This window comes from Melospiza georgiana, chromosome 14, assembly GCF_028018845.1.
Source record: "Melospiza georgiana isolate bMelGeo1 chromosome 14, bMelGeo1.pri, whole genome shotgun sequence".
NCBI classification, from domain to species: domain Eukaryota; kingdom Metazoa; phylum Chordata; class Aves; order Passeriformes; family Passerellidae; genus Melospiza; species Melospiza georgiana.
In genome coordinates, this window is record NC_080443.1 from 5,330,105 (window position 1) to 5,458,860 (window position 128,756).

General features: G+C 41.8%; 1 protein-coding gene across 1 annotated transcript; it reads left to right on the forward strand.

The window, feature by feature from the left end:
- The first annotated feature begins 39,470 nt into the window (after positions 1-39,470).
- On the forward strand, positions 39,471-116,779 carry ADAMTS18 (ADAM metallopeptidase with thrombospondin type 1 motif 18). The gene is made up of 23 exons (XM_058034124.1): positions 39,471-39,572; positions 39,730-39,808; positions 41,679-41,995; positions 67,562-67,826; positions 71,487-71,686; positions 72,408-72,491; positions 73,363-73,522; positions 74,253-74,358; positions 77,403-77,540; positions 78,980-79,133; positions 80,149-80,244; positions 81,260-81,408; positions 86,814-86,986; positions 89,683-89,813; positions 89,954-90,077; positions 91,124-91,368; positions 102,280-102,421; positions 103,619-103,745; positions 108,245-108,449; positions 110,979-111,170; positions 111,519-111,731; positions 112,703-112,850; positions 116,414-116,779. The coding sequence occupies exons 1-23, from the start codon at positions 39,471-39,473 to the stop codon at positions 116,527-116,529; spliced, it is 3,666 nt and encodes a 1,221-aa protein (XP_057890107.1). The 3' UTR covers positions 116,530-116,779.
- Positions 116,780-128,756: the final 11,977 nt, after the last annotated feature.

The window sequence follows — 128,756 nt, forward strand, 5'->3', positions numbered from 1 at the left end:
TCAACAGGTTCTGTCTTCAACAATGTCCAGTGACCAGAGAAGAGGTAGGATTACATGGCTTGTCATTCTCTTATCAACAAAGTGCTGAACCTCACAAAGCTGAGAGAGACTTAATAAGGAGATTGGAGGAAATAAAAGAGATTTTGATAAAAACAGAGTCCTTCAAAAGACTCAAGGTCAAAATGTGTGTTTGGGGAGACTCACCCCACAGTAAAGCCATTCTAACACAGCTCTGCTTCATATCATCCTTTCAGGAATGAGAAATACATTACCTCAGCCCTTCCCCAAGGCATATAGCTTAGTGTGTGTACCCACCTTCCAAGGGATAGTTATATGCCAAGATTCTAGTAAAACACCACTCTGTATTCAGCTATCTCCTCTGAACACCAGCGTTTTTTACCTCAGCTGCTTCACACAGTCACTGTTCTGCCAACACACAGTCCTTGGCCCTGCTCCTGAGAGCACCTGGTGGGGTTTTGGCAAGAAAAGAGGGCATGGAGCACTGAACCTGGGGCAGGCACGTCACAGGCAGGAGCTGGGGCTGCAGCATGTCCATAGGCTGCCCACAGGGATAATGCACAGGCATTTCTGAGGTCAAGTCAGCCCACTGAAGCTCTGGATTACGGCCACCTTTGGTGTTCCAGTTTTCAAGAATTTTTACAGCAACAGCTTCAAAATATCAGCGCAGAATTTATAAGCTGCACATAGACAGATTCCACAAATAGTCACACAAGGCCAACCCACACACCCAAATGGATATTTCCCAGCTGCTGGAGCCAGTGGGGTTCCCTGCTGCGATCTCTGTCCATCTTAGCATCTGGGAAGGAGCTTCCTGCTGCTGCGGGGGCACGTGGTCCTTTTTTCCACTTCTAGAATGGAAAGAATGGAGAACTCCTAGAGCAATCCCTGTATCTGGGAAGAATCCTTCACCACCAAAACTGCAAGAAGGGAGTGGGTCTTGCTTATGGGTGAAAAACCATCAATGACTTTGTGTTACATTGTGCTGCTTTGACTTGATTTAATGGAGATGAGAAAAGAAAGAAGGGAAAAAGAGTTCATATTAAGCATAAGCACTGATGGTACAGAAGAGGAGCTAGCACCGAAATTCAAGCATCCTAATAAATGGAGTGAGTTGAATAAACAATTTTAGCGACTATCATGGGTCAAATCCTGGAAAAACATTAGCAGATATGTTTATGCCAGCAAAAACATTTAAGTAAATCACTGTGTGTTATTACAATAACATTGTATTTGAACTGAAGTTGTTAGAAATCCCCTTTCAGAAATTAACCCAGTTGTTCTTAATAGCAATTATGACTTTTTACTACCACATTTGCATTCATCATCGGAAGAAACTGAAATATGTCTAATTAGCAAAATGGCAATAAAATGAAAAGAGTTTGTGTATTAGGTTAGTGGCTGAAAGAGTGTTTTTCTCTCAGCTCTGAGCTGTGTTGCTCCATTAGCTTTCAGAATGATTGCACATAGAAGTTTGCCAGGAGATTTGCTCTATGTAAAGTTGTACAAGTGCTTCTGTACTCTAGAAAACAAGAAATGACAGGAATATGTTGTAAAAATGTATCCTCTCTGTTGGGAGGTTTTTTATTACACATGCATTTAGTCCAAATAATTTTAAACTTACATTTCCACCAAGGCTCATCTTTGCTTTAACAAGTGTTTTTTATTAACTGGAATGATGGGTTTTTCATTTTGAACCGAAATCTCCTTTTTGTGTTTTCAGAAGGGCATATATCTGAAGGCTTATTTTTAAAGCTGAAATGCAATATGTTGAAAAAGCATTTGTGAACTCTTTTTCTGTAATTGAAAAAAGACATGAGTTAGACTTTAAAGTGTGAAGAATGATACAGCTACTATCTGTGCTGACTCAGGCCAACTTGCTTCCATGCTGGTATGACCTTCAAAAGGAGTTAGAAAAATCACTTGAGGAGAAGAGAATTTCTGTCTAAAAATGTGAATCAAAACTTTTCATCGCTGCATGCAAAATATCAAGTGTAATGCATGTTATAATTTTGATCCTAACATAGCTTTTTTCATTGTATTGGCAATATGGTCTGGCTAGATTGGGATCCTAAAAGAACACTGTTATTTTATAGTTGGAAATGTTGCAGTAATAAATTTTGTTTCTCAAAAATGTAATGAGAAGCAAGTGTCATCGCAGCCATGTTTCTGTAACACTGCATCTTTTATTGTATCTGGCTTGATGTTATTAATACCCAGATCCAAATGTTTTAGTTTGATTTGGGGTTTTTTTGCCCATAGATTCTCTAAATAGTACTTAGAGATCAGAAAGGCCATAATAATCTGAATGATCATAAGAATAAGTAAAACATTTTTCTTGGTCAGGTAAGAACTTTGTTCAGTTTTTAAAGGTTCATAATCCACACTGATTATGTTCAAAGAATTAATATGGCTTTATGTTCCCAGAACTGTCCCTGCAGGTCCCCATATCAGCCAAGAATAATATCTAGACAGATTTACCAGCCTGAAAAGTTTTTAAGTGAACTTCATACCCATGCTCAATGTAGCTTCATTTAACTTGGTCAAAGTCAACCCTTTCACAAATGTGCAGTTTGCAGAAGGAATGTGAACCACAGCATGGAGGGATTTTCTGCTCCCCATCCACCTCCCCCATGAGGAGGCTGGGGATGCATTAGAAGTTGGAAGGAGACAGAACCAGGCCAGGTGACCTTTACTGACCAAATGTTATACATGGTTTCACATTTCATCTAAGGTTTAAAGTGATTATTATTTTTCACTGAGCACTCTTCATGTATTTCCTTGCACCACTGGCCTCAAGTGCTACCACCTGATTAATACAATTTACCTCTGCCATGCCTGTATGTACCTGTTTTTTCTTTAGGGAGTCAAGAAAGCCCCAGAAGGTCTGGAACAGGGACTGTAATTATCCCACTTGCCGTTTGCACTCTCCTAGTTTTCATTATTATTATTTTACACAGATGTCTTATATTTATGTGCTGGGAAAAGGAGTTATGGGAATTCTTTCCTGGGCACTTCAGTACCAGTGTCCATTGTTGAACCTTACCTGTTCCAAAGAAGGAAAACCAAAAAGGGTAACATTGCATGTGTAGCCCAGAAACCACAGCAACTTAGACATTTCTGTGACCAGCACCCCAGCCTGTTCCTCAAGTAAGAATTATATCAATACCATCATCATCATCATCATCATGCTGTAGCCAAGTCCACTCAGTTGTTTCCTCAGAATTACACACCATAATCTAATGCTCAAAATCAATGTACATTAGGATTTTGCTGTAGTGGCAGCACACCTGAAGGGGTGGCAGAATGCATCCCCACCAAACTCCTTTCCTGAAGTCAGACATTTTTGTTTTGTAGCACTTTTTATTATTTTGACTGCTGTTTTCTGATCATAATAAAGAATTGACAAAGTAGTGCTGTTGTGTTTTGTAACTGGAGTTCTGCAAACAGTATACACTTAATTTTGTGAAAAGGAGCAAAAATCTTCTTTTTTTCCACAGTCCATTCCTATTGAAATGTTCCTGCAACTGTCTTATATCTACCCAATTGTTTCAGCCTGGTCCCTCTCATCTCTCACACTGGGCAACTTCCTTCCTTGGGCTTCTTCTTCCCCATGGGAGGAACATTACAAAAACTGCCTAGGGCAGGCTGGGAGCAGAGTGCTTCATAACCTCATGATGTGGGATCTCCATGATTACCTGGTGCTGCTGCTCAGTGACCAGTGCAGCCCTCTGTAGGAGGTGGGGGTGTAGCTCCCACGCTGAAGCACTCTATTGTTCCAATGTTGTTGCTCCATGGGAGTCAGAGGTGCAGAGGATGTGGAGGCCTGCCGTGGTTGTGCCTTGCAACCTCCCAGGAAACCCTGGGATTTAAGCCAGTGAGGAGCTCAGCACACTTGATCAAAAAGAATAGCAACTCTTGAACATTCTCTTCTTGACCTAACCATCCTTATCCATAATTTGGGCTGGGAGCACTGGTTGGCAGTAATCTGTGCAGAGCATACAGGTGTATTTTCTTTCCTCAGCTCAGATGAGCAATCTAAAACTGCCTGAGGTTGGTAGCACAGAAGCCACAGCGCAAACTTTGGGGTTGCACACGACTCTGATGGCTGCTTACATAAACAGAGAGTGTCTCCAGGATCTGTGTAGTTTCAGATCAGAACTGGTTTTATTAGTAAATGCTGGCTTGCCAGACAAGAAGAGGTGATTCACTTGGATGGGGGGAGAACTGCAGTTCATCTGTAATGAATTCATTATTAACACAGTGAGAGACAGAACCAGGCAGTTTCAAATTCACAAATCATCTGTCTTTTTACTAATATCTGTGTTTTTTGGCACCCCAAGAGCAGTCTCTGTTCCCCTGGAGAGGCTCTTTCATAATGCTCAACAATGTATCTGTTATTATGAGAAGGATGTTGAGAGTTTAGAACACAGCAGCTCAGCTGAAGCAGCTGTTGCTTCAGAGACAGCGAAAGCAGAAAAAAAGACATTTAAAATTTTTAAATGTATGCTCCCATGTGGTCTATTTCTCAGCCCAAAAAGGGGCCTTTGCATTGCAGCTGCCACCTGTCTGCAAAGGGGGAAGCTTTAGAAAGGATTTTCCTGGAGCTGCTCTTGGCGGCCCATTCCAGGCCCCAGCCAAAGCCAACTTTTAAGAACCATTGTAAAGCGTGAATTCAGCTATTCCTCTCTGCTTAGATTTCTCATGACCCTGATCTTCCACAGGGGCCTGCAGTTGTGGAGAGTGACATGGTAATTCTTGGCCAATGAGCAGCCCAGCAATCTCCAGAAATTAATATCATTACCTGGCTGGTTCGGATCCTGTAGGTGATCCAAAGTGCCACAGGAAGCAGCAATTACAATTTCCCAGGGAAATGGAGTGTTGGTAGGCACAGCAGAGGCCTGTGCATCAGCCAGGCAGAGACCCTTGGAGCAGAGAGCTGCTGTGGGCATCCCTCAGGGCTCTGACCAGCACAGCCTAGGGAACAACTTCCTTGAGAGGATTCCAGGAGCAAATCCCATGGATAAGCTGTGCACGCCTTCTGAAGGCTGTACCTTATTGTGTAGAAGCAAGCTGCCCCACTGTGTGCCTTCCACAGCTTTTCTTTCCTGAATGGCAGAGGTTTGCTGTGGTTGAGATTCTGCCTCGCCCTTGGAGCCACTTTCTCCTGTGGAGTAACCCCACACTCCTTGGTGAATACAGCTCGCTCAGCTGTGACTGCTAAAGAGCAGGGAAAATCAGCCCTGTAGCAAGCTTTGTTTTTAAAGCTGTTTCATATAAGATTTTATACCTACCTTCTTTAAGTGTGGAGTGGAAAAACTGAACTGTAATTCATGCAGTAGTTCCCTTTCTCTGTGTTTTGAAAGTGTTAAATCAAAAGTAAGATTTATACAAATAAAATCCAGCAAGCGCCCGTTAACGCGCAGAGTGTTGGAATTCTGGATTTGCCACACTGATGTGTAGAGACCAATGGGAGTCATATATATTTTAATGCATTTCTAGTCATTTCTAAAATTCAAGAAGTATCCTGTCCCTATTGCATATTGTTTTGTTTATCTTCCTTGACTTTGCCAATTAACACGCATGGCCATGCTTGAAGTTATGGGTTTTACAGACCCTTGTGGCTTTATGCTGACACAAATTGCTGCTCAAAAGAAAAGTAAGGCAAAGGAAAATTTATAGTTCAGCCCAAAACTGTATGCCAAAATCTAAAAATGGTTTAAGACAGCTTCTTAAATAATCACACTTCAAACAGCATGCTCAAGCTCTTAGGCCAGAAATGTCAGGCATTTTTGTACTTCCCCAAATTCTGTGGAAATAAATTAGTTGGTTTTTTTTTTTTTAATTATACAATTATTGAAGGAAGTGCTGGACAATTTTCATCCAGACTCAGAGCTGCCAGTTCTCACAAAACTGGGATTTTAAAAAACAATTCCAGTTCCTATACCATGAATTACAATAGTTTCCTAGTTCTTGTTTTATTTTTTAAAGGTACCTTCCTTGTTTTTCTAACCATGGAAAGAAAAACACAACTGTCAACCCTTAAGGCTAAAGCAAATTTCATAGTGCTATTCTAAAATTATGATGGACAATGTTCATTTTGGAGACCTAACTGATGATATTAGATGTGCCAATACTTCTAATTTAAGATAATAGGTACTCTTCTGGCATCAACACAGCTAAACTGAATACTGTAAGGTTCATGTTTTATACAAAAATAATGCCCAAACTTAAGTGTTTTTACTGCAGATTCTAATGGCATGTATGAGCAGAAAACTGCACATGTATAATTCTTTATGGCCTACATAAAATGTCCTGTGATTGCCTCAAAATGCTATTTTAAAAAATCTTCTAAACAGCTCAGATAATTATTGTTCCAGAAGATACTGGGGGGGAAAGAAAGAAAATTGATGATGATTTGAGCCCTTGTGCCCATTGAAAGGGCTGGAATTGGATTTCTGACCCAGCTTGCTGTGCAGTAGAGACAAACACACAGTGTTAAAGGACGTGGTCAGTCTGTGGCTCAGGTGAGCTGTAAACTACAATTATAGTAGCAGGAGGAACTCATCTAAGGACCTGCTGTAGATTATTTCACTGCCATTACTAGTTTAGATTAGCTAAGCAAATTTTCAGCACTATTAACTATGGAAGAAATGTATTAGCTGTGAAGGAGATGTATAATTGGAATTTCTCTGGAGTCAGCAGAGTTGCCCGGGCTATGTTCCAGGCACATTGGTAGCTTCCAGAACAAAGTGATCTCTGAAAGGTCACCTAGACACCAAGGACATAATTTGGTCACACCTATGCTTAGGTATGGCACAACCACAGTGACATGGACAGAGCTTATTTTAATAAGCAAACCAACAATGAAGCATATGGAACCATTAGAATATCCTACAAAAATGAAATACGGACTGATGGCGACTGATGGCGATATTTGGGCATTAATGTCTTCATGTATTATTATATTACATTACATTAATAATAATCTAGCTAGTATGCAAATGATTATAAAGAATTATAAATTATATAAACCATTATATTTATTATACATTATAAACATATTAAATTATAACATATTATATTATATATTTACATCATTGACACAGAGAAGAGAGTGGGGCTGAGTAATATCCCATAATTGCTGGGGAAGTATTCAGATTTTTAGCTATTTATTCATCATTGCTAATCTCAAATCTTTCATGATAATGCACTGTTTCTTTTTCTTCCTAATCCCTTCTAAAATTAATCTATGTTAATACCCTGCATTTATGTGTTTGAAGCATGGATTCTAGGGTGTTGTACAGCTCTGGCTCTCCACTTACTCTGCTTCTTATTACATTTATTTTTATATATGTGTATGTATACATGTATATACACACAGATATACATCTAAATATTTATGATGCATAAATATGTATAAATATGTGTGTATTTGGCATTTAATTTCTGTGTGACTAAGTCAGAAGTACGTGGATACATACCTATATAGTTTTTGCCTTTTGCATACACATTTTTCCTTAAAAAGGTATTATGTTATGACAGATGTTGCTGCATGCAGAAACACCAAGAGTTGCACAAAATCGAGCAGCATCAGTTTAAAAATAAAGTGTAGATCAGTGCTGTCCTAAATATTTTTGGGTAAAGTATAAATACATTTGTGCAAAAAACTATTGTTCCATTGCTGTAGAGATTTATGCAGGGGCTTAAGTCAATAAACTGTGGATAATCTCATTATGATCAGTGGATTGCTACCAGGGTTTAGTTAAATATGAACATAAGTCTTTCTAGAATTATGAATATATAAATTAAATTATAAAGAGCAGACATTTATATGGATGGTTGCACGTCATGCTGAGAACATTTGATCACACTGTAGCAAATGTTGATCCTTTTTCTTGGTGGCATTTAAATCCATTGGAAAACTGCCTTATAGTTGAAACCCTGATGTAACTCTGATGTGTTGTTAAAACTGAGGGTTGGGAGGGTTGTTTTGTTTTGCTTTTTGCCCTAAGGATTGTCAGGGCCTTAATCAGACTTGCTAGTTTATTTCCATATCAAAGTTAAGTAGGAAATATTTTATTAACAGATGTCTACATCAAAACCTTCCATTTGGATGTGAGCCCTCAGTACCAGGACTGACTGCAGGATCAAACAGTTCCTGCTCTGCAATTAGAGTTGTCATTGTTCTCAGACAGGAACCCACCAGTGCCCCACTAATGAATGTCTTTACATATTTCCTCTAAGGAATAATTGCAAAAAAATCAGAGCACATCTAGATGGGGCTAAGAGCTGAAAACTTAAAAATTACTTTAATGAACATTTTCCATCAGTGTAATTATTTCACAGGGATCCTAAGTTGTAATCATCCCTAGGCAGAACTGATACTCAAAATTATGGAAAAGAAACAAGCACTTTCAGATGAGTTGATTAAATGTGCTGAAGGAGAATATACCAAAGATAATCCCTCACATATTGCAGAATAGGATTTTACAAACCCACATGTGGAAGAGCTGTTTATGTTTCAGAGAAATCTGAAACTGAGGTAGAAGTTCAGTTACATGTTACTAATAAACTAGGTTTTATAGTGGTCATTTTGGTAGGGAGTACAGGGCCCAGCAGACCTGTGACACTCTGGGATAGTTTCTTTTACTGATTTTTCAGCCTTACTGCACCACAGCATGCACGTACACTGGAGTACAGCAGTGATTTGGGGACTGTCTAAATTGAGATTGCAGATTCATTCCTTTTTGAAAGTGTTTTTTCTCTCTCAAAACAAATGTATAGAGTGAAGCAGCATCCCCATAAGAGAAGAAAACCCATGGAGTCACCTCAGTTAGAGACTGCAATGGCCAGTTAAGTAATTTATTGCATGCTCCTGAATAGAAGCTGATTCCATTCTCTATGAATGGAGATTGACTCAATATAATTATCCTCTCTAGAGCTTTAAACACACCAGCTTTAAATATTTTAAGTGATGTGGCTTTTATCACTTCCTTTGGACAATATTTTCATTGTCTAATAGATCTCACTTTGAATTTTCTTCTGATATCCTGCCTAAATAGCTTAACCACATGTCATTATCTCTTATTCTACTTAGCTAAAATTCCTTACAACAAGCCCTGTCAATTACTGTTCCCAGGAGCTGCTGCTTCAAATGCTTTAGTAGTGATCATATAGCTAAAATCCTTCATCAAAGAAGGCATTCTCGTTGGTATTAAAACACTTGGCATTAAAAACTATGTATATTACCTAGATCACTTCAGTTTCAAAGCCTATAAAATAATCTTTAATTCAGTTATGGGAACCCTATCCTTTACAATTCATGCAGAGTTGAAGATTGATCAAATGCTAAGGAAGATATTCCCCTCTGGGAGCCCTGTGGATTGGGATGGGCAGTGGGAAATCCTGCTGCCAGTATTGAAGCACTTGGCACAAGGCGCCCTGGTTTGTCTACAAACACTGCCCACCTCCTGCAGCTGTGGGCAGGAGCAGGCTCCCTCTGCTCCGGAGGGCACCAAGGGTCAGGGCTGCTCTGTCTGAAGGCTGTGGGATGTTGGAAAAGCAATCCTGCTGCCCTGGTGGCAGGGGCAAAGAAGCCAGGCAGCCTGGCAGTGGGGAAGGGAGGGAGCTGGGCAAGGGCAGGGCTGGGCTCAGGCAGGAGGGGCTGGGTCTTGTCTGTATTAGCCAAGTTAGATGCAAAGGGGATGCTGATGAGAGCTCAGTGGCAGTGGCTACAGAGCTTTTCCAGTGCAGTTTTGATATCCAGGGCTGCTGATTAACTCAGGGCAGCCTGGCCAAAGCCATGGCTGTGATGGGCACATCCCCCCTGACAGCCTCTGGTTACAGGGGCTCTCCTGAGACACACCACAGCCTGAGCCCCCTGAACCTCAGCAACCACAGAATCTGCATTTTTGTAAAGTTCAATTGACAGTAAATGTTGGCATCAGCTCACTGTCTCCAGTCTTCATCCAGTGGGTCCCACCATGTGTAAGGCATCAGCCCAGTGCTTGGCTTCTGCTCTCAGCAGAAGATGCTGTGCAGGCCCAAGCTGGTGCCAGGCACAAAGCTGCTTCACACCCAGCAACCAGGTGTTGGGCACTTACATTAGACCTTCAAATTTAACTCCCTGCAAATTTTAGCTGCCCCTTGGCTTACAGGACATGCTCTGGGAAATCCTGCATGCAAAGCAATCTGCTGCCAGGTACAGATGCAGTGGTTGCAGTAAATGCTGGGCAATGTGCCAGGAGCTTTTTGATGCTGCATGTTTGGCACAACTAATGGCTGCAGTGTACCCTCAAGCTGTTGGTGAGACATGCATTTAGAAGTTTGTACCATAATCATATGAGATGGGAAAAGAATTCCTGACAGATTTTCCTTCTCATGGGATGGCAACATCTGCAGTAGAAGTTTTCTAGTGAGTTTCACTCATGATTTATACAAATTCTTCCTTTATGGAAAAAAAATGATTGTCCAAAATGTGAGATGATTTTTATTTATTTCTCTCCTCTCTCAAGCTAGTAGGATATTTGTAAAGAAGAAATGGAAGTTACCTGAGATAAAGACCAGTTTGAAGACAAAAATCTTATCAGATCTGTCCTGCCATGTGCTGAAGTGATGAAAAGGTAAGATAGCAGAACCATGAGTGTGGTCTGGGAAAAGGATCTAATTTGAGATATTCTCTATGCATACAGAATAGACTGAACTGAATCACTCAGCCACACATATATGAGCAAACTTGCATCTCTTCCTTTTATTCAGCTCTGATAACTCCTGCAATGCCTTGTTGCTGAACACTTCCTTATGAACACTTTACTGTTAAACTAAATCAGTTGCCTGTTCAAGATATTATCTATGTTATCTTGAGGATATGTGACTAAAATGGTTAAATTGGTTACTGTAAGAAATGATGGATTTTCCAAGGACTTAACAGTCCATAGAATTGGAGGGTAGGAGCCATATGGCTGAGGAGATCTGTGTGAGAAAATACACCTCTAGGACAGGATTTAAGGAGCCATGACAGAGAAGCAGCCCCTTCATTTCTGGGCAGTTTCACCAACTCACTTAAAGGGAATGAGTTAAGGTCAATCCTTTTTTAATCTATTAAGCATAATAGATATAATAATGTAAATATCCTCAGTTAACAGACAATAAAAAAGTAATATTTTGAAGATATTTGTTAGCTACTGAGAAAATAAGAGACCACACTAATAGTTTAAGGCTTAGTTTCCTAATTTAATAAAACAATCTCTCTCTATCTGTAATATGTACCACTGCGGCAATTCATATGATTTGTCACATGTTCCTTGAAACTCAAGGTCCTTCAGCTTTAAAGCCTCACATCTATTTCTAGATCTTACTGTATTTTAACTAAACCTCAGAATCTGTGTTTGCCTTGGGGAAAGCTTTCTGATAATGTGAGTGAAGAATCTCCAATATGCCTGAAAAGAATAGCAGAGTGTAAGTGATTTGTATTTCTACCTTCCATAGCTGGAGATCAGAAGTCAGAGGACAGAGAGAGCTCCATGTGTCATCTCTAAAAGCCCAGTGTGATGGTCCTGGGCTTGGCTCAGGCTGGCTTTGGCAGCTGAGGTTGGCAGAGATATCAGCATGGGCACTGTGCCCTCCAGTGCCAGCTCCCCTTGACATCTCCTGGCTGGGCAGCTGCTCCTGTGACTGCTTCAACCACTGCAGGCACACGAGGAAGGCTCACTGCAGGACACTGTGAGGTGTAAAACCAGGTCCAGATACTCCCATTCTATATATTCCCAGGGGAGAGCATAAACAAATGAACAGCCAAGGAGAGGAGAGGGGCAGCCTGAGCTCATGCTGTGCTGCTGTCCCAACCAACAGGCAAGTCAGCTGGGGCAGGGCACACACAAAGCCTTTCTTCAGTTGTTTGGGGGCTTTCTCATTGTAATACACTCCACAATCTGTCCCAGACCTTGTGCTCCTGTCCAATGAATAGACTAACTCTATATTAGCAATTTAAACCAGATAGGCACAGCAAGCAGTTTAGAATAGATAAAAGACTGCTGAAAGAAATGTCAAAATGATACAGTCCTCATGCAAAAGACCGACTTTGTGGGCCAGGTCTAAGATCCTTTAACAATAAATAGAATAAACAACAGAATTGTAAAAAACTGCCTGAAAGGACAAAGCTGACTGCACATAAAGTTACAGGAATAAAAGGGAGACTACAATAATTCTTCCTCCTGACTGTTTTTTAACCCACTGTGCCTCATGGAAGGGGAATTAATGTATACTCACCCTCCACATTGCTCCAGCACTGCACTTCCATACACAAAGCAGCTGAAAAGCAGGTTGTATATATTTTGTTTCTGCTGGCAGCTCCTCCCATCCCCTCAAAAGCTAATAAGGCATTTTGGATGCTTCATCTCATTTGTTATCTTCCTGATGGCATTATCATTCCAGTCAGAAAGGCACTGAGATTTCCATCCCTTATGGCCATGCCAGCAGGGAAAGCACATCCAGAATTACAATCCCCTGCAAGTTCTTCCTCCTGTTACTGTCACCACAGACGTGCACACCCTCAGAGACTGTGTCCCCCATGTTTTTAATGAAAAAGTCCACAAGAACTGACAGGGCAGCTCTTTTTCCCGCCCAGCCCTTGCTGTAGGGGCCTTAGCACACTGCAGAGCACTCACTGGGTTATTTACATGCTGCACACACACCCTGTTAGGCTGGCTTCAGCTGGCAGCATGAAAACACTTGGATTTGCACATTGCTAATGCTCCACTACAGTACATGAGCCTTCTCCTCTGGTAACTTCTGCACAGAGTGCCCTGGAAGGGAAGAGCACACTGTGACCACTCACAGCTGAAGCTGCCCACTGGAGATTGGCCATGCCAAGATTCAGGCTGTTCTTTGGCAGCACTGGCATCCAGCCTAACTGTGCAGCAGGCTTCAAATTGGTGTAGAAGTCAGTACCAGTCTTCCTAAGATGCCATACCCCTAAGATTATTTATTGAAAGATTTATATCTTGTTAATAATGATTTCAGAACCACCCACGGGTGTTTTGCTGTAAAATCTGTTTTTGTAAATTGATGATTAAGAAGTAACACCCAAGGGATTTGTTCCAGTGGAGCAGTATTTTCTCCTTAATTAAGACAGGAATCTCAGGGGAAGACATTCTTATCTCTGTCTCCTTAAAGGGAGAGAGAAACTTCATCCCAGCATCACTAAAGCCTAAAACACAAGCACTGCTTTGTATGCAGGTGGGTAGTCCCAAGTAGTTGGTCACTGGGATATTTGCTCCTTGTCCTCAAAGGAGGCAGTGAGCTTCACATATTTGGATGAAATAGAGCTCGAGGGCCAAAAAAAAGAAGTCTGAGCAAAGGAAAATAAAAAGTTTGTGAGAGTGAGACTCTCTAGTGGACCAGCTCAATGCTACGCTGCTTTTATGGGAATGCTCCTTGTTGGACAGGGAACTGTCAATTATGTCTCAAGGCTGATTAGGGAACAACAGGAGGAGATCATTGCTCAGTGGATCTTTCTGGAAGATAAGGACATGATCATTAAGTACCATTCACATCCTGAAACAAGAGCATGGCAGGGAGGCAAATGCAGGTCACAGGAGTCAACTGTACTAGAAAAATCCTAGATCAATGGTGATTTAGGAAAGATCAGCCTCTGGTAAGCAAAGGGAACTGCTATGCATTTTTTCTTGTAGATATTTGTGAGAAATTAATTTAATTGGGTACTGCAGCGAATTTTATTTCTGAGGCTGTACATAGACCCTGCCACAGGTATGTGACATAACATGCTCTGGTCATGATTTTCCAAACTATTTGGATGAGGAACCTGGCAGGATCACACAGGGACTCCTTTTAAAGACCTTGAGCAAGACAGAAATGTGTGCCAAATTCTCCTCCCAGATAGAAATCTATTGAAAAATCTATTGGGAACAATTATCTCCAGGTGCTTAGTTTACATGGGCTAAAATAAGCTTTAGTCCTGAGGAGAAGTTGTTAAATAAGTGCCAGATCAAAGTGATCTCTGAGGAGATGTGCTGTGGCTGCAGTAAAGGGACAGAGGATTCAAGTATTGAGAAAAATCAGGGTTTGTGCAGTGAAATCCATGTCTGAATGATGCCTTTGGCAACATTTCTGTGTAGCCAGTAAAGGAAGAGATTGAAACCAAGGGTTTGGAGGTGGTAATGCTGTGTTCCTCATTTTCTGGGGATCCAACTTGAGACGTCTAAGCTGATGTTTCTGGTTAGCAGATGTGGCAGGACCTCTGTGGCACTGACATCTGTTCTGAGTGGAAATGTGCTCTGCATTGGAATTGCTTCACAAAGTCAAGCCCGTGCTTCTCAACGCAGTGACCGAAATACGACGGCACATTTGGCAATGGTGGGAGCCTCACCTGCCTGAGGAGGTGCAGCAGGGAATGCAGGGAACAAAATAAGTTCCTCCCTGGTGGCAGTGAGCACTGCCTGTTTCTGTACAGAGAATTTGGCTGTGTAATGAGATCCTATAGGCAGGCATGTCCCCCCTGCAGCAACTGAGGAGGAAACCTTTATTCTGGTACCTGCTGGTACCTTACTTCACAAACCCTTACTTCACAAGCTTAATGTCCTTTTGTAAATAGGGTTTGGTGAGACTTGATGTCATTAATTTGCACTAGAGAACTCCCCAAAGGTAGGAGTCGTTGCATTAGGCATTGTTCAAACCTATTAAAAGGGTTTGGTCCTAAACCAAAGGGCTTCTAATTTACATTTAGCAAAATATCTTATGGGTGGGTATAAAAGGCATGTAAGACATACTGAAAGAAAAGTTTGTCTCAGATGTATTTCAGTGATCTCTCCAGTCCCAGATCAAACCTAAAGAGCAGCAGTTAATTCATAGTGGTAGCAGATGTTCATATATTGCTGAGCCCAGTTTTGTACTGACACTGAACAAGTTAAAGACCCTTTAATCATCATAAGACATCATCCTTTTTGACAGTCCTATTTTCTTTAATAAAAAACTATTTGTATCACATTAAAGAATCAAATCACCTCCTACTAGTTCACTGGAAACAGGCAATAATGTACCATAGGGTGCCTACTACAGGAGGGCTCTGAGCCTGGAGCCACCCAAAAATTCAATAGAACTGTCCCAGTAATAGCTTTGAAACCAAAGATTCTTGAGACCTTCTTAAGTTTCCTTATGAAATCCTGTCGTGCTTTTCCTGACCAACCAAAACAACAAAGTACAAGTCCACACAAGTCAAAGAGCTGCAGGAAAACCTGGTGCAAGCTGAAAAACAGAAATTCCAATGTTGGTGGGCTTCAGGGCTGGAGGACTGTGAACTCTGTGAAAATCTAACAAAGCAACCCCCTAATGTTCACATAGAGATGTAAACAGAGAGCCACGTCTGCAGCACTTGGACTGGGTTTTTTCTCTGGGGCTGTTACTGCTTTAACCAGACCACATGCACAACAAAATAAAATATATCTTGGTCTTTCCTTGGCCTTACTTCTTTCAGAATTAAGTGTACCATTAACAGCTTTGGGGAGGTGATGGGCAGAAATACACTCAGGCTCCTTTTTTCTGTGTACTCACCTTTGTTAGCAACAGAAGAAATAAAAATTAATAGTGCTATTACTCCTTTCCCCTAATCCTTCTCACCCCAGCTTTATGTCTCTTCAGCAAAAGGTCAGTCTTTTCAAGCATGATTTAAAATGTGCACTCATGAAAAGAAAAGAGCCAAACCACACAAATCCTGGATGTTAAAAATATACTCCTCTGTAAAGTGTGCATTCCTCTTGTGTCAAATACACACTCCCTTCTGAGGTCTGGCTGTTTTGTGGTGCTGTGAGATATGTTTGCATGGAAAGAGCTGATACAAGTGATATCAGAGGAGCCAATGAAGGAACTGAGATTCTGGTCGTGCTCTTCTCTGAGACAACTCAGTAAAATGGAGCCTCAATAAAGATCCTTAGAAGAGGAGCCACACTCAAAGAGCATGACTTGGGAAGGGACAGGTTGAATATCTGCAGATTCACATGGATTTTCTAGGAAAGATCCACAGGTTTTGCTGCTGCTTCCCTGATAGTACAGAGTTACTGAGGCCTCATGCAATGTTCTCCTGCTGCTCTCCAAAGCCCAGCTTTAGGCATTGCACAGCCTGGTGCCATTTCAATAACCCTGGTGTGTCACAGCAGCATCTTCCAGTGACCCATGGGGGCTCAGAGCTGCCAGGAAGCACAGGGCAGACACTGGGTTACCCTGCAGGAGGAAACAGCTGGCAAAGGTGGGGGTGTCTTGGTTTAGGGCAAATTTGGGACAAAACCTCCAAAAGGAGTCCCCTCCAGAAAGCAAACCCACACAGCCCGTCCCCTCAGCCAGGTCGGGAAGGATTCCTTGGAGAGAAGTAGAAAGAACCTGTTTATTTAACAGGCAAAGAACCCCCAGCACACAAAATGAACAATACCAGGTAACACCACTCTTTCACTGCTCTGAAAAAGATGACAAATTCAGAAAGTCTCTCTGGGGGTGATTGTTCTGTTCTCAGTCCCTCTGGCGCTGGGGCAGCTGCTGCCCAGAGTAGGCCCCACTATGCCACAGGGTGCAAACTCTCGGTGTTCCCAGGTCCCAGTCTGGAGCGGGTTTGAATGGTTCCAAAAAAGGGAAAGGAAAAACAGTCCAGGGAAAATTTGGACTGCTTAGCTAAACTAACTAATGAGTAGAAGCAAAAAAGCAAGAGCAAAGCTGGAGCAATGCAGAAGCAAGAACAAGAGCAAAGCAAAAAGCAAAAGCAGCATGTACTGCCCCGTCTCTGTGTACCACCAGTTGTGGGGGAGCAGCTGATAACAAAACCAAACCAAAACAAAACATTTGCCTTTCAGAGGCAGTCTTGAATGCACAGAACATGATATCCAGCATAAACGGAACACACAAATGGGGATACAAGCATCATGGTGTCACCCTAGGACAGGGGGAAAGCACCACACTGGTGCCAAAGGTTCTGCAGGCTCTGGAGATGGATGTGGGGTGTGGGGATATGGGGGTGTGGGGGTGTGGGGGTGTGGGGGTGTGGGGGTGTGGGGATGTGGGGATGTGGGGATGGAGGGGTGTGGGGATATGGGGTGTAGGGATGTGGGGATGTGGGAATATGGGGATGTGGGGATGTGGGGATATGGGGTGTGGGGATGTGGGGGTTTGGGAATATGGGGATGTGGGGATTTGGGGTGTGGGGATGTGGGGGTGTGGGGATTTGGGAATATGGGGATGTGGGGATATGGGGTGTGGGGATGTGGGGATGTGGGGATATGGGGATGTGGGGATGTGTGAAGCAAACCTGCCCTGCAGCTCTGGCTGGCAGGAAAGGATCTGAGCCCTGTGCTTGGGCTGGAGTTCAGGTTTACTGGCAGTGTGTAATCTACTTAGTGTGGCAGTAAAACACTCTGGTTTTCCAACGTTGCATCCACCGAGGCTTTTAAAAATCCTTTGAATTTATCTCCAGTCATTTGCAGAGACATTTTAATGGAGAAAGAGACATCATTATAGATTTCTTTACCTCAAACAACAGGGAAGCAGGGTACCCACTGGCAAAAAACAGAGCCAGAAACAAGAAAATAAATCTCTAGGGGACCAGGAAAATACAGTTCTGCCTAGAGATAGCATTTTTTATTTAAAGCTTTTATTGTCTAGATTTTCCAACTGTGGCTTCTGCTGTGTGAGAATGGGCTGTGCATTGTGTGTGTTTGGGTTTTTGCTGTTGTTTTCCCAGGGATGTTTGGCGTCCTGAAGGAATCTGTGAACTACAGATGGTGCCCAAAGCAAGGAAATGTGGAATGTGGAGTGGAACACAAATGGAGCATCTGAAAGGCTCCTTGTCTGCTCCTGCAGGCCAGGGGAGCAATGCAGAGGAGATTCTTTGCTCCTTTTCTGTTATATCAAAGTGATGGCTCCAGGACTGTTCATTTTCCTTTTCTTTCTCTCCGTCATCTGCCCCCAAAACCTAAACACTTAAAAGCCCAGTTTGAGCAGTGGAATGTGTGGCACATTCTTGCTCTGTCTGATGGGACAATGTCTGTGCCATGGGGGGTTGCTGAGGTAATTCTTTATTGAGCATTAGTAATTCTGGGAGTGCATTGTATGAAATTCCAATGAACTGTATTGTGTCAAAACCATGCTTAATTTAATATCTAATTTAATTAACTTTTGTATTCCCTGTGCTGAAGAATGCTGATATGGAAACATATCTCCCAGGTATTGCCAGGGCATTTCATGGGTTACATGAGCTGCTCTTCAACGATTATTTTGGGTTTGGATTTAAGAGTTTTTACATACAAATAAAGGTCACTTTTAAGCAGCAAAAGCAAATTTAAAACCCCAGTGGTTTCTTATATTGCTAAAGAAAATTAAGAGTTACTGTATCATCTTGTGGATTTATTTATCTTTTACTTTTGCGTTAAGTTGTCAAAAAAATTGTTTTGTCTAAGTGAAGACATAATTATGGTAAATAAAGGGGCTGGCTCCTCTGTCTGCAATCCCAGAGTGAGGCGTCTGCCCTCTCTTCTGGGCTAAGTTCAGTGACACCAAGGCTGTGCCAAGCCAACCAAACACAGCTGATTGGAACAGAAATGCCTCATCTTCTAAAAAATATCGAGATTGCTTCGGAAAGAAACATTGTGCCTCAAGATATAATCACAGGCTCTTAAATATTTTGAAGGCTCTAAATTCTGAAAAAGTTTTTCCAAAATTTGAAATAAAATCAATTCTTTCTTAGGTGAGGCATATCTAGATGGAACATTCAGCCACTTTCAATGGTATCTATTTCATTAAAGAGTTTGTTGGAATGGACAAAATAATCACCTGGGTATCACCAAAACCCCCTTCAGAACCATTCTCCCCCAACACTCTCCAGCCTGGACATCATCATGCAAGATGCCAGATTATTTATCCTTCATCAGCTGCAGGGGCAGCAGTTGTGGCTAGTAAAAAAAGTCAAACAAGTCATGTGGTGTGATCAGAGCAGAAATATTTTTTTAAAATTTGTGTATTCAGAGAAAGTTGAGGCTGTACAGTGCTGCTTGTAACTGATTTAACCCCTCTGTGGTAGCAATGCACTGGAAGGGGAATGGAGTGATTTAAGTGCAGGCAGAACATGAGGCTGCTGATGTAGCAATGGCATTCACATATCTTGAAGATGTACAACTTCTGGAATACAAGTAATCAAATTTACTAGATAATTTAATTCAGATGTTTTGTGGTCACTGGAAAACAAAGACCACAAACTGAGAGAGAGGCCTAAATATCCAATAATGATTTATTAGGAAGACTTTCAGCCTACATAAGTGTTCCTATAAAATTGACTTAATAACTGAGATACAGAGCACAGTAAGACCAGACATTTTTGTCTTACAATTCAGTGTAACCATATCCTACAGCAACATTCTGAAAACTCAAGCAGATGTTGTTTAAATAAATTGTTTCATGAAAAGTGCTGCTCTTTTCTTATGAACAAATGTCCTTTTGGCTGGGCTTTAATGGAGATACTTTACTGATACTTTACTGACTTCAGAGGACAGCAGAGAGAAAACTATAACCATATTGATTAAAGCAGACATTTTTGTTCAAATAATAATAAAAGAATTGAAGACCTTAGTGAGAGGAAAATTCACTCCTTGGTAAATCTCCATAGCTCTGACTGCAGGCATGGTAAAGTGCCCTGATCCCAAACCCCAGTCAGTAGGGATGGCCCCAATGCAGGGTGAGTGTTCCCAGTGCTCATCCTGGTGCTCTCACAGAGGGGATTTGCTGGCAGAGAGCTCAGGAGAATTCTCTTGGTAGCCTACAGGCAAAGAGATGCTCTAGGGAATACCAGCACACCCTGTTCCAGCACAGGAATACAGAAAATCCTCCCCTAACAAGAGTGAGAGGGAGTGGAAAAGACCTCTCTGCTCAGTTTATAAAACATCAATGACCTTTAAACCTACAGGAGACTGTAGCTAGGGTGAAGGGAATAATGCAGGGAGCCTTTTTATCCACATCCATTAAGGACACCTCAATTTACAGTGAGGACTTCAAGAACAGCCTGTTGAAATACTTCATATGCTTGTAGGTTGCAGCAAGAGATCCACTCAACAGCATCTCTTGCTTCCAGTGTGTTTTGAAAATCTTTTGTGGGCAGATGTTTTTCAGGCTGTGTCAGTCAACTGGGTAGGAAGTCAATTTTCAAAAGCCTTTTCTATTTATTTACTCAAAAATGAAATTGTCAAAGGCTTTATGCAAAACTCAAGGCTGCAAAGTAGCCTGGGCAAAGCTTCTGGATTTTGTTTTAAGAATCAGCTCTTTGGATCCTGAAAGATTTTACCATGCTGACATGAACAGCTATTTAGGCAATCCACCTTCTCTCAATTGATTTGTTTGCTACCGTCATCTTCAGCTCTTGAGAATGAATTTTCTGTGACAAGTCCTTTGGGAATGGACTGTTCCTGGATCCTTCAGAGCACGTGCAGTATTGTGATCAGACAGTGCAATAGATGGCAATATTAATATCAGTAAAGGATCTTCTGCTAGGCAGGAAATAGGAGGAATACTGAACTTACAAGATGACATTTGTGATTATTATCAAGCAGACCATAAATATGAATTATTCAGTGTCATGTTCTCTATAAAACACAGGTGATATTTATCACTAAGAAAACTCACTGTGTTGATGTATATCTGGAAGTGACAGATAAGAGCTATGGTATCAGAAATGGGCTTTCCCTGCAGAGAAACAATAACTTAATCAGTGTTTCAAACATTCAGGACATCTCTCATCTCCCAGTATGTGCTGCTGTTTATTATGGCTAAGTGCACATGCCCTCAGATAAACTTCTATATCCTCCTCATGTCTGAGTCCTCTCAGCTGACAGTTCCTGCTGAAAATCTCCTTTGACCTTTGGACTGGCTTTTGTCTCTAAGTGTCCAGATTTCCGTTTGATTTGAGATGTTGAAAAAGCACAAGTGTGCTCAGAGCTCTGACCTGTTTTCCATAGAGGCTGGTATCAAATAAAGCAATAGAAAAATATTCTGCATTTCTCTGACTGAAGTGCAGTAGCTGCAGTGGCAGAGCAGCAGCCACAGCACACGGAAATTATTTTGCCATTGCCAGTTTCCAAAGCAGGTGAAGCCCACTGTGATACAGAAGGCCATGAAACTCCTGTTCCTCTGCATGAAGCAGCTCTGGGTGGAGAGGATGGTCAGCTGCTCAGTGGGTTGTTCTAGTGTGGCAAGGTAAAGCATCAGCAGTGTGGCTGAACCTGACGGGAGGCCACATGCAGGGTGTGTGAAAACACAGATTGGTGAAAACACAGATTAATTGGCCTTAAAATAGTGTGCAAGTGTCAACAAGAGGATGGGTTACCATTCCCAGAGTGGTGGCACACACAAAGTCTCCCAGTGTCTCTTTCAATATACAACCTCCAGTTTTCTATGCTTGATATATCAGTATAATATAGCTTCCCTCTGCATCCCTGCATGGGTGAAAACAGCTAAAACCTTTTGCCATTTAGCAAAATAGCAGTGATTTTTGTTCTCTTCATAATTATTAACATTTATTGCTGCATCAGGGAAATTTTATATTTGGCAACTGAGAGATCTGATGTTCAGCTCTAGGAATCCTGCTCAGCAGCATTGCCACAGGCTTGGGATGCAGGGGCATAAACATGGCATGAACATGAAAATAGAGAATTGCACTGGAAACAACTGGTACTGTAGGTGTAAATGATGTCAGTAAATTGCCATCGGACACAAGGCTGCAGGCTGCTGGAAATATGGCAAGAAAGGAGCATCTATCCAGCTCTGAATCCCAACAATGAAGGTGCTTCCTAACAGCGTTGGTATTTCCTTTGCACTTGAGAGATGAATGGAAATGACTTGCTTGAGTTCATCAGGAATGCATGTTATAAATGATGCACCAAGCACCTGCATCTGTGCTCAGTTTTGTATTCATAGATATTTTAGTGGAGCTATTCATAAATGGGGCCTTTTCTAGAAGATAAAAATTCCACAGAGGCCTTTTTTTTTTTTTAAGTAAATGCAGAAATTCAAGTGAAGAGAATTTCAAAGACACACGCAATTCTTATACCTACTATTATTGATAAATGGTAAATTTGTATTTGTTCTTTTCAAAAAATCTTACAAGAAAGAGTTCAGAAAGCTCAAAAGCCCCTAAAATTCTTTGCTCTAGAAAAAAAAAATTCAGACTGTTTGGAGGAGTTGTTTTTTTAGTCATCAGCATTAGATATCTTTTTTATGTGTTTGGCAAATTGTTACTTTTTTTTCTTTCATTTTGATTTGATTAATTAGATCACATTTAAGACATTGGAATAAAATGGACTGGTTACTTCTTTCTTTGTTTGAAAAAAAAACATTGGGTTTGAGATCACATTTTTCCACTCTTGTGCATGAGAATATTCTTTCAGGGGGCTTGATTTTTGAAGATATATTTGAAAAATATCAAATGTTTCTGTTTAGCTTGCTTTAATTGTAGTTGCAATTTTTTTTATTCATTAATATTATTTGAATCATGTTCACGTTCTTTGGAAAACACAGAGCAAATTTCAGCTACTGGAATGCTCTGGTAAAAAGATGATGAGAAAATTTTCAAATTCATGAGGAAAAAAGAAAGAAAAAGCTTACCAATTTTCCCCCAGCAGTTTTAAATCTTTCCACCTCATGATGCACAACTTGTACAATCATTAAAGAGTTCTGTGACATAACCACATGAAATTATGAAAATATATGGGGTGAGAGTATTACAAAGTGACAACAGCTGAATCCTAATTTCATCATCCATTATAATTCTTGTCTTTCTGAGCAGCTTGAGATAAGATGATTTTTGTGGTTGTTGTATTCATATGTTGCTATGTTCCCTGAGACATGTGTACTCTGCAAAATATGTTAACCAGTGAAAGAGCCTGTCTGAACTAAGTAAAATAAGGATAATTTAGGACATGCTGAACCCATGTAGAATTGTTCCTGCATAAGAAATGAGCCATGAGTCAGACCAGGAAAACAAGTTTGACAGTGCTTCATTTGCAGGCCCATGGAATAACATGGAGAAAGATGGGGTGAAATAAGGAAAAAATCCAGCTGCAGACAAAAGTGTAGATTGTTTACCTATTTGTCTGTGAGTCAGACTAATTTAACGTTATCAATTAAAGAGCCAGAGAGGAAGAAAAGAAAAAGCCTCACCAGCATCCCCTGACATGGTATTTTCAGTCCTCAGTTCAGTAGCTTCTAAATTTGCTGAGAGTCAAAGTAAGGTGGCTCTCCAAAGCCTCATTTCAAAGTGCTATCTGCTTGCTACATTACAGCTAATTATTGAATGATAACCCAAATACTGAAATAACAGGTGAGAGTGGGCCTGAAGTAATTTCTCCACTGTTAGCACGTTCTTCTATTTTAAGATTTTTTTATGCATTTTATGGTATGCAGCAAGTGCCGCCACATTAACATTTAAATACTTAACTTTCTATCTCTGTACTTTAATCTTATTCTTACATCCTTCAGCCTTTCATTACATTACCATTATCTGATAAATGCACAGTTCTCTGTGTCCTTTGAAGTAGTGAATTATTATACAGTATGGACTAGATTATCCATAGATTATTTTCCATGCAGAACAGTCAGGAGATTCTCAAGAGCTGGGGCAAACACTCTGCATCAAGCTGCAAGGTCTGGCTTTGTACTTGCTCCAGGATTAGGGAACTGAATTTTCCTTGTCTGGCTTTAAGGAACAGCTGCAGCCACAGGCACCTGAAGACAGTGTGTCAGCTAAAATCTTCACAACAAACAGCACTTAATTTATTTTCTCTGAAGTGTGATTTCCTAATCTAAAAGCAAAAATTTTCCCTGCTCTAAGCATAGCCAGTTAGTACTAGAAGGAAGTTCCATATTCCAAAATTCTGATTTTTCAGTTCACAGTTTGATGCTTATTTTCAATTTTAATGATGGTATTAAGGAAGAGGTAAATGTCCCAACATCCTTGAAATCATCATCCTTTAACCTTTAATCTAAGAAAAGAAGTTTTCATCTTGTAGTTGTAAAAAAGAGTAAAGTCTACAGAAAACTAAAGCAAATAACCAGAGAAGTATTGATTTCTACTGCATAAATCCTCCTGCAAACAGCAGTATGTGATAATTTAATGACTTGTACATTCCCCTCGTGATTCTTAGGACAGCTCTGATGCATCTGGTTTGACATGAAAAGCCAGAGTTGGGACTGGAATGGTGCCTTGGTCTCTGCACTCTGGTGACATGGACGTCTGGGCAGTGAGATGTGCTCTAAATCTCTGCCTGAGTAGCCCCAGGATCACACACAAGTGAAATTTCCTTGCTTTTGTGCTCAAGACTACAAAATCCAAACAATGTGAAAATTGTTGCCTATAACATCTCAGATCCAAATATTCTAAAATAAAGGAACAAGAAGACAGAAGATATTTTGTCAGCCTAAATGAAGAAAGGTATCTGAAGCCTCATGAGCTCTGTATTTCTGTTTGTGGCTCCCATTACACTTCTTTGCTCACAGGGCATTACAAACTCTGTGCGATTCACAGGAGTTGCAGTGAAAGTAGTTCAGAATCAAATGGCAATACCTGCACTGCACTCCTCAGTTTCTGTTTGGAGAAAATATTCATCTGCACATAATTGTTTAGTAGAAGTGGATAACTCCAGAGACTGACTGAGCCATTCTTTGCGCTGGACAATTGTTTAGAAGCTTATGGTCCATGCCCAGTTCCTAATAACTTTTTCCACTCCACAGAAAGTCAAGTGGTGCCCTTAGGAAATGTGTGATTCAGTATTCCAATTCTCTTTTAATTATTAATTTCTAGTCTTCATTAATATTTCATTGTACTGCAGAAAATCTCCACTCACCACAGTGCAACTTGCATCTCTTAACAGCCTGAAGTATTTATTAAACTCATTAAGCTCTAGTCTTGGTAGCTAATTACAACAAACTTATGTTTGTGGAAGGAAATCTAGCTGTGAAGATTAAATTTAAATGAGTGCCAAAAGCTCCTTGCCTTTGGAGATTTTTGTTTTTCCTCTTTTTAATTTGTCATGCTGATTTGTAAAGCTTCCTAGTTATTCTGGTAACACTAGCACTGCTGATAACAACAGACACTGTTTGTCTTGGAGAAGTGCCAGTATTCTAAGTACCTGTCTAATTTGTCCAGACAGTTTAAAAGTCTCTTGAATTAAAATTATAAGTTTATTCTGAAGAGTTACAACAGACAATTACAGATGGAAATCTGAAATGAGAAATTTTTAAATAAAATGAACTACCAGAATTCTTTGTGGTTAAAGGCACTGAAAAAGTTCAACCCCTTTATTACAGTGAATGTCACCGACCCATGTATTTGAGCAGGGCTCTCAGAGGGTTCAGCATGTGGATTTGATGCTATTTAAAGGTTTCAACAGACCTTGTCTAGCTGATTTTGAGGTCACTGCTGGATTTAAACCTCTGTGTGTTCATTTACTGGGACAGACAAAGACAGCTTTTGGCTTCTTCTGAAATGTTGTTCAAGTTAAAGCTCCTTTGAAGCACCCCTGGAGGACCATCTTCCTCTCCAGAATTGTGGATGGCTACTGGGATGAGGACTTCAGGCTTTGATAGGAGGCATTCCAGAGCAGTCTTCAATTTAGGGGGCATTCCAGAGTAGTCCTCCATCTAGAAGTCTTCCACAACAAAATCATGGAACGCTAAGGGTTGGAGGGGACATTAAAGACCATCTAGTCCCAATGAACCCCATTATTTTTTCAGCAGTGTCTTCCCATGAAGTTAGAAAAGTGAGTTTAGGCAGCTGCAGCAGATGTTGTAGGTACTTAGATATGAACTCTGACTGGCTAAGAGTAATTGCCTTCACTTCTGTTTGTGAGCCTTTCTGGAAACTTTCCCCAAAAGCATCACTATACTTTTGTACCACAGTGACTCCCCAGGAACCACTGGAATCATCCTGTGAGCATCAGGTGTCCAAAGCTTTCTGTGAGAGCACTCTCCTCTCTCCAACAGAAGGGGAGCAAGCTGAAATTGTAATTTTTAAATAGCATCTTTCAATTTGAGAGGAGCAAGCTGAAATGGTAGTTTTTAAATAGTGTCTTTCAGTTTGAGAGTCAACAGGTGAAAGACGGAGATTTTTAAAAAGGCAAAAGGCCTCTCGCACAATGACTTCTGCAAAGGAACTATTCACTCATCTTTTTAATACACAAGTGTATTTCCTTCTTGATTCATATGTCAATGACTTTGTCTTCACTTTTTTTTTTTTATAAATTGAATTCAGTAAATGCCCTGGAAGGAACAACAGCAAAGTGTGTAACCTGAGAATGGGTGTGCGACTCTTGCTGCTGACATCTGCTGAGGGGAATTTCAGGTTTACTGGCAAAGGTAATTTTGTCTTGACTTGCTCTTTGGCTGCAGTGGAGTCAGAATGTAAAATGTGATGGTGGTGCAGAACAGAGACATTCCTTAATGCACATAGTAGGTGTAGCATAACCTTGGGATGCGCTGGGTCCCACCATTCGCACACCGACTGCTGTTCAGGCTGGAGCACGCACAGGGACTGCATGGAAAAGTGCTCCTGGCTTTGTCATTGCCTGCTTCTTACCCTATGGATTTGGAAAAAAAATGCTTAGCACTATTTGCACACTGTGTAAAGGAATACTTGTGGGTATGCTTTGAGTTAGGTTATTTAGATAGGCTTCAAGTTGAACAAGATGTGTTCCTCTGACAGTGTATGCTGTAACGAGGTAGACTTTTAGATAAAGTTGCCCTTTTTTTAATCCAAAGAAATAGAGTCAGATAAGATACTGTAACTTCGTGGCCATCAGTGCACATTGGAAATTGAAATCAGATTATGTCTTAGAGTGCTTCTGTAGCTGCCAGTTGCTCAATACGTGCAGAACTTGGGTCCTGGCCCAAGAAAGAGGTGACAGAATGTGTCTGCTTGGGTTGTGCTCAGCCACCCTGGAGCTTGCTGCACAGCTGCTCCTCATCCTCTTCTTGCCTTTCCTCTACTGAAATACTAATGATACATTGCTGAGGATATAATTACTTCTTCATTCAACTTCCCAGTTTTGTGGTCCAAGACAGGGAATGTGGGGATATGCAGCAAGTGCACATTGTGGAGCTCCAAAAACTTCTGAATATGGACTGTCTCTACCTGAGGACTGCAGAGCCTCTTCAAAATACAAATACTTCAAAGTGCATTTCCAAAAAGCACTGAAGTCCTTAAAATCTACAATGAAGATCAGGATTTTTAGTGTATATTAACAATACATGCATATTAGGCTGGAAGGAAAATGGCTTATTAGACTTTTAATGTTTCAAGGAGGATCCCTCTGTCTTGAACAGCAGCACTTATTTCTGTCCCATTGTAAACAAGAGTTGACAATGACATATTTTTCTCATCTCACTCTGTGGACACTCAGAACAATAAAATTTCCAGTGTCTGTGAATACCATTTTTTTTACAAAAATTCTGATACTAATGATATCTTCAAATGTTTCTCTAAAAATACCATTAAGCACATTAAATCAAACTTCTACCTATGCAGTTTAGCTAGGACTGCATCTGACTTTTTCCAGGAACGTTGTCCTTTTCTGCCTAGGTATTTTGTCTAGGAAAAGCCAAGGTTGAGTCACCTGATGAGCAGACCAAGGCCATTTGCAGACACCTCCATTGCACAGGGTCAGATCTGTCCTGTGGCATGTGGACAATGGATCTCCTGCATTTGGGATGCAATGGGATCTAACGTGTGTGCACGGAGTAGGTGATCTGTGTGAGCACAGTAAATCCAATTCACCCTGAGCTTACTGTATGGGTATAAATCAAGGATGCATCCCAGACACATTAGTCTCACTGCATTTCATTTTGTCTGGGAAAACCTGGACAGAAATATGGTAGCCCTAAGCTTCCCACATTCCACACTCCACACACACACATAATAGGTTCATGTCTTGAACCCTTGGTCTCTCTCGGGCTTTCCATTATTGTTGATACAACACATAAATCTCAGGTTAAGTGTTCTCCTGACTTTGCAGTTATTTTCCTTTTTCCTATAGGCCCAACAGTCTTTAAATCCTTCTGAGTTGCTTATTAAAGTTTTAGGTGGGACATAACAGAACCCTTGGTTCAGCTCTCAGGCTGATTCAGGAGAAATCTCTTCTCTGTGTGATGCCCTGGTCTCTAACAAACCACTCCCAGTGATTTTTGCAGACGTGGGCATTGTGCTCTTTGTTTCATGTTCTCTGTTGTTTTCTTAGCCAAGTTGCTTTGGTATTTATTAATTGAGAGTTGTAAGTAATTCACTTAATCTAGCACTTGATCAGCAATTTCAAATCAAGATTTGAGAGGGAACATACCCTCAGGCAGTTGTTATTTATTCTGGTCAGGTAATTCCTTTCTGGGCTGTTTAAACAGCAACATGTTTTTTGTTACAGGGAAACTGCCTAACTTAGGAAAAGAGCTTGCAAAAGTCTGCTTTTCTGTTTCTTTCAAAGTTTAACTTAGTAGACTGCTCAGTGTGATAATGATAACCAAGTACTGAGGTGGGCAAATAGTAGCATAATTAAGAATATGCAGCACTGCAGTATAAAGTCCAGGCATCTGGTAAGGATTAGATTTGCTGGTTATACAAAATCATGAAGACACAAACCATTCTGACAGATCTGATAGAAAGAAGAAAGATGAACACATTACCATCTAAGCTGCCCTTGTAGCACTGAGAAATCTTGTAGTGCTGTCCACTTAAAATATTTCAACATCATAAGCTAAACATTTGACTCAGGGAGAAGTTGTATCACCCATTGCTAAATTTTCCCTTAAGTATTTTAAGCATTTTATTCCTCTGTGGAGGAAATATTGACTATACAACTCACATTTGGGTTTTAGGAGATTTTTCTTCTCCTTTTAGAATTTTGGAGTATGAGTAAGCCTGACTTAGTATTCCAGAGAAGTCCAATAGTTATGAAGCTCCACAGCAGAGTTCCTTCGGGCAGCCCATAAGGAAGAAGTCAGAAGAATCTCACTCAAATGTGGAAGACTGATCTTTAATAAGAGCAATGTGATAATTCAGGGGTTAGCATCTACAAACCATATTAGTAGTTACAACCCATCAAGCTTTAATCATTGCAAGGAGATGGATCCCTATAAATCTATTAAAAAGTACTTTAAAAGTTGCACAGGCACTCAGTGACAACTTTGGCCTTACAAAAGCTATCCCTTGTCATAGTTATCAACAAGGTAAAGGCATAACTCAAGCCTCCATTCCCCCTTTCCTTCCTCCTCCCAAAAAACAACAACCAGCAGCTACCAAAGCATTAAGTTCTATTTAGGGAATCCTTAGAGCAGGTTTGTCCTGGACCCAATAAGGCAAGTGTCTGCAGCTCCAGAATAAAGTGGGGAAACTGAAGAAAGCTTTGAATTTCAAACATCTTTCAGTGAGGAATTAGTTTTAAAAGACATACAACAATAAGCCATGAAATAAGTCCAGACACCATAATTCAGGGATAGAATATGCTATGAAACTGGCAGGCATCCAGGCCAGAGCCAGGTGCCTGTTTTGGATTAGATTCAAGTGGCCTTAGGCCACCTACAGAGCTTTCAGGTAGAATCTGGAATCCGCTCACCTCAATGTGCCCTACCTTGCTTCTATTTCAGGTACTTGTGAAGGATTCCCAGATGGCTGGCACTCATCCAGACCCATCTGCTTTCACCTCTCCTTGTCTCCATACTGTCATGAGACAGGCTGCAGAAAAAAATGTCTCTGGAAAACAGAGACTTAATAATTAACTGCCCATTTTCCTCAGTTTGCAGTGAGAAAATTTGACTCATGAGAGCTGCATTTATTTCTTGACACCCTGAGTGTGGGATTACAGATGAACAAGGCACAAGTGTGTATATATATAATCAAGGGGAAACAAAAGATACTGAAAAAAAATAAATCTTGAACCTTAGATTCTTATAGGCCATAAAAAATAAAACTGCTTTGTCAATCTAATGAATATTTTACCTGTCACATTCTTCTGTTTACTTTTAATTCTATTTTATACTGGGCTATGAAAATAGGCCAAGATAACTCAAGTCCTGAACATCAGTTGTGGAATTCTGACTGTAAATGGTTTTTGCCTTGATGTGCTGCCTTCCATGTTTCTCTGGAAGATCCTGTGCATGTCCTGCCATGGGACTCCAGTTTCATTCCATGAGGGTGGCTGGCTGGAAGGGCAGAGCTGGAGCCAGCAAGGTTCTTTCTCTAGATTCAGTACAATTATCCTGGAAGCATGGGGGAAAACTGATCAAGCTACCCTCAAACAGACTAATCAGTCTGAGTTTCTGTTATGAAGCTCTAGCACAATGTTGCTGTGTCTGCCCTGCCAAGGAGATTTAAATCTCATTTAAATTCAAGCTAAAATACTCCTGCTCTCATTAAAAGTAAAATGACTGAAATGGCCATGAAATCACTTTTATTAATGTTACAGTCTTAAAGAGTTCACCATGGAGCAAAACAACAGCACTGTCACAGTATCTGCTATTCCTTAAAGGGGAGGAAGGGAAGGATTTTGATTATCAGGCACCTCTCAGCAAACATAAACATACCTGGAATTAGACTTGTACATAAGGGTTTGCCAAGGAGAGCCTCAACCTTCAGGACTCCAATTTACATGAATATTCTATTCCATATTTCTCTTATTGTAATAGGACTAGAAATCATCCTCACAGCTGCCTTTCATCCATGCTCCACTGCAGCACTTTTCCTAAAATGCTACTATAAAGGCCCAACTCTTGCCTTACTAAATTCAGTTTAATAAGAGCTGCTGATTTCAGTGTTACAGGCATACAACATAAAATGATCTAATTCTTTTTTTTCCCAACATCCTGCTCTATTGAAAGCAGACAAAAATCAAACACTTTCCACTCAGTACACACACACAGAGTAAGATATTATTAAAAGTTGTCACAGCAACTGGTGCAACACTGAGTTTGTAAAACAGCTGTTTGATTCCTCAGCATGCTGAAATCACTTTGGAAATCAACACCACAGTCGGGGAATAGTTTTGTTTGCAAATTAGGAATGCAAAGAAGGCTGTGGTAAATTAAAAACAGTAAGCTGAGCTCTTGGGATAGGGACCAGTTTTCTGTTCTGCATGTGTTCGGCACCTAGCTCAAGGAATCCTCTACAGCTACTGCTACCATATTCTTCATCTGTTCTCATCATCCTTTGGCATAAAAATCAGTGGTAAAAAATAAATCTCTTTTCAGAAGAATAAAAGGTAGGTCACAAAGGCCTTGTTTTCCTGATGAAAGAGCATAAAGCAATTGGAAGGGAATTAATGTCCTTATCCAAAGCTGTGATTGCTCACTGCCATTGTGGTGCAGTGCAGTCCTCAAGTAATGAGCCCTGGTCCTCAAAAGACACCACGTTCCAGTGTCTGACACAAATCCCACCCTTGTTATGGAACAAGAGTTTAGAGTCTTTCAGTGCACAGCAAATAGAGTATCTGTGCAGATCTTTTAGACAACACCTTCTTTGTACAGTATTGCATGGTGCTGCAAGCCCTTTCTTATAGAAGCAAATATGGAACAGCTCCATAATTCTGTGGGAGACCTTTTCCTGTTTGTTTGCCAAGCCGTAGTTAAAATTCTCCCAGGGAAGTCCAGTTCGGGTAAGAAGGACATGAAGGTGGTGGGTCTGGGCAGACACCTACCAAGGGAAGATGAACACACACTGTACCAGAAGTAAAACCACCTAATTTTCATAGGAAATGGGCTGAGACTTAATTGAGAATGGTAAAACAAAGGATTTGTGAGTACGCCCCAACTGTTCCACAGAAGGGACTGAAAAGCCTCCTGAGCTCCTTTGCAATCTGTGTTCCCAGCAAGAAGGCTGGAGAAACAAAGGCTCATTGATGTGAGAAGGGAGGGAAGTTTTTAATAGAGGAATCCCAGGAGCCAGCCAAAGAAGCATTATCTTGTATTAAAAAAATCTGCAAATAATGAAATTCAGAGAAAAGAGAAGCCCATTTTCTTTGTCTGGCTCATGAAATGAGCAGCAAATAAAAGAAGAAACACGTTTACAAAGGACTGGAGACTAAATCTTCCCAGCAACATTCTTCTTGGGGTATGTTGCTCAAAAGCATACAGGGATCCATGTTCAGAAATGCTCAGGAGGTTCAGTTCCTCTTGAGGCCAACTGGAGCTGTGAATTCTTGTTACGGTGGAAAATTAAGTCCCAAAATTTTCATCCCAGAACTCAGACTCCCAACCTGAAACTAACTGGGTACAAGCAGGAGAATTGTAATCAGAGATGTTATCTTCAAACTGATGCCAGGACTTGTGGGAACTAGTCACATCAGCAGAAGTTACCTTTCCAGTCCAGTAATAAAATGAAAAAGCAAGATAATATTTCAGGCTTGGGTGTGATGAAGCAACACTACCAGGAATGGGGGAGAAAAGCACAACTTTTAGTCTCTGCTGGATGAAACAAATATATGTTGTTTACAGACATGAAAAGAAGAACCAATAAGAAATGAATGAGGAACCATTTCATCCCAATACCATTTGTTTTGGGGGTGGAATAATCTCATACATTCCTAACATGGAAGACAGAGGTGGAAACTTCCATATGGATTTTGTTTCTTGGCCTGGTTTATCCTTTTCTGGGGTGCAGATGCTGGCTGACTGTAACAGGGACTGAGCTTTCCTTCCTGCACGTGATGCCAGAGTACGTCTGAAACCAATCCTAGCGTCTTAGAAGTAATTTGCAGGGGTTTTAACTGTGTCTTTGTGACTCTGAAGGCTACCCAGCCTTCTGGGTAGAGTGCAAATCGCTATTTATAAAAAGCATTTTCAAAGTGGATCTTTGAACCTGCTGGACTGCGCAGTTTCTCCCGTGCCATTTTTGATCCATTGTATAAATACAAATTTTGGCACGTGCACAACATTATAAACTGCATAATTGTTTTTATTAGAGTTCTGTGAGTTTGGAGGTACCTGTGCTTTAATTACCCTTGGCATGCTTCCAGGAAAACTCTTCTAAAATGTAGTGCTTGCAAAGCCTTCGTGGGGCCACCCACAATGACAGCTTTTATTTTTCCTCTATTAGTGATGGACATTTTCATTTAATTTCGGTCTGGGTGTGTGACAGAGCCCCCGTGCACTGAGCTGCAGCTTCCCCCTGTTCACTTTCCAGCCACAGAATGGTCGGGACACCGTGGCAGCCACTTGTGACGTCTGGACCCGAGCCAAGCAAATGCTGTTTGCAAAGTTTTTAGGTTGTCTGTCTTGCTTCCTTGGTCTCCCCTCCCCCTTCCAAAAATTGCTGGTGACACTAGAAATGCAAGTCAGTTAATCTGTTCTAAAATCTAAGCAGCAGCCTACAGCAGAGACGGCTGGAGAAATGCAGAACATTGCTTGGGAGGTGGGTTTAGTTCCGCTCCTGAGCCCAAATCTCCTGTGTCGCAGGACAGAGCAAGGACAATGGCAACAAGTCAGCAGGATAGCTGGAACTCCATACTACATGCCAGAAAATGGGATGTCCAGCTAGCACAAATAAATGTGTAGAACTAATCAAATTAGGATGGACATGCTGTGCAATACAGAGAAATGCATGTAAGCAGAAAATTGTGTTTAATATTTGTAATCAAAAGCATTTATTTGGGCCTATAACAGCCCAGTGCTACGTGCAAATTGGGTGAGGAAAAAATGTAAACATTGGTTTTTTGATTTCACGGAGTTAGGGTGCAACAGGAATGCTGGATGGAGCTCCTTTTCCAGGGGCTGTGACTAAAAAGCTATAGGGGCTTATTGCCAGAAAATATTACTGTAAATGGTGGTGGAAACCTATTCCTCAATGATCACTCTTTATTGCAAGGTATTTGCCAGACTTTATAGGATGCAAACTGAAAACTGTGGGTTTAGGGACAAGCTGAGGTTATGACTTCCGTCCTAACACCATGTTTTAAGGCAGCTGCAGAGAGCAGAATTTAATAGAGAAACTGGTGAGACAGTGGAATTTTATTCTGTGAATTTTCAGGTCCTTAAGGATCAGGAATTAATGGAGGAACTACACTAAGTTAACCAGTATGTGTTTTTGTTACTTATGAGTTTTCATGTCAGCTGAAATATAGTTACCCATAAACAGAATAACCAGTGGCATGGTATAGTCTGTGCCACGTGTCACTGAAAAATGCAATTAACCATCAGGCAAAAGCAACTCTACTCCAGTAGCTCCTATGGTAAACTGAATACTGGTTAGAAATGCAGAAACATGCTTTTGGGAACATGCTAAACTAGCATTTTCCATTCCTCAGAACACTGTAGTCAGCTTCAGATTTTGTGGAAGTAGACAAAGGAGTCCTCGGAGTTTCTATTTATGAGAGTAGGCTTTTAAAATTTGGGGTGGAGTGGGGAAGAGGACGGTGAAGGAGTGGATCTGCTGTCAGCTGCCATTCCAGTGCTCTCTGGTACTTTACAACCCTGCTCTGGGGAAGTCAGAGCAGTGCAGCAGGTGCTGCAGCTGTGGGGAAACTGAGCTGTGTCCTCAGACCATCAGTGCATCAGGATGTGCCCACACCCCAAACCTGAGGGGCACCAACTCTCTCTGTTCACAGCCTCCTCTCTGCACGAAGGATCTTTCTGGCAGGGAGGACACAAAGATTATCTTCTCAGGTTCTCTAACCCACCCAGAGAAAGGAGCTGTGGTCAGTCATGCCAGCTGGCTAATTTGGCCTCAAATTGTACAGCATTGCATGGGTTTAGATAATGTACAGATAGACCAATGGGATTTTATACCAGCTGAGCATATCCCTGCAATTCCACTGAATCTACAGGAATCCTTCCCCAAGGTCTTTTTTAAGTTGCTCATATTTTGCTCAACCAGCCGTCTCATCCTGCTACAACTGAGTAACAGCTGCTGAACTCTTTAGACAAATTATATAAATTCACAAAATGCCTTGAGGTTATTGAATGAAAAACATAATGAGAAAGAAAAGCCTCCTTAGCTGTTGTGTTGAGTGTGGAGCACAACCAACTTTGGAGCATAATTTCACTACGGGGCCTCTTCAACTTGTAACAAAGATGAAACTGATGGGTTTTAAACACTACCAGCTCATTCTAAAGAGGGTCATTTGTAAAGGGAATTCTAAGAAGACTTCTATGCAAAGAGTTTCACCCAGCATGTGGTTAATCGTCCCTCACTGGAATTGAAGGCAAAAGGCTTCTGTGCCTCACAAGAGGGAAAATTCATCGTGAGGATAAACATAGAGAGGGTAAAGATGGAGCTGGAAGAATCCTATGGAGTGCTTATATGTATCCTGAGTAACCCAACAAGCATGTAATTTGGCAAGAAATGGTCCCAGAAATGGTCAAGCAGGAATGGACAGTTGCAGAAACTGAATACTCAGTTAGCAAAAGAAAATTCTGCTCTGATTCTACTTTGCATATTCACTGAATATCCAATAAAATGAGCCCTCCCTGCACCATTTCCCATCAGAAGTACTCTGCCTCCAGTCATCCAGCCATATGTGGTATAAATTATACAAATTAATTTTAAACACAAATAAATCTGGAAGATAATCTAGATTGACAGCTCTCTGTCTTCTGTGAATTGTTCACTCAGGTCAATGCTCACAAGTGTCCCACATGATGAAGAGCTGCTCTAACCAAGATGGCAAAACAAACATGGTGGTGTTTTAGCCCAGGGCTTGTTTCTCCTGCATGCCTGTCCGTCACGTTAGCAGTAAGCACAGATCATAGAACCATGGGATGGTTTGGGTGGGAAGGGACCTCTCCTTCCAACACCCCTGCCGTGGGCAGGGACACCTTCCTTCAGACAAGGTTGATTCAAGCCCCATCCAGTCTGGCCTTGGGTGATTCCAGAGATGGGACAGCCACAGCTGTGTGAGATCTTTGTGCAGTTTGACTCCATCATGATGGCCATGACAGCATCATTCTTGGGGGAAAAAAATCTAGGAAAGTTTATTGGAAAAGAAGGATTCAGGATTAGAAAGAATAGATTCATGAAAAATAGTAATCAGTTTTCTATGATTTGCTCACAGGTCGAAACAAGAACATCTAACATCTTTGCATGCAGACATCAGGACAGTGGACAGACACTTTGCTTGCAGGTGTGGTCTGTCTGGAGAGGGGGCTGAGAACATCCTGGTGAAACTTGGGCTCTGCTCTTGGACCTCGGTGTGGGGAAAATGAAGCAGGAACTCACTGCTGCTGTGGAGCAGCAAACTGCTCCTCTGCCTTGCAGCTCTGGGAGAAATCCTGGCCTCCCCACTGGGGCTTTGTAGCTGATCTCTTCAGGCTGGAGATCCCTCCCCAAGAAGGTTATTGCTACCTGCAGGGCAAAGCTGCTCCAGAGTGACAACCTTTGCCGGCTCTGCAGTCCCTTGTATTCCTAGGGAATAAAGGAGTTTCTCACACGGGTGAAAACAATTAGAACAGGTGGATGCAAACTCTTCAGGTAAAATAATGAACTTTTAAGAACCTGATAAAACTGACCAGCATAAAAAATTGGTGGGAGCATCCATCCTGGGAGCTTAGGCAGGATAGAGCCCAATGAGACTGCAGTGTGGTAATGGCTGTCTCTGAGGAAATCTGTGTGGTCATCTGAGGTGGGGCTTGCTAGGGAGAGGGGGGAGGAAAGCCCCGCTCTGACTGCATTGTTTACTCCACTGCTGGCTGAGCAGCTTTAGCTTTCTCTGATGTTTTGCATGGTGTGTTTGCACATGGAACGAGCTGCCTTGCAGGATTCTCTGATGTTTATGACCATCACGGCTGGGATCTTGATTGACTTGGGGAGCAAAGGATGATGTTGTCTGAGCATGTTAACTGATCAATGTTGCTGCCTACAGGCCAGGAAAGGTTGGGGTCCCCTGCCTAATGCCAACTCAAATTTAGATGCATGTCATTTATAGCCATGCAAAGCAGTGTCACATTTTTTCTTCTTCTTTGATCGTACCCAGAAACTATAAATCCCCAGGGTGAAATCTTAGCTCTACAGAAACCCAGAGCAAACCTCCTTTCACTGATGCACAGTTCATGGTGGAAGTTGTTTTTATTTCTTAAATGATTCTTGTAATTGCTGGAGAATTGTATTTACTTCTCTCCCCTCACAGCAAATGAAATGTCAAATTTCATTGTCAAGTAGCCTACTGAAACCAGTCAGGTCTGTCTGCTCAGAGTGCGGAGGGCTGATAATAAAATTACAGCCCAGTAATTTTATATTTTTCTCCTATTATCTGCCATGCACAGCATTTTTATGTGTTCTACCCCACTGGGACCATTGTAAACCTGTGACTAGCTCTTTCATTTGAATATACTCAGTGGGAGGTGGCAGGTGCACTGTTACAAAAAGTTTTTGAAACTTTATCACAATATATTCAGAAGGTGATAATGTAAAAGCTGCTGGAAAATGGAGGGAGATGAAGGAAAAATTCCACGCCTGATAATTTATTTGATTTTTAAAGACAGGAAATGCTTTAAAAGCAAAAATATCTCAGATCTGTCTAATCCACTGCCCCAGACTAGTCATCACGATACCCCTGGTGAAGGGGGCAGGCAGAGTAGATGACCTCTGTCTCACCTCCACTTCCATAGGTGCTCTCCAGCTCCTGTGCCAACTGGGGCAAAGAGGCACCTTAAGCTGACACAGTTACTGTTTATTTTCTCTGTGTGACTGTGGGACAAGGGAGATTTTGAGTGAGATTAGACTGAGACACATACTGGAAAATCTCTGGCACAAAGGAGAGATCATGAGGTGAGGGACACTTCTCCCAAGTGCCAAAATCATCAGAAACAAGCTCTGTGTTGATTTCCTGGACCAGTCCCATCCACTTCAATACTTGTTTGCTATTAGATTATTTGGATCTTTGATCCTTTCCTGAAGTCTTCTGCAGAAAGGAGAGTGCAATAGCACAACTACATTGGTTGGGACCAGAATGTGGGGCTGTGTTTGGCTCAGTTTGTGTGAACCACTGTGTGAAAATCAGCTCCTTGATGGACATCAATGTCCAGTACCTGTCAACAGCTGTGTTCACTTCCCAGGCAACTTCATCTTCATGTGATTTGTTTCTTTGTTTTCAAATGATGCAGCTTTTAAAAATAATAGAAAATAACAGCACATTTGTCTCCAAGTGAGTATTGGAAGCTGCACGGCTTGTCCTGGACTGTGCTTCCTCAGCATTCTCACAGAACTCTCTTAGTAAAGAGAGGGAATCTTTGCGAAGGGAGGGGACCGCATCAATGTATGAAGATATAGTGCCAAGCATCTGAAGTGTCTGAAGGAGGAGTGACAAAGAGAAGGAGCCAGGTGCCAACTGGAGGTGCCCAGCAATGGGACAAGAGGCCCTGAGCAAAAACTGATGCCTAGGAAGTTCCACCTGGACATGAAGAAGGACTTCTTCCTTGTGCAGCGGCTGAACACTGGAAGAGATTGTCCAGAGAGGATGTGGAGTCTCCATCACTGGGGACATTCCAAAACTGCCTGGAGACAACCCTGTGCCTGGTGCTTGGGATGACCGTGATGGACCAGCTGATCCACAGCGATCCCTTCCAGCCTGACCATCCTGTGCCCAGTGCTTGGGATGAACGTGGCTGGATCCACCGCGATCCCTTCCAGCCTGACCATCCTGTGCCTGGTGCTTGGGGATGACCGTGATGGACCAGCTGATCCACCGTGATCCCTTCCAGCCTGACCATCCTGTGCCTGGTGCTTGGGGATGACCGTGATGGACCAGCTGATCCACAGCGATCCCTTCCAGCCTGACCACCCTGTGCCTGGCTCTTGGGTTGACTGTGGCTGGATCCACCACGATCCCTTCCAGCCTGACCATCCTGTGCCTGGCTCTTGGGTTGACTGTGGCTGGATCCACCGTGATCCCTTCCAGCCTGACCATCCTGTGCCTGGTGCTTGGGGATGACCGTGGCTGGATCCACCGTGATCCCTTCCAGCCCGACCATCCTGTGCCCACCCCCAGCGGTCCGGCCCCCATTGTGCCCCGCTCCGCAGGTCCCCCGCTGTCTGCACATCCCCTCAGGTGCGCCGTGCCGTGCCGTGCCGTGCCGTGCCGTGCCGTGCGCGGCTCCCCCCGCCCGCCGCTCCGCTCCGCTCCGCCGTGCCCGGCCCCAGGTGCCTCCCGCCCGCTGTCCCGCCCGGCCCGGCCCCGCTCCGCCCCGCGGGTCCCGCCCGCCCCGCTCGCCCCCCGGGTGCGGCCGCTCCAGACGCGGCGCCGGAGGCTGCGCTGCCCCGCGGCGGCGGCGGCGGCGGCGGCGGCGGGGCTTAAAGCGCTCGGGCGGCCGGGGCCGCGCTCACCTGGGCGCCGCTCCCCGCGCTCCGCCGGCCGCCGCAGCGGCTGCGGGGCAGCGCCCAGGTGACCATGCGGGGCAGGCGGCCGCACGGCCCGGGCAGCAGGTAGCGCTCGCCAGGTGCGCGGCGGAACATGGACTGTCTCCTGCTGGCCGTCTGGACTTTACCTGCTGCGATCCTCGGCGGCAGCTCCATGCAATTCCAGACTCTCCCGTGGCTCGGAAGCGCTGTAAAGGCAGGTCGAGAGCGCTTTCTTTTGCAGTCGCCTAGTGTACTTTTATACCAGGTTACTGCGGTTTCTGGTGCCTTGTCTTTCTGCCTTGCCTTGTCAAGGAAACTTCACCCAATGCTCTTTTTCTCTCTCTCTCTTTTATTTTTTCTTTCTCTTGCAGACCCTTCAGCTGTGTTGCCTCTGTTGCGTGTCTCATGCGGCAACTTTAACCAGTGACAGCATCAGTGAATTGACTCATGGTTTGTATAGCTCTTTCTGTGTCTGTACGTGAAAATTTGCATGGATTTTTTTTTTCTTTTTTTTCGTGGAGTGAATATTTAGAGGGGAGAAGTCAGAGTGTTTTGGGAGCATAAAGTGCAAGCAGGCTGGCTACTGCGGGATGGTGAACCATGGGCAGGGATTAACTTGTTAAGCCCTGTGTGCTAAAGCTGAAAGGAACAATATGTAGCAGCAAAGCAAATGAATGAGATGGTAAATACATCCACGTTTCCATGTGCGATTAGAAAGATGAATGTGCGTGTGTGTAGCCACAACAGCAAAACCTCACGTGTCTGTTGTGGAAGCAGTGAGAAAAAAGTAATGAAAAGATTTGTGTGGGGGAGAAGGAGGAGCTGTGCAATGCAGGCTAAGGGGGGAAAAGCCTGGACAGAAAGGGCTTGTGTGAGTGGGAGCTCAGGAGCCATTTGTTCCCAGGCTGGAGTGACTAGCACGTAGATGCTGATGGCTTTGGGACTTTTGAAGTGCAGTATATGCTTTGTATTGTGTGTGAGCAGAAACAAAGTGCGACAGAGAGCCACACCAGGGTGCAGAAAGGAAACCCCTCCTGCACCCTGTGCTCTGCTCGCTGGGGGATTCCCTCTCTCCAGCAGCTGCTTGCATTTTTTGGCCACCAGCCTGCTTAGCGCCCTCAGCTTCTGCCGTTGATTAACACCACTCGAGGAAAGTGAAAGCTCTTGATGTATTGCTTCCACTGTCTAAGGAAAGGCAACCTGTCGGTGGTTGCATTTTCAGCCTAATGTGTGTCCAATAAAGTCTATTCAGGCGAAGAGATTGATTGGGAAACTTTGCAACATCTGTTACAACACAAAAAGGAAGGGGTTTTCTTCTTTTTTGATGGTGCTATTTCAATTTAGGAAGAGAAATTAATTGCTTGTCAAGTGCATGGACAACTCTAAGTGTCCACAGAGAAACACAGCTCACAAATTAAATTAAATGGGGTTGGGAAACAGTTTTTTCAGCATAATTTCTTAGGCTACCAGGAATGGGTGCAAAGATCCTAGTTCAGGAAGCAGCTGAAACTCAGACCCTGGTTCCAGGACACAGGTAATCCCTGCATGGCTAGGTCAACACCAATGGTAATGTACTGCAAGTGAGGCACCTGCTTGTACAGCCAGCTGAATTATGGCCTCTTTCACCCTCTATTTTTTTGGGTGGTTCTGAGTAGATCAGAGTGTTCTCAAAAACAGTTTTGTAATTTTTTGCATATTTTATCCAAAACAATAAACTTCTTTGACATGCAATTAGCAATGGCTGACGAAAGGTTATTAGGTAGGATGTAATCTCTTTCTGCTGGAGGTCAGTTACAATTTGAAACCCAGTCTAATCAAGTCACTACAAAGAGATGAGGTCTCACTCAGTTAAGTCATTAATAAATTAATCCTTTAATCCATTTGAACAAGTGGTACAGTTCTGCAAGGTCTCAGTCATGGCTACCCCTACAGTGATACAACATTTGCTGCATTCTTAGGGAAGGGAAAAGCCTCTCAAACCAGAGTGGCCTTCACATTTGACAACAATTAATACAGGGGGAGGGGAAAGCCTACAGATCTGCTGGTGATGACAAATGTCTTCAGAGGAGCAGTTGTGGGAATGTTCACAGCTATGCTAGTTAGTCTGTGCCTCTCAGTGGGGCACAAAGGAAACAAACACAGGCTGAGAGCCTTTGTGACTTACAGGGGTGAATTTATGCAGGCGAGACAGCACACACAGAGCCTGCAGGCCAGCCCCAAAGTGAGGGAATGCTCCATGCCATAGGAAGTGCCTGATACTGTGTCAGAGTGCCTTGTTTGTGGGATGCCAGAGCTGATAGCCAACTCTTTATCGTTACAGATTATGTGTTTGTGACACCTGTCAGAGTGGATGCCAGCGGATCGTACGTTTCACATGATGTTTTGCACAGTACGAGGAGAAAAAGATCAACTCAGAGCTCAAAGAGTTCCTTGCACTACAAATTTTCAGCATTTGGACAGGAACTTCACTTAGAGCTTAAACCTTCGACCATTTTAAGCAACAGTTTTATTGTCCAGGTACTCGGGAAAGATGGAGTGTCAAATTCTCAGGACCATGAAATTGAGCAGTGTTTCTACCAGGGATTTATAAGGAATGATAGCACCTCTTCAGTAGCAATATCTACGTGTGTAGGCTTGGTAAGTGTCTATTTCAAACAAATAAGCATTAAAAGTATTTTTGTATGTGCAATAGTAGCTGAAAGTATGTAGTTCATATAATAGTCAAGACACCATAAACCCTTTTGTGATTTTTCTAGTTCACTTGTTGCTATTGTATTTAACAGAAGAGACCACTTTATAGCCAATGAACAGCATCAAACCTTTGTAATTTTTGATGACAGTCTTTCAGGGAAAAAAAAACCAACAAGACTAGCTGGTAGTCCTAGTAATTATCCCATAGCAGTTTGTTACAGTTTGTGATAGTTTATACATTTCTGCTCACTCTTAAGTAAAAGTTCTTCTTGCCTTTGTGAACTGTGGTGAATAAAGAAAAAAGCCAGTCCAGAAGCTTGTGTAAAAACAATATTATATCTAGGTTTGTCAACTAATTTAAGGAAGGGTGAGTTTCCTAGTTTGGCAGAACTTATGAACAAATTTCCCTTTGTTTCCTTTGATAATTCAAGCATTATTTGGGTTTAGAGGTCTTCATGAGTTGATCTCTTATGAGTGTGTTAAATATTATCATTGTGTATTTTCCATTTATGGCTGTCAGCCAAGTCCATGAAAAATCATTATTCACATGTGATTTTTTCAAAATACATTTGACAGTGCTCATTGCCTGCAGAGAAGGCTTTACTGATGTAATTTAGGAGAATTGTCTACAGAATTAATAGCTAAGGATGTTTTTTAAGGCTTAATCGCTTGCACTTGCAAAGCAGTCTGCTGTGGCTGCAGAGGAAGGCAGTGACATTGAGTGGGAAGTCTATGAAGTCATCTGTGTGCTTTGTGGTTGACTAAAGGTCCAGAGGATATGTTGGGTCACCCTCTAGAAATCTGTTTTGCAAAGGTACTTGTCTCTGAGGGCCATTAAACTGTGTGACTGGACCAAAGAAGGAGCACTTGAGACAGCCAGTGTTTCCTTTGAAACTGGAATCAGTGACTTGAGAAGCCTGTTCATTAGGAAGGGATGTTGATAACTGGTTGAAGTGGTCTGGGTTATATTTTGAATGCTGTGCTCTTTTTTATTCAAGTTAGAGGAATCTTAACAGTTCATTTGAACAGTTGCAAATGTGAGTTTGGAGCAGGTGCCAGGAACTGGGCTGAGGCTTTCTTTTGCCTTTAAAGTTGTGTTTGTGATGCTGAACTGTTAATACCAAATGTGCTCAGTTGTTTTCATGGAAGCCTCATGTTCACAACTGCCACCTTTTATCAGATTTACTCAGAAAAATATCTTGTTTTCAGTCATTGCAGTATTTTGTCTTTTTGCTACTGGAAGTTCTCTACCTACACACAGCAGGTAAAGTTTGGGAGATCTCCCCTGTTTCCCCACGTTTTGATTTTTAACATGCTTTCTGAGCTAAGTGAAGCTGGACTTGTCAAGTCTTGTCTGGAGAAGGAAGGTTCAAGCCTGCCTCAGGTCACAGAGGAACAGAATGTGGTGATCTTAACTGGGAATGAAATGGATCTCTTACCACTGTCTCGACACAGAGGTTGTTATGACTGGTAAGCTTCACTTAGAAAAGATCCAGAAACTGATCAAAAGAGAATAAATATTGTGGTATGAACAAACTTATTATGGAAGTACCTAAATTATCAACAAATAGAATCTCTGTTTAAAATTAATTTCAAGGTTCAATAGATTTTGCCTTCAATTGTTGTTTTAAACTGGCAAATTAAGTAAATCTTTACTTACAATAATCTCCTGTAGGGTAGGTATCCCAAAGTATAATTGTTCCTTTCTCTCCCTATCCATCTATTAATTTCAGTGCACCTAATGAATCCCAGGCAAATTACCAACAGGATTCTGAGTCTTTCAGTTTACAAGGCTGTCCTCCTAAAGATGTCGTCAGCTGTCTGTAATGACACCCACGTCACTTTTCCCTGGGATCCCAATTCAGTAATCATATGTTAAGTCTGGACGCTGTGCTCTGATCAAGAGAACCTTGTGAATAGCTTCTATATCCTTTTGCCCCAACTACTTTTGTCACTTGGTTGCCCTTCTTTCCTATTTGCTTTGTTCACTGCAATTAAACCGAAAGTGGTGTTTCTTCTATATGGTTGGTAGCACTAATCTTTCCATTGTTCCTTTCATTAGCAATAGCTTCTCTACAATAAAGCTGCAGTGACCCATTCTTTCAAGCCTGGAACACCACAATGTGATTTGGAAGCAATTGCATTTCAATAGACTACGGGGACTCTTTGATCTAATTTTTTGGATGACCTAGAGTATTCAGTCATTCAGCTGCCTGTTATCTGCCAGTGCCTGCAGAGGAGACTTTGGGGAGAGGCTGTATGAAATGGCTTGTTAGGCAGGATGACCTTAACTTAACACTGGAAAGGAGCAAGAATTTGTTGCTTTGGTCTAGATCTGTTAAGAGATGTGTGTATATTACATTTTAATGGCTTAGTTGACAGGAAGGCCCCATGTTTTTATGCTGATTTGTTGATTTGAGACCAAATGTTTCCATCAGTCAACACAATTTTCTTGGTGTGTCAGAAGGCAGAACCGGATCTTTATCTGAACAAGTCTCTAATAGAGTAAGTGAGCATTTCAGGAGAATGTGCACAAGTTTACTGTGAGTACTGCCTCTTTTCATCATCAAAGTGCTTCATCTTTCAAACAGAAACTTGCTTTTTTCTGTCTTCTGCCCTTTTTCTGCTTCAGTCAGCATCCTCTGCTTGCTGGAGCATTGTTATACTGCAAAAACCCAGTGATTTTACTTGCTTCGTAAATGAAAACTCTGTTCTGAACCTTCTGTGGAGAACATGTTATATTCCTTCCACAGAAGTTATAATTTTTTTTCACATATTTTTTAATGCATTCTCACTCCCTGGGATAATTAAAATTATCATTCTTGCAACTTTGGAACAATGAGTTTGTTTATGTTAGTAAATGCAAAGCTAGTTTCTCTCTTTAGCATCATCTTAATGTGTCCCGAATAAGAAGTAATTCAATTTTTTTTACTTTTCTTCACTGATTTTTCATGATTCATTTAATAAACCTCTTGTTTTATTCCTGCATGACTTTTTGGAGTTTCCTTCAGTGCCTTGTGCTCTGCCAGTTGGTATATCCAGGCTGCTGGTTTGTCTTGCTGTTTCATCCCCTGTTTTCATTCTCCAATTAAAACTGTTCTTTCCACATTCAACCTTTTTACCCAAAATCCTGATTTGAGCTAATTCCTACTTACTGTAATTGTATTTTTGTTACTATTATTATATAGCAATTTATTATTACTTATAATTGCCTGTAGGTGGCTCGTGGAGAGGCAGACTATACCAAATCCACAGACTACTGTGGTTTTTCTGAAAGAGATTATGCTGGCCACTCTTTGAATAAGAAATTGGTTTTTTAGGACCTACTGAGTATAGTTGTGCATATTGCAACCTCTTTCCCCCTTTCCCATTCTCATCCACTTTGTGCTATTTAATCTGCATTAAAAAGATCTGTTGTATGTTCACCATCTTTAACTCCACTTCCATGAAGGCATCTAAAAGATTTACTGCTGCCTTCCTAGCCTGTATCACAGTGTGTTGTTTGCCTCTCTTTATAGGCCAGTTTTTGTCTCCTTACCTTAGGTTTATGTGGACAGAATCTCCTGTATAAAGTGAGTTGTTTGCAGTCACACAGTAAATCAGGGCAGAACACAAGGGAACCTCAGAGGTCTCCAGTTGTATTGTAGAGACATTCTCTAAAGTAATTTATAACTCTGTTTTTGGGAGCAGAAGTCGCGTTCCCCTTGTGAACATGAACTCTGGCAAAGTCAAACAAGTTTATAATCCAATATACAACCTAGGAATTGGTGGCCCTAATGAATGAGGGGTTTGTTATGCAGCATTTGTGGGCTGCAGGACACAGGGGAAGGGTCTAGAGCAAGTACAAAATGCGTGCCCAGAGGAAAGACCTGTTTGTCCAACATAAGGAACTGTCCTGCCGTTCCATCACAGGGAAGATGTGTGTGTATTTTGGGTCAGAAAAAGGAAGTACAGTTCCTTTAAAACGGTATGACACACAGTGTTATCATCCAGGACAAATTTATCACTGGCATGGAGGCCTGAGAGGCTGCACCTGCTCACACCAGAGGTGGGTTTGGGCTGCTCTCTCCCTTTGGTTCGTGTACCTCAGTCAGAAGTAGTTGGTGCCCTCCTCTGGTTTTGGCAAGATGTGTTGGAATCTGTCATTATAAAGAGCCTCTTGTCTCAAGCTGTGTTATGTTTATTAGTGTCTAGTCAAAGGAGGAGAATGAGTGCAACATGATTCATCCCTCCCTCCTCTTTGAGCTGTCAGAGGATTCTAGACAAGGGTTATAGACTGAGAGATAAACAGGAGATGTATTAATTCAATGGAGGGAGGTGTGTGTGTGTGTGTCTGAGGGCAGGGCTTTGCTCAAAGTATCAAAGAAGCCACAAAAATAAAGCTTCTTGATGCAGTCTGACCACCTAAGAGGCAAGCAGGCCAGGCAGCTCATGTACCCACTCTTTGTAGTCATTTAATTGCACCTGGTATTAGCATTATTTAAGTTGATGCTAACAGCAGCCTCCTATTCCTAGAGCTCACACTTTAACTCCAATTAAATATGTTGAGACAAATCCCAGGGTTCTTATGCAGACAAGCTGCTATTAAACTTATTGAGCCAGACTGCTGGTGAATGTACAGAATAATTGCTGCTTGCAATGAGAGTCCTCTAGAAATTGACAGCTGTAAAAATGCAACAAAATTTGGTCCAGTGGGACCTTGAGGAGAAGATAAGTACAGAGCTGGTGGTTTTTTTCATTCTTAAAGGTGTTTTTAGTCCACCCAGGAGCCAATACACAAATCCTATATTTTCTACCATTGTACCAGCACAACAAGAACAGCTTCTTTCATGGGAGGTCTATGATTTTCTTTGTATTCACACGCTATTGCATCTCCATCCTTTCTAAAACACAAACTGTGTTTTACAGGATCCTAATTTTGTCCACTATTTTGGTGAAGGTTTTTCAACTTTTGTTCCATTACTCCATATTATGGTAAATATGAAAATAAGAAAAATCTCTACAGGAAAATGAGATGACAATGGGAAAAAGTCATATTCTTAAGGATATTTTAGGTAATGCTAGAAAAATAGAAGGCAGTGTTTCTGGTCTCAGCATTGACCTGACTAGTGATTAATTGTGTGATTAGGTTATTGATCAACCTTCTCCATATCTGTCTGATAAGCTTTCTGTTTAACCCTGCCTTTAGCTCTGCAAGACAAAGGCTGTGTTATCCCAGGTGCTTTGGCACTACTGATTCCTGATAGGTAAGAAGTGGAATTAAACAGGATTAATGATGAGAAAGAATCTGCTTCTGCTTGGCAGAAAAAGCAATAGAAGTTGTATTTCTTCCTGTTTTATGTTAAAAAACCTGGAATGTACATAGAGGAAACTGAGCACAGTAGGCTGTGGTTGCCCAGCTGCTCTTGAGTGTCCACAGGAGCTGGTCCTCTGTCACTTGTGCCTGCTCTGTCATTGCTCAGCTGGCAGCAGTGTGAAAATAAATGCTTCATTGGTGTATTTCCAACCAAACTTCAGGCTTCTGTGGGCACCATTGCTTGAACTCTTTGAGTGGTTTTCCAGAAACAGAGAGCATCCATTTGTACAGAGATAGAGCCAGGATGAGCTTCTTGTTAAGCAGCAGTCTTATCATCACTTCCAAAGGAATCAGTGGTTGCTATCTATGCTTGAAACATCAGTGCTTTTCTTGCTGCAGCAAAGCCTTTCCACTAAACCCAGTTCCCACACTTTGCCAAGCCCATTACAGACAAATGTCCTTGTGAGGGTCAGGAGTGGATGACCTGCCTGCACAGATGTGACCCCTTCATAACAGGATGTCTTTGATGTCATGAGGATTTTTATTTTCAGCACCACTATTTTCATGTGGGCCAAACCATCTCTGCTGCTGAGGGGCAATGTATTCTCTTCTGCACAGCTGGGAACTGCTAGAAATCACAAATAGTTCTCTTTTTGGAGGCAGATTTTAATAACTAATAGAAGCTTCTAGTCACTAATTAACCTAAACTGGGGTTTATGTCTGTCTTTCCCCTTTTCTTCCTCTGCTTTAGAAATGTATCAGGAGGATACCAGGTGGGCAGATGGGGTGTGTAAAGGCTTTGGTTTACCCAAAACACAATGACAGTCTGTGAAACTGCAGCTCAAGTCCAGCTCAAGCAGCTCACTCCTGGAGATCTGTACCTGACACAAGGCACAGGAGTGGGAAGCACAGAGGTGTCTTGGTTGTGCCCTGACCCGACACAATTCACTTAATTTGAAAAAATCCTGCCATCAAAGCTCTTCTTAAAAGAGTGCTGTTCTCCCAAGCTTATTTTCTGCTCACCCCTTGCAGAAGCATGGCCCTGATCATGATGACAGCTCCGTGACACACTTGCACTCCCTTGGGAGTTGACTTCAAGTCGCTGCAGGCTGCTCAGCTGTAACTGCTCTGGATGCTCACTGGGAGTTCTGTCAGCAGCTCCAGAAGCCCCTCCTGTGTTTTGGCTCCTCAGATTTTTGTTTGTTACAATATTGTGCTTAGGTCCACAAGATATTTGTGATAATGTTTTCTAATTTGCAGCTTCTTAGGGAGGGGTTTGTCTTCCTGATGTACAGCAGGTTCTTTACTCTTTGAAAGAGAGGATCACTGGGACTGCTATCCAGTACTGCAACAGGAGGGAAGATTGGAGGTCTAAGACCTGTGCTTTGGAAATGTGCAGCACATGGATCAAAATAAAAGCTGGAACTATGCTAAATAAAGGCATCCACAGTGGTGATGCCCATGATGTATCAGTCAGTTCCTCAAGGTCATGTTAGAGCTCTTTGCATCTGATTTGATTCCCTCCTGAGCATTTGCACAGTTGTTGACTTACAGAGATAGAGCGTGCTTGGGATTTTCTAGAAAATATCTGCTTTCCAGGATCTCTGTGTGCCTCACTTTGTCATGGTCTTCTCCCAGTGAGCTGGCAGGGGAGGGGTTAAACTTAATTATCTCTGCAATAAGAGCTGGCAGTGGACCTACAGTGAGTTTTAGCAGCTGAAACCCAGACTTGAATTTTTTTTTTCCCCAAAAAACACTTACTTTGTCTTTGAAAGGCTCTGACTAGCCCTTAAGTGGTATCTGAATTGAATTTTAACAGATAATTCCATTGCAAACAAGTTTTTCTTCTGTCTTTTTGATCATGTCACTAGGAGCAGAAATGTTGGTTCTTTCTTGCCTTTTCTTATCCCATTTTAATCCCAATTCTGTTGCTGCAGGTCTACCATAAATTACTGTATGCTAAAGGAATTTCCTATTGATTTGCTCTGACAGTGATTTGACCAGCTATGTGAATAGCTGATGGAAGCAGAACTTATCTTGGGTTCAGACAGTGGAGCACTGACTAAAGCTCTGAGGTAAACATTTACAGAAGAAACCTGAAATTATAAAGCCTTGCAGCTCAGCACAATTTACAAACATGTATTAATTAAGCTTCAGTGCTGGCTCTGCTCTGTGTTTGATGAGAACAACATCCTGGCACACAATGGGTTGACATCAGTAACCTTTTATTGTTTATCGTGCTCGGAAGTCACCAAGAATGAGGGTGAAGAAATGTCAAATAATCAGGGCAGATGGGAGGGAATGAGTCTTGATGGTTGAAGCTTGGTACCGTGGGAACCATTATTGTCCAGAGTGATTTCTGGAACATGCAAGTTAATTTCTTTTTTTACAATGTTAGTTCATAAGCTGGGGAAATCTGCAAACAACTTCTACAGCCAGATGAAAACCCTTCTCCTGAATCTCATATGTGGCTGCCCAGCTAGTGACTGCCAAAACATGGTAAAAGACAAAAGTTGGATGACAAAGATATTAGGTTTTGAAGTTATTCCTACTGCAATTACAAGGCCCAGAACAAACCTGCTTAAGAGAAGAGGAAGCTGAGGCAATAAAGTGATATTTGCTTGCAGAGACAATGGGGTGTTGCCTTTTCACTCCCCTGGGCATTTGCATTTCAGGCTGCCCCACTCTGTACACAGCACACTTGGGGCTTTATTCTTTGAGGGCTGGATTCTTGCTGTTCACAGTGGGATCACTTGAATGCTTGTGCCTGCCTGCCTAATATATGTTAATTGAAGGACTTTTGTGTCTCAACATCTCTATTAATATTAATGGAATGAGATTTTTAATGGACTTATACAAAATATGCTTGACCTAGCTTGAGCCCTCACTTTTGTTTTTATACTCTGCAGCACAGTGTGGCTTCTGACTAATTTCAGAATGTAATATTATATTCTGTGGCAGAGTACACAAACTAATGAAACATGGAGTACTCTTCAGACATACATTTTCTTTGCCATGAGATATAGAATTTATATAACCCCAGATTGTAATCAGTTCTAAGTCATGAATTTAAAAAGAGGTTTTCTTTTTCTTTGTATGATTTTAAAAAGATTTTAAAAATAATTCTTTCTTGACCAGACCTGTCTTATCCTATGCACTCTTGTTTTGTTTTGTTTTTAGGAAGAAGTTATCAAACTAGTAGGCCTTAAAATCAGGCTAGACTAAACCTCAAGAAATATTTCAAATTAATATTGCTGTTACAGTACAAGCTGGTCATGGTGAGGGATAGCTATAAATGCTGTAATGCAGATCAGACAGGAAAGTTTGAACTTCTCTAATAAAGTAGCTACCCAGAGCCATTTCTTGTTAACACTTGACAGAAACCTATGTTACTTCTTTTGTTAGATGCAAATATAAATTAAATGTTAAAATAACAGTCTTGGACTAGGGCAGAGATTATTTTTGTTTTGCAGTCTGCTGTGGATGATTATGGCATATACAAGAAAAATGCTTCTGTCATGTTTTCACTTTTTTGTTACATTTTCTGATAAAGAATAATTCCTTTTAGGCTGCTCTACATTACATTGTTTGTAATAAACATCTCTGCAAGCTCTGTGGAGACCAGTCTGCCACAACAGGAGCTCTGGGCTTGCTCTGTCAGCTGGTTCTCCCCATGCTGGAGCCCATATGGATATTTTTTCACACGACATCACCTACTGCTGGTTGGATTGTTATCCTGCCCCAAGCAGCAAAAGCTTGAGCAAAGGGGCAGGAAAAAAGAGTTTCCAAGCTGAGACAGCAGCGAGCTGCTGATGTCTGCTGATTCCTGCAGCCCTGTCCCTCTCATTGACAGGTGCTTGCTGGTTGATGGGCTTCATCTAAAGCTTCTTGTGGTGAGTAAAATGTTTTCTGCTGACTGCTTTGGATCTGAACCTGGCCTTGGGAAGGGTCTTTTATTCCTTCCGACATCATCTTGGCCCTTGAGTCAGTAGGCACACCAGTTTTTTGGGATGCACTGCTGCATTTGCTGTTTGGTTTAGCAAGATATTTTGGAAAGGGGAGGCACCACTGGCTCATCAGGAAAGTGAAACGTGTCTGTTGCTCCTGGCGGACCCCGAAATGCTGGTTGGACATGCTCCAGGGTGGTGCTGTATAATCAGATTTCACTGAATCAGAAGTTAGATGGAGGCAAACAGCATGCTGGAGGGCAAACCCGTCTGCAGGCTGAGCCTTGCTGCTCTCATGGGCTGCTCACACCAGAGCAGCCAGCAGTGAGACGTGGCAGGAGCACTTTCCAGAGATTGAGCTGCTGCTACTGCTGCTAGAAAGTGCACCCAAGCGCTGGGCATGCAGTGCCTGCAGCTGCCAGATAGGTTTCAGGGCCCTGGTGCCAAGTGCTGTCATTGCACTCTGCTGCCAGAGCATCCTCACCATGAGGAGCAAAGGAAATGCAATGGGCACCAGAAAATGCAAAGCCACAAGAAATGTAAAGCGTTTATTTGGCCTAACCCAGATCGTGTCCTGATAAAGTCAAGTCTGGTGATGGGAATAAAAGAGGATGGTGCCTTTTGAGGCCTGGTGTCCTTGTTAGGCAGGAGATGGACTTGGCAGGTTTTGAGCTGTGAAATTGTGAGGGAGTATTATCAGATGTCATCACAGAACACCTGTAGGGGACAAGACCTCATTCATCTCCTGCTCATGGTAGGAAAGCTGAGCAATTGCAGAGAGGGAAGCATGTTACAGAAATAGTTAATTGGTTCCTGTGTTTACCAGAGAGAGCTGGGTGGTCATTTGAGCTGCCTGAGGCACAGAGCCCTGCAGGTCTGGGTAATGGAGACCATGCCTGATGCCAGGGACAGAACAGGGTGCATGTGGTGCCATGGCTGTGAGCATCAGAATAATGCTGTGGTGACAAAGGTTTGTGTTTTCCATCAGTGGGATAGATGAAATCCCAAGGAAAGGACAATTTGGGCCAGCAGCTGAATCAGAGAGGGCTGATACATCACCATATATTACCAGTTAAAGCTATGAACAAAAATGTGCCAGACTGTGCTCATGGCCTCTGGGTACTGCACTGATTCTGTTTACAGGTCCCCAGCTTTTAGGTTATAGTGCCATCAGAAGTTTATTTTTATTTTAATTTTCCAAGCATTTCTTGAAAATTAGCTTTCTGGTGCTCAGAACAGCACCACAACCCTAAATTAGTTGCAAATAGCTTGAGGGCTGAGAGAATGGTATATTTTTTTTGTTGTGGCTGTTCACATGATTTATTTAGTCATTTGAAAGACTACAGTTTGGGAAAGTCAGGAACCCACTCTAATGTGAGAAACAAAACAGAAGGAAATGTTATTCATACAGAATGAAGGTCTGTCTTCTGCAAGCCAGCATCTGTGCAAAGCCAAGGTCCTTCTGCCTCCACAGCCCTACTCCTGTGTTAGGATTAGCAGAAGATGGGGAGGATTTCCCATTGGCAATGTTCCCTGCCCACCATCAGCCTGCTCAGAATGGTGCCCATATGCTCCAAAATATCTCCATGGATATTCCTCATCCTTTCATGACAGCTTAGCCTTTGGATCTAACTGACAATAAATAGGAAGAAGAATTTATGAAGAAGATTCATTCTTTTCCATACCAATGCACTGAATTGGTGCCTTTTCTTTATTAAATCTTCATCTTACAACAGTCAGTGCAATTCAGTGTCCCCTGCATCTGAAATATGAATATATTGTTTTTCTATAAAGGTGCACATGACAATGCTGTTTATGGATGTATTAGTCTTTTCTGCTGTTCAATAACTTGTTCAATCATTATTATTATGATTTAAAGCAACACTGTTGTGCTTCTTGCAGGAAAGGAATTGCATTTTAAAGGGAAGGTTGTTGTAGTTTGCCTTTAATTTTTGTAGTAAATGGAGGGTATAGGTTTATTACAAAAGTTTATAATGTGGAGGATGTATGTGAATGAGTTTCACTGATGACTTCCTTTATTATTTGTTAAAAAAATGTTAAGGAGTAAGTCACTGGAAATCTGTAAAGTATTTTATAAAATTAATTTGCTCTTGAAAACAAAACCAATTTTATTTCAGATTGGTGAATCTTGTAAGAATTAGTATAAATAATCTGAAAAATTATGATCAGTATCTTATTTTAGTCTTTTTGAGGGGCTCAGTAGAGGTGCATAAAGAGAAGCCCTGGTGAGGGGTGATGAAATGTGAAATCTTGGGCTGAAACTATTCTGACAAGATGGGGAGTGTGGCTCAAACCCTCTCTTATCTTGCCAGTGCTCTTGTGTGTGCTCCCTCTCCCCAGCAAGATGCCTGACTGATTCACAGCAACTGATGGGCAGTTTAAAATTACAAAGCTTTCGGTTTCCTTGTTCCTAACAGATAAAGAGGGTGGGCATTTCCTGATTGTATGGTATACACTCAAAATATTTAAGTTCCCCATGGTGCTATTTGTGCCTAATTTACTTCTCTAGCACATTAACACTGCTGGTTTTCTGCAGGGGGAGGTGTAACATGCTGTGAAGAGAGGAAATGTTTCACAAGAGCTCCTTCTGGCTTTTCCTCTGTTTGCCTTACCACCTGGAAAGAAGAAAAGGTGGAGGGGCTGACTGATGATCCAGATGGATTGCAGGAGCAGTCAGGTCTGTGGTCAGATGTGTTAAGCCGGGCAAATCCTCACTGGGAAGGGGCAGGATTGCACTTGAGCTCCGAAAGCACAGGGAACTTCCAGCAGGGAAGTGTGCAGGCATGAGGAGGGCTGAGCTGCCATCAGCCAGTAACCCTGGGGCAGGTGTGCCCCTTCAGAGGCCGCTGAGCAGCCTGATTGTCTTGGGGAGAAGTTGGGGATACACCACTGTGAGGGGTGGTGCTGCAGCAGAGCAGACTCCATCTGAGTGTAATAAATCAGGGGCTGTGCAGGTCACACGGAGCTTCAGAGAGACTTGGAGTGGGAGGACCACATTCATCACTCTTCACGTTCACTTTTCTAGTTCTTGCCTGTGAAAGCAGACAAATTATCTCCTGGTTATGGGAGTTGGGTGCTTTGATGTACTAATTATTCCACTCATGTGGTACCTCTCAGCAGAGCAAGGGTGTCCTGATTCCTGTTAAGGGCTCAGATGCAGGAGCAGCTGGGCTGTGCAGCACCTCTGTCACTGCTGGATGAGCTGTGCAGCACCTCTGTCACTGCAGGCTGGGCTGTGCAACACCTCTGTCACTGCTGCGCTGCCAGGATGGAGCAGGGAGCCCTGCCAGGCCCTGGGAGCAGGAGCTGCATGCAGACTGGAGTGTCTGTGGCTCTCGCTCACTCCCTGATGTCCCAGAGCCTCTGTGACCCCAGCAGCACATTCCTCTTCTCGGAGCTTTTTTCTTAACCTGTGCTTAACCTGACCTTTGCTTAACCTGCTGTTCAGTAGATTCATTGCAGAAACAAGGTCAGGCTGCTTAGGAAATTTTGCCTCCTAAATCTTCTGCTGATATAATTTTTTCAACCATCCCTTTGTAATTCTGCAGCATTCTGAGCTGTCAACAAATTTCTCCCTTGTCTTCACTGTATCTTTATTTCAGTCAGAAGGCCTGTGGTGTTTAACATAGTGGCAACATCTGTTCAATAGATATTTTGTTATCTTGGACCAATTTCATACAAAGACTATCACATAGAATACAAAGTTGCTTTCAGGCACTATCTTCCCTTTTGCCACTTGCATTTTCCCCTTTCCTGAGATCTCAGACAATATCACAGGGCTACCTTGAGCTTTGATCCAGAGACTACTTTGAGAGCCTCATATGTAAGGTATTGTGCTGAAAACACTCTACTGAACAGATGCTTTTGTGAAGAAATTCTGTTCACTTGCATGAAAACCCTGGCAAATGGTGCTTTGCTGACATAACACATAATTGAATGGATTTCTTCAGTCGAAAGACACAACTAAATGCTCCCACACTGTCTTTTTTCCCACTGTTTTCTTAACACTCATCTCTGCTAAACAGTTCTATAATTCAGATGCTTGTACTAAAGTCTGATGATGGCAAAATCAGTGTAACCTTTCATGGGCAGTTTAGTTCTGCAGACCCAGTTCAGGGGCTCCAAGTCAAACATGAGGCTGAATACTGGAAGTCATTGTTTAACACCCAAATGCTGCTTTGGACCTGTGTGTTGGGCTCTGACCTTGGCACAGACAGCAGGGCAGGAGGTGTAGATTGATGCATTGGGTTAAAAAATGGATTTACCTCACCTTACCACAACCTGGGCCAGTATTAAGTAGTATTCTGTGTCCACTTTAAGACAGTTGTGGCATTATGTTTTATTTTATACCAAACCAGGACCTTGTTGTGGTGGATTTTGCATGTCATCAGAGTTATTTCTACTACAGAGATTTAGAAAATAATACTGAAAATTATTTTTCATCAAACTTTCATTTATAATATTATTAAAAGCAGGAAATCTGGCTGGATTTGTCACAGACTAGCAAAGTTTTTCACTTACTGCAGCAGAGCAGTTATAGCATGTTCACCCTTGGGCGTCATTCCCTTAAAATAGAAGCTGAGGCTAATTTGTGGGAGAGGAGTGAACGAGTGCACAGCTTTAAAGCTGGCCCAAGGTGGGTGTAGAATGGCTGAGCAGTGCAGATTGGTGGCATTTGGCTGCAAGGAGGGGAACAGAGACTCTCTGGACTCAGGGTACACCTGGCAGTGTAATATGGTGAAGGCAGGTTTTGTGACTGCAAGCAGGGCCTGCAAATATGAGGCTTTTCCATGCCATGGAATGTAGATGTATCTTATTACATTTATCTTAGTAAATAACTATTTAAATGCCCATGTAAAGTAAGCCCTGAATGCTGAGGGTGTTTGTATGGTCATGGAAGTGGAGTTGCCATTGTGCAGGTTTTTAATGTTATGGGAAACTGAGAAAAGGATGAAGTCTTATTTCAAGGTGGTGGGTTTCTGGGATGCTGCTGCCTTGTCTGTTGGGTTTAATTGTGTGAATTACATTCAGTGTGTTGCTGTTGTACCTTTTTGTGGTGGCAAGAAGAGATGCAGACACACCCAGGCTGCTGTTCTGCTCCAGAGAGATCACTGCAGCCAAAGGGCAGGGGATGGCATTGATGGTGCCCTGCTCTGCCTCTCACAACGGTGCCAGCCTGGCGCAGAGGGGTGCAGAGGCTGTGTGGTGTTCCATCCCCAGCTGGGTGTGACACCATGACACCGAGTGCCACCCTTTCTCTAAGGGCATGTGGCAGTAGGAAACCCCATGGCACAGGAATTCCCAGTGCTGGAATTCCCAGGAATGCTCCAGAGCTGGCTGTGCTGAGTGTTTCTACCTCAGGGCTGCGGCATGAGCCTGTCCAGGATGTGCGTGGGGGCAGATCTGTGTTTGGGGACGGTGTCTGTGAGCAGGGCAGTGCCAGCTGGGATCTCTGGCACACCCCTGGCTGTGCTCTGGCTCTCTGTGCTCCTGAATCCCAGCCCTGGCTGGGGGGTGGCATCCTGAAGGCTGGGGCTGCAGCTTAGAGTAGAGAGGGTGGAAGAACTTCAACAGAACAACCCAGCCAGGGTCAAATGTGAGCCCTCACGAGTCCCTCATGAGCATTTTCTACATTGATTACAGAATCCTACCTATTAAACTGATAAATAAGGAACAGAGAAGCTGAAATGCTGAAGAGCAGGGAGTGTAATCCAGATAACCCAGGCGCCAGCCTGACATTCTCACTCTTGGGCCATCTTTGCTTCTTGTTTTCCATCCCTTAATGTCCTAAGCTCTTTTGTTCCACTCCCTTTCTCCTTCCCACGTAGATATTTCAACATATGGATATGTCTGTGTGTGTGGAATATCAGCAAAGCTGATACTTTGCTCCCTACAGAGTTCCTTGTGACCACTCTCTCATGTAACTAATCCATAGCAATGTATACTCCAACAAGGAAAATTAAAAGGTTGGGAAGCACTGACCTAACTTCTTAGTAAGCAATACAGCTGGCAATCAGATGTAACCCGAGCTCCTCGTTATTGGAGCTGCCTGAGCTATTCATAGCAAAGCAAAATTGCTATGGGAATTGAGCTGGATTTATTTTGTTTGAATGCAAATTATCCCAGGTCAGACAGGCTCAGATCTTCTGCCCCCTCAAATTCATTTGCATCAGCTCTGGCTGGGCAGAGCTGGTGTCTGGAGGATCTGCACTGGGGAAATGTGGGTATGGGTAGGGAAGCCACCAGATGTGGAGAGGATTTGCTTGGGGCTTTGATGCATTGGGTGTAACTCATTGCAGGCCAGAGTCCGACCCAGAGGGAAGGTTCTGCCATCAGGTAGCTCCAAGTGGTGTCTCAGTGCTTGGGAAAGTGTCTTCTCTCTCTATTGTCTGCAACCTCAACATGTAAGGGAGAGGGAATATTAAGCCTTGCCTAATTCTCACTTACAATATGAAATGTTCTGAAGGGTCCAGCTGCCAAAGTCCCATCATCACAGGAAAAGCTGCTTTTTTTCACAAAAAAAAAAAAAAAAAACCCAACCCCACTCAACTTTGATTCTAGTATACATGATTAGAAGGGATAAAAAAAGCTTTTAAAAACTCAGCTGAAAATGGTTCAAGAAATCAGAAAGAAAATAAAACACTGAAGCCCTTTGGCATTATTTTAAAAAATCTCATAATTTATAGTTGTGTTTCCTACAAGGCCTGATTCATGACTTTTAAAGTTTGGAGTTGCCTGTCTGATAGGGAGGAATGTTGCTGATCAGAAACACTCAAACAAGCATCTGTTAATGCTAAGTACCTATGGAAAAGGAATTTCCAAGTACTGATTTTAGTTATATATCATCAGTTGTTTGGGGTTTTTTTGGTTTTTTGGGGGTTTTTTTAAGCTGTTCATTTTCTGTGTCACTCTGCCCTAATCTCATTGGTTTTGCCTTTATTACCACTCCGGGAGCAGCAGCTTCATTAAGAAGGCATGCACTTTCTCTAGAATATTGATCCATCTGAACTCCAGCCCTGTAAAACTGATTAGCTGTACACAAAGAGGGAGGAGAATCTTGCCAGAACATTTTCATTTCACCTAATCCTTTGTACAGCATAAATAATTCATAGCAAACCCACCTCGGGGTGAAATGCTGCCCTGTCTGAAGGTCTGGGCATCTCAAAGGCACATTTCAGATGTTTAAGAGGGAGGTAAATGGTGCTTTTGTTTTGTGCTGTTACAGAGAATGACAGGACAGAGAGAGCTGCATTTCCTGTGCTTTTGGAGGTTTCTAAAGGTAATCCTGCTCTCACCTGGAGTGTTCTCTGAAGCTGTGCACCTAGTTACAGGGGATGTTAGCTCAGGGGACACACTGAGCTGCCCTCTCAAGTCAGTTTTTCTGTTATTCTTGAGGTGCCCTAAGTAACTAATCAACTGTCAGCACACGACAAATAGTGGGCTGCCTCTTTTTAGGGAGAGTGAAGCATAAATGGACTCATTAAATAATCCTGCTGTTTCCTGTGTGCTTTGTGATGGATTTCAGAACTGTCATAACTAATAAAAGCTCTAGATTTTATCTTACAGTTGCAGGGATTTGCTTAAACAGGCCATACCCAAGTGCCTGTACAGCTACCAAGGCCAAATCTGAGCTGTTGGTTTTAGCTAATTGCCTTCCAAAACCTTTCTAGGGAGCCAAAGAGCCCCACTGATGGAATTGTAAATGAAGTGATCCTGACTGTAACTTGGTAAACCTCTGGCAATTCACTTTAATGTTATTGGTGTATAGTTAGTGTGGTTATGCTGTAGTTTGAATTAGTATTTTTCTTCTATTCATTTATCATGCCTGCTCCTGGGGTGGTTTCTTTTTGGTTTTTGGCTTTTTTAAAACCCAAAACATGAGAAATGAGTGAGCTCACGTACTGACAAGCAAGTATTTAATCTGTGGCAAAGCAATCAACTTTGTGTTAGTTCTAGAATATCTCATTACCCTGCAATAAATACCAATTTAATACATTTAAATACCAATGTGACTGGTTCAATTACCATAAGTGCAGGAACAAATAAGAATATTTCCTTATTTGCCATATGCTGACAGGGGGTTGCATAAAGACATTTGAAACAAGCTCAGTCAACTGCAGAAATACAAAGGCACTATTCAGAGATAACTCTGGCTTTGTTCATATAGGAATAATTAAAGACATGCATTTTTGTTACCTTGTTTTAATTGCTGACTGTTCTGCATAGCACTTCTTTTGAGCAACCAAACAGAGTAGTCTTTCATGGCTAACTCAGGCTGGCAATTTAAACCTTGTACTCTCCTCCTGTCAGATCATCAGGTAATAAAATACTATATTGTTAAGAACCCTTAACATTTTACATTGGCAAGAAATCTATATGATGTTAGAAAACAGAATAATTGAGTTATTTTTCTGAGTCAGATTCTAAAGGAAAATGCCATCTGCTGACAATTCTCAAGTCAGAAAAGGCAACCAATGATTCTAATGCTTCTTTCGTGATAAATAATATTTTACTGTGTATAAGGGCCATTAACTTAACCTAAACATTTGGTGTGGTACAGAGCCAGGTATTCCAGTCTGGTGAAAATCAGTAAAGGTCTGCTGAGGTTATTCTCATCAGCCAAGGACCCAGTCCCATAAAACATCACTTTGTACTTCCCTGACTCTGGGGCCAGCATCAGGAACTGCCCATTTACAGGCTTGATACTTTTCTGGAGGATGGGTGAATTTTTTGGCAAACATAAAAGCTAGGGAAAAGTTTAGTTAACTGAAATTCTCTCTTCCCTTCAGTGTGTTCACATGCCTTTGTGCTGCCTGGTTTGGGATAGGATCAAAAATGAACATGCTCTGAGTTTTACTCGTGGGATTTCTGACTTCAATAATACATGTGTATTATTGGAAACCTCATGAGAGTCCATTCTCACTAGTTTCCCAGAACATTTTCTTTCCCAAATTGGTATAAAAGTGCTCTGGAAATGCTTGCACAGACAATGTTCAGCTCAATGGGAGCTCCTGGGTGCTTAACACTCTGTAAAAGTCTGTCATTAATTTAACAATCTGTGTATGGATTTAGGGTCCAGGCTTTGCACGTTTTGTTGGTGGATCAGGGGTTGTGTCTCTGTCACGGTGTCTCAGAAGCTTGTTCCATTGACCCAGTGCATTCTGTAAGTGCCCTTCTCAGGGGGACAAAATGAGGCAGAAATGCCCCTCAGCCTCGTGGCTGCTGCTGTCCCCTCTGCAGCTCCCTCCCAGAAAAGGGGCTGTGGGTCAGAGTGGAGAGGGGAGGAACTCCCTTAATTGCCATGATTTACTGCCATTGGCTTGGCTGCTTGCTCCTGATGCTTCCCAAGGGTAAAAATATCTTTCACCTCAGCAACACTTTCTGCAATTCAGCCCCTTTCTCCCTTCCAGATATGCTGCTTGTCATTTTTTTTCTACCTAATTTCACATCTTAATTTGCTCATTTTGATTATATTTTCCAGAGCATTGACATTGTGACCCTAACTTGAGAGGGGCTCAATAAGCCATCTCTCAAAAAGTCAGAGAGTGCTATCGGGTATCTGCAGTTCCAGGTCAGGCTGTACTATCCTGCTGGCTAGAATTCTTGGAAGTAGTTTTGCTTATGACTGTAGTAAGGTTATAGGCCCACATATTTTTCAGACTACCAACTTCACCCATCCCAAGAGGTGAGTCTACTTCATTACACATTCCCTAAAGAAACAAGCATTTATTATTTAAACTGCTTACATGATGCAGAGTTCTCTGAGCAGCCTCGTGATGGTATTGGTTGAATACCCTTGCTTTGGAGGAAAGAGGAATTCATAAGATGAATGTTGGCAAACTTAACAGGACTTTTTTCTTCCTGGGATTCTTTGGCATAAGTAAAAAAATGATACATTCACTACATTTTCAAGGCTTAACCCAGAACCTTGAAAGGAAAGGTAGCTGGCACTTTCCTTGCTGTCTTGGCAGGGTTTTGACTCTGCTGGTGCACAGGGACTGCCACCTCTTCACGGGTTTCTCCCTGGGGACATTTGAAGTGTTTCTGAAATCCCTGCTGCCCTGAACTCGCTGTTATGAAATGCTCAGCCCAACGTGGATGTTGTGCTGTGTCCAGCGTGGATGTTGTGCTGTGTCCAGCGTGGATGTTGTGCTGTGTCCAGTGTGGATGTTGTTCTGTGTCCAGTGTGGATGTTGTGCTGTGCTTCTCTCAAAGCCAGGCTCTGAGCAGACCCGTGGCTCCTGGACTGGGCTGCCTTGCTCTGGCAAGTGTGTGTTCCAGGCAGGAGCAGAGGGATGGTGGCAAACACCAGGGTGGTTTCTGTGCTTGGTGAGGGCATTGCCATGATGTGCTCATGAAAGCCAAGGGAAAGGCCTCCCTCGCCTCCCCTGGGTCTGAGGTGGAGTGTGAGCAGAGTATGGGACTTAAAGGGAGACCTCTGTCCCCTTCTAGCACATGCTGCTGTATGTTGGTGTTCAAAAATGGACATCTGCCCCATTCCAGAGACCAGTCTTGGCCAAAAGGCAGCTTCTGGCTGTTGTCAGGGAGCTCTAAGCTGTGTGAACATCTTTGTGTTCTCTGGGTCTCTGCCATACCCTCTTGGGGCTTGCAAGCTGCCCTTGGTTCCATGTGTGAGATGGTCTGGCAGGCAGAACCCCAGGTGGGACAGCTGAGAGAGGGCAGTCTCTCCTCCAGCAATGGAAAGCTCTGGTGACAGAGCTGGGCCTGTTGTGCTTCCTTTGTGGTGCCAAAGCACTGAAGAAAGGTAAGGTGATTTCATGAGTTTTCTCTCTGCAAAGTGAATGAGAAAAGACTCCAGGATGCTGTAACATGAGATGGCCCCAACCACACTGTGATGTGCATATTAGATTTCTAGGAATCTTTGGCCTCAGATGGTTTTAAATAACCAGCAACCATAGTTCATAGGTCATCTGCTCTCCTTAGTCTTTGTTTTTCAGGGAAGTTCTTAGTTTACATTTTTATGTGTTTTAAGTAGATCTTAGACTGTACTTTATGTCTCTGTACTTCACGTTCTGTAATTCTTTTTGGGATGTGTTTGAATCAATGATTTGGGTTTTTTTAGGAGCTGGACAGTTGGGAAATAACAGAAGTCTTGGATCAATGTCCACTGAAGTCTGTGGAAAGCTTTATGCCAATTTCAGTTGGCCTTCTGTCAAGTCTTTTAAAACTTTTCATGAATATTTGGAACTATTTTAATGGGTGTGAAATGATATTTAACTCTTCCCTTTTAGTGATTTTTCATCTTGAGCACACTCACATCCACATAATGGTATAGATTTCATGGATTTCTTTGGCCATTGTTTTAGTTAAGAACACAGTGGGTTTTTTAACACCTTATTTTATGTATATGCTCCTAACACTGAATAAGACATTCTGGCTATGAGCAGTATTCCTTAGGAAATATGTGCATGCTTTTTCATACCTCATTTAGTTGACATACTCTTGTTCTTGTGCAAACTGTAATTTAACTTCACATCAGTCAATATTGAGTAGTTACGTTTAGGAGAGACACTGAAGTTCAATTATTCATCTGTTTTAATTCTCAGTTTCATTTTGTTAGGCTTTTATCTCATTATTTGCATCTGGTTTCTGAAACTCCTCTAACTTTAATATGCATAAAGCTGTTGCCATCAGTTTAACTAGCATGTAATCAAAGTGCCTTGTATGAAAACAGAGAAGCCTCAGACACAAGGTCTTTCCAGTCTGGAGTGAGGATTTGTCAGCTCTCAGCTTTGTTAAATTATGGGAGAGAAGTAGGAGTTCTGCAAATCCTTCATTCCCTGTCATTGATCTGCTTTTTATGGAGGGTCTGTGTTTTCTGGAGATGCTGAAACCCCAAAGTGAATTAGGTTTACAGGCTGGTAAGCCGCCAAAGGCTCCACTCCCAGTCTAAGAACACAGGGGAGCAAATGGGAGCAGCCTCTGCTGCTGCCATGAGATGTGTTAGGGACAGATATGTTAGTGACTCTGAAAATTCTTCCTTGTGGATTGAAAATCAGTGGAAAATCTACCTGATTTTGTATAGTTGAGATGATCTTTTTCAGTGGTTTAAACAAATTCTCCTTATTTTTCAATTTATGGTCTATGTTCAATTAAAAAAATCCTTGAAGCAGACACCATGTTGTCATTGCCCTTGTACAAATCTCATTTTGAAATTCTTCTTCCTTTTGAAACACACCAAGAAAACAGAACAAGTTCCTTACCTTGGTGATTACAGCCAGATACTGAGGAATTTCACAGAGGTGTATTGGATCTGAAAATTCCTTTAGCCCAGAGCTAGGCAAACATTTCATAACAAATAACGAGAGGAGGAGGAATGTTGCCTTTTTATCTCTTCTCAACTTTTCCACAAACAAACTACAAGTTCCTCTGAATTATTGATTCAAAATTATTTGCTAACCACACAGGTCAACTTGTGTCTTTCCATTTTCTTTCCAATGGCATGGAATATCCCTTCCAGAAGAATAGCAAATATGTGTTGTGAGGGAAGAAGAAAACAGCAAATTCCAACTGAGCAATCTCTTGGGTGTTCCTTCCCACCATATTCTCACAATTATTGCTATTATTAGTGATAGCCACAGTGGGATACAGAGGGAATAGACAGGAGTCCCTGGCCTTTTTCATGCTGTGTTGTCTAGACTTACAAGAATGTTAGATTTTGTCATCCTGCTTCCTCTCATGTTGTTATAATTGCAGAGAATCTGAAATAAAAATGGAATTTTGACCTATCTGACCCTCTCCTCATTGTGTCCTAAACCCATCGAGGTTAATGGAAAGTCATCCTTGATTCAGGGAAAATCACATGTAATGCATAAAGCTAGAGCAGAAAACCCAATGCAAAAATTTCCACAACAGTTTTCACAATATTTGTTCTGAAGTCTTTGAGCAGGATGAATGCATTTAATCTAACTCACAATTATGGAGATGTTTCATGCATTTGTAGAAAAAATTCCCGGCATACCCAGGAGGACACAGTAACCAAAATCTGGCCTTCAAAAACTGGAATTCCTTCTTGGTGTAAAGCTAGAAAAGATGAATCTGTGCCTCTGAATGAAGATGGAAAAGAGTGAAAAGATGAATCTCCTGCCTCTGTGCCGTGGCATTTCTCAGCTGGCATGTGTGCCAGCCAGCACAGTGGAGCCATTGGCCGACTTTCCTTCACCCAACACTACAATTTCAGAACCTGCAGGAAAAGTACCTGGCAGCTGTTTCCCCACTGCCCGCTTTGCAGTGCTCCAGAGGACTGCAGCTCTGTCTGAAGCCAGGTCAGCATTCTCTGCATTGCTTTGGAATTCCCAAAGTGATTAATTCAATGTGAATGCTTGAAGCCATCCCATGCCTGGAAAAAATGGCAAATGGTGTGTGATTGAATGAGTGTCCAGACTGCTCTGTGGCACTTCTCCTTTCTTCTTGACAACTTCACAACTTCATAAAACTGGATGTTATCAAAAAGAAGGTATCTTTCATTCACACAGCATTTTTCAACTTGGAGGATGAGTTTGATGTAAAACCCAAAGGAAAAATGTCTTGTTGGAGATTTAAGGTCATTTCTGTTGGAAAAAAGTGACTACCTTTGTAAGGCACTCAGTCAGCTATTGCCTCTGTAAAGGTGCAGCAAAATACAAGCAGGGCCCAGAATTCAGTCACTTCTTCCCCCACAACCATGAATTCTCAATCCACCCTTATAACGTTAAATATAGAAATGATGTTCGGGGCTGAGACTTCATGTGCATCAGGGGCAGTTTCTTACAGGAAAATGTAGAACCCCCTTTTTTTTCCATATGGTTCAAATCATTTACAAAATGAATCCTACAGGAATAATTTCAGATGTGGAAGCCTTTAAAATGGGCGAATAAGAACCAGATTCACTACATTTCTCTTTTCCAGCTTGAAAAAAAAAATAAATCTCTTAGCAGTGCCCAATTATCAGTGCATTGGAGATAAAGATTGCCTCTCAGAACCACTTGTAAATTGTGTGATGACACACATCATAAGGATTAAAATATTGGTCATCTTCCCTACAGGAAAGTACTTTGTCATGACCAAATGTGATCTGACATTTGAAATATGCCAACTTATTGCAGTGAGCAGGCGAGTTAAATTCCTGTCAATTATTTAAAACCTGTCTTTTATTGATGGAGGCAACTTTAACCTTCTTTTAGAATGTAAAGTAGATACAGGCTGAGATCCATAATTATGAATTCATGTTGAAGAGAGGAGAATGGGAAAATTGTGTATCAGAATATAATTTGTGTGGGGATGATTATTATTATTATTGTTGTTGTTGTTGTTGTTGCTGTTGTTGTTGTATTTCAGAGGGCAATTAGACCCTCTCAGTTCATAGTGTAGAGTCTCTTCTAATGCCAAAACTGAGATCACAGTGGGACATTGTGAGCTCTGTTGTTGGGTCCCTGTGAAAGGTGCTTATTTTGGGGAGTACTGCAAAGCTGCCTTTGATTTGGATCAGCAGAAAATAATTTCTGTGAAAAGAGTGGAGTAGATGACTGTAGTCTGTTGAGGACCTGTAGATTTTTGATAAATCTTTCCACCTGGAACAGACTTAAAATCTGTTTCTGCATTGGTTTAGTTAATGGTTAAAGCTGTGAAGATTCATATGTAACTTTCAATTTTCACTTGCTTTTCACTGTGTTGAGTTTTCCTCTTGGGACACAGTTCTTAAAGCACAGAAAATTCCACAAATCCTTAAAAACTACAGTGCTTACATTAGGCATCCAAGCTGCTCTCCTTGTCATACCCATGGCATTCAGGCCCTGGGAGGTTGCTCTGAAGAAGAACATTCATTTCGGAAGGGAAGAGGTGAAACATGTGACATGTCTGCATTTTCAAAGATATTTTTGAGGAAGGAGGTTGGAATCATGGTCTTGGAGGACTCAAGATGTGGGGCAAGATGGTTTGCAATTGACATTTGTTTGTCTGCACATATTTTTCTGAAGCCTAAGAGATGTGTAGTCCTCGTGGGATGTCAGTTTTGGCAGGAGGGTGTTGGCACATGGTAGAGCCTCACTGATCCAAACCAAAAATCTGTATCTAGTATTACGTATATAATGTAATAGAATTACCTGATGAAACTTCATTTTGGTTTTTGACTCGGTAAAAAAAGGTGTTTATTACAACATGTTTTACAAAACCAAGAAATGAAATAAAATCGTAACTGATTAATGAGCTGCATGGAAATACTTCCTCAGTGCCACCCACATTTCCCTGGCCCTGATCCTGGAAACACTTCATCACATGTGCAGTTTTATGCACAGATCCTATGTGAAAACTACAGTGTAGTTTTCCCATACTTGTGTCTTTCAGAGATCCAAGAAGGAAAACAATCAGATGCTTGCCTTTACTGATTAGCTTTCCCTTGTAGGAGGGTATACATTTTACATTGTGTTTAAATTATGATTAAATTGCAGGGAGTTGATTACTGAACTATGGTCCTTAGATGTTCAGATGCTTCAGCTTTGTGCTGCTGACCTCTAATGTCATTTTCTACTTGGAATGCCCTCAAGTCTGGGACTCCTGTTTGGTAATACCTTGTTGTGAAAAAGCTGTGAAGCTTAATTCAAATATTTTCTTCTATGATATGTGCACCTATGAGAAGTTGTGTTTTCCAGAAGCGCTTCCTTTTTATGTATATCCTGTACACAAACAAACCTGTACTGTGAAGAATGGGTTAATATTGCACATGAAACTATGCATGCTATTGTGTGAAGGTCCTGTGCTGCAAATCTGTCATGGTTTTAATCACGACACCATCCTGCAATCTCTCTGGTTTGTGTTTTTCCAAATGGGAAACCTTGTCACCTCCAAAAGGAAACGATGCATATTTAAATGGGAAGAATATCCAGATCATAAACTTGAATAATCTGTAACAAACAAACCTGTATTGTGAAGAATGGGTTAATATTGCACATGAAACTATCCATGCTATTGTGTGAAGGTGCTGTGCTGCACATCCGTCATGGTTTTAATCACTCCGCCACACCACAGTCTCTCTGGTTTGTGTTTTTCCAAGTGGGAAACCTGGTCACCTCCAAAAGGAGACGATGCATATTTAAATGGGAAGAACATCCAGATCATAACTTGAATAACCTGTAGCTTGAGTAGCTAACCGGTGTCGAGGTGCAGGTTGTGGTCAGCGTGGGCTCTGCAGGAGGGTCGGTGGCTGTGAGCTGGCAGCCTGCTCTCTAACGGTGCTGCCGTGTCTCTCTGCAGTCGGGATTGATACGCACGCGGCAGATGGAGTTCCTGATCTCCCCGTTACCTCAGCGCCTGGCCCGGGAGCACAACTACACGTCCCCCGCCGGGCACCACCCGCACGTGCTGTACAAGAGGACGGCAGAGGGGCAGGTGCACGGGCCCCCAACCCGGCCCCATCCCAAATCCATCCCCCGGGGCCGGCGCAGGACGCGCGCCCACCCCAGCGCGTACCGCCACGGACGGTTCCAAAAGCAGCACTTTTGTGGACGGCGCAAGAAATGTATGTAAGGAAACTTTCTCTCCTTTCTTGAGGTAGTGGCTGTTTCAGGCTGGGTCCTGTGGTGGTCCCAAGGGGTGCTTCACATCTCTTCACATCCCTTTGGGATGGAGGAGTAATAACTTTAAGTTATATATTTCTAACGTGAAACGCATATGAGAAACTTGAGTTTTGCTCCAAGTTCATAGAACCACCTCTTTTATTAAGCCATCAGAATCACTGTTTAGTTTTTTGTGTGCTTTGCCTAGATTGAAAGATCCCAGTGGTGATTTTTTCTTACATTGACATACTTTTCAGTAAGCAATTCTGCACAGTGATGAATGCCAAGTCCCTGAACTTCTCTCTGTTAGACTGAGGATAAAAAATTAATTAGGCTTGAAGATTGAGAAAAAAAGCTTCAAAATCATTAATTTCTGAGAGGATAGAGAAAAAGTCTTTCAGAACTCACCATTTGATAATGAAATTTTCAGCAACTGAGATCTTCAAAAAGAACCACCCATGTAAAATGTTTAAATAAGATTTTGGAGCCATGTCTTAAAAAATATATTGAAATATATTATCCTGCCAAGATCCATTCTGAGTCCGTCATTAGGCCCTCAAATTGCAGAACATTTTAGAGCCCCCTTGGACCTTATATCTGTACTTTTAGCATTCAGCTGAGTCTTTTTGAAAGCTGATCAGCTTCTGAGCTGAGTTTCTTAATGAGGGTTTCCAGGACTGCAAACAGTACTGAAAACCGTGCCTGAGTCCACTTATATTCTTCCAACTTCCTACAGAAGTTCTGAGAAAATGAGCAGCTTCCTTTTCCAAAGGTGTGTAAGGAAGAAGGAGAAAATAAATAGAAGGGAAGGAATGGGAAAGGAGTTAGTGGGAATGTGGCTGGCTGAGACTGAGGGCTGAAAACAAATGGCTGGTTAAAATTTCAGAGATCCTCCCCCCCAGGTTTAAAAGCCAACCCTCAATTGCCAAATGCACAAGCCTGTGATTCAACCTGTAAATATTTGCCTTCTACTGCAATCCCAAACCGCCTCATTACATCCTCCCTTTCCCTCCTGTCTGGTTTTCCTGCTGCAGAGCAGGGCTGATGGTGCTCTACACTGGCCTATGTTATTTGGATTGTCCACTGTGAGTGTGTGCTTTGTTTACTCTTCCTCCTGTGACTGCTTGTCCAGAATGAAAATTATCCACGTCCTCGAGCTTTTACACAGGGCTTATCCCTCTAATAGAGAGCATTTTGAACACTGTATTTGTATGACCTCCTGGGATGTGAGAAGATATTATTGTTATTCTTGTCTTATAAATGGGTCAGAGACACAGGAGAGGTCAGAAGTAACCAGTGATTCTGGGAACCTAATTGAGAAACTGAATTTTCTTTAAAGTACTTTGTGCTTTTGTAAGTCTACATGTATATCTATTTATTCAATAATTTCACTTACAGCTATGAGCTCTTAGCTGCATATTCAAGCAGGTTTTATGTTAAATGAGGAACGTGCAGTTAGCATCCAACTGTGATGAATTTAGTAAAAGTGATTTACACATCACTGTTTAGGAACTTGATGTCAGACACACTCTTAGGATCTGATTCAGCAAGATGGCATTTAAGTACCTTACCCACAAAACTCTTTCTTTTCACACCCTGTGGTCTTTCCCTTTGTGCAGTTCATACCTGTAACCTTTTTAGAGTAAGAAAGGAGTTCTAAAAAATAACAACTTATTTCCAGACCCAGTCATGATTAATTTATAGAACAAATCAATCTCGTGTTCACTGAATGAAATACAAATAAAATCACATGCCATTGTTTAATTGAGTAGAGGAAAACACAGGATGCAGAAGAAATTACCCTAGTAAAGGGAGCCTTTTTTCTATGAGTAGTTGGTACTTTTTTTTCTTCTTGCTTTTTTTTTCTTTTCTCTTTTTAAGTCTTTACATCATTTTCCTGGTCTTATTCTGAGATCTGGAGTCACATAAATTTGAAATTTTCAGCGAAATCCAATCTGGTCACCTGGAATAAAGTTTCAGCTCAAATGAGCAAAGGGATGGAGAATTCAGGCTGACAAAAGGGGGTCCTCTGATATTAACCCTGCCTAGTCAGGGTTAATTTATCCCAACCTAAGAACTTGCTGAGAAATAAGAGGAAAGAGCACATTGCCACTTGGGTGTCATAAAAATAACTTATCCCATCAACTTGTACATATCATCTTTTAAAATTTCATGTGCAGAGACTTTGTAAGCACTAGAAAAGCCAGTTAATCATCTTCCAAGCTCTTTGTCACAACCTGAATTCTTTTTGATCATGAGAGTTAACTGGAATATAGTTAGTAAAACATGCATGAAACTGCTGCTGCTTAGGTTTTCTGAGTAGCAGTGAGGGTAAATTCTAGAGCAAGGCTCCTCTGCTCCTGCATATATATTCAAGAGCAAAACGTCTCTGCTCATGGATATGTGTGTCCAAAGCACTGGAGCTGCATTGCCTTCAAAGCTGTACCTGGGCACTGATGTGCCCTGAGCTGAGCCCTTCCCTCTTGGGTGAGATCTGTCCTTGTGTCTTGATGTGCTTCCAGAATAGACAAGTTCTTTGAGTTTGTAAGGGATGGTTGTGCATAATGCGTGATACACTTGAAAATCACCCTAACCTGGTCCTTTCTATGTTAAATGCACATCAGGATGCTGAGTTCTTGAAAGCAGACCACCGTTGTGCATTCTGTGGTGTTCTTGATTCCCCAGTTTGGCAGGGTAGAAAGCAGGGTCTGCTTTAGCTCTCTGGAATAAATTTCTGATGAGGAACAGGCAGGGTTCTTTTCATTACCTGAGGCTGCCTCATTTGTCTTGTTACATCCTGTATCAAAAAAACCCAAAAAAAACCATTATTATACAAAGAGTTTGTTATAGTGGCCTTTCAGTTAATTCTTGATGCAAAGGCAGTGTAGGTTGATGCAGAAGAACCTGTGGATGGATAGCAGGAGCACTGTAGGATGTGGAAAATGGATTTCTCTTCCTGATTTCTGGTTCCCTGAAGAACTGGAGAAGAAACCAGCTGTGCTACTGCCTGTGCTGCACCTGCACAGAGGGAGAAAATTCTCCCTAGAGCTGGGATGGGCACTGCCTGTTGTCACACCATCCTTGGTGTTGCCTGACTCTATAAATACATTCCCAGCAGGAATAATCTCCTGGCAGTTTGTCATGGAAGGCCAGTGTCAGTCCCAATATCAGGCTGGCAGGAATTTACTTGTGGTGTGTATCTGATTTCTGTACTGCCCGTGGACATCTGTTGTGGAAAGAACTTTTTTGCCAACTGCTATGTAAGTAGCACATGCCAAACACCTCAGGAAGTTATCAAAAGGACAGGAAAAATGCAGATACTCTGTTAAAAATTCTGTTGTGTGTTTTTGCACAGATGCTACCATTTTTTTAGATTAATTCCTTGTTTTAAACTGCTCATTGAATACGAATGTGGTTCTCCCATTTCCTTCTCTCCCTGTAGCAGTCCTTCCCTCAGGAATGAATCAGGTCTTTTTTAATAAATATGGAAGAACTCAGCCAGAAGTATTAAATCACATGCTATAAAAATAATCTAAGGCTTTAAACCTGTGATACTTCATTTTCTGATGAAACTGTTCATGGGTGATCTGAACTCTTTCCAAAACAGTTTTATTTCCTTTTAGATGCCCCCAAGCCACCCACAGAAGAGACCTACATTCGCTCAGATGAGTACGGGACTTCTGCGAGGTTCAAAAGATCATCTGCTAAAATTCAGAAAAATGGAAGTCTGAATGTTGAAACCCTTGTTGTGGCAGATAAAAAGATGTTGGAGAAACATGGCAAGGAAAATGTAACAACATATATCCTAACAGTCATGAACATGGTAAGGTGGGGTGTCACTGAGGCGTCTTTCCTCTGGGGAATATTGGTGTGTCAGAGTGGGATCTTTCATTAGACAAATACTGATGACAACAAGAGCAGAGACACCTCATGCAAGCCTTTCTTCAAGCCTCATCTAATGTAGTACTTCATCAAAATCCTTTAAATACACATCTTTAGAACATCACAGCTCTGGCAACAGTACTGTAAAGAAAAATAATTAGAAATTATTTAAAATGTTAAATTTTAAAATGCTTCCTGTATAGTAGATAAAAGACGGATGCTCCAAAATTGACGCTTTCATTTAATATCATGAAGCTTTATCTTTTTCATCTCACGTCTCCTAGAAACACTTATTTGAGAAAGCACAAATATATTTCTATAAAATTGATATCATTTGACTAGAAATATGTTTTCCTGCATGGCCTTGCTGTTTACTTTTGTACTGCAAAACTTGAGCTTGAATTTGGCCTTAATTACACTTGATCCAGGAGAGCAAGAACAGATCAAAGCCCATTGGAGTCAATAGAAGGTTTTTGACTAAGTATAGTTTGGGACATAATTGCTTCTGGTTTGAGCTCTTTTGGGTTAATCCTACAAGGTGTCTAACTCCATAAGTTAGTACTGAAAATTGAAGTCCAAGATAATAACTCAGTACATATGTTTAATCTATTAAAAAATGATTATGCATGTAGGTGATATTTCCTCTCCCATAATCATTGCAGGTCTCTAGTCTGTTTAAGGATGGAACGATTGGAAGTGATATAAACATTATTGTTGTGAGCCTGCTTCTTTTGGAACATGAGCCTGTAAGTTGTGTCAGAATTTTTGTGTGAGCTACTTCATTTGCTGCTGTTCATTGGGAGCATTGGGTGCTCCCATGTTGTGTGCAGGGAGGTTTCTTAAGGCATAGAGTGTGAGAACAAGATTAAAACTGCCAAAATCTCCAAAATGACACTTTCTGCTTTTCACTGCTTCTTGGGTTTTGATTCTAAATTCTTCATTTAATATAAATATTCTTTAGAAACATTGAAATGCTTCCAGTAAGATAAAACCTAACATTTTCGAGCGTTTCCTTGAGGAGAAATGGCTGGAATGAGAAATCTATTTAATGAGTATTTAAATAAATGGAATAATTTTGAACTGGGCTTTCCAAGGTGTGGTGATCAGAAGTGGCAAGGAGTCAGAAGTGCCAAACTGAAGAAAACATGTAACAAAAGTTGGGAGCAGAGCCAATTCTTGTGTCAAGGGTGATGAGACAAAAAAAGACAAAAATCACTTTTGCTGAAGAGAAACTTGTGAAGGGTTGAGCTACTTGGATAATACTCTTCTTCCCCAGCAATTACAATACATTATCATCACAATATTGAATATGGCTTGGTGTTCAGCATTCTCAGAAATCAAATATATTTGTACATTAATTCCAGCCACCAGCTTTGGAAATATCTATGTTTCTGGGGAGAGGCCCAGTTTTGTTTTACAGTTGTAAGAAATTCCCTCATCAGCTGACTCAGCCATCACAGACAGTTAACATGGGAACACATAAGCTGATGTGGAACAAATATGAAATATTAACTCCCCTTTCCCTAAGCAGCTGTTACTCTTTCAATCTTTCTCACGCGCTGCTGGAAACACCTTGTCTGTGTGTCTGTGTGTCTGTGCGTCCATCCCTCCCTGCAGGGCGGGCTGCTGATCAACCACCACGCTGACCAGTCCCTGAACAGCTTCTGCCAGTGGCAGTCTGCCCTGGTTGGGAAGAACGGGAAGCGCCACGACCACGCCATCCTCCTGACGGGCTTTGACATCTGCTCCTGGAAGAACGAGCCCTGTGACACTCTAGGTGTGACACCAAACCACGGGTGGGACACCTGGGCCTGCCCACAGCACGAGCTGAGCTGGCTTCAAGTATAAAAGTGCCCTGTGACACTCTAGGTGTGACACCCAAACACGGGTGGGACACCTGGGCCTGCCCACAGCAGGAGCTGAGCTGGCTTCAAATAGAGAGTCCATTTTTGCACATTGTGTGTCTTGATGTTGGTCTTCTTGAAGAGGACAGGACAGTATTATTTTTGGATTGTCACCTCTTCAAGGAATATTTTTTATTTTGAGAATATTTCTCAATTTTTGTTTCTCTATTATTATTATTTATTTCTCTGTTTATTATTATTTCTCTGTTTATTGTTATTTATTTCTCTACTTTTATTTCTCTATTTATATTTCTCTATTTTTATTTTCTTTCTGTGACTGCTTGCAGGTTTTTTTTTTGCATGGGATTCCTCCCTAATTGGAGAGCAGTAAAGGCATGGTGGGGTGGGTTGAGGGCAGAATAATTTTTACAAATAAAGTGTAGTTGGAGAGGTTAGATTTGATTTATACTTTTTATATAGGAGTTCCTTAATTGTCAAATAAAAGTCTGCTGTAATTCCTCCATGATAAACCTGATGGAGTAGACAAGTGTCTCTGTGTGCCAAAATAAACTGGCTTATTAGGACCAGTGCAGATGATATGTGAATTTGGAATTCTGTAGAGGAACAAGCTATTTTACTGCTTCCTTCCTTCCATTCCTCCAGGATTTGCACCCATCAGTGGCATGTGCAGCAAATACCGCAGCTGCACCATTAATGAGGACACAGGCCTTGGACTGGCTTTTACAATTGCTCATGAATCTGGACACAAGTAAGTTTCTTCTTCTGTAAACAAATATGTAAGTGAATTGAAACATTGCCTATTTAATATAAATCAGTTAAATACAGATCATTTGGATTGGCACATTCTAAATATAAATCATTTGGAAGCCCAGGGAGTGGTCATGAACAGGGTTCCATCCAGCTGGGGGCTGGTCACCAGTGGTGTTCTGCTGGGCTCAGAACAAGCCAGGCCTCTTTAATACTTTGAGATTCCCACACTGCTCCCATATTCTGGTGGACAAATCCATTCTGGTATCCCTGTGGTAGCTCCATAAAGAGAGGGGTTGCTGCAGGTTACTGCAGCTTCACTGGAGAGGGGTGATCTCTCTGAGTCTCTTGGAGGTCTCCTTTTCCCAGAAAATCCAGTTTTTCATAAAGAACTTTGAACCTGTCTTTTGTTCTCTCTACCTGTTTAATGAGTGATTTGCTTAAAACCCACCTTTGTATGGTTTCTGCCTTTTTGTATTTATGTCCATTGGATTTCCATTTGTTTTCTACTGTAGAAAGACTGTAATTTTCTTAGAACCTGGTGTCTCTCATAAAAAACCAGTAATAATCTTTCGTGGACCTTCAGCTATTCTTCAGATTGTTGAATTAAATCTAAACAAGGGGATCAGGTTTTGTTCTGCTGTTTTTTCTCCCAATAATTTTGAGTTACCTTTCCACAACTTTGTGCATGGTTTTGACTTCCAGTTTAGCACAGTTCAAGCTGGAGCCTGTCTCCCCACTGGCAGTAGAGAAGCAGACTTTCTCTGTGTGGGACAAACCTAACATCAAGGCTTAGTTAAAAGGTCTTTATTTTTCAGCAACATAAATGCCCAGAAAACCTTTGGAAAGCAGTGGTGCTGCATTCTGCTGATTGGTCAAGGCATGAAGCCTTCCCATTCTGCCTGACTGCTTCAGCACTATTCAGTTTTCATTGCACTGATGTGCTCTGCAGTGCACACCATGACCTAATGTCTACACGAGTGACCCTTTCACAGGTTTGTGTGCATCTGAAGGGAAGCAAGGAATTAAAGAGTAATCCAGCTGCCACTGAGGCCTGTGGGAATTGTGCCAAAGCATTCAAAGAACCAGATATGCAATGTGAATATTGTGTGATCCTCCTGTCAAGCTAATGCAGTTTCACTGACCTCAGTACATTTTTAATGCCCTTCCATCAGTATTAGGGGAGAATGAGGCCCATAGCTTATTTTTCAAGAATTATCCCATTCAGTCTCTTGATGTTCTCTTCCCTTTTTATTTCTTCTTATTTACTTTGAGAGAGTCAAACTGGAATTTTTTTTTTTTTCTTTTTCACCACTGCCTTTGATTCACATATTATTCCACCTTTCCTTGGTACACTTTCATGCTCCTAATAAAATGCATTTTATCTCTTGGGAAAAGCCTGTGCCAGAGACAAAATGTCTTTATGATCATTTGTCATGTTCATGGTCCTGAGACTACCTGAAATGTGATGTGAGACAACAGAAGTTTGTTTCTGTGATACAGAGATTCTTGGAAGGAAAAAATCTGTGACAGCTTTGGGGGTGCTGAGGTGCGCTGTGAATGTATTAACCAAAGGTTTCACAGGGGGTAATATCACACTCTGTGATCCACTGAAAGCTTCAGTGGTTAAACATTTTTCTGTTTTGTTAGACATTTTAATGATTTTCTAAAGTTTGTGTTTTTACCTGAAACCTTAATGGCTCCTCTGGGTGTTCAAAGCCCATTGTGTCAGTGGGATATAAACTGGGGATTCTCTGGCTGCAGAGCAGGGGAGCACAGTGTTTTATGAAGGGCTCTAAAACACTGGCTCAATTGGTACTTTTTTTGTCCATTTATAGGAAGAGCCATATATTTTAGGAAGTTTGGAGCCTCAGCTGGTGGCAACACATGCAGTAACTCTGATGAGCCTGTAATGATTTATAGCAGGAGAGGCTTGAGTCCAGTAAATGAGATATTCCCTGCACATGCACAGATTACATTTATAAAGTCGCCAGTGTTCTACAATATTGAAGTAACAGATGATGAAATTTCTATCCCAAACACATTGAAATTCACAGATGTCCCATACAGTCAGTAAAATCAGAACAGGGAAAGGAAAACCTCTAAAAATTATCTTTATTACATCAATAAAATCCCTATAATTTGTAATTATAATGTGATTTTTTTATTATTGCTTATTATTTTTTATATCATCCTAACCTCTCCTAGTGAAAGCAGGACCTCCTGATGCTCAGACTGAGCAAAACACCCCATAAGAGGCAGTTTTCCTAGTAAGAGGCACTATTCACATTAAACAGTTCCAGTCTAGACAAAATGACACTGTATAACAAAGGTGAGGAAACCAATGTGATTTGCCTGAGATAATATAGCAAGTTAGTGGCTAAAATTAGAAAAAATAATATTTTTGTATTCATACTTCTGTATTCTATTCATTCACACCCATTTCATTTGCTACAGCTGGAGCTCTGTAGCTCTTCCCCCTGCTCAGGAAGGCAGTTTTGGTGTGTAAAGCACATTCCTGTGGGTGGTGTTTCCCTGGATTGTGATCTCCACAGCGTTCGTGTCAGCAGGCATTGTCCCTGCAGGGACAGGCTCACTCTGCTGTGCAGGTTGTAAGCTGGCAGATCCCTAGGAAAGGACAAGTGTGGCTGAACACAGGATCTGTGGTGTCCATCCACCCCACCATGGGACTGTTCTGCTTTGGGAAATGGGTGCACTGGGAAACCCTGGCACAGGCTGCAGCTCCTCTGTGCAGTGCCCTGTCACTGCCTCCCTGTGCTGCACCAGTGTGGCTCTTCCTTGGAGCCTGACCATCCTTTCCCATCAGTGTGGGGTGACAAAAATTGCGGCTAATTAAAACTTATACCAATGCTCATTTGAATGGTGCATAAGTTTTCATCTCTTTGGAATGACTGGGATGAACTCCACCTTCCCTGTGATGTTCAAGCATAGAGCTTTTACCCAAAAAGTGTTTCTTTTCCCCCATATCTTTTCTTGCTTCTGTTTAATCTAGACTTTCTCTCTCCCACCTGGTTCTCTTTCCAGCTTTGGGATGATTCATGATGGAGAAGGAAATGCTTGTAGAAAAGCTGAGGGAAATATTATGTCTCCCACACTCACTGGAAACAATGGAGTGTTTTCTTGGTCTGTGTGCAGCAGGCAGTATCTCAACAAATTTCTCAGGTAGGTCAGATGTAAATCTGGGCCAGTGCCAGGGAATGCAGCTTTAGAAATTGGGCTTGAATTCTTGAACAGCATAAAAATTACTGAAGTGTGAAATTCTCCTGCTTTAAAATGTGCTCAAACCCTTGCAGTGTGTGAGCCCACAGGCTCGGGCTGCTGCAGCAGTGAGGTGGTGTGGCCTGGAAGGGCTTTTTTGTCCTGCCTTGTTTCAAAAGCAGGAGCTTCACCCTCCAGGAGTACCCTGCAGTAATGACTGGCATGTCATTCTTTCCCAGGCATTCCTGTCAGCAGCTGGGTTTATTAGAGAATGAGTAGGAAGCGTACACAAAAGAGGGCAGACTCAGTGGTACCAAAGTCATTACAAAATGTAAATTAACATCAGTGGCCTTTCTAACTGGAGTTTCTCTCCTGATCTAGCTCATGTCACCAGTAAAGGCCATTTTACATTTTTCACATCCTGTTTCTGGGAGAAACAAAAAAGGAGAAAGGGAAGGTTGTCAGGTTTTTTCCCAGTGTATTGTCATTACTCAGTGATGCCTTCAGAGGAACTGTTCTTCAATCACTGTTTAATTCATGATTACATTAAACTTTCCCTTATTTTATTTTGTTATTCATGGGTAGAATATATAGAAATACTAAAAATTGTGTAGGAAGTATTTTGAGCAAGAGCAACACAGGCATTTTAGATATTAATTCCTTACAGTGAGAAGCAGGCACCTTGGTAGTTATGTGGATCTGGTCCTTGAATTCCCAGTCAATATCTTTGAGTAGCAGTCAGAAAAGGTAAAAATGGAGTTCTGGGGCTTTTTTCATGCTGCAGTGATGAAATATATTTTTTGTACAGAAGTGAATTGCACGTTAAAAAGTCATTTGAGCCCTCCATGCTGCCATATGGTCCCAGAGACTGACACTTGGAGGCAAATCCAGCATGGAGTGACCTTCTGTGCACAGGGGCTGCCAGGCAGAGAGGAAGGGGAGGAGGTGGAGCTGGGAGCTGTGCTCTGCACAAACCAAAGCACACACCCTGCTGCAGCCTCCTGGAGCTCCACACAGGGCAGATGCTGCAATGGGACGCTGAGCCTGCTGCTTCTGCTGGCTCCTCGTTTGGGGAATCCACTGATGAGAAAGAGGCAGAGGAGGGCAGCTTGCTCTTGGTTATCCAGGAATACAGGGAGGCAAGGAATTTGGCATCACTCCTTCTTGTTGTCACAACAGCCCCAAAGCCTGGAAATTGCTGCTTCCTTAAAACTTTGCAGGTCAGGCTACCAACAAGATGTCAAGAACTTTTGGCTCCTACACATAGATATTCTTGTTTCAGAGCATACCTCTAAAACGAGTTAAAGGCACTGTATGCCATATGTATTTGTGCTGGTCTGTAGCAAATTAAAATATTTTGATGTCAAGATCATAGTCCTGATTAATTTACCTTCTCATTATAGTACAGCTCAAGCTGCCTGCCTGATTGATGAACCCAAGCAAACAGGACAGTATAAATACCCTGACAAACTGCCAGGGCAGATCTATGATGCTGATACCCAGTGCAAATGGCAATTTGGAATGAAAGCAAAACTGTGCAACCTCAGCTTTGTAAAGGTACCTATCCATGCACTTTTGGGAATTTACAATGGCATGAGAGAACTGCAGTACACTGAAAAAGTACAAGTACAGGGCTCTGCTGAGGCCTGGGCTATTTCTCTGCCTTATCTGGCTTGGCAATTTGCTTTGAAGGTACTGGCCTCTTTTGAGGAATATCCCAGCCCCAGGGGAGTTTCAGAAGGAAATGTGTTCCTTCCAGGAGTCATAAGGGGGGCACTTGAATCCACACGAGCCATGAACCCTTGCCTGCTGTGCTAAGGGAAATTAGCAGGCAGTGGAGTTTTGATCAAAGCTTGTGTGGGGTAAGAAGGACTCAGTTTCTTGTGTTTTACTTTGATGACAGCAAAAAGTCTGGGGGAGATCTATGGGGTTATTTTAGAGCAATGAAATGTAACTTATACTCTTGACTTCGTGATGGATGATTAATTTAGATTAACCTATTGTTTTAATGACTGTTACACTCCTTACTGGTCTCTTCAGAGAGGGCATTTTTAAAAATAAGCTGGAGTGCTCATTCTGAAAAAAGATATGGTAATTTCTTTTACTCCTGTTATTATCCTGGAGTATTTTGATTTATTATATACTAACTACATTATTCAAGGGCTGGCAGCTGTGTTTCTTCCACAGCTAATAGACAAGGAAGAGGGAGTGAACAGCACAGTGCACAGAATGCCTTTCCAGATATCTTCTGTGGTTTAGAAAAATCTTGTCTCTTCACAGTGTTATAGTCCCTGCAGACACGATGAAATTTTAGCCATGAACATTTTAACACTGTTTGTATTCTATTATAATCTCACACTCAATATAATTTTAAGAAATATATAGTGAAATAGTGCATAAACAAGAAGGCACATCTGTGCTAGGAAACTTTAACCCAGGCTTTTCCAAATTCAGACAAGTTTATTTATATGTCTTTTAAGGTAGCAAAAGCATGTTTCATTGGGTACTCTTTTTAAATACCAGGAAATAATGGAAATTATGAGCACTATAGTGAGTACTATTTCCTTTTCAGGATATCTGCAAATCCCTTTGGTGTCACAAAGTGGGTCACAGGTGTGAGACAAAGTTCATGCCCGCAGCAGAAGGAACAGCTTGTGGCATAAGTATGGTAAGTTGCTTTATAAATAAAATATTGTCATCCTAACTTGAGTTTAGACTGTGTTTGGTCAAATACAAGGTCCCATCAAGACTAGATTTAGCTAGATCTCTCCAGATTTGCCATCCTGGACTTTGAGATTGCTTTGTAAATTATTCCACTGTGATGCATACTCAGGATTTTACCTCCCAGTGGTACCTGGCTGATGGCAGGGCCTGGTGCCTCTCCCAAGGAGCTGTGGGATCAGATATCTCTGGTAAATATAAATCAGTAAGAAAATACATGAATTATAACGGGAGTTAGATCAATGTTTCCAATTCCACTCTGATATGAGCATAGCTGAAGCCATACTGTTTGCTGTATAGACTAAGACCATATTTTCATCAGAGATAACCACTAAAAGAGCTTATTTGTTAGAGTCAAACCTCCTAATTTAAACCTCCACTCATCTTATTTGTTTGTATTTACCCTCATTTTTTTGCATTTATTTGAGTTGAACCTTCTTATTTATTCTCATTTATAGTTATGTAAAATATTTTCTTTACCTGACAGATTTCTTCCAGCAGAACATTGCTTTGATTTTGAAGTTACTGACAAATATTCTATTTTGCTTTTTCTCTTTGTGCAATATTTCCAAATTGAATCATGAAAGGAGCAGAATTCTGGGAGGCTGTGTGTAAATTAGATGGGAAGTGTTGAGGCTCTGCAGCTCAGTGTCATAAAGTAACATGGGTTTTTGGGGGAAGAGTAAGGTGAAAAAGCACTCTTCAAGAGCACAGTTTTGAAAATTTGCTACCCCAGGGATCTTCAACTCAAAACTTGGACTGATATTAGAACATTAGTAATGTGTGCCACTGTATGGATCAATGTCCCGCTGCAGAGTCCTTGTCCTGCTGTGCGCCATTCATTGAGTTCAGCGGGCGACCGCGTTAGGATCAAGCATTAGAGCTTTTAAATGTTGGGTGATTTTTTCCCTTTTGTGCCTGTCCCAGGGTGTGCTGACTGTGTTTGTGTGCCTGTCTCGCAGTGGTGTCGCAGGGGACAGTGTGTGCAGTACGGGGAGCACGGGCCCAAGCCCGTCCATGGCCAGTGGTCCGCCTGGTCCCAGTGGTCCGAGTGCACGCGCACCTGCGGAGGGGGCGTCACCTACCAGGAAAGACACTGCAATAATCCAAAGTAAGGCACAGATATGGAAAGGTCGTGTTTGTGCTCCATTCGTGTTCCTAGGGCAGGAAATGAGCACAGTCCCCATTTCTGCAGGGGATGTTTGTAATGCTTTCTCCCGTGTCCAGCACGAGCAGCCGGGGGGGCAGACACTTCTGTGCCCTGGCACCAGAAAGCAGAGCCTGGCTGCAGACTGCTGCAGCTCGTCAACATCCCCACTTGCTTCCTTTATTTTGGGATGCTACAGTTTATCAAATACCTGCAGATCTAAGGAAACACTGTATAGACACTTTTACATTGTACACTTTTACATTTTACATTTAAGGAAGCACCACACGGACATTTTTTACCCCTAAAAGCCCAAGATCAAGAGAAAAAGATCTTAAAAATCATTAAGACTTCTCCTGAGATCACATTATCCAGGATGATAAGGACAGATGTCTTTGCATGTCTGTCTTTGCATGTTCTTTGCATTCTTTTATATTTCATGAGTCAAATGAAAGTTGCTGAACTCTGGAATGGTGTGCTAACTCATGAAACATTTCTTTATTTGTCTCTAATGAATATCTTATCTCTGTAAATACTATTCATTATAATAAGCATTTCAAAGTAAATTAAAAGTGTTAGCTGACCAGCATCTTTCCCAAGTACTCAACTCACTACAGCTTACAAGAAAAGAAAGATTTCCCTGTTCTATTTCATACATAAATTCAGCAGACATAGACACATGTATTCCTCATTGCACACAGTAAAAGCAGCATTTAAACTGCAGTAATAAAAAACAGAGAAAATATGACACAGTTTATATGAGGCTGTAAAGAAGCCTCTCATCTACTATACAGGGCTGCAGTATAATATCCATGCTTCATATACTGTGTTATAGGAGAATGTGAGTTAGTTAAAATAGTCTTTATTACCCTCAGTCAAGCCAATTTTTACAGATCTGTAGCAGAGTGTTTTGTCGAACTTTTTTGCTGTTTCTCAGTTCATTTTCATAAATAAAATTACTTGGATATTTTCCTTTGTTAAGCAGTTCAGCACAAGAATGCAGGGTCTCAGAGGCCATATGTATATATTTTGGTTTTCCTGCTTTGGTCCCTGCTTTTCTTGCTGAATGGGTATGGCTGCACATTGTTCTCTGCATTTCTGCATAAACTCCCCCTTGCTCTCCTTGTGTGACAGGAGAATGTCCAGTAGTGGAAATGGTTCAGTTTGGTGCATGATGTGATTGATAAAGATTTCTGGGAGGTTCAAACAGAATCTCTTCACCATGAAGCGTGGCATCTGCTGTAGCATTTAGAACTTTCCTTCAGAGTGAACTGTCTGTTCTAATGAAGTAAGAATTGATGTCACCGAGTCATACTTGCTACCAGAGCTGGATCATGTTTTCACTAGATTTAATTCCATTATATTAGTAATAATCCAGTTAGGGCAAAGAGAAAATGGTATAATTCTCTCCCAGAGTTACATTGATGGAATGACAGGAGTACAAATAAGGCACACAACAGTGCACAAATGTCCAGGTAGCTGTGTTTGACATCACAGCATTTTGTATGAATGTGGAATCAGAAGAAAAATAATATCATCTGTTTTCAATGCCGCACAGAATGATTTAAGGACTAGTCCCTGTTCATTTTTAACCTCTAAAAAGTCACAATGATGATTCCTTTCTTTCTGAATTTCTGAAATGTATTTCAGATGTTTATATATTTTGATACATATATGTATGTTATTTTATATGTTATATATTTATGTCACTTTTCCTAATCCAGATTTGTGTAGGAGCTGATGTTTGTTTTGTTCAAAAGCTTGATAGATGATTTTGGATAGCGAAATTTTGAAAATGACAAAGAATGTCATTTCTGCAAATTAGATTAGAACAAGGGTGTGGATCTGTGAAGAACTGACTGGACTCTAAAATGAAATCACAATGATTGACATCTTATGAATATTGATGGAAATATCTCAGTTTCTGGTGATTTAAAAGTGACCCACGTTACCAGAAATTTAAGGGCAAGTGAGGAAGACAGCATGAGGCTGCTGGGTGTGAAAATCTTGTTACCTGTGGGAGTTTGTGAAATCCTCTTGCAAATAATATCCAACCAATTCAATTCCCGTCCTCCTGCCAATTTTCAGGCAGCCCTTGTGACCATGCCCCAGCAGCTCTGGGTATGGCTTTGGAATTCCCACTGGAGCTGAGCACAAATTCTCACTGACAAACACCCAGGGGATCGCCTGCCGTCCACAGAGCTGGGCAGATTTGCTAAAATCATTATGTTCCTGTAAATTGTCACAGTGTAATTTCATGGATCTGGTTTTCATACACCACAGCACTGTACAGTTGAGGTACTTTTCCAAGATAGAAATTGATTGCATAATTTAATGGTTTGGCTGGGAAAGAACCCGAAGAGTGCCCGAGAGATTTAAATGAGTACCTGAATCATATCTGTGGGACTGCATCCTACACCTCACAATAGTGCATTGTTCAGCAGAGCACAATGGAGTTGTAGGCATGTGTGCAGTCAAAAGACTGAACCAAAACTGCTTGAACACACTTTAGAAAATCTTTTGTATATAACATCTGTAATGGTGATTACAGAAAATGTGAGATGTAAACCGATGCAACTTAATGATGACATTTAAAATACTTCTAAAAAACAAATACTGTGAAAGGCATTGTAGACCTTTCAGATTCATGCAGATTAATAAAGCTTTGTGATACTATCATAATATTGGCACAAGATCAGCAGAAGGGTTCTTACATGAAATTAAATGATTACAAAAAGTGAAAATGAGGAGTCTGGAATTTCAGAGTCTTAATTCATTTGGTATTGCATGAAATACTTTCTTTGATCGCATGAATTTCAGGATTTCTCACTTTGTGTTGTGTTGCAGTGAATGCCATGGTTTAGGAATTCTACCCCTAAAAGGGTACCCTAGAATTAATTTAAGCTACTCTTGTAGCATTTTAGTGTTTGAGTCTTATATGGAGTGGAGTAATTACCATTTTGCACTCAGACTCCTTTTCCAAATCTATATTTGGAGACTTTTCTTGTTGGCTTTTCTCACCAAATTTCTCCCTTTTCCAATTATCCTCAGCCAGACCTGATGCAGGCCACCCTGTTTGTGCCAGTTCTGGAGGGGGTCACAGAGGGGTCACAGCTTTAGGCTGTGTCTGTACTGGGGGAACTGTACCACTACAGAAATACTGGAATGTCCTTTGTGCAGGGCATCCCACTCTAAGTGTGGATGCACCAACAGCTTTCAGTCCCGAAACCTACTGGTGTTTCAAACATCCTGAAGAAAAGCATGATTTCCTCAGTGTGGATAACAGTATTTCCACAGGAATTTGTATTTGTAGATCTCCATCTCTTTTCCTGTGAATTACTTAACTCCTACTGACATCTTGTTGGTAAAAATGAAGGTGGAGAAGTTTCCATGGTTCTCAAGCCAACAGCTTCAGTAATGGGAATGTACTGTAATATTAAAATGCTGTAATGGAGCTGGGAAACAGAATGCCTCTTTCAGAGCTTTCTTAGTTTGGAGGAATTTTGTCCCATCCTTAAATGCAAGAGTGCGGCTGGAAATCATGATCTAGCCATAAATAATTCTATTATATTGCTTATTTGGTGGCATTTACTTGGAAAGAGGTTGTTTCTTTTCCTTACACTAAAGCAGATTTGTTCTCTGGGGTTGAAGGAGGTCAAAAATCCTCCATGTGCTGAAGCTGTATAGAAAGTCTGTAGGGAATGGAGTCAGCACCCAACAGCTTGGCTGCCCTAACTCAAAGCTCTCACCAATTGTACAAAGTCAACATAAACACTCCCTGATTTCACTGATGTTCCATATCCTCCCTGCCCTTCACAGGCTGGATTGCCACCAGCTAGGACAGAAAATTTGGCTTTAAGGCCTTCACCATCATATCCAGTATCAGTGTAGCTGGCAGGTGACCTCAGGAAAAGTCAGTGGAAGTTGTTGTGGTTTTTTCCACAGCACTGGTGATTTAACACAGTTTTAAACACAGTAACAGGTGGGTTTCCATCTCTTTCTCTGAAAGACTGTTTTGCAGCCCAGAATTCTGGAAAAGGCAGATATTGTGTAAGTAAAACATAAAAAAGGCAAGTCCCAGCTTGGTTAGAGGGTTAGACATATGGGAGTTAAAGCTGATTCCACAGCAAACAGAAGAAGCACCTGGATTTTCTCCTGCATGTTGCACAGAGCTGTCTCCCTGCTACTCCAGGCATGAGCAAGTCAGGAATTGCATGGGACCCTTGGATGTGGGGAATAGTTACAGCATAGTGTTCAGGGATCTCAACAAACAATATGTTTCAATTGCACATTCTATACTCTCAGAATTTTAAATCTTTGCTTTTAGTTAATATATCACTGTTATTCAGTATGTTTTATATTATTCTGGGTTTTTTCCTTAGTGTGTGTATAATATGGGCAAAGCTGTCCACTCAAAGTTTATATCTTGTCCTTCAAGTATGTAAGTTCCCAAATTTTTTAAAAAGTCATTATATAAATAAATGCAAGCATAGCATTGGTACATTTCTTTTCACTTGATGCCAGGCATCTATAATACAACAAAGGATTCTTAGAATTTGTTATTTTGAAGACTTGGCTCAGTGCTTGCAGATGTGTATCTAAACATTGTAAAACTGCACAAATGACATCAGTGAATTGCTAAGTTCAAAAGAGCAACTCTTGCATTTTACATTGTTTTACAATATCTGAGCACAAAGCAAATGGTTAAAAAAAATAATATTCTGATAATGTGAGGTATGAGCAAAGGAATAGAATATGGTCTTTCCATTCTGGCCAAGATGAAGGAAAATGCCCAGGTGAGGTTTGCTGAAGTGGATGTGACATGTTTCAAATTACCACAGAATTCCAGCACTTTCCTAAAGCAGGACAACTATGCACAGTCCTTGTTTCCTCTGACTATTTAAAAGCACATTTTTTTTCAAAATTATTTACAAAATAAATGAACAAGCAAATGTAATCATTCATTCTCTTTTTGTTTGATCAGTGTTATGTTATCCTTTATTAACTCTAATTGTGATAGGTAATTCTTTGCACATGTTCATTCCTTGGTTACAGCAGAGTAAAAATAGCTGTATAACAAGGTTGAACCCGGCCAGTACCAAATAGCCCTATAAATTTAAATTAGTGCAAGCATGACTCACCTCTAGATGGTTGCATCTTTGCTGAGTCTGCACTGATCCAAGTAGATAATTCATGTGAACTGCTTTGCTTGGTTTTAGGAACCATGAAAATTAATGGCCCATATAAGAGGTACTGATCTCCCAGGGCAGAATGTCCTCTCCTGTTCCCTGTATCCTCACACACGTGTAACATGCCAATCACACAAAATGGAGGCTTTGCAAAATCACCTTTTTCTCTTTCCCTTGCAGGCCGCAGTACGGCGGGAAGTTCTGCCAGGGCTCGGGCCGTGTGTATCAGCTCTGCAATAAGCAGCCTTGCCCAGCAGGCAGCCTGGACTTCCGAGCCCTGCAGTGTGCAGAGTACAACAGCAAACCCTTCCGGGGCTGGTTCTACAAGTGGAAACCCTACACCAAAGTGGAAGGTGAGGCTGGCACTGCTTTCAGGGACAGGGAGCTCTGAGCACCCATTGCCCCGTGTGCAGTGGGTGAGCATCAACCCCTGTGAGCATCACACCTTGTAAGCATCAACCCCTTTGAGCATCACCCCTGTGAGCATCACCCCCTGTGAGCATCACCCCTGTTAGCATCACCCCCTGTGAGCATCACCCTGTGAGCATCACCCCCTGTTAGCATCACCCCCTGTGAGCATCACCCCCTGTGAGCATCACCCCCTGTGAGCATCACCCCCTGTGAGCATCACCCACTGAGAGCATCACCCCCTGTGAGCATCACCCCTGTGAACATCACCCCTGTGAGCATCACCCGCTGTGAGCATCAATCCCTGTGAGCATCACCCCTTGTAAGCATCAACCCCTTTGAGTGTCACCCCTGTGAGCATCACCCCTGTGAGCATCACCCTGTGAGCATCACCCTCTGTAAGCATCACCCACTGAGAGCATCACCCCCTGTTAGCATCAATCCCTTTGAGCATCACCCTCTGTTAGCATCACCCTCTTTGAGCATTACCCCCTGTGAGCATCACCCCCTGTGAGCATCACCCCCTGTGAGCATCACCCCTTGTAAGGATCAACCCCTTTGAGCATCACCCCTTGTAAGCATCACCCCCTGTGAACATCACCCCCTGTGAGCATCCCCCCCTGTGAGCATCACCCCCTGTGAGCATCACCCCTGTGAGCATCACCCCTGTGAGCATCACCCTTGTGAGCATCAATCCCTGTGATCATCACCCCTGTGAGCATCACCCTCTGTGAGCATCACCCCTGTGAGCATCACCCCTGTGAGAATCACTCCCTGTGAACAATCCTCTGTGAGCATCACCCTCTGTTAGCATCACCCCCTGTGAGCATCACCCTGTGGGCAGACACAGGCTCCTCCTGGGGCTGGGTGAGATGTGTTTGCTGTCTGGCAGAGCTGTAGCCAGGCTGCTGTGGGATCCTGCCTGCAGGGACATGCAGGATTGATTTGGGCTGGGAATTGGAGTCCTTGTCCTCCCCGTGACTCCCCGGCTGCTGCCGCCCCTCTCTCTCTCATTTTATATTCCTTATTGCTTAGTCTGAAACCCAAGCAAAACAATTTCCACGGAATTTCCAGCATGGGAAATGTAAGCTTCCACAATAACACTACCAGAATCTTCCTTCTTTTGGAATGTTCTCAGATTTCAAAATGTAACAGTAAATCAACCTTTTGACTTTACTGCTGGTATGGTCCCATGAGAAGGGGAAATGCAAACAATGTACTGGCATACATTTTTTAAAGTCATCTTTTACTAAGAGATCTTTATCAAGTTCAGGTCTCAATAACTATTTCTGTTATTTTGCACAAGAGAGTTTATTTTTACTTTATGCATCTTAATTTTGCAAATATTTTGAATCAGTATTCACTTTTATCAGCTAAAACAAATATTTTCTCCACTTTGAAAGCACTACTTGAATAAAAGTGTCTGAATTTTCTCACATCATAGCTGCTTTGTTCAGCACATGAACAAATTTGCTTTTGATGATAATGTCTGTAATTATATACATGCACATTCATTCATAGCATGAATATATTTTCTTCAAAAGTCTTTGTGAACATTTTCACGGGTATTTAAAAATATCCTAACAAGCCAATGAACAGAGGAAAGAAGTTTCACAGCATGTAGCAGTGGATGTTTTACAATAGAGCAAAAAATACATCTTGTTTAATAGAAATTAAGGTGGCCTACATTGGTTTTAAAGGGAGGAGTAAAAATGTTTAGTATTTAGTAAAAATGTCCTAAAATTAGGGACAAGAGGCGTAATTGTCAAAAGCAAGATGTCCCCAAGTGATTCTGAAGTTGAAAATGCCCATCCTTCCTCTCAGCTGCTTTGTAAAAGCTCCTCCAAGATCTACATTTGTCGTCCTGGAAACATGATCTGGTTTTCAAAATTGCCACAGATTCTTTGCCTCTGTCGAAGGGACTACTGGAAATCCAGCTACTGATTTTACAATAAAAGGATTCTCTTTTGAATCCAATTTCATGTTCTTAAAAACGGTTTTATTTGTTGCACTTCAATTTGTATAAAAACTCTGCATTTCAGCAGTTGTGAAAATATTTATAATTTCATTACTGTTTTTGTCTGTTCAGAATTCATCAGCCCTTTATAAGCATAGCACACTACCCTTGTGTAAGGACAAATTTGACAATGGTTGGGATTTGTTGGAGGAAAAATACTTTTGTTAGGTGGAAGTCTGGCTGCAGTTCTAAGTTTCAGCTGAACTGGTCATTTGTGCCATGTTATCTCTCCCCTAAATTTTAAATAAACTTCAGATGAAATTATTGCAGTCTCCCATTTATCTTAATAAAAATGAAATTTGAGCCTGTGAGGCAGTGGAACTGAAAGCAGGGTGCAGCAGCAGGGCTAAGGCAATGCTTTTACACTGAGTTTGAATTATTAATTCTTTGTGTGGACAAGCAAACTCACGTGTGCTTTTAATAAAGCATAATATAAAGTACTTTATTTAGCTATATTTCTATTTAGCTACATTCTGGTGTCCTAAGTTGTCTTCATGCACAGTTCATCCTTGTAGCTTATCTTCTAGAATACAGGAAGAAACAACAACCAAGATGGTTTTTATCTCTTTAAAAGTGCAGATCTGCTAATGCTTCCTTGTCTTTGTTTGTTTGTTTTCTCCCCAGAGCAAGACAAATGTAAATTGTATTGCACAGCTGAAGACTTTGACTTTTTCTTTGCAATGTCCAGCAAAGTGAAGGATGGAACTCTGTGTTCTCCAAATAACTATGATGTTTGTATTGATGGAATATGTGAAGTAAGATAAAATTAAGTTTCCTACAATCCTAATGCCTATCTTTTTTTTATTAGTGGGCAATTGAGTCCTTTAGGGAAAATGCAGCTGTTTCTTCAAATTCCCTTTTGTCTGAGTCCTTCATTTGTGCCTTTTGGTTGCAGCAAGTAGGGTGTGATCATGGACTTGGTTCCAAAGCTGTGTTGGATGCTTGTGGAGTTTGTAAAGGAGATAATTCAACGTGCAAGTTCTTTAAAGGCCAATACTTGACCCAGCACAAAGCTAATGGTAAGGAAAACTGTTCCCCATGACCATCAACTCACTGCTCTGCTGTGTCCCCATGCAATATATATGACTCCTTACTCATTCAGGCAGTGGCTGAGGGTCCAGATGTGAGCAGAAAATCACAGGGAGAGTGAGAGGAGAGTTCACATTTCTCCTGTTTCTTGGTAACAAGAAGGCTCTGAGCATAAGTCTTGGTCAGTTAAACAATTCTCTTGTTTCTTAAGCCACATTTTCCCTTTACACATGTGAATTTCCTCTGAAAAGAGATTTTAGGATTCAGGCAAGTGAAAAAATAGCTGTCAGCAGCTCTGACTGGGATGGGACTGTGGAACATATACAAAGTAATACATAGCATAATGCCAAACATGACAGTATTTCCATGTCCATTTTCAAATTAAGTAGTCTGGAAGCTGTTTCAGTGGAAGCTCCAGGCACTGGGAGGTGGACTTTTCCTTAGTGGGCTGTCACAGGCTTCTTGGGAAATAATCTCACCACACTGCAGTTTTTCAGGCATAAAACTCAGATAAGATTTCAGTACGCACAGGGGTATTTTGAGCTGAATCTCTTTGCTGTTGGTCGTAAGACATGTCCTTACTGCAGTAATATAGGCCAGGAAATTGTGCAGTATGTAGTAGGCAGCAGGGAGATCCTCTGGTATCCAGGGCTTTGTGAAGACTCTGCATCCCATTCACACCCTTGTGCTTGTACCTTCCAACTACTGCAGGGTACTACAGCAAAAGCTACAGTGGAGCCACCATTTTTTAGTGTGTTCTGAATTTTTCTAAGGTGAACTAGCTTTTTCTTGCCTTTAACCACAACGAAAAATTTCAGGAATTGAAATACCTCAGAGTCACTCTGATTACAGGCTGCATGGGGCGGGGTGGGGTGGGATGTTACAATCAGAACTGCTTATTCCTGGTGAAAATGGGCTAACTTGGTGGGTCAGCTGTGCATCTTCTGAAGTGTGCTGACTTTCCAAGGGGCTCAGGGGGATGAGCCAGCTCTGTGCGTGCCAGCTGCCAACTCGTTGCTGCCTCCTCTCCTCGCAGACTACTACGCGGTGGTGACGGTGCCGGCGGGTGCGCGCAGCATCCAGCTGCGGGAGCTGCACGTCTCCCCCAGCTACCTGGCCGTGCGCAGCCTGGCCAGCAGGTACTACCTGACAGGAGACTGGACCATCGACTGGCCTGGGAAGTTCCCCTTTGCCGGGACGGTTTTTGATTACCAGCGCTCCTTTAACCAGCCCGAGAGTCTCTACGCGGCAGGACCCACTAATGAGACGCTGGTCTTTGAAGTAAGCCTGGCTTCTGTTTGTTCCTGCCCTGATGTCCATTACAGAATTGGTGACGACAGCTTCAGCTCTGCACTGGGGCTCTCAGAGAGATTAAAGGATAGTGTTGAGTCATGATAGCATTCAGACTTAATTGTGTGGTCAATCATGCTGGATTGAAAGGCCTTTCGCTGCTTTACCAAGGTATGAGGCTTACTAAACTGTCACAAATTCAGTGAGAAGGAAGGTGCATCAAACACCCTATAGCAGAATTTCTGAGTTGCACGGTGGTGATGGAGATTATGAATGTGTCCCATACATGGTGTGCAGTAAAATCCAATTGTCACAGTGGTCACGAGGCTTGCAGGATGAAGAGAGACATGAAAATGTTGACCTCATGTTCAGAAGGCCTGATTCACTATTTTATGATATATATTACATTATGACTATACTAAAAGAAATAGAAGGAAAAGTTCTCAGAAGGCTAGCTAAGCTAAGAATAGAAAAGAATCAATAACAAAAGTCTGTGTTCCAGCAGAGAGTGAGACCCAGCTCTGCCGTGAGTGGTCAGTAAATCCAAACATCCACAGGAGACCAATCACGGATCCACCTGTTGCATTCCACAGCAGCAGATAGCCATTGTTTACATTCTGTTCCTGAGGCCACAGCTTCTCAGAAGGGAGAAAAATCCTAAAGAAAGGATTTTTCACAAAGGATGTCTGTGACATCCAATAATGTAAAAATTAAAGGTACCATTATGTCAATGCTCAATGGTTACAGGTTCAAATAATGCTTCTGAAACTGCAGGTGAGTGGAGCCATTTTCACATCCACCTTGGAATGCAGTCAAAATACCACACACAGGTTCCTATAGAATGAATTTCTGTTGGTTCAGTTATTCTATTATATCTGTTTATCTCACAATCAAATTTGTGTCACCTGCTTTGTTTGCCAGATGTCCTGTGTTGAAACTATTGTAAGCAGAAAGGAAACTTGATAATTACATGGTTAGTTCAAGTTTTACAATTTCGAAATTGGCATTTGCTACTGCTATTCTGAGAAAAACCTCTTTCTGCATTATGTTGCTTAGCTAGATTTTCTTCTAAAATTCATTGGAATATCTGAGGGGCCATTTCTGGCTGAATCATCCAGGGCTTTACTTCCTGTTAGCTCCATTAGTTTGCCCTTTTCAGCTCTTGCAGCTCTTTGGCTTTGTAACTCAGCTGTTGGGACTGTTTTGGTGAATCCTTCCTTCCCTGTGAGAAGGAAGGATCCCTCCCCAGCAGGGATTCAGTTCCTTCCCACACCTTTCAGCAGCACTCTGGAACATGCAGTGCCACTGGGGAGCTTGGCAGTGGGTGCTGTGCCCATTGGCCATGGCAGCATCCTGCTGTCCTTGTCCCCATCCCATATCCCAGCTGTGCTGTGCCCCCTGGCCATGGCAGTGTCCTTGCCCCTTGTCCTTGTCTTTGTCCCTATCCCATAACCCAGGCTCTGGGATCCCCTCCCTTGCCCAGCTTGAGCCTATTAAACCAAGAAAGAGCAAGCACAGACTGGGACATGAACTATACTCTTCAAGGGTTACTAAAGCTTTCACAAGTGTCCAGAGGAGTGTGTGTTTGGAATACTGAAGAGCTTTGCTGCTCTTCCTGCTGGCTGAGTAATTGACTGAAACATGTCCTTGGGAAATACTGAAGGCCCTGGAGCATGGGCAGGTTAGACCTCTGTAGAGTGAACACAAGTTTTAGAACAGGCAGTTTGACATGGGCTAAGGGTTTGTCTCTACACAAATTGCCATCATAATTCACAATGGCTTTTGCAGCATTTTTCTTCATTGAAGAATTTTCATTTTGGGTGTGTGTGCTCACAGGGATCTTCCTTTAGTCCAATCAGTTTGGTCTCCAAAGCTCCAGACATGCTTCCCTCCCTGCAAACCATCTGCCTTACACCAAAACCACCACACTTACGAATACTATGAAATGTTAAGCTGAACTCCCAGGAATCTTACTTGTCATAACCCAAAGTAGACTTGAGCTCTATTACTATTATTATAGAGCTGAAGTATGAATAATAAATTGCCTGCAGGAAGACTTGGCTGCATATCAGGCACATACTTTGCAGAATAAAGATTAAAGAAAAGAAATTAATGCCAAATAACACTTCTATTTTCATCCTTTCAAATTATGCTAAACAGTTTTATTAAGATGTAACATTTAACTGGAGGCTGTTGCTCCTTTCAGAGCTTATTTAAGCTTCCCTTGTATTTTATTGAAATACCTACACCACTGGTGGCTGGGGATTCTAATGGCTAAAAATGTTACATGTTCCCCAATTACACATATCTATGAACTGGATTTAAAATGTTTTTTTCCTCATTTAATAATTTAGGAAAATTCAGCAAGCTCAATTTTGAGAAAAAAAAAAAAAACCAACAGAATTTTCTGTTCAGAGATCTGCATTATTTATAACTTACCAGTAACTCTAAGAAGCAAAAATGACAGAAAACAGAAGAAATATGTTTTGAGAAACAAAATTGCTGAATGTGTGCTTGCAGCCATAATACTGAAACAAATCCTGCTTCAGCTCTAAATACCAGAAACTGATAGTAGGCTGAAAAAAGGGAATGTTTAAGCATACTACAGTGTAGCTTTGTTTTCATTTTTATCTCACCTACAATTTTCAAAGAAGCACACAAAACTTTTCTGCTGCAATTTTTTATTCAACTAAATTAGTTTTATGTAAGATAAGGTTTTCCAGTGTTTGGACCTCAACTTCTTCCTGTAATCTTTAGATTTTTCTTTTAATTAGGCTGTATTCAAAAGATATTTAATACTTTTTTTTTTCCAGATTAGGGCTGTTGTTTTTCTTCCAAAATAATCCAGTGTGAGCCCTAGTAAAATGGTGCACTGCAGGTATTGAGGACGTGGATAAATTGTATGTACAATACAGGAGCTTTTATTATTCAGGTGGGCTGAAAATGGAAGGTTTTGCAGCTGTATTTATTGCCATCCTCCTATGACTGAATGCCAGATTAACACAGCTCGTGCCCACTTCATTCTGCAGTTAAGATTTTGGTGGAGATTTGTGTGGTGGCTGAAATGGTCCAGGTTTTTGCCTTTGTTTCTGCCTGCAGAGCGGGCTGCAGGTATCCAGGAAGCTCAGGCTGTGCACGTTCTCTGAGCAGCATTCCCAGGAGAGGATGGGACCAGACAGGTCTGGCAAGTCTGTGCTCAAGGCAATCACTTCCTTTGAAATGCAGTCATCCTCCAAAATATTTTCTGGAAAGAGACAACTGAAGCATGTCTTGAGAGAGCAGAAGGAGATGCAAATAAGAAAAAAAAAAAATCTTTACATTTCCCATTGCCTTGCACACCACAAGTTCAGCCTTGCAGTTCTATGAGATGTGGTGTATTTATATTTTACTGTACAGTGTGTTCCTATGCATCTGCTTTTCTGCCAGGCTTCTCAATAGTTCAGATGAGCACGTTTCATTTCATCAGACATTGCAGTCCTCAACACTATTCAAAAATGGGTGAGAGACCACAAACAGATATAGAGTGCTCTTCTTATTTACCCTAGAATTTCACCAAACCCTCCCCTCCATATCTTTAGTTCTATAGAATATAGATATGTAATTATGGGAATGAATCATACTAAAAAAGACAAAGAGTAGTGCCTCTGTAATTTAACTGGGCTGTGGGAGAAAAAGTACAAACTGTAATGGCCAGATATTTCCTGGAGAGGAGAACATTGTGAGATGAATGTGGAATTAATATGCATGACTAGTATTTCATGAGCACAACTGCTGGAAGGGTGAATGCATGATGAGGTTTTGGGATTCATCAGGATCCCTTCTGGATTGTTCAGGAATTGATTTCACAGACAGGGGGAAGGGAAAACCCAGAAAACGGATGTCCTTCAGAATTTGTGCATCAATGTCCTTCTGAAGTTAACATTACTGATATTTTCGGTGATTATGGGTTTTCAAAAGCCAGTAAAAGCTGAAATGAAAAATGTTCATGGATTTAGAAGACAGTCGCTGAAATGGCCCAATTTAGATGACATGAAATAATGGTCACTGGTCAGAGGGGTAGAAATATGGTAGAAGCTAATCTAGGATGAGAAATTGATACCAGTTTTTAAAAATATAGTTTTTGTAGCATATTTGTCTCACCTTAAACAGATTTTTAATTTTCAATTTCTTTTTTTTTTTAATTTTTAATGCAGCTGAATACCTTCAGCTCATTTATCTGTTATTTAGACCTAGGTAATCCAAGGTCAGTTCCTCCTGTTTAAAGACCCTTTCAATGTTTTTATGCTAACTGAAAGATATTTAACTTACAGTTAGCATAAAACAGTCAGTATATTTGTCACTAATTATCCAGCTTTGCAAACAAGGGCTGCCAGTGGGCACCACCAGCTGCTGCAAATCCTTTGGAGAAGGAGAGTTCCCACAGGGCTCTGTCACCTGTGGGGCTCACTGGGGACACCCATTTGGGGGAATATTCTGTCACTCTCCATGACTCACTCAAATGCTGAGAAAGATTCTGAAAGAAAACAAAAACTTTATGTGGGTATGAAAAAGACTGCATGGCCAGGGATTGAGGAACTAATTTAAAAACATGAGAGTTTTGTAATTTTTGTGTTCCATTCTGTCAATAAGGAGATGAAGGAAGAATTGACTGTTTTGAGAAGTGAAATACAATTGGAGAAAGCAAAGTTTTCCAGGATGAGACAGGACGAGAATCCTCCCTGAAGTTTACCTCAAACTTGGTGAAACGTTAAATCAAGAAATTGTGACATCTTTGTGAAATAAAGAGAGTTTATTTTAACATCAATAAGTAACAGATGGAAAGGATGCTTTGTAAAGAGGCAGACATCCACAGGAAGAGAAAGTGAATGGAGCTTCAAGGCAGGAATACATCTAATTAAATCCAGTAAATCACTTCCTCTTTATCAATAGGGGAAAACAGGAGAAGGGAGGCCAGGTGGAATGGCTTTGCTGATGATGTAGCTGCCACTGGGAGAAAGCCAAGTTGCAGTTATAAAGGATTACATTTATTATTAGCTACTAGATGATAAATTTGTACTGATTTCCCCTGAAGAGAAAGTATGCTAAAGGGACCTAAGATGTACTTATAAGATACAGATGTTGACTCAATACAATGGATAAAAGGGTTCTCCTGTAGTGAGGAGAGATTAGCTGGACAGCATCCCTGAAGGTTGTACATTTAGCATGTGAACAGTGAAAAAATGGAGCATAATAACAATGGAAGATAAATTTGAAACAGCTGAAGTAGAAATGAGATCATATAGGACCCTTTCAAGGATACTTATTTTCTTTTTTTTTTTTTCCTTTTAATGACCTTAGTGGACTTGAAAAACAGTAGTTTGTCATAAGCTTTTAGTTAGGACTGTATTTAAAGTTATTTTAGAAGTACTGAAGAGATAAAACCCCTTTTGTTTTAAGGTTTGGCTTAAGTACCCAGTGGGTAATTCTTCCTTTACTGCTTTCCAAACAGGTGTTCTCCCACTTTCCTTTGAAGCCTTGGTTCTGCCACTGTCAAGGATCCCATCCAATAACTGCCCATTGAGGACAACAGACTAGTTTTAAAACTTGCTTTAAACACTTTTCCACCAGAACCATATGCTGCATGCTTAAATATACCAGAATAAATTCATATAAATCCATGGAATTAACCCTGATTGAACAGAGAAATCAGAATGTGGCTTAGGATATTGGATGTTACAATATTTATTAAGCAGCATGGAGATCCCCAGTGGATGAGAGCTGCAGGTCTCAAGCAGAGCACAGCCAGGCACGTGTTCTCACAGAGACTTCTCTGTCTGCCCTCCCTGCCGGCTGGTACATCCCCCTAAAGAAATTATCCAAGGCCTCCAAAGCCTTTGAATAAATGGGAATGAGCCAGGAAGTGTAGATAATATTTGCAATGTAGATGCAGCTTGAGGATGCAGATCAAAGACACTGTGGATGCTGCATTCAGAGTTTGGGCTCTTGCCCACTTTGTGAATTGGGCACATGCAGATGAAAATAGTCCTTTATACCTGGATTTTTTCCTCTGTGCTCAGCTTCTCCCTGTAAGTAATCTGTAAATGTCTATTAGTTCTCCATAGAGATAAGAGAGATTTTTTTCAGCATGTTACAAGCCAGGCATTAGTATTCTTTCTATACATGGAACAAAACATGGTGGAAGGAATAGGAACTTTGCTTGTATCAATTAATCTCTCTTAATTCAGTGTGCTGCAAGTAACTTCACATGCACATCTTACAATAAAAAACTACTGGAAAGCACCAAGTCAATCACAGCAAAGCAATGTTAGTAGACTCTTTAAAAATCTGACCTGCAAAATAGAGTATTATATTGGAAACTTAGGATGGCCACGAGTAAAAAAAAAAATCTCAAACAAAGGAGCAGATGCACAGCTAATGTAGAGAATTTATTCAAAATTAGCAGCAAAAGGAAAAGGTTCTTTTCTCAGGAGAGTTCAATTTATCCATTGTTTTAACATTTAGTGCCGTAAGCTAAAGGCACAGCTCCTTTCCTTCAGAAGGGATCCAGCAGATTCCAGCCATAGAGCTGTGGTTTTCCAGCTCAAGAAGCTGTAAATTTTATAACTCTGCGCCCTGCGGTCAGAGCTGCTGAGTGCTGTGTCTGAAGTCAGGTGGTTGGTGTGTTAAAGGTAGACATTAAACAGTTCTGTTGAGGAACTGGAAATGTTTAAGGAGGTTGTTTGCCAGCTGTAAATTTGGGAGCAAATGCCAGTTGGCTGAAAAGATGCTGGAATGAGTCCAGTTAAGTAGACTAGCGCTGGAGGTCTTTCCAAATTTGTAGGTCTGATAACTTGGCTGAATATGCAGACTTCAGTTATTGGGTTGTTAAGAAGGGGCTTTATAATGAATGTTTGAAAATACGACAGAAAACTTTTTATATGCTCGTTACTTTGGCAAAATTGCAACTTTGCAATAGTATTGCATTCCTGATGAAAACTCAGTCAGACATTATACACCATGTACTACTTTTCAGCTGAGCACCAGGGACATCAGAGCATATGGTTTTTTGTGCCCTGCAATATTTGTGTCTCCAATACTGCTCCATAGTTTGATTTTGCCCTTTTCCTGCATGGCTGGGATGATACAGGAGGAGAGACAGGGAGGCTGCTCTGCTTGGTAAACATTGTCTCTCGTTGCCTGCTGGGTGGGAAGGGGCTCTGGCTTTGGCTTCTGGCCAGGAAATGGAGAGGAAGTTCCCTTCTCCAGCCTGTTAGGATTGTGGCAACTTCCCAGTGTGCAAGGAGGGGCTGTAGCCCGAGGTATTGGAATGTGTATGGCCCAGCTTGCCTGGTGTGCAGGATTTACCCCCAGGCACCCACCCAGCTGTGAGCTCCCTGCACCATTGCCTGCTCTCTGAAGGGAAGGATTCTCACAGGGCTTGTTCCCACTTGTCCCAGACCATCCCCTTCACTCTGCCAAAGCACCAGCACAGAATTGCTCTAACAGGAGTAAAACTGCCACTCTTACCTTCTCATCCTCCCCCCTTCCTGCCCTGAACTCTGTGTTCAGAATGCATTCCATCTGTTCCTTGCCTCCAGTGTCACAAAGAGCACTTTCAGAAGACAAATGTTCGGTCTAATACTTCAAGATATTTTTATTAGAAAAGTTTTAAACTTTGCTGCTTTTTGGCCACTGGCACAGCACAGTTTTATGACAGTTGTCAGAGTCAAATGAGATGAGGACTAACCCGTACACGAGGTTTTGTGGTATGGACAAAACCTCCTCCTTCTTTGACAAAACTTATTAAAAGGCCAGACAGAATTTCAGCCTCTGCTCTTGAAGGAACACAGAGCACCCACTGAAATGGGAGAAAGTGTTTCTGGCTGCCTAAGATGCCGAGATCTGTGCTAATGCCTTAGACTTGGAGGATGAGTAAATGTAAATTAAAATATTTTGAGGTCTGGTCTGTAAGAAGAAGCAAGGAAGGAATTGTTTTAAATGAAGAAAAGTGTTAGAGGGCTCCGTTCTTACTACAGGTAACACACTGCATTTTTTCTGAAGCACATGTTCTGAAGCTTTATGCTTCAGATATTTGTCTCAATTTGTCCTTGAGTGGAGTGAGCACATTGTTGCAACCTGTTTTATCTGTAATGCCAGTGGACTTGGAGTTCAATATTCAAACTCTAAAGCAGCTGTTTTAACAGCTGGACTTTTTGCTGTCAGCAGGCTGATAGATTTGTGAAAATAAAAAAGTTACTTTGGCAAAATTGCAGCTTTGCAATAGTATTGTGTTCCTGATGAAAGCTCGGTCGAACATTACACATCCTATAGTATTTTTCAGAGGAGATGTTTCCCTTCATCTGAAAGGGCTGTTAAATCTTATCACATTTACATCAGATAATGATGAATAACCAAGGGAAAAAGAAAAGTCCCCCCAAAAGTGACACAGGGAATGGTTTGAGTGGAGCACAGCAGCTGGGGTGCAGGAGCACACCCTGAGGAAGGAGCCTGGAGTGAAATACAGAGGCTTTGGGAGATTAGTGAGCCCCATGTGCTGGGAGCACTGGGCACTGGGGAGGTGTCCTGGGGAGCCACTAAGAGATCCCGAGGTGTGGGGAGCATCTGTGCAGGGCACAGAGGGGTTGCACAGCAGCCTCAGTTCTCATGTTTCCTAATTCCAGAGTATTCCATTTGAATCCTCTTCTTGTAAAACAGTTGTGATATATACTTGTATCTATAACTCATCCCTAAAGCAGATCTGGTATTTCTATTTCTACCAAGAATTTTCATTCAAAAGAGAGGTCAGTGGTCACTCTCAGATCTATTTCTTCCATAACCTCACTGTTATTCTAAGGTGCTCATGAATTAAGCTGGGATGGCTGAAAAAATTCACATGAAATACTGGATTTACCTGTGCTTGAAGGAGTTTCTAATATGAATCCTCCCAGGGGAAGGCACATACTCTTCCATTCACTTGGAAGTATTTGCCTTTTGCAGCCCTAATTGCTGTTTTCTCAGTTTGGATCATTATTGAGGTTCCCTGGCTGAAATAAAATCTTTGGCTACTAAGAATAGAAATTATAGCATTCATTTTTTCTTTCTTCTAGAAAAGTAAACACTGTGCAGTCCAGATCCTTCATGTGTTCAACATTATTGAGCTGCAGGTCATGTAAATTTGGTCTGAATTTTCACCGTCATGGGCAATTTCTGTGTTCCAATACGTACATTTGCAGAATACCTTAAAACCCTTGGCTACACTTCAAAATGTTATTAGATTTCTCAGTCTTAACATAAATGCAAGTTTGTTGCTATTTTATGAAACCAGTCTCTACAGAGATCAGTTCCACTTGTATGGATTGCTTAAGTTCTCAGGTCAGATATTATGTAAACTTCGCTAATAAGTTATTAATATTTTGAATGACAATTATTAAACATAGACTTGAATTGTACTTGAAATGCTAATGCTTATCAAAAACTAAATTTAGGAACAGAGGTTAACTGCACCTGCTCTTTATGTTACTGTGACAGGATCCATATTGGTGGAGAGTTAAAAGTCATTAGAGCTCTGTAACTGTAAACTCCCACACTGATTCTGCTAAGTGTGGATATGAATGCACTTTGCTGCCAAAAGTTTCTAAAATAAATTTTGTTAAGTAGAAATTTCTCCCCAAATTTAGGTATGTGTCAGATGTTCGTGCATCTTGCAGTGATTATAATTCAATCTTGAAATTAATACAGTGAATGAAAACTGCAATATAATTCACCACTAAAATAGTACACCCTTGAGAGCTGGGCTCCCTGAGTTAGATGACAGAGATTGTTATTATAGTCAGTAATCACACTTTCTATAAATTTTCCAACACATTATGCTGAAATAGTGAATAAAATATTCACTATTGGAAAACAAGATTTTTCCAACCCTTTTTTGCTCTGTAGACACCCAAGGACAGGTTCTCTCCTGCACTGAAATTTTATCAGCTTCAATCACCATGAGAAAAATTCCAGCTGAGGGTCTTACAAACAAAATTTATCCCCAGTCTGCATAGAAAGAGCTTTTTTACAAGAAAGTGGGTTGTGTTTGATGCCCTTAGCCCCAAGAACTGAGGAAGCCATCTCCAGCCTCACAGATGCTGCTTTGCTCAAGCTTCTGCCAGGAAAGCATCTGAGTCCTGCTTGGTGGGCAAAGGCTTCCTCCTTGCTAGATGTTGCATCCAGGGATAAAATGAAGGGATAAAAGGGAAGGCCTTGTAAACCATGGCTCAGGCCAGCTAAGTAGAAAAGGACTGTGGGAAAGAGACTCAGCTGAACTAGGGGTAGAAAAACAAGTTATATAACCATTATGTGTTCACATCATGGTGTATGGTGGCTGGTTGAATTATGTATGTTATGATTTCAAGCTGTGTAACTGAGAAAGGTCTGGTTTTTGCAATAAAGCAGCTCTTCTTTGTCTGCCTGGGGACTCTGTGTCACCAGGGACCCTCACCCACAGCCAGAAGGATCAGCCAGGGCTTTGCTCACTGAGGAGAGGAGATGTCTCCCATGCCCAGATGCCAAACCCCTGTGCTGCAGTGCCCCAGGCAGAGTCCAGCCCTGCTCAGAGGGGGATGCTCTGGGGGTGATGTTCCACCTCTGCTGCCCTGACCCAGCCAGGTGCCCCCAGTTGTCAGGAGGGGATTCTGTTTCTGCACCCTCTCTTTCAGACCTGCAGGTGCTTTTCCAGGCAATGATTTGCTGTTTAGGAATTGCTTTGATGGTCTTTCCTTTGGGTCTCCTGAAAATCCTCTCACAAGCATGCTTTGTGCCTGTATATTTTGTGTGGATCTTGTTTAGTTCATCTTCCTTCAGACTGACAGAATCCTTTCCTTTACCTCCTCCCCACCTTTTTTTTTTTTTTAAAAACAACCCCCAAATATCCCTCTACAGATCCTGTTACAAGGCAAAAACCCTGGGATTTCTTGGGAATACACATTTGCCAAAAGCAGCATTGAGAACAAGACATCTGTCAGGAAGCACAGCTACTCTTGGGTGACAGTGCAGTCTGAGTGCTCAGCGACCTGTGGTGGTGGTAGGTGACTTTCCCATTGCCAAACCTCTTCTTTTTCATTCTTTTTAAAGCATCTCAAAGCTTTTCAGCTGCCTTTGATTTTGCAAATATATATTGATACATACAGGGGTTTACACTGAACACCTGGTCCTTATTTTTTTCATCTGATAACTTAGAACACAGAGGAAATAATTTGGTATGGCTTTAGAGTAAAAAATAGTCATGCTAGTGAGTCAGTCTTTTTTGTTTAGGTCAACCCATATGCATATCATATCTTCCTGTTGAAGTAATGTGGAAATTAATTATGCTTTGATTTCCTCTTTTCTTGCACAGACACCTATTTGTTTTTATAAACCCTACATGTTTTGTCAGTGAAAGTAAATCTGATGTAATGAAAGCAAAAAGCTGGCATGTGGGAAGTCTGTAATACCAAAGGATATGACTGGGCACTGAAGGAAATGCTCCTATATTGGCAAAAAGTTCAGGTGACATTCAGGAATACCTTGCTGGTGCAGTGTCAGAACTTCACAGCATCTCAGTAAATGGTTTATGGAAGAAAGATCCACCAGGAGCCCTGCAGCTATAAAATATGACAGCTGTATTTTCTTCCCTCTCTTTAAAAGGCTGCAGCATGCATATAAAAATGATGAAAACAGTCTTGTTTCCAAATTTGATTCACTGTGCCCAATGAACCATGTGTGAGGTGAATGATAGATCTCAGTTAAAAGATAAATCTATAAAATCACTTAAGGCATTTCTGTAATTGTCCTGCTGCTGACACTTGATTGAGTCTAAGGTACAGGTACCTGCAGAACTCTGGAGTCTGTAGAGATTCACTGTAAAAAGAATGTTTATTTATTATGTACTGAATGTTTATTTGTAGTTTTTAAGTGAGTGAGAAGGGTTTTAAGCAAGCACAGCTAGTGTCTGCAGGGAATTACAACTTGAATAATTACTAATTTTTGCTGGGGGAACAATCTTCAAATCTTTTGTTCATAGCTAAAATGTTTTATCTGACTTCAGTAGTATCTGTGCTACAGAGAGGGAAATCAATGCTAAAAACATGTTGTCACATAAACCCATATTTTATTTAGTTCAGTGGATTTGTAGCAAGGATGAGTTTAGACTTGTTTAGTTAAAATTGTTCCCTACTACTTTTTTCTTTGACATTTCAAATACAGGTTTGTTATAGTGTTTTCTTTTCTGACACTTGCACAGGACACATTACAGCAAAAGCAATTTGTTTGGAAGATCATCGTGCTCGAGTCAACGCCTCCTTCTGTGGCCCAAGGACAAAGCCTTTGACTGAAACCAAGCTGTGCAACACAAACCCCTGCCCAGCCTAGTGAGTTCTCTGGGGTTTTGTGCCTGCTGGCTGTGCCGTGGAGGGAATCCCCCTTCCACCAGGGGAATTGTTTGCCTGCTGGATGGGGAATTGTTTGCCTGGTGCTCTGGGAAGCGGGAATTGTTGAGGATGTTCTGCCCAAGTGGGGTTTTGGGTCTGGTGCCTAAAGCAAAGGCTCCTGAGGGCTCTGTCCCTGTGCTGGGGTGACAAGGGCACATCCAGCTTTCTCAGGGCTCCTTCTGCCACCTCTCCTCATCTTGAATCACTAAGCCCATTTCCTGAGTAAAGTGCTACTCCCTGTGTGGAAGCTCGGCCCCATGACTCGCATTCCACATATTAGATTAGGTTAAAAGAGTCTTGTGCAGTGTAATTAGTGATTTTTTGGACAAAATGTCCCACAGAGTATTGTCATGCCACAAAGAGGACTATCTGAACCAAATGAGCTGTCAGCAAAGCTTCTGGTGCCCACAAAAATATATATGAAGGCATTGCCTTTGTGAACAATCTTATTTTCTAAAAGAGGTAAGAAAGGCGAGATGCAAAGGGAGACATTGACATATAGATAAGCACTTAGAACCCAGCTGGTCTAAATCAATTTAAAAAGCAAGGGAGTTAACACTGATTTATAGTAGCTGATGTAGGGGTCCTTTGGAAAAAAAAAAAACTTCTGTGCTTACATAATTAAACACAGTGTTGTGTGGCTTAGGATAAAAATGGATAGATTAAAGGACACTGTGGCCATCTTTCTTCCACTGGTTATTTCACTTTTGGATTCCTGAGTTTGCAACCTCAACATTATTTTAATTTTATATTAAAGATCAGAAGAGCTGCATTATGTTGGATTTGCTATTTCAGCCTCCAAAACAAGAGATTTTCTAAAGGAATATGTTGACGAAATTAAGAGTGTTTCAGTCTCAGTGGGAAGTGAATACACTTGAAGGTGCATTGAAGCAGAAGAAATGGAGGAAGGGTCCAGACCTGGCATCATCTGCTGGTTTTACTCTGGGGTGATAAAAGCAACAGTAAAAGCAGTTGGCTAAGCCTGCTCCCATAAAATATCCCATTTAATGATGTTTAATAGGAAGCATTCCTCATCCCTCCCAGTCTAGGAGAGCATGGTGGGTCAAAGCAAAAAGATGCATATGTTCTGTAGAGGCTTTGGTTTTACTTAAAAATCCATACTTTGCAATATGTTGAACATACTGAAAAATAGTTCAGTAATAGTTTGGAATTTCCTGCAAATTTAAAGAGTACAGCAGAGTACACCAAACCCAAATGCCAAATTACACACTATGACCACAAAAGGATAGAGATAAGGTTTAAATAATGATACCTTGTGACATGAGAGCCCCATGTTACTGCTTCAGCAGTTTCTTTAGACTGCGTTTAGCCACATGATTTTCTCAATACCAATTTTAAGTAATCTTTGTAGCCAAACACAATGTTTTCATGTGCAACTTATCTTCTGCCAGGACTATTTTTATCCAACGAACAGAGAATTGTATTGTCTGTGATGTCTGCAGGACTCTGTCTAAGCTCCTTCTGCTTACCTTTGTTTTGATGTGGCATCATTATACTATAAAGCTCCACCCAAATCAGATTCACTTATATTGACCACACACAAAATTTCTATTTCTGATAACCTGAGATCCTGATGTCTTTTGAACATCCTCTGGTATATATTTACCATGAAAATGCTGAATTTTCATTTTGACACACAGTGCAATGTTTTTTTACTGAAATCACAGCTATTCTATGATTTACTACTTTAAAACAAAATTAATGAATTGAACTATAAAATGAGTACAAAAATAAACATGTAAAAGCCCCAAGCACCTCTAGGGAAAAATAGTTCAACTTACTAATTAATTATTCTTAAAATCCTTAGGATAGATTAATGCATGGAGAATCTACATGTAGGACCATGCCTTAAATTAACAGGTTGCCATTCAGCTGAGTGAAACTGTGCCAGGATATCTCTGCTGAGGAATCTGCCCAGAAACTCACAGCATGTAATATTTCCCATAAACCCAAAACTGCCAACAGAAAAAAAAAAATTAGGATTAATAGGATTAATAAATGCCATGGAGGAAACAAAAGAATGCTTAACAGCCAGCAAATAAAGCAAACCCAAATACACCAGGCAGAAGAGGCAGGGGAAGGAGGTGACAGATGAGATACAAGTGTGTCAGTTTGGGGACATAAAAGAGGCTCCAGACTTGTGAAGGTCAGTGAGGAATAATTGCTGCATAAGAACAAAGGCTGATTAGTCTGAGTGGGCACAAACTACTGTCCCACACAGAAAGGCACCAGCACTGCACACTGCTGTTGTTGGATTCCAGAGCTGCCAAATCTGGTCATAATAATTTAGTTATTCGAACTAATGAAAGATACTCTTGGATCACAGCCCAGACAATCTTGGAAAATGGAAGTTTACTAGAGGACATTAAAGTAGGTTTACTGCCCTCTGCTCTGTGAAGAGGGGAACTTTCTGGGCAGTTATGGTGAATAAACTCTTCAAATGAACACTTTTGGTCACTCCACCAATGGCCATTGTCAGGAACATCAAGGCAAACTACTTAGAAGTTGTAAAATGGATTAAAACTCTTTTCTCAGAAGTTTGTAGTTCAACGGCCCAAATATTTATAAATCAGACAAAAAGGAAACTTTTGACATGTTCTGGAATTACATAACGACTGACTTTTCACATTAATATTTCTTTGTCCTTAAATTAGTGCCTTTTACATTTCTCACTACTTTTGGCAGTTTCTGAAGTTGCTAGATACTGAGAGCTGGGATTTCTTCTATTCCCAAAGACATTTCTCAAAAATAGGCTTTTTATAAATTCTTTATAATTAAAATTAGCTTTGTTTTCAAGCAGCTGTGAATAGACAGGCAAATGGGACCCTGTGCATCTTTCACACAGGATGAAGAAAGCTTTCTTGTCGCTAAAGCTTTATGTAAGCAGCTATTCCAGTGGTCACAGGATTGATGCTGTGAGAAACTGTGGAAGTAGGATTGGCCAAGTGGTCAGATGTGAGACAAGAACCTTTTCCATTACATAAATTACTAAAAATTCGCCAAACTGTTTAAAAATCTTCAGTAATTTCAGTGCTGGGTCTTTAAATAAGAGTTCTCAGTGAGTAATCATTTAGTCATTCATAATTTCTTCTGCTTTTTCACTTCTGTTTTCCTATCTGGCTGTGGTTATGGTCTTACAATGGAAGCCTTCAAGACAAAGACACTTGGTTGCATATTTGCAAAGTGTCCCACAATGCCTGGGGACCCTCAGAGCTTCAAGAATAGAAATAGTGAGCAGCTCCTGGCATTTCAAAACTGAACTTAGCCCAAGCAGTTGGCAATAACTCCTCAGACTTTGTGTCACTTGAGGGACATGGCGTGTAAACTGCAGTGTCCCCGTGCCTGAGCACACATTGCCCAACAGCTTGTGCTGGTTAAATTGCCTCTGTTTTATTTAGATTCTGCATCAACTGTCTGCCAGATTTATTAGTCTAAGGATTTGTAAATCATTGAGTTAGAGAATCATAAAGTCACAGCGTGCTTTGGGTCAGAAGGGGCCTCAAATCCCACCCAGTGCCACCCCTGCCATGGCAGGGACACCTTCCCCTGTCCCAGGTGCTCCAGCCCCAGTGTCCAGCCTGGCCTTGGGCACTGCCAGGGATCCAGGGGCAGCCCCAGCTGCTCTGGGCACCCTGTGCCTCCCCCACTCTCACAGGGAACAATTCCTTTCCTTATATCCAATCTAAACCTGCCCTCCTTCAGCTTAAAGCCATTTCCCCTTTCGCTTGTGCATTCCCTTGTGAAAAGTGCCTCTCCAGCTCTCTTCCAGGCTTCCCTCAGGTACAGGAGGGATGCACTTAGGTCACCCTGGAGCCTCTGTTTTTCCAGGCTGAACAGCCCCAGCTCTCTCAGCCTTTCAGAGCCTTTTCATTTCCTCAGGATATCAGGGACAGCACTGCTGCTTTTAGCAAGCAATTTCTTTTGGATTAATACCTGTAGGGCCAGTAGATTTTGACAGAAATGTCAACATTTGTCCCCCTGTGTGAGTGGAGTATATCTCAGCACAAACACAGTCGTACATACTCAACTAAATTCTATCTTATCTAATTCTATCTTATCTAATTCTATCTTCTGAGTACTCCACCTGCCTCAATAGCAGCATCTCTTTCAGTCCCTGTGGAACTCAGGATTCCAGGTCAGATTCATAGGCAAGCTCGTTTCAGTGGGTAAAAGCTATAAATAAACAATACTTGTTTTTCTAGTTGAGTGACTTGTATTTCATCCCTAGCAGAAAGTTCCATGCTTTGAAAATAGATCATGTAACTGCAGCTTTTTGATTGCTTGAACAGATACCAGTACACCAGGAGATAGGCTGAGCAGGATCCCTGGATAATTCACATTTGATAGGTGGCTGTTTTCATTTATTTTCTACAGCTAATTGCACTCCTGTGTTTCTAACACATGTTTCCTCCTTTAAGCTGGTCAGCAGGTGAATGGAGCACATGCAGCAAGTCTTGTGGAGGGGGACAGCAAAGCCGCCTCATTCAGTGTGTCCAGAAAAGGGCTTTCCAAAGAGAGGAGGTGGTGGCCCATTCCCTGTGTCCTGTCAGCACCCCAGCACAGGTGCAAGTGTGCAGTGCTCAGGACTGCCCACCCGAATGGAGCCCTGGCCCATGGTCTCAGGTAATTCGGAGAAAAACTTACATTTTTGTCTGCTGGCATGATGAAAATACTGCAAAAAATTCTCTCCCAAAACAACAGAGCAAATTTTGTGGAGATCAGTGCTTTGCATGTGGTTTTTTTACTTGAAGATAATATGTAAACCATGTTTGTATAAACATGTAAACTAAATGTGCCTTGTAACCAGCCTTCAGAGGAGCTGGCACATGAGGGCTTGCCAGAAGTGGGCACGTGGTGTTCTTTTAGGTGCATACAAACAGATGGAAAATTCTTTCTGGGTTCATAGTTTAGGGCTCTGTGACCAGCAACCGTCTATGAGATTACTTCCCAAGCAGTATTGCCTTCTCTTAGAGATGGCAGGCAGTCAAGGAATGAAGAAATATTTGGGGTTAAAGTTGCATATTAATGCACATGTGTATATGGATTGTGGATTGATAAATTTGTGAATTATACATTGATTAGTCACTTTTGTGCCTATGCCTTTGTTAGAGTAGCTCTCCTGCAAGCAGAGCTGCTCAGCTATTGCCATGAGGGCAAATTCCTTTGTGCATACCCTGCTTCACACACCTGGCACCGAAACACCTGAGCTAAAAACACACAAAAAATCAGCTCTGCTCCATCTCTCACTGCTGTTGATGCTGTTCATGTAAGGATAAATGAAATTATCCTTCAAATAAATCACACATCTGGGTTTTAAGAGAGAGCTGACAGTACCCTTATAAAAGGATCTACATTGATTTTAATTTTCTGTCTTCATTTAGTGATATTCAAGTAATACATTTTTCAGCTAATTGAAATCCACTAAATTGAATTTGGTGGATTTCAATTAGCTAAAAAATGTATTACTTATGTGTTTTGTTCTTGGTGCTGTCACTCTTCAGGTGTTAAACATCTTGACCTCAGCATCCCCAGCTGAGCACAAAGTGCCCTGTAATGTTCTATAACAGATGAGTAACTATTCAGTAGTCCAGCACAACTCTCAAAAAAGGACTTTTTCTTCCAGCGTGTCTGAAGAAAACCTGAGTGTAGCAGAAGATTTTATAAAACAGGTCTTCAAATACATTCACACTTACAAACTTCCTTTCTTCTAAGGCAAATAAATAAATAAACAAACAAATAAATAAGACCATTACAAAAAAATCTGTTTTCCTTCTCTTTAAGAGGTATAAAATTCAAGTTGCAATTCTCAAATAAGGCCATAAAAATTAGGTTCACCAGTCCTGCTGAATATAGTGAACAGGCCTATTGCACAAGTTAGTAAAGGTTTTAATATTCATCTGAAAACTGTAATATTACAGACTTAAATGTGGTGAGAAGAAAAAAAATATAAAATCATAGAATCATGTTAAAAAAATGTAAAATCATAAAATCATAGAATCAGAATGGTTTAGGCCGGAAGGGGCCTTAAAGCCCATCCAGTGCCACCCCAGCCATGTCAGGGACATCTTCCCCTGTCCCAGGCTGCTCCAGCCCCAGTGTCCAGCCTGGCCTTGGGCACTGCCCGGGATCCAGGGGCAGCCCCAGCTGCTCTGGGCACCCTGTGCCAGGGCCTGCCCACTCTCAGAGGAGGAATTTATTCCTAACATCTAATCCAAACCCAGGCTCTCTGCAGAAATCAGTGTTGTTTTAAATGAAAAGATCATTTGTTTGGGGGAGGATTAAACCCACAGATTTTCAGCATGCAGATATTTGTTACACCCTCAGCACAACGGTGCTTTCATGAAATCTTTTAAAGACATTTGTAATTTGATACACTGAGTGGTTCTGCCTTGGAACATGCCCCATAATTATTGGTAGAAAGGACAGCTAGAAGAGGATGCAAGCAGGTAGGAAGCTGGCAGCATTATTTCAGGGCTCTTTGCTTCATTTCCTCGCAAATGGCTCATTCAGGCATTTTGTTGTATGAAAGGCAGTGCAAACCACAGCATGTCTGTTCCATGAACCACGGCTCATTGCTGAACCAATGCATATTTATCCTGGTGACTCGTCCTACGCTGCAGTTGGCAACTAAAGTATCTCCTTAAGCATTGTCTGTATCAGATTCTGTCTCCTTTGTGGAGTTATGCATCAATTCCCTGGGCAGTTTCCTCTGCCTCGGTCTCATCCCTCTAGGCCAAGGTGAGGACAAAATGACAAATAGCCGAGAGCATCTTGCCATGGAAGATTCTGTGGAGGGAGCTTAGGACCAGCTTTCAACTATGCTGAGCAGGGAAAAAGCATTTTGCTCACAAAAGCATTTTGCTCACAAGTCCAACTTACCTCATCTATGGAAAAGAGATTACTTGTCTGTTCTACATGGGGGCTGAGAGAGTTCACAGCTTACATTTAAGAAAGCACTTAGGACAATGTTTTAGAAGTGACACACAGATGTTGCTGTTACTTATTTACCAATAGAATTTCAGGTTTACTTATATCATGATGGCAGCTGTGATGTACAGCACATTAGCCATGTTTCCTCTGCTCTGCTGGAAAATGCAAATGATGCCAGTTTTCATTTCCTCCAGTTCAAAGAAGTGTTTCTTTCCATCACAGTGCTCCAAGACTTGTGGGAGAGGTATTAAGAAACGGGATGTCTACTGCAAGAGTCCTGGTTCTCCCAAGGTGAAAATCTTGCCTGAAAGCAGGTGCAGTGCAGAGCCTAAGCCTGAGTCCCAGCAGACCTGTGTGCTCGGCCGCTGTCCCAAAAATGACCGGCTCCAGTGGGTGATTTCTTCCTGGAGTGAGGTAAAGTGCTGCAGTTTCATGGCTCTCTGCCTGCCCTGGCTGCTCTTGGCAATGCTGGCTCAGGGACACACAAACCATGGGGAGGAAGAACAGCTGAGCTGTGGTTTGAAAATCAGGCATTCTAGGTGAGGAGCTGTAATCCCCAGATGCAGATGGAGGGACCCCAATGTCTTTGTTAATCACTGTCTGGGGTTCATATTTCAGTTTACCCTTTATGGAGCATGGGCTTTGTGGGATTAGTTCTGTGATGCTTTTACAATGCACAATTTGGGGTGTCTGACCCACCCCAAGTTCCCCTTTATCTGCCTGTGTTTGTGAGGCTGTAGAAGCTGTGCTTTGCCTCTGCAGTGCTCAGCCTCCTGCGGGCCCGGCCTGCGGCAGCGAGAACTCAAATGCGGCGAGAAGAGCATCCACGGGAAATTGGTCACCTTCCCCCAGAGGAGATGCAGGAACATCAAGAAACCAAACACCAGCCTGGAGGAAGCTTGTAACAAGGGAGCCTGTCCATCACAGACGTTGTATAACATGGTGTCTGGCTGGTATTCCTCGCCCTGGCAGCAGGTAGGCATGTCAGAGCACAGAGGAGCTGCCTCCAGTGCTCACAGGCCCCAGGTGCCTCCTGCACGGGGCCACACCACTCAGCCCCTGAGATGGGATGCAGCTGCTCCACATCCATCATGTGCTTTGGTGCAGCTCAGTGCTTTGTCCTGAAACTGAAGAATGTCACTTAAAAATGTTATTCATGCTTGAGAGGCACTACATTCCACACCCATTTTCCAACACTTTCTTCTCAGTCTTCTTCAAAGTGCACTGTGCTTGAACTACTGCATATCTCTATGCACAGTGTATTTGAGCATCTGCACAGATTGCCTGGAATTCCCTAAATACTATGATTAATTGTGGGATCAATCTGTATTTGTTTCTACATTCTTGCAAACAAGCTTCTGTATTTCTGGAACTTATCTAATTTATGAGTCATATATCAATGAGACACGCACCCATTTAATAATATTTACATGAAACAATGTATGCCTGACAATTGCAATCAGATGAAAATGATCACATTTATCTTAAAGACAACTTTTCATAAAACACATACAAGTAAAAGGCTTATTAATTTTAAAATACTTCATAGCTCTTCCTGCAAACCCATACTGGTTTTCCCCAGAAACTGCCATAATTATGGTTCTGATGGGATTTTTATCTGTGTTCAGGCAGCAGGGTTGGGCCCAGAGGCTTAGAGATCAAAAGAAATCCATGCAAACAATCAGGAACAGGTTTCTAAAATGTTCAATTTCTGTCTTGATGTCTAAGTAAGGAACCAGATTTTCAGCTGAGTCCTTAAATAACCACAAGACACACATGCCTTTGAAAAGTTGGTCCTGATGGGGCTTGGTGGACAGCAGCACACCTGGTCCTGACCTCTCTTGCTTTGAAAGTCTCATATGAGGCCCTTGAAGGCTCTCCCTTTGGCTTTCGGGGCTCTCAGAGTCTCTGCAATGCAGCCAAGGTTTTGTTTTCCCTCTGCCCAGTGCACGGTGACCTGCGGCGGGGGAGTGCAGACGCGGAGCGTGCAGTGCCTGCGCCAGGGCAGGCCGGCTGCTGGCTGCCTGCCCCAGCAGAAACCAGCTGTCCTGAGAGCCTGCAACACCAACTTCTGCCCAGTCCCCGTGAAAAGAGGTAAAACTCAGCTCAAGATGCTGCAGCAGGCTTGTTGCTTGGAGTTCTATACCCAGCAAACATCACCTTTTCGCTGCACCACTGATCTGGCCTGTTCCTTCATAGCTGTTTTTTTCCTAGACTTCCACATTTACAGTAACTCTCTGATATTAACAGCATCTCTTCTTCACCAAGTGAGCCCTCTTAAAGCAGACTTGGGAGTACAACTGGTACTGGAGATTTTTTTAAAAAGCATATGTTAAAAGAAGTATGTGAAAAAGTCATGCTGTTTGGTTCTGAACTGCACCTTTATTACTCTCTTGTTGAAAAACACAAGCATTCTATGCTGGTACTGCTTTTGATGAATAATAGCCACTTTGGAACTAAACAATAAGAATTTGCCATATTTCTTTAGTCTTCCAGACCTCACCCAGCTCCTGGGATTCCAAAATTGCTTTACCTAGAATGTCCATCTTACTGCTTCTGAGCAGTGCATGACAGGCAGTCAGGGAACATGAAATTAGGGTCTCTCTCCACTTTCATGTCCACTCTATCTCTCCACCTCTTCAGTGTGAGAAGGGAGGGGGGAGCAAGGGGTTTTGTGCCACATGGAATGAGGGAAGGGGAATTCTCTCAGCACCACCACAGACAAAGAGTGGTGTTCCAGAGATTTGCTTACAGGGTGGTTACTGTTTGTGACTCTTTCCTAACTGCATGAAAAATGCTCATGGAGGTCCATGTTTGTCCCACATAATCTGGTTATGCTAAAGCACTTTCAATTGTGACTTTCAAAATCCTGCACATTAATTGACCTTTTTAAAACTGGGAGCTGAAAGCAACCTCTATAAAATCTAGGCTGGACTGCATGAGGAAGGTGGTAATGGAGCTGGGAGCAGAGGTCAAGCTCTGGCCCTGCATCTTGTAAACTGACATTAGCCAACCACCCCCATGTCTGCCCAATTCCTGGCATTCCCTGTGCACAAAACCCCCTGTGAAACCCAGTGAGATCCTAACAAACCTTTCTGCTGCATCAGCCTGAGACATGCAGGCTATCACACTCATCTATCAGGGGACCTGAATCCAAACAAGGATATGGAGATGAAATGGTCCTAAAAGGGATAAGTAAATAGTTCTGCTGTTTTTATCAGTAGATGTTCCTAACACTTCAAATTAACATTCCTAAAAGGTTCTGCTGTACTTCAGAGTTTCTGTATAGCTTCCTTTTCTGTTAGGATATAGCAAGGACTTTTCTTTCACCTCTGTTTTCCCCTGCTGTATTTCATGTCTGAAGTACTGTCTGTTATTAATTTTGGCCTTGGCCTGCTTCTCTCTCTCCTCACATCTGCAGGAGCCCTTTCCCCTTTATTATACCTGGGTCGTCAGGCTCTAGAGATCAATTATCTCCTCGCTGCTCTCTAACTTTCTGTCTAAAGCAGCAAAAAGAGAGGAAACCAGCTGGGCTGGAATCACATTGAAGCAAATCAGTCTCTATTATCAGCCATGCAGCTCCAGCTCAGTGATCACAGGCAAGAAATTAATGTTTCAGGGAGAGTTTGCACACTTTCCTAGACAAACTGGGTCATTTCCATCCCTCTCTAGAGGCAGTTACGGTCACCGTAACTCGAAGTAAATCCAGCTGCTTCAAATGAATGAAAATCTAAACAACTGATAAATACTTGGGTAAATAGAAATAAGGACCTGACTGCCTGATCCCCACCCACTGAATTTTGTGGGACTCTTTGTGTTCCTTCCAACAGTCCTTGGATTAGGTCCCAATTTCAGCCATACCTCTGCAATATTAGCATCGCCCTCTGATCTTCAAAGGGGACATAAAGATTAATTTACGTGGCTTCCTTAGTGCTTATACTTTTTTTTTAAACAGTAATTTCTAATTTTTTTTTTTTTAATTCACCCTTTCATGGCAGGAGAGCTCCTTCCTCTCTTCATCAGAACAGCTTTCCTTCCTTGGTGTGGTGTGTGCTTTTCATCTCTTGTCTGCTTTGGGCCCTCCCAAATTCTGTCTGGTGGCAGCAGGTGAAGGAATGGGGAGTCTGGTGCTGAACTCCCAGCTGGATCCCTCCTGACACTCCATGCAGAACAGAAAGGCAGTGCAGTGGAGTGGGAAGGCTGCAGTTCAGTCCTGAGCTCCCCAGTTCCTGTTCAAGAACAGTATTTTCTTTCCCTACCATTAGAGTTTAAAGGCTAGCTAATGTTTTTAAAACCTGAGGAAAACTGGCATTTTAAAAGAATTATTATTAGTAAATTATTTTCTTTTTCAGTCAAATAAATTTTAGGGTGATAAAGGTATAAAATATCACCTTTGCCATTATATAAAAGGAAATACAAAAAAAGCAGTGGTGATTAAACCAAAGAAGTTGCTATAGAGAGGTGGAGATGCCTCCTGGCCCATGGAACATGCAGAAGTTGTCTGTGCTCTGTGAGGGAGTATTTATCTACTGTGACTCAGTAACTGATCTAAGAATGCAGACAGTGGTGGGTAGATTTTTGTTCAGTCTCCTTGTAAATTCCTTTTATTGGCCATGTAAACAGTAGTTCTGAGAGCTGAACAAAACCTTTACCCATGCTTGCAGATTTCAGTTTAGCTATAAATTTTGCTAAACCCCATTGAGTCTTACTGCTCTCTCAGACATGGTGAATTTGTTTGTAAATCACCCATATGAATCATCACTCTCCTCTTTTAAAGAAACATAAAGCATCCACTGCAAAATGAGAGAGAAGCAGCTACAATGTGTTTTTAAAGCCATGGAGCTGTGTGTATAAATGATATCTGCACATAAATTGAAGAGTAACAAGATTTTAATTGAAAAATATAATTTGGCTATATTTTTAATGAAAAGCTGGGCTTTTGAGAACTAACCATGGTTAACAAGTCTCTTCTCCCATTGCAGTTAATTAAGATTTTGCCAACATGGCATAGTCAAGACCCCAAAAGCTAAATCATGACACCTAACTGAAGTGTCTGAGCAAAGAGATTTCTGAGGTTCCCTGCAGAGTAAAAGGGAGAGAAAGAAGTGTCTCCAGAAAGTGCAGGAATACAAGCACAGAGCAGAGCACTTTGTGCAGGGGCCAGGCATTCTGAGTTCCATGAGGTCTGTGTGCAGGTGAACTCCACATGATGATGGTGATGATGGCAGCCAGCAACTGGTACCAAATATGGAGTAGGCTCATTTGTATGAGTACCTGGGTTTGGAGCAACTGTAATCAGAGATGTAAACACAGATGGCTTTTTTTATCCTCTAATGTGGAACTGCCTCCTGTCTTCCTGAGCTACAAAGTGTGATCCCATTTTTTTAATTCCTTCAGCTTTTGACCCCCCTATAATAATAGTTCTATCTTGATCAAGTTAACAAATCTCTTGGCAAAATTTAATGGCTCTTAAAATCAAACAAGAAACTAGTATTTTTGAGATGAAAGCTCATTCATGTTTCTTCTCCTTTGAATCAAGTTACCCATCATGTTTTTAATATTACCAAAGGCATACAAGGGTGCCTCAGGACTATTGCCTGACTTGCAGACTTGCTAAAACACAGCCTTACCACATTACTTGTGTTTCTCTCCTTCAGATGATCCTTCTTGTGTGGATTTCTTCACTTGGTGTCATCTGGTGCCCCAGCATGGTGTCTGTAACCACAAATTTTATGGCAAGCAATGTTGTAAATCATGTACGAAGAAGAACTGATAGCAGCGTGTTATCTGAACCCTTCAGTGACAGGATTCTCTTCTTCAATTTATGTTGGATTTATCTCTGCTTTGAGGCAAGACATGGTGCCACATAAACCACTGATGGGAGAGACATTTTTTCTAAGGGAATGTCTGAGGTACAGTAATTGTTGGATTTATGTTGAAAAAGGAATGTTTCTTTCTTATTTTTTCTTAATTTGCTGACCTCACTAAAGCACAGGGTACTATGGATCACTTGAACACTGAGACTCAAGGGGAAGTTCTTCTTTCTTTAAAAGTGTCATTTTGCACTGTCACATGTTACGGGGAAGAAACAAGGGAGCCCTTTCTGGCTGATTTACCAGAATGCAAAGCAGGAGAGCTTGGCAGCTGGAGGAGGAGGCAGCAGGACAGAGCACACCATCAGAAGTGTGTCCTTTGCTATTTTTTGTGACTCTTGTCCCAGGGTGAGGAAGCTGTTTGCTGCCCTGGAGGGACATCCATGGCTGAGGGCTGGAGAAGGCAGTGTCACACGTGTGGCCACCAGAAGTAAATAGTGCACTACAAAGATATTATGGTGCTTCTCTACCAGACTTGCTGCTGGAAAAGCAAGTTGTGCATCATGCTAATGTTTTTATAATTTTTGAAGAATTCATTTTCTGCTTTGTGTAGAAACTCAGAGGTGGTTAACTAGTAACTTGAAATGTATTCCTAGAAATGTGCAGCAGTAGAATATTTGGACTTTTAATATTGCTGTGTTACAAGTAAAATAGAATTGCATATTTCAACTAACTCAAGGAACTCAGATTGATTGAGCTCAATGGTTATGTTTTCAACTTTCTAAGCTCATTAGATTTGTAATTTTAAATTTAAACTTGATATTTTAAAGTAGTTTTGTTTCAGAAGCTAGATTGTTTGAATGCCAAGATACTGAAGAATGTCTTCCTTCTAATCTCAAATCTCTCTGCAAATTTTGATTCATCCATTACCCAAAGCAAATAACAAGAATACTGCAGTCCATTAATTCATGCTGAACTTCTCTAAAAAGTTATTTATTCACATTACACAAAAAAAACGCATTAAAAGATAAGTGGATTATTCACTCTTACCAAATAAAAGTCAATTCTATTTTTATACACCCTCCTAATACTTGTATTTAGTTCAGAATCTACCAGCCAACTAAAGAATTGTAAAAATGCTGATATTTGTGGCCGTTCAGTATCGATTTGTTTGATGGCACCATGTATCAAATGGTGCCATTCAGAACATTTCTGCCTTGAAAAAACCCCAACCTATTTGCCAAACCCATTCCGAGACAGAGCTGTGTCCTACTGTAATTTTCTGGGGAGTGCCTATGAGGGACATATTTATCTAATTCCACCCAATCCCACAACTTTTTTTGATGAATGTAGTTCAGTTTGAGTGTTTTTTTAAAGTATGGTTTCAGTGTAGGATTAGCCAGCTCAGCACTAATGCCAGACAGTGGTCACTTAAAATTAGCAGTTCCTTCTGAAACAATTTAAATTAAAAACATGTATTCTGTGTTACTTTAGGAAATGATTGGAAACATATCTCAACCTACACTGCTCTGTCTTGATATTGGACATTGTGTAATTATAACCTTTTTTCTAGGAAAATTAAAAGGTTGTTTTTGTTTTGTTTTTATAATTGTGTCCTTTTTATTATTTGATGTAAAATAATTAATTTATTAATGCATAGCTTTTCCTTTATAATTCTTTGCTCACTTCCCTAAGTGAGAACTGAGGAAAGAAAAATGGTAGTGTCACAAAGTATGAATTATGGTGTAAAAAAGCAAAAACTATAAGTGTAATATTTAATTATTTTATAAGCTTTGTAATAAAATACTCTAACTGTTTCATTATATTTGGAATTGTAAAATTCATGAATAAAATATGGAGGTTATAAGTAAACATCAAGTGTTACAAGTGCTGTGTGCATTCCCTTGCATCTTTGTTGGTTGTCCCATAAGTAGAAGGTTATCCTGTTTTTCTGCTGCAGTGTGATGGGGAAATTGGGCCCAAAAAGGCAAAAACTGAGCAAAACTTCATGGTTTTATTTGTATGACAACACAAAAGCTAAAATACACAACAATACATGTGCAAGACAAACCTGAGCTGCCAATCCTCTCAGCAAAGACAGTGGGAATTTGTGTATCCCAGAACCAGCAGGATTCTTCCCTGTCTTTATCTGCAAGGTGGTATTCAAGATAAGGAGCCTCACTCAGCACAGCAGGAGGTTTTACAGCCTCTCCCATCTGCCTGGGGATACTTGATTTTTCTAAAACTGGCTAAGAACCTTCCAAGCCAATCCCTAGGAGGGAGGGTTTAATTTCACTGATCATTTCAGATATATTCTCCAGCATATATTGGTGCTTTTCCCTTCATTCACAATCACTTAGTGCTCTCACAAGAGCCAGATATCCAGAGGGCTGTTGATAGAAATACTGAGATGCCTCTGACACACAGTACAATCCAGTAAGCAATAATAGATCAGTCTGCTCCTGAAGGACTCCCAGCAAGAGCTCTTTGGGATGGGATTTGGACTAGTGATTTAAGTAATTAATATGCCCACACAGGAATTCAGACTATAAACTGCTTAGTGTTTGGGGCTAGAATTTCGGAATCCAAATGAACCGATGGTTGTCAGTGAATTACAGCGTTGGAGTGGGATGTTGAAAGAGGAAATATTGCATAAAAATGTGCTATTGTGTGCTTGGATCCCCCCCAAGTCCACAACTGCTTTATTGCTGAGACCTTACAACAGTATTTGGTACACAAAACTTGGCAGTTTTCTGGAAGTGTATTGCTGCAAGGCTCACTTTATAAAGCAGAATGGGGTCTTTTCACAAAGGAATAGCTCAATTTCCTGTGGTCAGATTTCATCACTCAGGTAAAGGATGCATCTGCCCAAAACTCAAACAGATATTTAATGAATAGCTTGATTGTGTAAATCAAACTCAACTCTCTCAGATGCCCAGAAGACATGAAATGCTGGAGACAGATGAATGTTTCACTGCATGTGGTTTTATGGTAACATGATCCATATCTCATATTTCCTTTATTTTTCAGCAAATCCTATTCAAAAGCATCAAGAAAATAAATTAACATTATGATTTCTATTGTAATTGAAGTGCAGCCTCACAGAGTCACTGAGATGCCACTGTGTTCAGGGCTGTGTGCACAGGTCAGGAGGGGCTCAGAGTCTTGAGTGTGCCACAAGAAACTGAGGAAAAGATCATGTTCATAGGGAGCTCATGGTGATTAGGAGAAAAAGTGCTGCTGGTGGCTCACTGTCTGTGTGGACAGTGCAGGACATCTCCAAGGCAGCTCTGTGCAGGTGAGATTTGTAGGAACAGTACTGAGGAACTTTATCCTGACACTGCTTTGAAAGCAAAAATGAGGCATGTTCAGTGCTGAGTCCTAACCAAGATAGGGACTGTCCCAAGAGAAGGGAAATCCATGTGGATCACTCACCTGCCAGTTCCGGGGGACTGAGAAGTGAGGATCTGGCAAAGCAGTAAACCTCCTTCTTGCTGAAAAAGTCCTGAAATGAGGAGATGCAGCTTCCAGGAGATGCTTTAAATTCCTCCCCAGGCACTACTGTATGAACATCAGCCAAATCAAGCTGACCTCCCTGCCTGCTTCCTGCTCACTGGGCACCCCCACTGTGGGTATTCTTCCTCCCCTGCTCTTCAGGACAAACCCAGGTCCAGGCTGGGCTGCAATGTGTGCTTTGATGCAGATCACACTCTGGAGCCCTTCCCCTTCCCACGAGCACAGTCTGTGGTAGAGGGGCAGGGGGACCAAGCTGATCCTCAGCCCTGTAAGGGTTATTGACAGCATCTGCCTGGCAGTGCCATGGGGAAGCCACGGCCCCTGCTGGAGCACAGGGAATCAGAAACACACTCTGGCCTTCCAGCAGCCAGCACACACCAGGCAGGGCTGAGGGAAGGGGAGCAAACATCTGCCAGCTGGGCTGAGCTACAGACAAAATCTGAATTCCTCAATTCACAATATGTAGTAACATCAAATGCAGTATTCCTTATGTTCCCTGAAGAAAAACATCTATTATAGGGCCTATGCTTCAAGCTACTAAATATTTTATGTACTTTCCATTCAATAATAAGAATTATTCAGTCATGAACAGAACCTGTTTTATAATTTCTGGATTCTGCCAATGGAGGTAGGAACCTTCAGCTAAGTTCTAACTTCCAGGCTTACTTTGTAAGCATTAAATCAAGCTATACATGTCAGCCTCAACACTGCTGTGTGTCTACTGCAAAAAAATGACAGATCTTTAGCATCCCTTGGGCTGCCAAACATTAATTATGTTCTGTTGTGATAATGTTCACTAATCCTTTCATAATAACATAGCAAAGCTGACAAAAAAAAAAAGCCCATTAAAGAGGACTATAAATGGATTTTTATGGGAAATATTTACTACTGAAGCTCTTACCTGTGGAGACCAAAGAGACTTCGGAGGAAAGCACATACAAGAATTTTGTTTTTTGGGACCTTCTCAAATCATAATATCTGAATTTTGTCTGTCTGATAGCACAAACTGAAGGGATTCTCCCCAAAGCAGGAATGACCTACCAACACTCTGCTTCCATGGAAATAATAGTCCTCTACTGAGGACCATCTATGTCACTCTACTGTCTCTGTTTAGATTAGCTGAAAAGAGTCAGGATATCTATTAAAAGAATTTTCACTTTCAAAGACCTTACCTGTACAGCTCTCTCCATTGATATTTTAAGTGGATCAGAACATTTCACTCTTAGAGAATCTGCCTGTCAGCAGAAAGCTCATCAGCTCAGGTTTTGTAAAAATAAACTGCAGATGCCAAGTTGCCCAGAACTTCCATGAGCCTGGGCTTTGCTGGTGTATGAGGAAAAATCAACCAACACAGACAGTAACAAGCTGTAAACACAGCTCTCTCCCATTAAATATAGGATATACTTCATCAAACTGTATCCTTTCCCACAACTTGGAAGGGTTTGGTGTCCACTTCCAAACTACTAGTTGCAAACCCAAAATTGTGTATAAACAAACTGGAACATCTCATTTGAAAAGCATCCAGCTATTGACTGAGGCTGTCAGGGGATGTAAGTGACCATGTCACACAAACCTGAGCTGGCCTCTTGTTCTGTGGCCACTTAACATCTAATGCTGACTTTTTATTTTGTTGTTTCTCAGTTGCAATGGGACTTTTAATGAAAATCACGAACCTGGTATAAGGTTATTGCTCAGGTAAAATCAAGTGTCAGGATTAGCCTGCCGATCTCCATGTCCAGCAGAGCTGTGTGACATTTGGCACAGGGACTGGGGAGCAGAGCAGGGCAGCTCCCACAGGCTGGTACAAGCTCTGAGCTCTCTAAGACATGCTGTACATCTGTCCCACTCATCAGCTGCTCCATTTGCTCCTTAGCGCAGTGACTGTACCCTAGAATTTGCACATTGTTGAGAATCCTGCCCAGCTTCACCAGCCTTGCTACTAAAGAGTAAGGCAGAGTAAGGTAATAATAAGGCAGTAGTATGAACAGTGAGGCTAAAGCACCTGTGCCTTCATGCTTCAGTGCAGGTTGGGTGACAGTACCAGGGAAAAATCTCCATCAGAGGATACAGAAGTTCACAGAACTGCTATCCATGCCCTTGGTCAGTGGGCAGTCATTCCCCCAAGTCCTGTCACCCCAGGCCCTTGCCCAAAGTCTCCTTCCAGCTCTCTTGGAGCCCTTCAGGCACTGGAAAGCCTCAATAGGGTCATCCCAGAGAGATTCTGGGTATTGGTGCACATGTTTTAACCTCTTCTAGAATCTCCTGTGAATTGGAATCTTTGACCTGCTGCATTGACTCTCCTGCAGGGTGGTAGATGGTGTTTTTGCAAGTTCTTCACTTGTGCTGAGGAAGGGAAAGGAGAACTGGAACAGAAGAGTGGATCCTATTTAAATTAATTCTTTTTATTCTACACCTGTGACATAGCAGCCTGCTGTGGACAGCGACTGGACTTACTAAAACCAGTGATCTCCTTCATCATTTAACCACCTCTCTCTAGATCACAGTATCCAGTATCCCCTTTGGTTAAATGGTTCATTTTATTTAGGGCAGGAACAACTCACACCTCATGTGTGTATAAGGGCCAGTGCTGTGGGTCCTGGTGTTAATGTGTGATCATCCTGCTGGCAGCCCTGATCTGCTGAGAGATCGTGACTTAGAGGGAGACTAAAACTCTTCTTTTAGTTCAGAGATTCCTCTAATCAGGCCAGTTTTAGAAACTGCTATTCAAATTCATCCACATACATATATATACAAGATATAACACAAGATATATTACAGACTGCTTATCTAGATCTTGTTTTATGTAAGGAACAAAATTAAGGTGGAAAAAACACCCAAACTCTTCTTTATGTGCTATGTCTTCTTATCAGGAAACAGCCAGACTGAAGTAATTCCCCAGCTTCCTAGATTGCACAATCCCACTTTGCACAACAAGAGAGTGCTGCAAGAACCGGGTTGTTCTTGGTGCTGGCTTTTGTAGACGCTCTTCCCTGAACTTCTCATTAACCTTCTGAACCTCATCCCTACTGGATGGACCCCAGCCAGCATCCTCCACTATCAAAGGACTCTCTGAAAGGAGAGTTTACACCTCAGGTTCCAAACTGATTTACTGAGGCACACTAACAACACAGAAGAGGAAGGCAAACAGTGGATTTGCCTTTTCAAAAACAGCAGTTGATTAAAAAAATAAAGTACCAATAATGTGAGAATCATACTGTCCTGAAACCTTCAGACATTTTGGCACATAGCTCTGTCTCTCTCGCACAATTGCATTCCCTTTTTCACTGCTTCCCTCCTCCTGTTCCAGAGCTCCCCCCTGAAGCCATTGGGGGGTGAGAGCAGAGTGGGTTGTGAAGTGTCCTGAGATAATCCACTTTGACAGGGAACTGCACTGATTAAAAGTTATTGCTTCGGAACAGCAAAGCTCCCACTGCTGTCCACGCAAAAGTTGCTGCTTTCTATTTAAACCTTAACCGTCAGATCTAATCAAGAGAAAATAAGGACCTTTTTATGAATTCCATGAGAAAAATTCCCCTCAGGTGTAGGTTGCACGGTTTGATCAGCACCAGTATCATGTTTTAGCGTTTCATATTAATCCAGCCGACTCTGAGCCAAGAATTTAACTTTCAAACTTGCCTGACAGCCAGGCAAAAACATTTTGGCAATTTGTTATTATTTCAGCTAAATTTGAAATATGCAAATTAAGATTTATGGCAAATGAGGGCTTAAAACTATGCATTTATCTCCACGTGGAAAAGGTATTGTGCAGCTGCAAGGTGCCAAAAAATACCAGAGCTGGGCAGAGAACAAGCGAATTACAACTCCCAGAAGGCACTGGAGAGTTGTACATCAGCATTTGGTGTCCTGATGACAGGAAACAAACTATTTCACAGTCTGAGATTTTCTGGAAGATATGGAGTTGACCCAGCCCTCAGACTAAGTATCTCATGTCACCGTTTCCAACTGAAAACTCTTAAAGTGTCAGGTAAATCTGGGGTTTTCAACAAGGCTGAACTAAAAGAAGAATTATTGTTTCATGGAATGTAAGTATCCTGTTAAAAACACAGTGATGGGAACAAACTGATTAAGTACAGATAACATTTTTATTCCTTTCTTTTCTCCCATCCTCTCCCTCATTTCTCCATGCATAAGCAATTAAGAACATTCCCATGTGCCAATTCAGCTCTGCTGCAATCCCAGTAAGGCAAAGAGACAAAGACACTGCCAATTCCCTGCCTCCTCTTCCTGGGCTAGTCCAGAGGAGCACAAACCATGCAAGTCAGATCCAGAGGTGCTCTGGAGAGATGCATTCGTTGCTGTGTGGTCTAATTCCCTGCTCCATATTCTGTGGAACTGAAGACAATAGGATGACACATGGACTGGAGATAGATCCATGCATATTTTCCTTCACAAGTCAGGGTTTCCAATGAAAAGCATTGAAAAACTGAAATGCATTCCCAAAGTTCAGCTCAGCCTGAGTCTTGGGGTCCAATTTTCATCTTAATCAGAAATATTTCCCTTAGGTTAAAGGATTCATAACCACACAGCATCAGTGCACACAGGCCAGACTTAAGCCACATCTGGCAACAAGGGCTTGAACATCAAGAATGTTCAGTGACCAGCACAGATCTTTTCTCAGTCTGTCCTCTCACATGCAAACCAGAATTTCCAGATTCTGGAAGCTGATTTTCCTCACTGCCCTAGTTTACTGGAAGAAAAAGCAGCCTTCATTATGCACCTTATTCCCTATTTTTACCTAACTCCTAGAAATACCTCATAGAATTCGAAAAATTGTGAGGAACTCATTCAAGCAAGGCTTGAACTTGGTTGACATAAATACATAATTCTGCCTTGGAGAACAAAACTGGTTTAATCCAAGGGATCTGGTGCCCAGGGCGTGTGGGGCTGGCTCTCCTGAGCCCTGCCTTGGCAGTGGCAGCCGGTGCCTGCTGTGGCTGGGGAGAGGGAGCTCTCCAGTGCCCCAGCGGGAAATGCAGCAAGAACAGGGCAGGGCCCAGCCCATGTGTGTTCTTAGACAGCCACCTAGTGAGTTTAGCGAGAAACTAGCAGCTCCAAGGAAATGCTGTGAATTCTAACAGAGGCTGGAATTACTCTACAAATACAGTGCTAAAACACTGCCAAAACTTTGCCATGAGTGCAGAGGGGCTTTGCCTCAGTCAGGGCAGTAGCAGAGCAGAAGGGTGCTCCAATTACTGAGCTGTGAGACAAGATTTATCATCTCTCTGTGATTCTTGAAGGTAATGTTGGGGGGAGTATTGAAATAGAAGGGCACCCCCACCACGGGAATGATGAAGCATCTGACTCCAAGGCTGATGGAATGCTGAACACTCACTTTATAAGAACTATACTTTGTTACAATAATACTATATTACATTAAAGAGAAATACTCTACTCTACTCTACTCTACTCTACTCTACTCATCATACTTACTTACTAACTTCTAACTAACTGAAGAACTTGTGATCATCTGCAAACCAGACAGGTGACACAGCTTGGACCTGACAGGCTAATTAACATAAACAATGTCCACCAGAATCCAATTCAGAACTGACTTCAGGTAAACAACCTTCCCAACACATTCCACTGGTGCAAAACACCAGGAGCAAGCAGAGATAAAAATGGTTTTCCCTTCTGTGCTTCTCCAGGAAAAAATCCTGAGAGAGAGAATTATGTCTCTCTCTGTTCAGAAAACGTGAATGCCACAGGGGAGCGTTCAAGCACTGAAAAACATGCCTAATATTTAAGTGAATTTCAGAATTTTGTTCAGAACAAGTATATGTGTGTGGTTTCATTTATAGGCATGTGTGTGTGTATGTGTATATATATATATATACACACACCTCACCTTTTTCTTATATACTCATTGCTAAATCAAAACATTTCTTCTATTGACTGAAAACAGGACATGATGGACATCATGCAATTTTAAAAAAACGGCAATGTCTGGAGGGATAGAGAGATTCATAGAATCGTTAATGTTGGAAAAGACCTCTAAGAACACCAAATCCTTCTGTCAGCTCAGCACCACCACCATGTTCACCATTAAACCATGTCATCAAGTGCTGGATCCATAAGCTTTTTAACCCTTCCAGGGATGGTGACACCAGCAGTGTCCCTGGGAATTGGCACAGAGAGCCTGCTTCATTGCTGGTGTTTGTTGGACCTCTTCTGCTAAGCCAAATTTGTCTGTTGGTGTGAAATTAGCAGGAAGTCTTTCAAGAAAGAAAAGAGAACCTGTGAACCCAGTTCACCTCAAAACGAGCACTTGTATTTGTTCGCTCTGTGTGCTGAATTGCAGCTCTGTGAAAAAAGAAAGTGTTGGGGGGGAGCCATCAGTCATAAGGATCTACAGAAAAAACAGTCAGGTATGATTTTTGGAGTTTGCTTTTGGAAATTACCCCAGGGATATGTCTGATAAAGCTACACACTTACTGTCTCATGCTCTGGGCATTCACAGAGCCACAACATGCAAATTTATCCCTGTGCTAGAAGGACACAGAATGGGTGGAATTATAATGAAGCAGCCAGAGCCAGCACCTCATCAGTCCAGTGGTTACCTATTAACCACTCCTCGCTAAATTGCCTCTTGCTATGAGGTTCCCAGATGGTCTCCAATTATAAATGGGATCACTGAAACTTTCAAAAAAATAATCTGAAACAAAAAATTTAGATACTAGTGGAAAACCTTGTCAAAATTGTGGTTCTCCAAAGTTCCATCCAGTTTCAGGATGCCATAGATTGGGTGCAAGGGGGTGAGTAGGTCACAGAAAAGACAAACCCTGATGATGATACTCTGTTTGGGATGCTGTAGAATTTCTACTTAGATATTTATTGCCTCCCAAAACTCTACCAAAACAGAGAACTGCCTGGGCTGCAGATCATGTCAGTCCTGGTCCACTGCTGCAGACTTGGCCATACAGTTTCTTTGTTCTTATGGACTTGAAGTGTTTGTAATCCCCCCAAGCCTAACAATGTAATAATATATTAAAAATAGCTATGAATGTGTTTTGAATTCCTCTTAGAAACATCAGCTCTACATGCCTAATTAAATATCCTTGACACACACAAAAAATAATTGCAAGGAAAAGAAACCTCTCTCATAAGGGCCAGATGATTTTAATTAGGTCTCGCTCAAAACCTTCCTCAGCTCACATGGCTCAGCTCTCAAAAAACACTCAGTCACACTGAGGTGCCATGCTGTGCTCCCCTCCTTTCCCTTTCACACTGCTTGCTGCTCCTGTGTCCCACTTTCTCCCTCTTCCATAAGAATTTGCTGTCCTGCAGCCCTCAGAGCTCTGGTTCTGAGTACCCCAGGCATGTGGGGCTGTGATTTACTGATTTCTTACTTTCCATACCCCAGAGAGCTGCTCTGCACATATGGTGTGATTCTGTAGGAGCTGCACATATGCACAGATGTTCCACACCAAATCTGTGGAGGAGCAGAAACAGTACTTATTTATTCATTCCAGAGGAGAGTTACAGCCCCTTTATCATAACTCCCACAGCCAGCAACAGGTCTGCTCTTAGCCCAGCAAGTGGGATGTGAACTCAGATCTCTCTGCCTTCCTTGGAGGGCAAGAGGTGCTAAATCCTGGTGGCAGCTCAGCAGAGCCCGAGGGCATTCCCAGACGAAAGGTGCCTCACCCCAGCTGCAGAGATCCTGACAAATGCAGGCTGCTGCCTCCTCAAACCTCCTTCTTCCTCTCCCCTGTACCCAGGGAAGAAGGATTTGCTGCCATGGTGTTCTGTGACAGTGCCCAGACAAGAGACAGGCACTTTGCAGTGTCTCACTTACAGCTCAGATATTTAAGGTGCTGGCACCAAAGAATTGGGGCATCTCTAAAGCACAGTCCTCCACCTCCCCAGTTCCTAGCCATAGATATTAATAGTTTACAGTAAATTACTCCTTGAGAATTTAAATTATGTGGACATGCAGTTTGCTCTAAGGAGTTATTTACAAATACTAGAATTATTTAATCCACTTCAGCACAACAGATATTGGTTGTCATAGTTAGCAAAGTCCTGCAGTTCTGTCTTGTGGGATTTCTCCTTTCTTGACCCTGAGCATTTTTAAGCCTGGGCTCTTGATTTGATATTTTTTATGTGTGTGCTATGGATTTAAACATCGTTAAGTGTCACAAGCCTCAATCTGGCCCTGAATGGCTTGGGTTCACTGCAATGTTTTATGTGACATCTCAAGGGGTCATTCTAGATCTTGCGAAGACTTTTGAATGATTTTTTTGTTTGTTGGTTGGTTTCTAAATGCCAGATCAGGGAGTCTGGAAAATTGTAACTTACAATATTAAGCTCCAGCTGTTGGACAGACTTACAGCCCATAAACCTTCTGAAAGGTCTCCACTGCAGTGTCATCCTTCTCTTGCACCTGAGGTCACCCACAAGTGTCCCCCAAATGGTCACTGCTTCCCAGCACTTCCTTGCTGCTGGAATTCAGCACTTGCAGGTGCTGCCTGTGACATTTGGGCCTGAACTTCTGCCAGTCGCTTCCACAGCCTCTGAGGTTTCCAGCTCGGTGCTGGGAGTTCTCTTCCCCCACTCTGGGTTTTTTTGCTTATTTTTTATCTTGTTTCTGATACTGCAAGGAATTTTATCCAGCAATATGCATCCACCTATTGTTAAAATACACACAAGG

Excerpts from the sequence above, each read along its gene's own strand:
- ADAMTS18 (XM_058034124.1), top strand. The coding sequence starts at position 39,471 with ATGGACTGTCTCCTGCTGGCCGTCTGGACTTTACCTGCTGCGATCCTC. Across the intron at positions 41,996-67,561 it reads TATCTACGTGTGTAGGCTTG|TCGGGATTGATACGCACGCG; the intron begins GTAAGTGTCTAT and ends GTCTCTCTGCAG. Across the intron at positions 91,369-102,279 it reads ATGAGACGCTGGTCTTTGAA|ATCCTGTTACAAGGCAAAAA; the intron begins GTAAGCCTGGCT and ends ATCCCTCTACAG.